The sequence below is a fragment of the Dreissena polymorpha genome, chromosome 2 (genome assembly GCF_020536995.1).
Source record: "Dreissena polymorpha isolate Duluth1 chromosome 2, UMN_Dpol_1.0, whole genome shotgun sequence".
Lineage (NCBI taxonomy): Eukaryota > Metazoa > Mollusca > Bivalvia > Myida > Dreissenidae > Dreissena > Dreissena polymorpha.
Genome location: NC_068356.1, coordinates 29,473,044 through 29,617,222, shown reverse-complemented (window position 1 = coordinate 29,617,222; position 144,179 = coordinate 29,473,044). Strand labels below are relative to the sequence as shown.

Sequence of the window (144,179 nt, the reverse complement as noted above, 5' to 3'; positions counted from 1 at the left end):
TTCGAGGTTGAGAATACGCCTCGATAATAATATTGTTTTTACATAAACAATTAGTCCGCTTGAATGACTCGAGAAATCCTTCCGAAATAATGCGTGATAAAAAACATCAATTAAAATCTGCTCGTCGGTGATAATCTCGGTTAAATGGGTTTCCGTAAAACACATTATGTCAAAATTTAGTAAATTATCTTTGATAAATTCAAGTTTGTTGCGCAACGATCTTATGTTAAGGTGAAGTAGACCCAAGGCACCGTTATGAGGGACACTTGGAATACACAGTTGATATTGGCGTCTGCCAACAATTTAGCGGCCGATGGCAAACGTCGTATTTAAAGATAAACACATGACAAGAAGAGCAACAATAAATTATTTCTCAGCTGATCACTTTAGACCTTTCTATCGACTATCGATCTGAATTAAATGATGATCATAAAATAATTAGTTCTATGTTGATGATGTTAGTTGTTACACCTTTCTGCCGATTATCGACGTTATCGTTTGAAATAAAAGGTGATAATTAAGTAGTTTTTTCCCCACAAGCAATGCTATTGTAAAGAAAAATGTCAACCAAATGGTATATTTATTACGTATTTGCTAGGCTACTGATTTCCATTTTCTGCAATCAAACGATATGCAAATATTAATTCAAGTGCAGAACGCGTACATTTTTTCGGACTGTCGTTTTCGGATACATTATTTTTCGCTGATTTAAATCTAAGTTCGGAGTTCTTTATAGAAGAAATAGAATGACGAATACACATGCGGTAATACGGACGATGTGGTTTATATTATTTCGAATTGTATTCACTTGAAATTGCAATTGGAAAGACTATAACAAAGAACAATTTGTAAGTGCTCTGGGTGGAGTGGGGGGGGGGGGGGGGGGGCTTTGCCCTTTATTCATGGTTCTAAGACCCCCGGCCTAATTTTCAGGATTTCAAATCTGGGACAACTTACTCAACTGTTAAGTGTACATGTATAAATTAACTTATGATTGTACTTTGAAGTACCATAATAATTATTTCTATATTGAAAACTAAATGTTAAATTATATGTGATATGCTCTTGTTGTCATAAAAAGAAATATGAACAAGTTGATAGTATATATTATTATTTTAAAACCACTTTTCGCGCTCCGAAAAACGAAATCTGGTTGGCTCAAAGAAATTTTGGGCCAGCGCTAGCCCTGATTCATTTCTACACCGATTCGCCTCAAATTGATACTGAACCTCTCTTATGACAATACCGTTAATTTGAACTATGCATGGCCCCATTACCAACCCTGGGGCGCCCCGCCCACATAGGCCACGCCCACCCAAAATTGCCTTTTACTATAATTTCTTCATTTCTACACCGATTCACTTCAAATTGATACTGAATCTCTTTTATGACAATACAGTCAATCTCAACTATGAATGGCCCCATTACCAACCCTGGGACGCCCCGCCCACATAGGCCACGCCCATCCAAAATTGCCTTTTACTATAATTTCTTCATTTCTACACCGGTTTACTTCAAATTGATACTGAACCTCTCTTATGACAATACGGTCAATCTCAACTATGTATGGCCCCAAAACAAACCCTGGGGCACCCCGCCCACATAGGTGGCCTATGGGGGCGGGGTGCCCCAGGGTTGGTATTAAATAAATGGCATTTTACTATAATTTCTTCATTTCTAAAATTTACTTCTTATTGATACTGAACTTCTCTTATGACAATACGGTCAATCTCAACTATGCATGGCCACATTACCAACCCTGGGGCGCCCCTGGGTCAAACATGCGGTGTTGGGATACGCGTCGGCCTCTGCCGCGCCATTTCTAGTTTTATATATTGTTAGGCTAAGGTAAGCCTAAGATATTGCCAGCCCAGGGACAAGGGCCCGGAACATTAAGTTGCAAAACGGCACATTATTTTACATGAGTTTTATATACTTAAAACATTTTCTTTTTGAATTTAGGACATAGGTTTAATGTCATTTTTCCAAACTGTGGAAAAGTCATTTAAAAGGAACTTGTTTACTTATTTATACGTTGACAAATTATCAATTATTTGTAACAGATTCCAAAAACTGCGAATGTTATGATGGAAAGTAGCGAAACAATTAACACTTGAAATAAACCATTAATTTTATAACAGTTTTCTTAATAAGATGAGATCTTAAAACTGAGAAAATTAAATATAGCGTTTGTAACTCAAAACAAAGGATTTATAAGAAATACCATTTGGAACGCTTACATGAATTTAAAACTGTAAGCAATAACAGAAGGAGTCAGGATGTCCGAGGTGTAAAGTAAAAGCTGTAGCCGTAACGGTTCGAATCAGAATGTCCGCGTGGTCAAGGATTAAGCCTCTAGATCTTTCGGATCCGAGATCAAAGGAACAATTTTCCTTTATATTTCTGTCTCGTTATTATATTTGAAACACTAACTACATATGTGTAAATGTGCAAATATAAATCTATGTTTAAGACATGAAACAATATGCATTAAATGATAGAAACGATCTGTGATCTAGACTTTAAATTAATTTGAAAGACTATGGATACACCTACCGTAAAAATTGTTTCCTTTCCATCAAGCGTCTGAAGTTTAGCTTCTGCGAGATATCCTAAAGTTGCTGACTGAGCCTTAGGTACGAACCTTGGGGCGAGGTTACAAATAATAACCAGGCCTGCCACAAACCCCGCGGCCCCCATGAGACCAAGAATTACGTCAAGCATCTAAGGAGAAAATACATTGAGTAAAACAGACAAAAAACGCTTGATTTTGCTTAATCATAAATTTGATTATCAACAAATAACCGAGACCTGTATGGGTCACCGTTTTACTATTTAAAAAAAACATTTTTAAATCTATAATGTACATTCTTGATATAAATGTTTATTGTTTATCAAGAAATCGATTTTACTTTATGGTATCAAGATATCGCATTATTGAATTTAAATAAATTCAGTTGTATATTAAAAAAATCATTTATTGATACAAAGAAATGGAATCGTGTTTTGTGTTAAAAAGTATTAATATGAAAAAAAACTATAACAGATATCACGAAATCGAGACGTTATTTCTTGATATAAAAAGTAAGAGATCTCCCAGTCGCAATATAGATCGCCAGAAATTGGTGTACAATCATAACAAGGGTTTACCCATTTCAAGAAATGGCTAAAGAATAAAATAGCGTTTAAATGCAATGTCAAGATACAAATTTAAATATGACGTATAACAAATTCTAATTCTTATTGTTGTTAAATGCAAACCATTCCAGTCTTTCAAACCTGTTATATGTAACGCAGTTCGACGCGATTTCCTTCTTTCAAATATTACTATAAAGACCGATTTCTTCATCTCAATAAATGATATTTGATATACAAAAATCGAATAATTGATGAATCGAAATACTTTTTTTTGCTTGTACTCGCAGTTATCAATTTTTGCTCTAATGTAAAACAGATTTAGAAGAAACATACTTTACACAAGTTGTGTGTTGAAAATTAACCTATATTTCATTGAAAACCACAGAAAATCATGAAATAAAAAGATTCCAATGCTTGCAATTTTAACACAGTAAAGAAAAATATACCACCATAAAATATGTATAGTTCGGCAACGGTTGTTAAATTACATGTATGATACCCATTAAAAGTATAAAGTTATTAATGTTGTTTTTAAATACCTATAGTCCCATAAAATTATATAATAAGGCCATACATAGACCATACAGACGCTTTCTCTTTTAGTATTTTTTTTAATAATGTAAATAAAATGGATAATATTAATGTAAATATTTAATGCATGTATATAATAATAAACGTTATTTTTAATTAAAGCACACTCACCGTAGTATGCTGTGTCTTTATTATTTCCGTATGTTAACGTTCTAAAAGCAGTGAAAATGTGAATACATTTACTTGTCCAATCGGCCTTTTTATGCCGGAATCACATGCCATGTACGGATTGAATGACCGTAAATATTTATCCAGAACCGATCACTGTGAACAACTTATTGCGATATTTGTGGACAGAATGTCCGCCAGTCCATCTACGCTGCGAAATGACAATTGCATATTTCTTAATGACAACTGAATGTTGACGTATTAAAACTGAATGTTGGTATTTGACATGTGCGTATTGCACTGTGCTATTCGCTACAAACAAACTGCAACTGTCGTATGCCTTCATGCTTCTGCAAATCGCCTGGTAGTACATATATTGCTGCTTCATATATATTTTATTAATGCTAATAATTTGATGCGCTCATTGAAAACGTTCAGTTAAAGATGTAATTAATAAGCGATACAAATGCGAGTAACCACAGGCAGCGTTGTTAATTAACAAAAAATCGGTGTTTTTCAAGACGGTACTCCCAGCTCCCAACCACACCAAATGACCCCAATGTTCATTTGTTAGATTTTTTAAAGGTTTGACACATGTTTTGACCAATTCTAAATTATGATATTGACAAGAAAATACCATTTAAAAATCCCCATTTACATCGAATATGTATATATAATCAATAGTCGAGGGAAAGAGATGCAAGCGCGCGAGATCTCGATGCGACGCATCGTAATCCCGCAATCTGGGGACAGTTTCAACAAACATCGTACAACAAATTTAGAATACGATACATATTTTAAAGAAACATTATTGCAACACACCAAGGCATAGTATTATTACTAATTTCCAATAAATTTATTCATTTTATCAGTGTCTTACCGTCGGAATATGTTTTGCGTGGATATATAAACGAGATCTGGCTTATATAAAGGGACACGCACACAATATATGTATTTGAAGCGTTAAGGGTAAAACGTTATACACGTTCTTCAATTCTATACGAGATACTCTGGCTTCAGGCTAAACATTCGGGCTAGCATGATTTAAAAACGTAATGCTGACTCCCTATTATTTTCCATATGACCAATACATTAGAAGAATGTTATTCATTCATGTCTACTTGTGGGCAAAAAAACAACAACATTTATTGGCTGTTGTTTATTAAGGAAACGAAGGTGAAATCCTGGTTGGACAGCTATGATGTACACAATCAATTACCGTAATAAATATACGATATTGTCCCATAGAATTGAGAATTTATTAAGCAATTTTGCACTCTTTTTAAAATAACGAAGATGAAAATGTTTAGCCCCCGTCAGTTAATGGTCACTTTATCATGAATTATCTCGAGTATCAGGCAACTATCAGACTAGGGCAGTGTTCAGTACATCGGGCTCTCATTTAACCGGATGGTGCTCAAGCCCACACGGCAAAAATGGGTTTGTTTGTTGGTCATCATATCTGATAGGTGGGTTTTCCTCCGGGTATTAAGCTCCACTTCCTCGACAGAAGACCGCAACACAATTATGAGAACACTGAATAAATTCTTTTTTAAACTAACATTCAAAAGACTGCAGACATCAGGCAATGGTGCTGGTATATTACCAGAGTAATCGCAAAATGCAGCTTCGAGACACACACACACACACTCAGACTCGTCAAACGCACGCACACACGCGAGAATCGCTCACTTGCGTGATGGTACGTCCAAGTGTCAGTTCGCAACTGGCCATTAGGATACATATGTTTATTTATCTGGGTACTGATTAAATCCATAGTAATTACTTACAAAACTGATAAAACAGATCCACAAAAACAAAGATGAAATGGCTACGATATCTTCTAATTAAATTTTTCGACATGTTTTGTAATTTGCAAATAAATGATATTCTTAACAAACTCATGAAAATGCATAATGTTATTGCAGCAAAAACAGCTCGATCGGGCATCAAAATCGATGTTTCGACAAAAGTTATCTTCACGAAAACTTTCTAACCTAAACCGGAGTTTTCTCACGTCAATCGTAATTTGCGCTCGAGTGTGACATTTTTTATTGGTTTACTGTAATCATTTGATCTGTAGGATGTGGCTTGGTTAGACTCCACGGACATGATTTGAACAAACTTAGTGGAGTAGCACCATACTGTTACAAACGAGAGATACATTCTCTGAGCCGTATGGTTTTAAACAGTTTTACTTTTAAATCTATTTTAGCTCTGGTGACATACATATCAATAGGACTTGAATGATTTTAGCAACTTTAAACTAAAGTAACCGAAGGATCCATCCGGATAAGTTAAGTAAACTTGTTGCGCTCAGGTTACTTAAAAAAACACCATACCGCGGGATCTAGCTACTATGAGAAATTAATGCATATAAGAAAACAATACTCGGTACTTTAGTCTGCAATACCCCGTACACAAGCTAATAAATAATAAGAACTTTCCAGTAAATCGAACACAACAATATTTGAGTCCATATCAATGCCACTGCCATTGATTAGTGAAAACCCAAGAACCACGAATATGTGCAATGACTCCATATATATATATATATATATATATATATATATATATATATATATATATATATATATATATATATATATATTAGCACTCGCTCGTTTAACAATTTAAATAACAAGTTATAAAAATCGACTGAAAGTATGAAGGGCTTGCTTTTTCAATCAGTCTTCTTAAAATTTTCACATAGTTTATCTTCATCGAGCACCTTAACTATGTTTTTATACAAATGTCAGAACCTTAACTATGTTTTTATACAAATGTCATCAACATATAGTTTGCTGTCTACGGCAGCACATGCTTATGACAAGTGTAACTTTTTCTCTATTTTTGCGCATGAACATGCCAATATCCGGTCACTTCATACTCAGTGACCTGGCCAGAAATTACGCATTCAACAATATTGACACATTTGTGTTCAGAGATGGCTAAAATATGACAAGAAAATCTTTTTTTAAACATGCGCTGTCATTTAGTTTCACATAATTTGTTTTAAAGGGGCCTTTTCACAGATTTTGGCATTTTTTAAACTTATTCATTAAATGCTTTATATTGATAAATGTAAACATTGGATCATAAAAGCTCCAGTAAAAAATCAAGAAAAAAAAATAAAAAAAGGAAAAGAACATTGCCCGGAGCAGGTTTCGAACCAGTGACCCCTGGAGTCCTGCCAGAGTCCTGAAGTAAAAACGCTTTAGCCTACTGAGCTATTCCGCCGAGTACACATGCTTGACGTATTTTATACCATATATAGGCAATCTTCGTAGTTTCACAAAATTTAACGACAAAAACAGAACTCTCCAAATTATTCAATCGTTTCGCGTTGCAACGCTTTATAATTTTTAGGTTTTAAAATCGTCAAAAGATGCATATAATGGCTATATTAGAGCATGGTTAATGTTCAGTATTACTGTTTCCTCACAAATATCATAACTAAAACGAAAACTTACAAATCTGAAACAACTTTTTTTCAATTTTGTCAATTTACCAAAGCGTGAAAAGATCCCTTTAAATAAAACATCGGTTGCCAACAGGTGTTTTATGCTATTCGAATAAAAAAAGAGATGGATGTCAAATAAGGGAATAACAACAAGAATACAATTTTTGTCCCGTAATATTCACAATAAGAATTGAAAATCATTCTTTAGCATACATAAACCCTTTTTTATTAGCGTCGCTCTGGAGAGCGGCGACTAGTATGTCATGCATTTTTTTCGCTTATGGGAGGAGCAGTTATTGTACGGATCAATGTATATATTTCTGTTTTAAGAATATCTTGCACAGTGGTGATTTTTTGTGTAAATTAGTGTAAATAAGTACTTCATTTGTGCCTATTATATTAATAACAACATTTATTGCCAAAAATGCTAAGTTAATTATTTTAATTAATAGCTAAACACAGGGACTGGGCACTAATAAAAGATCACAGGGACTACGCGAACCGGTGATACTTTAAATAAATAGTCAACATTTTTGTCTGAAGATTTCAACAGTCGCCGTTGTGTAGTGGATGAGGTGTCCGCCTTGCGATCGGGAGTTGGTGGGTTCGATTCCCAGGCGGGGAGCACATTTTTATTAAAATTAATGGATGCCGCGTGGCGACAACGTTAATTAAAATTTCTTACATCTCTTAAATATCTTAAGAATATCTTAAAAAAATACACGTGCTTTTATATTAACAAATAAATGCAAACAACACATCTATTTTGCATGTATTATTGTTGTTGTTTATGGTTGTCTATCATAGGCCCTTAGTACTATCCCTACCACATATAGAGCGCGAAGCGCGACACGTATTATTGATTGTAACAATGAGTTGTGATAAAGGAAGCAGCCGCTTATCAAGGAGGAGATGTGTCCCAGCAACCCGTTTCCCTAGAGTCAAGCACTCCTCGGAGTTTTTTTTTAAGAACCACATATAGAGCGCGAAGCGCGACACGTATTACTATCCAGGTGGTATGGACCCTTTGGTATGGACTTTTTTAGGTGACACTATCAATGCGCATTTTGTGAGATGAAGCAGATTTTTTAAAACCTACACAGTTCTGTTCCATTAATGAAAATTGCACACGGATGCCAGTAAAAAAAGGAAACCAATGTTAATAAAATGAACTATGGAATATTTGGGGGTTACAACACAAAATCATAGTTAATGGTTATTTGGGGGTTATAACACAACATCATAGATAATGGTTATTTGGGGGTTATAACACAAAATCATAGATAATGGTTATACCAGTATCTTTTTCTATTTTGATTAAAATAATCGGCCAATATATAAATATTTACAGTAGAAAAAAATCGTTCCATGTAACTTCATCGAGTGCCTTTTACACTGAAATTCCCGACGCCCTTTGATGCTTTGCATCAATACTTATCTTGTAATGTAATTGTAACGACCAGTGATGTCTTGAGTTACCGGAAATCAGTCGAAATGTCCCCATATTTGAAGTATCGCAAGCTACACTTGTATGACACGGAAAGCTTACTTTGGCATTAAGCATGTTATTATTGACTAATCATATACCTAAAATAAGTCATCAAAATACACTTGCTTTGTAAATAAATTATAATAATTTTATTTTCTCAAATAACGGCTAAAGGGTTTCATCTTTATATATCAAGTGTTGTTGTTGGAGATCAGTTACTTCATTTAGAGGCATGGAAATCATTCACATTAAACCATGACGATCTTATACGCATCACTTGATGGTGATGTTGCATGGTGATGTACGTGCAAATAAAATAATGCAAATATCAACTTTTTTTTTCGCAATATTTATTTCGACAAATCTGGTTAAAAAATATGTTGTTGCAATATTCGGTTGCATTTTATTAATATATTGATCTGCAATACGACATTGGCAGTCTTGTCAATCGATCTTTAAGCAATGTTTTCGAACAAATGCTCGTACCGCAAGTGCAACAAAGACACATAACGAATCTTTGCTCTGCTATTAGTCCAAATTTTTGACGCTCTTAAATATTAAGCTACTTTTTATATGGGTAATATTTGGAGTTCCAAAGAATTTAGCCCATGTAAAAAGTATCTCTAAATTCTTTGCGCGTCTTATAAATGAGACTACTCTGCTATCAGTCATATTTTTATATAAATTTTCTGAAGATTTTTTGTACTGGATGAACTACTAAAGACGCGGAATGTAACCCTGTTCAACGTACGGGAATTTGAACCGGCCCATATTCGAGAATGTAGAAACACCACCAATCAATATAATAATATATTTATAATTACGAGTTCTCAAAGAGATATATGTGTTTGATAGTCTACAGAGCAATCGGTTCACCCAAATGATATTGAGCAGCCAGCTGCAGCCTATTTACTTATTTTGTGAATTTTCAATCGCGAGTATCTGTTTTGAAGTTAGCAGGGTTACGGTCTGACTGTGATCTTTGTTTTGTTCTACTACATGCAGTTACACTTTAATTGTGACCAAACGACCCACATGACCCAGTTTTTCCCCCTCTTTTTTCTTATTGTTTGAAAACCCAAGAACCATTTGGGTAAGTAAGAATGAACTCTGTGTGCGAGAACGCAAAAAGTGGGAAAATAATGTACATATATTAGTAGGCAAGTAGATACAGTACCCTCACAAATATGTCTATATAATTGTTTGTAACGTAAGAGACTAACGATTATATAGTTTTATCACTTTTGTCCTTTGAAGCAAATGTGTTAAGGTACTGAATATACTCAACCCCTGAACGGTTTGCGCTTTAATGATTTGCCCCTCATTTCATAACCACTTGAGAGGTTACCCAGAGGTTGAAACAGTCATATTCTTTAATGATTCGCCCCTAATTTCTTAACAACTTGAGAGGTTACCCAGAGGTTGAAACAGTCATATTGTTTAAGGCGACATAAAAACACTTGTTACCCTGGATTTTATTTCATTTTGACATCAGCAAAAGATGGTTCCAGCAAACTACCAAAAATTATCAAATTCTATGTGTAACAAAAAAAAAATGCGTTATACGTCCTTAACAAATACATAAATTTACAATATTGAGAACAGCAAATACAAATAAACAATTTAACATCAAGAATGCATATGGTTTTCTTTAAAAAAAAAATCTTTAAAAACAACAACAAAAAAAACAACACAAATTCATCAGTAAGGTCATGCACACGGATAAGTTAATACTAAATGAAATATGTTATTCTGTGAACATATTAAACATTTACTATCATTTATAAAAGAACGAAGCCAAGAGAGGTAAATGCTTTGGCATATCCGGTCTATCCATTACTGTCAGGAGGCTGCTATCTGTGACAATGGATCCTCTAAATATGTTGCTAATGCTTTTGCCTGGAAAGAAGCATAAGAAATGTATGTCATTCCAGCAATAAATTAAGATCTATTCTAAGGATATGGCATGTTAGTTTTACACCCATTGAAGTATAGACATTTCAGTTTCAAGGGAGGTAATTATAAATTCACTATAGTTACCTTTTCTTCAATTTCAGCCACATGTATTATCATTAATTATTTGATGGCAAAGAGAATTAAATCTTAATACCATATTAACAAGAGCTATTGGAGGACAGTCTTCTTAACCTTTCGTGTTCTTGTCCGAGTGTCTGTTTTTTTTCTGAACCACAATTCTTGTAAAGAAGGTAATTATATTAGGGATTAGTAAAGTTATTAACAACTTTTCTAATTTGCAAACATATCATATCTGACACATTAACCTTGGTCATAAGCATTTTTTTCTATATTTACTAACAGTGACCTTGACTGTTGACCTTGACCAAAAGTGCACCAAATGCAAACACAAATGATGTAGTTGTACAATGATTGTATATATGCTTGCATAACAATAGCTCAATTGTTCTGGAAATATTAAGCATAAATGACTTTTCTTTATTCAGTAACAGTCATCTTGACCTTGATCACAAACATAAAACTAGAAATCCAAGGACATCTATGTATGAAGTTCCATTACAATTGTTTAATTTGTTTCCCATGCTGGATTTGAAAATAAGGCATTTATGTCAGCAGTTTCAATACAATAGGTCAATTGTTATTGAGTAATTGAGTGGAAACTATTCAACTATATTTAGTAACGGTGCAATCTTAAATTAAGTTTGGATGGAACATATATATATATATATATCTGCATGACAATAGCTCAATTTGTTTTTTAGATACTAAGGGAATCCATTATATATTTTTTATAACAGTTACTTTGCTCTTGACCTAGTGCATGCACCTTGCAATGCTTATGAGGTCTGGATATAAGGTATTTATATAGTTTGTGTCATTGACTCATTACAAGAGCTAAATTTATTCCTGAGTTTTGAGCAGACACATTTCTCTATATTAACCAAACATGACCTTGACCCCACACACTACATATACAATCCAAAACTAGGTCTGGGGTTAGAGGCCTTGACCCCACACACTACATATACAATCCAAAGCTAGGTCTGGGGTAAGAGGAATAATTGTAATAAGTTTCAGTATAATAACTCAATGCGTTATAAGAAGTTAATGAATCTATTTTTGGCATTTTTAGTAATTTTAGTGATCTTGACCCAATGGGCAGGGAAGGCCTTAGTACAAGGTATCTACATATAAATAAAGTTTTATGAGTAGTTACCTGGCTATAAAGCTGAGATGTAATAGTGAAAAAGACCCTTAATTATGACAAAATTTAAATTAGAGATTTTGTTTGAAGTTGAAATGAAATCTGTCAAGCCACTCATGAGAAACTAGATTACTGCAAACACTTATACCTGAAAAATTGACAATATAGTTCATATTCAAAATTCTAATTTTAAAACGGCCCCATTTTGCACTGATTTTAAAAGATATTGCAGTACATTTTTATTTATCAATAAAATTGATCATGCACAAGATGATTTGATGTTGAATTTGGTCTTGATTTAGCTTACCTTTGCTTTAAGCATTCCAAAACCTACATTTTCTTTGCAGCAAAGACACAATAATAGATTGGCTACTTTAGTAATGGCAACTTTTCCTTCCTGAAATACAAGAAAAAAAGAATTTTATCATTACAACAACTACAAGCAACAAATTTCAATAAGCAAATAAAACTTTAGACACATTTTGTCATAAAATTATTTTACAATATTACAAACAAGAGGGCCATGATGGCCTTTAAGCACTCACCTCACTTCAAGATACAATAATTGTCAAAGATTGATCTTGTAACCTAGTTTTGGACACCACTTGACCCAATTTAGAAAAAATGCCTTGATATTTTTGCATTTTTTTATTGATATTTTTTCGACAAACGTGACCTAAAATTGCCAAGATATTATGACAAAACATTTCTGAGCAAGTTTTATTAAGATTTAGCCCAAAGTGGGGCCTCTAGAGTGGAAAAGCTCTGAAAATTGACAATATAAAGGTTTTCATAAGGTGTGACCTCATGTCCTAGTCTTTGGACACAAATGGCCCAGATCCAACCTTGATTTTGATATTTCAAGATAAACATTATGACCAAGTTTCATTAAGATTGAGTCATTAATGTGGCAACTAGTGTGGTAACAAGATTTTTCAAAACATAAACCTTGTCACCTAGTTTTTGCACACAAAGTTCATCATGATTGAGCAAACACTGTGATCTTTAGTCTCTAGAGTGGGAAAGAATGAAATGTTCATGACACACAACGAACATTGCACTATGGGGGACAAAGAGTTAAAGTGAAGCTCACCTTTAGCATTTCATGCTCAGGTGAGCTAAAAAAAGTACAATTGTTCTAAAATTGCTAATATACTCAAGTAAGGCAATAATTAATACATTTATTGATACTCATAGTCTGGTGAGAAAAATATTCAAAGTGTGAAGGAAGAAAAGAGCTGATACTGTCTAATTTTTTATTTCTAAAGTATTAAAATCATATTTAGCATCAAAAATTATTGTTTTAATAACTCCACACAAGACTTTTAAGAGCAAATATCTTTTTGATAATAAAATAGGTCATGTTCGTCAAATAGGAATTCAGAAATTAATGTTTTAACTTTTTCTGAGAAATGGCCTCACATAAAATATATAATTATAATATTGACGATTTGAACAACAGTATCAGCAATTTATGTCACATTTGGCAAATTTTCATTGGTAAACTTTTTTTTATTGGGAAAAATCGCATTCCCAGGTTCAACTTAAGGAATTAAATAATAACAAGAGGGCTATGATGGCCCTGAATCACCCACCTGACTAACCAAATACAATCCCAACCCAGTTTTCATCAAGATAATCATTCTGACCAAATTTCATAAAGATTGGATGAAAACTGTGACCTCTACTGTCTACACAAACAAATTGTTGACGGTTTTTCTATTATTTGACCTAGTGACCTAGTTTTTGACCTCAGATGACCCAAATACAATCCTAACCCAGATTTCACCAAGATTAACATTCTTACCAAATTAAATAAAGATTGGATGAAAACTGCGACCTCTATTGTCTAAACAAGGTTTTTCTATTATTTGACCTAGTTTTTAACCTAGTGACCTAGTTTTTGACCCCAGATGACCCAAATACATTCCCAAGCCAGATTTGATCAAGATAAACATTCTGACCAAATTTCATAAAGATTGGATGAAAACTGCGACCTCTATTGTCTACACAAGGTTTTTCTATTATTTGACCTAGTTTTTGACCTAGTGACCTAGTTTTTGACCCCAGATGACCCAAGTACAATCCCTACCCAGATTTCATCAAGATAAACATTCTGACTAAATTTCATAAACATTGGATGAAAACTGTGACCTCTACTGTCTACACAAACAAATTGTTGATGATTTTTCAATTATTTGACCTAGTTTTTTACCCCAGATGACCCAAATACAATCCCAACCCAGATTTCATCAAGATAAACATTCTGACCAAATTTCATAAAGATTGGATGAAAACTGCGACCTCTATTGTCTACACAAGGTTTTTCTATTATTTGACCTATTATGTGACCTAGTTTTTGACCTAGTGACCTAGTTTTTGACCCCAGATGACCCAAATACAATCCCAACCCAGATTTCATCAAGATAAACATTCTGACCAAATTTCATAAAGATTGGATGAAAACTGTGACCTCTACTGTCTACACAAACAAATTGTTGACGGACAGACGCACGCACACACGCACGCACACACAACGGACGCCGGACATGACACGGTCACATAAGCTCACCATGTCACTTCGTGACAGGTGAGCTAAAAAAAATTTACTCCTAAAGTTGATAGAAATCCCATATTAAATCCTAAAGCCTTCTATTATCGTACACATTACTTTTTCAAGTATGGCAAAGACTTAATAACGCATTAACCACACCTTGCAATCCAGGAGGAGGAACTGTAGTTTATCATCCCCAAAGGCTGTGGCTCCAGTTCTCTGGTAGGTCATCCAGATGTTGCTGGCAATGGCTGAGGTCACTGCTGCATCTTTGTCACCATAGCCAGAATACGCAAGCAGGGCTCCTTCATTGTTCAACAACCTTCACAAGAGTGTAGAACAAAAGGTTATACAATTTCTAACAGAACTGTTTATCAAATGTTGTTTTTATTATTAACAAAACATATAACTTTAAGCATCTACATTGGTTGTACAGTCTGCAGCAGAAACAGTAATTTGGATATGTTGCAAGTTTACCTGACCCAGAGCATTTTGCAGATGCTGAAGGAATGCCAATATTCGGGTGTGAAGTATAGCTCTAACTTTTCTGTAATAAGTTGAGCTACAAATTAGTTAAATGTTGGTTCATCTTCCAGGCATGGCTTGTGTTGCTGATTCTACACTGGGCACAGTACAAGCAAGAGATTTTTGTATAACAAATATGCCCCCCAACGGTGACCTTGAATTCACATCGCTTGATTTAAACATTAATAGTAGTCATCCTATGTCAAGAGTAAAGAGCATACTAATATATATCATCCTAAGAATTCTATACCGGTACTTATAGATTTCTTATTTAAGCAATTTCATGGTACAAATTACTGTGACCTTGGCCTTTGATCTTATGAACTCATATTTAAGAGGCGTGTTACTTTCGACCCAAATAAAATATACACTAAAAACTGAATGATTGTAGGTCAATGCAGTCTCAAGTTAATGTGTTGAAACAAATGTCATGTTATAATCCCTTGTTATTTGACCTTTCACCTGTTGAACTGAAGACCATTTAATCAAAATGCATCTTCTTTTACTCCAATGGAACCACTATATTTACCGTAGTTACTCTAAGTTTGCGGACACTCTAAATTTTCGGAATCCCTATTTTTAAACCCAAATCATTTTTGTGTGACCTGATTTAGGTTATAAAATCTGGTAGATGCATGGCTAAGGACAATGGACCATAACATGTGCGTAATTGGGTAAATAACCATTTATACCGGTAGAAAAACAATCGATTCACCCAACAGCATTTTAAATGATATCGTCCTATTAAGGAAGCAGTATGTTTAAACTTAAATCTTATTACTTTTTTGTTCTGTATCATTTCATGCAAGAGTTAGCAAAGCAAAGCTGTGAAGTTGTATTTATTTCAAAGTAAAAAAAGAAGAGTAAATCACAATACAACTATTGTGCATTGCTTTTATTTTAATATAATTATCATTTTCGAACACTTAATTTTTGTCTCTAAATTTTCAGACACCTATTATTTTTTAATATGTTCTATAATTTTTCAGACACGAAAACTTAAGAGTAATTACTGTAAATGATCACAGGTCAAAGCGTTATCACAAAATAGTGTCAAAACAATTTTTCTGTTAGAGTATCATGAAACCAACACCTGGTGACCTTATTTGCATGTTCAAAGTGTTCCCAATATCATTTATATTGCAGATTAACTCCTGTGACCTTGACAATGACCTTTGACTTTTTTACCTCAAGTAACCATACCAATTTACCTGGTTGTAGTTCAAAGGGTTGTCTTGATATCGAGCAAAAATGAACGGTCTACAGACTTACATATCTACCAAAAGACCAACCAACTGACAAATAGAATAACAACACTTCTTCCAAGGGGGCATAATTATATCATGAACATGACAAATATCTTTTACTCTTGGCAATTACTTATCGCAACATACAAACTTCAGATGTTGCTTTAGATAACAGACAATCTCCATGCATGTATATTGAGAATGACATAAATGTCACAACCATTATGAATCAAAAGCAGAATGGATCCCCTTTCCACAGAAGTGCATCATGTTAGTTTTTTGGTGATATATCAGGATGCAGTAATTGGAGCAATTGCATTCTGGCATCAATCTATTATTAAAATGCTTTTCTTTATATGCCTTTTAGGCTTGATTGGTCATTGTCACCTTGGGTACTACTTAAACGTACCCTGGGTACTCTTAAGTATACTTAAATGTACCCCAGGTACGGAAAATATACTAACATGTACCCGGCCAATTTAGACTGTACCCAAGTTTTATTCCCACAAAAAATCCGATGTTGTAAAACGCGCTACGGAATATGAAACAAAATTGTCTTTAAACAAACCTACCTCAATATGCTTTTTTGAGTAGAAGTTTCAATAATATAGAGGCAATTTTACAGAATATTAACATAAATATAAACATAAGTAATTAAACAAATTAGCGACAACGACAAATTTAGGGTTAAAATTCCCAGGTACGTTTCAGTATATTTTCATACCCGCGGTACATTTACTGGGGTACATTTAAGAAGTACCCGAGCCGAAAACCACCAATCGAGCGCCACTTAGTTTGTATTTGGGTCAACTGTTGTAAAACACCAAGGACTCCAGGACAATTGGTATATTAACAATATAGTAGTCATGCTAACCTGATTTTCTCTCTTATTATTGCAACTTATTATCGCTAAACTGAAGTAAAAAACACATTTTTTAAAATACGTTTCTTGATGAAACTTTATCTAAACGTACTTCTTGACAATATCTATCATTCTATGACAAATTCAAATCTGGGCCATTGGTGTAAAATAATATGTCATTAGATCAAATTGTAGAAAAAAAATACTACTCTAGAAGTAGAAGCTGCATTTCGTTTACTGAAACGCCTTAGTCATACCAGTTAAATAACACATGATGGGACTACTCTACCTGGAAAGTAATTACTGAAACACCGTATGGTATATTTAATGATAAAATCGCCGGGTCGCCTACAGACTTACAGTGTACTTTGAACACCTCCAGAGTTCGTCTGGCTAAGAACCTGTGTAAGCGCCTTGGGTTTTAGCATTGTCAACACAAAATAGGACAGCGTTTATTAAAATAATATTTTAAGAAACAATAACAACTTTCTTCCTGATCATGTGACTTAGAGTATGACAGCCGCTTTCTCATTGGCTACTTAAAGGTTATGACCCTGAATATATGAAGCATGGCTGAAAAACATAATACAGTTTCTGATGATGTCGTGGAATATTTCCTTTTCCCGAGGTTGTCAGATTTGTCAGATGAATCAAAGAGTGAAGACAACTTAAATGAATTGCTAGTGAAATATCTAACCACGTTAAGTCCGGATCTTATTGATGTTATCTGGCAGAACGAGGGGTTCCAGCTGTCAGCAGTGAGTGATTCTGGTGGGTGAACAAAGCTTGTTTACTAATGCTAATACGAAAGAACAACGTTTTATTGTCGTTTAGTGCCGAATATTGCTATTATTCATTTACTCTAAGTGCACATTTCATATATTATTTATGTCTTGCCGACTCAAAATAAATCTTATCTTATATCTATATAATACCAGCTATGGATAATTAATTAAAAATTAAACTTCAACAAATAGTTGGTACAACATTTCGAAAATAAAGTTAACACATAAAAAATCATACTCATACTCATAGCAATGGCCAAAATTTCAACGCTAGATGTGGTCTTGTTACAAAGATTATCAAAATACATAATGTTCTTTTTTGTTTGTTTCTGCAGATCAATATATTCAACACATTTTCATGTACCAAGTTAGCGTTTGTGTGAGTTAAGAATAAGAATAAGAATTGTTTATTAAACCAATTACGGGTCACATTAATAATGACAAATGAATCACAAATTACCAGATTAGTTCTTTTATTGTAGGCATTATACAAGAAGGTGGCAAAAAATTGAGTTGAAAGTTGTGAGATAATTTCATGTTGTTGAAGTTCTGAGGTCATAAGCCAGACAAATTTCTGTTCATTTGAAAGTTTAATAAAATTATTATTTATCTTTTGTACATTTTCAAATAACTTTTCTATATCATCATGAAAACATTGACAAAACATTGCAAAGTGAATTTCATCCTCTACCAAATTTAAATTACATAAAGTTCAGAAACGCTGTTCAGCTGGAATTTTCTGATATCTGCCAGTTTCAATTCTTAATTTATGACAGCTAACTCTAATCTTTGTAAACAAAACTCTGATATCTCTATTTTTTAATGTATAGAAATATGGCTCTTTACAACATCTGTTTTTGAACAGGGAATATGTTCTTAGTTTACCACTCGTGCTAGTAATTCTTGATCGCTAAGTTGATTTATACAGGGACACTTACTTTCGCTTTACCAGAGAATGCAAATTCTTTTTATGCAAACTAGTAGAGGATAAATTAAGACTTTTGAAAATATGATTAACACTTGTGACCCAGCTGTTCTTATCACTACTAAAAAGTATATTTCCTTCACTAAATGCAGCTGACAATAAGGCACTTACTTTACCAGAATACATTCTCTGATAATATTTAACAGTATTACATATAATATCAACATATAAAGGAAAACGTCCCAGTTCACCATATACAGCATCATTAGACGTTCGCTTATGAACACTTAAAACATATTTCAAAAACTTCCAGGGCCCTCACAATACTTCGGGGGAAGGGGTCCTCAGCCCTTAGGAGGGGGAATTTTCGCGGCGTTTCCCTTTTTGAGGGAATTTTTTACTTACTCTCTCATTATTTCATTTGTACATGTTTGCACTATATTCATTGCATTTTTCATAATTTAGTATGTTTGAAAAGATTAAATTGAAATAGAATTGAGATATAATAATCATGAGACACATCTTTCAATTAAAAAAAAAAAAAAAAAATTTTTTTTTTTTTTTTTAGGGGAATTTTTCCCCTCAAAAGGGGAAAAAAGTATACTTTTCAGGTGAGGGACTGCCACCGAAATTCGGCGGCAGATTTGATAGATTGAGGGCCCTGAGACTTCACATGATGTTTCTCACAATACATATTATCAAAAGATTTCAAAAGATTATAGTTGTCCTTCTTAACTATTGGACTATTGCTATTCTCTGTTCCCCATATTTCACATCCATATAAAAGTATAGGTTTGATAGTGTGATCAAAAAGATGCAAAACTGTATCAACCCGTTGATGTAATTGCCCAAATATTTTACTCAGTTTGAAACTTGCCTTTCTAGCCCTATTGTAAAGATCAATTTGGCAATAACTAAATGTTCCCGAGGATGAGAAGATAATTCCAAGATATTTATAGGAAGTAACATGCTGAATTTAAAAATCTTAATAAAAGTACCTTTCCTTAGATATTCTACCACTTTTACAAAACGTCATTATATTTGTCTTTTTCAAATTAACAACAAGACCATTATTATCACAAAAGTGCGCTAGCTTTGTTATACACCACTGTAGTCCATTAGAACTAGTTGATAACAACAACAAATCATCAGCATATAATAAACAACTAAAATTCATATTACCAAGAGTAACTTGATCATCAGAGATATCAAACATAGAAGGTAGATCATTTATGAAGATTTTAAACAAATTAGGACTAAGGTTGTCACCTTGTCGAACACTGATCTTTGGTTCAGTACAGTTGTTAACTTTTTATCTATCTTAATATGAACCAGGTTTTTTTTCCACTTTTTGGGAAGATAGCCCATGGCTTTGGAATTGGGAATTTTATCGGCATTTTCATGAAATTGGGAAAATAAATTCATTAGCCTTTTTTTTCACACGAAAAGTCCACTGATTAGGGAAATACTAAATTTGATATAACTCTTTATAATCATTCAAATTAAAAGAACAAAATCATATAATACTTTGTTATATGTAATTGAATTAAAATTGAGATAAAATACGCATTAGACACTTCTTTCAAATTTTTTTTTTTTTTTTTTTTTTGGAAATTGGGAATTTTTTTCCACATTTTGGGAAAAAAGTATACTTTTTGGGATTGGGAACATAGCCGAATTTCGGCTATAAAATCGGGCCAAAAAAATCCCTGAATGAACTAAATTATCAGTGTACATATATTTTATAACGTGGTAAAATGGACCACTTATTCCAATTGAACATAGTTTACAAAGCAAAATAGAATGCATAACAGTGTCAAATGCTTTCGCAAAATCGATAAAACATGCATACAACTTATCTCCTTTACTAAAATATTTGTCTTATAAAGTACGTCCAACAAATATATGGTCTGATGTTCTTGACCGAGGTTGAAATCCAATTTTGGCATCATTAAAACCAACACCTATACACCTTTTCTATTGAGGTATGAAAAGATACATATTGTTGAGGGAAATTAAAATATAAAATTTTGTGCCACACAAAATTAAAAACAAGCATTTTATGTCTCATTTAATCAATTTTGCCATACCACATCTAGCGTTGAAATGTTGGCTATTGCTATAAGGAACACTGATTTTTTATGTGTTAACTTTTAATATTGTAAGAAATATTTTGCGAATTGATATTAGTTGATTTTGAGTATTTATGTTACTTTAAGGTAGCGCACCTCTAATGGGCACATATCCAAATATAATCTAATTAATTATTTTCTTAATCAGCATCATTTCACTGAACTACATGCAAATTTGTAGGTAGGCTTTCCATGCTTTTAAAAAAAATATACCGATTTTTTCAAAACCACCCCCACGCTCGGCTTTTGTCCAGTTTATTTTCACCCCTGGGGTATATAAAAGTTCCATAATTCATTCAAATTTCCAAATATGGGCATGCAGTTGGTGTGTACAGATGCTGTAAAGGTGTTTAAAGTTTAAACAAGATGAAATAAGTATTCTTTTACAGACATTTATTGTTTACAAATTTTTATCTATGGAAGAGCGCCATGAAATGTAAGTGATTTCAGCCAAGTAAAAATTGGGTCGGTTAAAAACAAAGTGTCATAAAATTCAAAATAGCATCATTTAAGTCATATTTTAAACTTAGTTTTTATAGAAACACTATATACAGCAAAAATACCAAGAAATAGACATATTTACCGTTTACTTTTTGAAATAAAAATAAAAATGCAACATGCATGGTTCATATTTTCAACAGTAAATCACCCAATTTCGCCATAACGTTGTTTTAATTTTAATAATTGAAGAATGTGCATAAAAATTGCAACATATTTAACAATAAATATAGCTTATATGACATATTAAATCAAATTACGTTAGAAAATAAATAAAATGCGTCGCAAAAAAGTATACGTCGTCGGCAGGATTCGAACCTGCGCGGGAATATCCCAAAAGATTTCTAGTCTATCGCCTTAACCACTAGGCTACGGCACCTAATAGTAGGCTCTTCAACCTTCGAAGAAATCGCGGGAAATCATTAGAGGTGCGCTACCTTAAAGTAACATGTCAGGTGAAAGAGTTTTAATGGATAATATTAATCCTAACTTAAGATTTAAATATTGATATTAAATTGTAAACATTTTATTTATTTTGGTTTTATTAGCTGGACTATTCACCTAATAGTCCAAGCTATACTACTTAGTCAATTGTCTGCCTAATGATCTGGTTAGGGTAAGTTTGTAGTGGGATAACCAGAGACTGGGGGTCCACTTCTTAGGCAACTGCTTCTTCTCCCCCATCTTCTGGCATAGTGCAGTTGTTGACGCAGTTGTTGCCTCTCTAAGGCAACTGCTTCTTCTCCCCCATCTTCTGGCATAGTGCAGTTGTTGATGCAGTTGTTGCCTCTCTTAGGCAACTGCTTCTTCTCCCCCATCTTCTGGCATAGTGCGGTTGTTGATGCAGTTGTTGCCTCTCTAAGGCAACTGCTTCTTCTCCCCCATCTTCTGGCATAGTGCAGTTGTTGATGCAGTTGTTGCCTCTCTTAGGCAACTGTTTCTTCTCCCCCATCTTCTGGCATAGTGCAGTTGTTGATGCAGTTGTTGCCTCTCTTAGGCAACTGCTTCTTCTCCCCCATCTTCTGGCATAGTGCAGTTGTTGATGCAGTTGTTGCCTATCTTCCATGCTTAATCAGTTTAAAAGGGACGTTCTCCACTCCCTTGGATTTCGCTGCATTCAGACTGTGTACACCCATCTCAACCTCTGTCTTTAGTATGGACAGACATTTTTTATCCCCTTTACTATCTGGGATTTGCTGTCCAAACGGGTAGTTATAGAAGTTAGTAGCTGCAGTGTTTGGTCTACCTTTTCAGGACTGCAAAATTTGTGTTTGCCATAACACTGGCCTTGAAGGTATTGAAGGCCTTCTTACTGCTGCCTGTGGAAATCTTTTTGTAAATAATATATGTTGTTGAATTGTGCAGTCCATTCCTTGGTCTTTTTCATCTTCCTCACCTCCCTGTTTGCTTTCTTGTACTCTGTCCCCGAGTCTTGGCTGGTGTACTTCTCATGCCTCAGCTCTCTTTGTCGCAAAGGTCCATGATCTTGGTTGTCACACATGGCTTGTTCTTTCTCTCCTCTCTCACAAAAGCTCCTTAAGGCCCATGACATCAGCTTTTCCTCTGAATACTCACACTGTGTTTCCCAATAAAGGTTCTAATAGAGAGCCTCTCAAGAAAAGGTTTAAAATGCATATAGGTGTTGGTTTAAGTTTTGGATGCATCCAAAATAGAAAGTTATTGTTAAAATAGTAATGAAATATTTAGTAGAAATGGGATATCTCTACTGTGCTGTTATGTTAATTTGGGTATAAACTGTTAATGCTAAACATTATTTTTTTGCCCTTGAAAGTAGCGCTCATATATTTAGGGAAAATATTCGTAAGATAGGCAAATGTTCCGCCATTGATTTGATTCTTAGGCTGTGGTGCTTGTTAGACAATATTATTGTCAACAAGAACCCTACTAGTAACAGTGCTTGGTAAATCCGCCAAAGCTCAATATCACTGTTTCTAGTACAGGTATTCAATTGAATCTTCACAATGAGTTTGGGGTCATTGTGTGTGGGCATGTACGAAGTTCCATAACTCTGTGCTTCAATTAAGCTTAATGTGCCTTTTTATGCTCCCCCAAAATTTTTGGGGGGAGCATATAGTCGCCGCTTCGTCTGTCCGTGTGTCCGTCCGTCCGTGCACAATTTTTGTCCGGGCTATTTCTCAGCAATTAATGACCCGAATTCAATGAAACTTTATGGGAAGCTTCACTACCAACAGGAGATGTGCATATTATCAGCCGGTTATGGTCAGTTGATTTTTACAGAGTTATGGCCCTTTGAAATTTTTTATAAACTGTACATATAGTGCAATTATTCTTGTCCCCCCAACTACTGACTGGAATTCAATGAAGCTTTATGGGAAGCTTAACTACCTTGAGGAGATGCGCATGTTATTTGTGGGTTCTGGTTAGATGATTTATTTAGAGAGTTATGGCCCTTTGAAATTTTTAAGTTGCTAAACCATCCATTGTATTATTTTGTCCAAAGTTATGCCCCTCAAGACCTTTCCTTTTATCTGAATATATAGTGCAACATTGTGACAAAAAAACCTTTGGGGAGCATCACCCGTCTCCGACGGTTTCTTGTTTGTACCTAGAAACTGGTAATGTTAAGTCTCAATATCTCCACATGGGGAAAAGATGTAGGGTTGTCATTTGTCAGACACACATTTTCTTGGAGCAAGCTTAACCTTATTGCAATGGAGGTCTTATACCGGTAACAATTTTGTGTCCGTGCATATTGTTAATGGAAACTTGTTTATAGTATTAAAAAATGTTTTAGTATACATTTTCTCTGCAATATAAATACAGTAAATATTTCAGTAAAAAAATGTTGTTATTATACAGTGATTTGAATCCTCAATAGCTTACTTTAAATATGTAAAACTTAAAAACCTCGTTTGCTTACAGCTTATTTTGACAATTTATTATTGATAAGCTTCAATCAATAAGAATCGTTAATGCTAGATAATGTATAGCAGCCCTATTTTAAGGCAGGCACTATTTCTGTGATCATAATGGGGATAGTTGACAAGCTCCAGACAATGTTCTGGATATCTAACAGCTTGTCAAGCTTTGATTGATTGAAGGGCTATTATGTCTTTACTTGCCTAATCACAGTATTGTCATTATAGTGTGTCAAGAGATTTTGCTTGCGACAAAGCTCTTTATTTTTTTGTATTAAAGAAAATTGTAATACATGTACCATGCTCTAGCTTAGCTGTGAATCTTATCTAAAACATACTTCAAATCATTTTGTAAAACAAGGGATATAAATTAAGATAACATTTATGAATTATAAAATCAATACAGACAGCTATCGTTCATAATTTCACTTAGTATTGCTGAAATTGACTTTGACATTCTTAAATGACGTGTGTAAACAAATAAATATACAAGTAGTATTAAAAATAGGGAAAAAAGAAGACTTAAGTAATATGGTTCAATGTAGTATCATAATGGTGTTGAACCTTCCTGATATGTTTTGCACATTTCTAATTTTATTTTAATTTTTTTAAATTTTATGTCAATTCAATTTCCTGAGATTACCTGTGATGTTGATGCTTTTAACCTCTATGGTTTGATTTAGTTTGTTTTTTTTTCTAAAGAAAGTAAGCCACCTACTGATTCAAATTTTCATATTGGATACACATGAGCAGTTTTGATGAAATACAGTCAGTGATTATGTTTGCCCAAAATTACAGCCTCTTACAGGCTGCTTTCCAACGGCAAAACATAAAAAAAATTCCCAAGAACTCGGACCCCCCCCCCAAAATGCCAAACTTTTGCAATTAACTCAATAAATGTTTTATTTAGTTTATTATACTGCACTATCTTTCTGAAGTTTTTTAAAATATAAATTTAAAAAGGCAGTTAAATTGGATTTATTATCCTCCGCAAAAGGCGGATTGATATAGAACTGCCGTTGTCTGTGCGTCCGTCATTCAGTCTGCTCGTCAGTCCGTCCGTCCGTCTGTCATGTTAAGAGCTTCTTTCAATCACACTTATTAAAACAAACGGTTTATGTTATTTTAAATATACAAAAGGCAAAAGAAGGAAATAAAAAATACTGTGCATGTGTTTAGGTATATATTTTGGTAGATATGGTATTCACCATAATACTTTTACAGTTTACCCAGTTAATGTATGTTTTAAGGAGGATACAGTGAACAGTGAACATCCTAGTATAAAATGGAACTTATCTTGTATTACATTGCAATGCCATTTTCTGTCCTGGACGGGTAATGAGATTATTCAGTTTTAAGTACTGGTAAAACATATTTGAACCTCCCTCTGAGGAAACTGGGTGTAATACATGTTCTTAAAGTGATGTCCCAGTCTGCACAGGCCATGTACATAAAGTGATGTCCCAGTCTGCACAGGCGTATCAGGGACAACACATTCTACCTAAACTATTTTTTGCTGAGAAGCGTCTTCCTTTAATTAAAAAAAATACAAGAGCCATAAGTGTTGTCCCTGATTAGCCTTTGCAGAATTTACGCATATGCATTAAGCCCAGCTTTTCCAGAACGAGGCTTATATGTCTATCCAATATCACGTCTGCTGGTATTTCATCTCTAGGTGCTCTCCCTGCCCACTTCATCGGACAGACCAACTTCGGGGAGAACATAGAGGATGAGTGGTACATAGTGTACTTGCTTTATCAACTGACTCTGAGGTTCCCGGGGCTGGTGGCTAGGTAACAGAAGCTATTGCGCTCAAAAGTCATCATTTTTAAATTCTTTGACTCTTTGTGCATTCATTAATTTTCTTTATCATAATATGATTTTAATTTTATGCTCCCCGAAAAATTTTCGGGGAGTATATAGTTGCCAGTTTGTCCTTCCTTACTTCCATACTTCCTTACTTCCGTCACACTTTTGTTACAGTTTCTCATAGCGCCTTCAATACTTTACTGATCTCTTTCATACTGTAAACGTATAGAAATTTGTCGGTATGAAATATCGTGGTTTAATAAAAAACAACTAATTTGTCGACACATAATTTTGTGGATTTCAAATTTTCGGGGAAGATTGACAGTCACAATGATCAGAGCTCCAGATAAGGGTCGTATTTTCGTAATTACGAATTATTTTCAAGCCCGTTACGGATTTATTTTTAAAATCTTGTCGTACCATTAAGAATTACAAAATCAAGTTACGAATATTATTTTTACATCGGTTCGTATCGATTTGTATTGAGTTCTTTTCGCGTATTAAAAATCTTTGCGGTGCTTATATAGAATGGTTATCGGGTTTGTTTAACAAAGCGCATTTTTTCCAATATAAGGGGGGCATATACAGTCGATCTGTCAAGAAACAATGGCGGCGCCAAGAGAGCGTCCTAAAAAACTGCAAAGCGTCCAAAAACACGCTTTAAACATATTGTATGCAAAGTGAGCCGAAGTTAAATGTTTAGAAAGACATAATAGAAATGATCTTATACGATGTTGTATGTTCAGTTGTCGACACAGTCGAAAAAGCTAAACAAAAACGCGACACGACGGGTCCAAACTTAAACACAAAAAAAACATTGAACAAGTGGAAGGGACAAGTCCCGTGGCTAATCGTTGAAAAGATTGAAGGGGAGACCCGTTTTAATTGTTAAATATGTAAAAATTCATGTAAGCATGCAATCTAAGCACAGTTTGGGCATATGAAGGTATTTGAAAAAAAAATTGTATAATACTGAAAAGACACTGTTGAACTCGTATAAATAAAGTACCTAGTATGTTTATTTTGATTTTTTTTGCATGAAAATAACCATTATTATTTATTTTTAGGTCATTTAGAAAAAATAAGAATTATTTTCCAAAACTTAGTAGTAACGTTAAGAATAAAATTTCAGAGTTAAGAATTCTTTTTGAAAAACTGGTAGTAATTTAAGAATTTTACAAAACCTTATCTGGAGCTCTGATGATATAACTTTTCTTAAAACAACCAGAGTAATAACGAAGAATAATCTGCTAATGTGTGTTGACAGCAAGGCTTGTGATTAATGTGCACTGAAGCATGAAAGTGTTGCCGATAATTGTCGATAAGAGCGAATAAGCGGCGATCTTGTGGGTTCCCGCTCACTAATTGCCATCAATGTTGTTTTGCAATTCTCCGCTCAATCGGTCCCCTAGTAGTAACAATTGAGTAATAAGGTCCCCAAAATACAGGTGTGAAAACCGTTATGTCTCTTTTAACTTTAATTGGCACTAATTGACATATGTGATAAATCTGCAAACTGTTAATTTGACGGCGTCACGTAAAAGAGAACAATCGTTGATGTACAATTTAAATTCCGTGCTTGATTTAAAAAGTATTATTACCCAAACACTTCTCAAGAAAACAACATATTGTATTACCTAGCATATCTCAATCAAATATCTCAGATAACCGAAAACAATAGAGAATGGCGGCAATGACATTTGGAAAGGACCGATTTCGGATTAAAAATGTAAAAATAATCGTTGGTACTTGAATTCGTGGTTCAGCGGAACAACGAAATCCACGAAAATTCGTACAACACGAAATTTAATGGTTTTTCAGTATTTGGCATGTAGGTTCCTAGCATAGACCTCTACCTTTTGATGAGGTTAGAGGTCACTGGGGTCAAGGTCATCAAGGCTAATAATAGATTTTTTTGTCAAACTTTTGTTACAGTTTCTCATAGCACCTTCAATATTATACCGATCTGTTTCATGTTTGGCATGTAGGTGCCTTGCATGGACCTCTACCTTTTGATTAGGTTTGAGGTCACTGGGGTCAAGGTCACCGAGGCTCATAATAGATTTTTTCCGTCACACTTTTGTTACAGTTTCTCATAGCACCTTCAATACTTTACCGATCTCTTTCATATTTGGCAATTAGGTACCTTGCATGGACCTCTACCTTTTGATGAGGTTTGAGGTCACTGGGGTCAAGGTCACCGAGGCTAATAATAGATTTTTCTGTCACACTTTTGTTACAGTTTCTCATAGCACCTCCAATACTTTACCGATCTCTTTCATATTTGGTATGTAGGTACCTTGCATGGACCTCTACCTTTTGATGGGGTTTGAGGTCACCGGGGTCAAGGTCACCAAGGCTAATAATAGATTTTTTGTCACACTATTGTTACAGTTTCTCATAGCACCTTCAATACTTTACCGATCTCTTTCATATTTGGCATGTAGGTACCTTGCATGGACTTCTACCTTTTGATGAGGTTTGAGGTCACTGGGGTCAAGGTCACCGAGGCTAATAAAAGATTTTTTTAGTTGGTGATAAACACATAGATTGACAAAGTGCATCTTCGGGGAGCATCCATCAGTTTCACTGATATTCTTGTTTATATTGTAGACATATTTTGATTGAACATTTAAAGTGAACCAACCAATCCCTGTTGTCCTACTTAATTTAAAAAGACTGAGACTAATTTTATTTATGCCCCGGTAGGGTGGCATATAGCAGTTGAACTGTCCATCAGTCCGTCTGTCTGTCTGTCTGTCTGTCTGTCCATCCGTCTGAAAACTTTAACATTGGCCATAACTTTTGCAATATTGAAGATAGCAGCTTGATATTTGGTATGCATGTGTATCACATGGAGCTGGTGAAAGGTCAAGGTCATCCTTCAAGGTCAAAGGTAAAAAAAACAAATTCAAGGGAAGTAGCAAGCTTTAAAGGGAGATTATTTATATTTATCATTTGGCAGGTACAGATCATTTTTACAAGGGAAGTAATATTTTGTATTATATCCCTTTAAAAAATATTACTTCCCTTGTAAAAATTATCTGTACCTGCAAAATGATAAAAAAAAACATCAAATAAATCAAAGTGGCGCAGTAGGGGGCATAGTGTTTCTGACAAACACATCTCTTGTTTTAATTAATTTATTTATTTTTTTAATATTTTTTTTTTGTTTAATATATTTTATTATCCTTATCAAAAGGTGTGTGTGGGTCTTATTGTTTGGAACAGTTTATCTACTGGTAAAAAGGATATCAGTTGAAATTTGAGTTGATCAAAATGCGTTTTATACTTACCATGTTTTATTGTTAAGTTCCCTATGATCTGCACTCAGGGTACACGACACTGACGAAGAGTTCCTGTTGATAGAGGCTGCAGATGCCCTGCCCAAGTGGCTCAACCCGGAGACCGCTGAAAACAGGGTGGGAACCGTCTATAATGAAATCTACTTAGATTGGTAGAATTTGTAGAGCCCAGCACAGTTGTATAATGAATAAGTTTTTATCATCATAGAAATTGCTTAGTGGGGAATAAGTTATGGCTTCTTAACAGAGGGAGTAGCTTAAAACAGTTACAGTAAGTTTCGATGTAGCTCTAGATATTGCTCTGCATCCGTGCACTCTGATGGGGCAACATCTGATAATGAGACAAACAAAACTTATTAGCATAAAAATTATTTATACTGTATAGTAGTAATTCATTACATTTTCAGTTTGCTAACTTTTAATTGATCATATGCCTGTTATTCTTACAGGTGTACATTTACAATGGAGAGCTGCATATCATTCCTATCCCACAATCCCCATCTGATGTTGCTAAGTTCCCGCATGGTGTGACCAGCGTACGGGACGCCATAGAATGTATCCGGAAATACCCAGAACAGACTCGGGCTGCATGCAATGTGCAGATTCTCATAAATAACCGGATCAATAAGTACGTTTTTTCTGCAGCTTAAAGCTCCATAAAACTGCTAGGTTGGTGTTGAACAAAGATAAGTTTATTTAGCCAGGCTTTGAATATTAAACATGAACCTAATTTGGAGTTTGGGAACAGAGCAAATAAATATTTATTTTCTCAAGACCTACCTTGAATATTATTTATCATATTTGCTGCTTTTAAGCATAAGCAAGCAAAAAAATATTAAGTTAACAAATGCAACATAAAATGATACCCTATTGAGGTAACAGAGTCGTCAAATGTTTTGTTTGTGAAAATTTTAAATTATGAACTAATTATGGGAATGCCTTGGTGAACAAAGAACTGATGTCCTAACTTACTGTTTAATATCCAAGTTTGATTGTTTCATCTATATTTTTATGCCCCCCTTAGAAGAAGAGGGGTATATTGTTTTGCACATGTCCGTCAGTCGGTCGGTCCGTCGGTCGGTCAGTCCACCAGATGGTTTCCGGATGATAACTCAAGAACGCTTAGGCCTAGGATCATGAAACTTCATAGGTACATTGATCATGACTGGCAGATGACCCCTTTTGATTTTCAGGTCACTAGGTCAAAGGTCAAGGTCACAGTGACTCGAAACAGTAAAATGGTTTCCAGATGATAACTCAAGAATGCTTACGTCTAGGATCATGAAACTTCATAGGTGTATTGATCATGACTGGCAGATAACCCCTATTGATTTTCAGGTCACTAGATCAAAGGTCAAGGTCACAGTGACTCGAAACAGTAAAATTGTTGTCCGGATGATAACTCAAGAATGCTTATGCCTATGATCATGAAACTTCATAGGTACATTGATCATGACTGGAAGATGACCCCTATTGATTTTCAGGTCACTAGGTCAAAGGTCAAGGTCACAGTGACTTGAAATAGTAAAATGGTGTCCCGATGATAACTCAAGAATGCTTACGCCTAGGATCATGAAACTTTATAGGTACATTGATCATGACTGGCAGATGACCCCTATTAATTTTCAGGTCACTAGGTCAAAGGTCAAGGTCACAGTGACTCAAAACAGTTAAAGTGTTTCCTGATGATAATTCAAGAATAATAAGCCTAGGATCATGAAACTTCATAGGTACATTGATCATTACTGGCAGATGACCTATATTGATTTTCAGGTCACTAAGTCAAAGGTCAAGGTCATAGTGACAAAAAACGTCTTCACACAATGGCTGCCACTACAACTGACAGCCCATATGGGGGGCATGCATGTCTTACAAACAGCCCTTGTTAACAATTTTGTTACATTCTTTTGATATTCCTATTTGAAGTTGTTAATTTCTCACTTCACAACCAGATTTCCAGGCCTTGTAAAGGAGCACAAGCATTATACCCATTGTTACATTCCTGCTGTTATGGCTGCAATCCTTGACGAGAAACCAGACTTACTTGCCCCGGCCGTGAGAGCTTTTTACTACAGAGATCCCATTGATCTTAAGGTGAATAGTTTGTATGTGATTGAAAGCAATAGAAGATAAAATTAATGGCTGTTAATAAAGATATAAATACACTGGTTTTGTATCGCAAACAATGTGTTATTGAAATGTAATCACTGGAATGGCTTAATGTACTGGCACATTTTTTTAAATACTGGCAAACTGTTACTTAAAGTGAATCTTCATCCTCAGTCCTTTTCAAATAGAAAATCGGTTTTTACCTTTTGACCTTTGCAGTGTTATGGAATACCTTGCTGTTTAGATTAGTTTTTTCTATGTATGTGTGTTTTCTGTTCCAGTGCTGTCGAACGTTCACCTACTTCCGTCCTGGAACCAGAATTCTTCATAGGGTATGTGTACACTGGTACAAATGGTACATGATGTGCTCATGGTGAGGGTTTAGTTTGTGAAGTCTGTCGTCTATCCATGTCTGCTTACTTGTGTGTTTGATTGAAGTTTTTCTTCAAACGACTTCTATTCCTTAACCGCTGGGCAAAATCGGATGGAATTTCCTTGGGTGGCCATTTATAACAAATTTTCAAATGCTTTGGGTTTCTCAAGAAATAATTAATAGTAGCTTGTGGCTCAGAAAGCGGTATTGAAAACGAAAACCTTAAAGACGTCTGTAAAATAGCAAGGGTGGTATATTTGGTTTGTACTATGGTATTGTTGTCCTCAAAAAAGATTGTTCAAATTATGCTCTTTGAGTCAAAATTTTTCCTGCTTTAGTGGTTACATGTCTTAAATACTGTAAACGTATAGAAATTCGTCGGTATGAATTCTGTGGTTTAATGAAAAACAACTAATTTGTTGACACGTAATTTCGTGGATTTCAAATTTTTGGGAAGACTGACCATCATAATAATTATACTTTTATTAAAACAACCAGACTAATAACAAAGCATAATCTGCTTATCTGTGTTGACAGCAAGACTTGAGGTTAATGTGCACTGAAGCATGAAAGTGTTGCCGATAATTGTCGATAAGAGCGATAAAGCGGCGCACTTGTGGGTCCCAGCTCGCTAATTGCCATCCATGTTGTTTTGACAATATTTGCACTTCTCAGCGCAATCGGTCCCCTAGTAAAAACACTTGAGTAATAAGGTCCCCAAAATACATGTGTGAAAACCGTTATGTCTCTTTTAAATTTAATTTGCGCATATTGACATATATGATAAATCTGCAAACTGTTAATTTTACGACGTCACGTAAAAAAAATTGTTTTTCTTCACAATTGGTCATGCTATTTATTATATTTATTTACCATGATTAATAAAACGTACATTAACGATGATGAATAAAAAAAAGAAAAACTGATAGGTATAGTGAAATGTGACCTACTGAAGTGAAGTAACTATTACAAAAACAAATATCTCTGATAACTGACGACACAAAAAAAGTCAGAAAGACATTCGGAAATGACCGATTTCGGATTAAAAATGTATAAATAATCGTTGGTACTTGAATTCGTGGTTCAGTGGACCAACGAAATCCACGAAAATTCGTACCACACGAAATTTAATGGTTTTACAGTAGCCTTTTTTTTTTGTCCCCCACCACTATAGTGGGGGACATATTGTTTTTGCCCTGTCTGTTGGTATGTTTGTTTGTGTGTTTGTTTGCGCCAATCTTTAGCATTTTGCCATAACTTTTGCAATATTGAAGCAACTTCATAATTGGCATGCATGTGTATCTCATGGAGCTGCACATTTTGAGTGGTGAAAGTTCAAGGTCATCCTTGAAGATCAAAGGTCAAAGATATGTGTCAAAATCACTAAACTTTAACATATGCCATATCTTTTGCAATATTGAACATAGAAAACTTCCTATTTGGCATGCATGTGTATCTCATGGAACTGCACATTTTGAGTGTTGAAAGGTCAAGGTCATCCTTCAAGGTCAAATGTCAAATATATGGGTCAAAATCGCTCATTTACTATACACTATAACTTCGTAACAACTTCTCAAATGCATATGGAGCTGCACATTTTAATTTGTAAACTGTTAAGGTCAAGGTCATCATGAAAGGTCAAAGGTCATTTACAAACGTCAATTTTCATTTTAAATATGCCAAAACGTCAGTACCACTTTATACAGATACTTTATATTTTACATGCATGTGTTATTCATACAGCTGAACGTATTAATCGGTGACGGTGATCCTTCAAGGTCATATACTTAAAAATGCTTATACCTTTTTAACTATTGTACATAGCATGTCAAACATTTGCCTTAACTTTTGCAATATTGAACATAGCAACTTCATATTTGGCATGTATGTATATCTCATGAAGCTGCACATTTTGAGTGGTGAAAGGTCAAGGTGATCCTTCAAGATCAAGGTCATCCTTAAAAATCAAAGGTCAAATATATTGGTCAAAATCGCTCATTTCACATGCTGGGGGGCATAGTGTTTCTCAAACACATCTTGTTTACATATAGGAATACCTTTAAAAATCTTTTTGCCTTAAACAGAAAAGCTTAATGCTTTCATATTTTATATTTAGCATCATTTACAGGTGCTCTTCAAAGTTTTTTCAAATAATGCCCTTGGGATCAAAAGTGGCCTGGCCCTGAAGGTCACCACTGTAACATTGACTTGTATAGGAAAAAACATTTTTTAATTTTCTTACCACAAAGCCCACTGGTGGCTCTCATATTTGTGTTGTAGCGTCATCTAGAGTCAGTCAAACCTTTCCCCTTGACTGAAAACTGATGGCAACCAAGGATCAAATATACAATTTGAACATAAAGCAAAATTAATATATAAAAATCTCTGAAACAAGAAGTCCAAGAGCTTTGCTTGTGCCTCTGGGGTCAAAACTTGCCACACCCCTATAGTAATATGATTTATAGCAAAGATCATACCAGAGGTATATTGGTAGCTAACATTGTATAGTGGTCCTCTACTAAGTTTGGTAGAGTCAGTATGAGGATAAAATTCCACATAGGCAATATGCACGGTTTAGTATTTCAGTTTTTTTATTCCCCCGGTAGGGTGGCATATAGCAGTGTCAGTCCGTCTGTCTGTCTGTGCATCCGTCCGAAAACTTTAACATTGACAATAACTTTTGCAAAATTGAAGATAGCAACTTGATATTTGACATGCATGTGTATCTCATGGAGCTGCACATTTTGAGTGGTGAAAGGTCAAGGTTAAGTTCATCCTTTAAGGTCAAAGGTCAGAAAACAAACTCCAAGGGAAGTAACAAGCTTTAAAGGGAGATAATTTCTATTTTATATCATTTGGCACATACAGATCATTTTCACAAGGGAAGTAATATTTTTTTAAAGGGATATAATCCACAATTATTTTTTTTAATTCAAAGCGACGCAGTAAAGGGCATTGTGTTTCTGACAAACACATCTCTTGTTTCAGACAAAAATTGTGGTTGCTATGATTAAATAAGTAAAATTAATCAGGATCCTGGGACAACTCAAAAAGAACTTAAGCTACGTTGTTGAAACTTGGTATGTGGATAGAGGACAATATGGAGAATATGAACTTTGTAAGTCCATCAGATTAAACGTCTGGTTGTAATTGTTAGAGAAATTATTGGAAACTAAAATCTGGATCCTGTCCTACCTTCAAACGCACTTAAGTAAGGTTTATGAACCTGGGCCATATGGGGAATATGCATGTCAGTTAAGATTTTTTTGTGTGACCCTAATTGTAGTTGCTTAATGCTATGGTATAGAAATAATAAAAAATTTAAATCTGGATCATGCAATAACTAAAAAGTACTAAAGCTAGGTTGATCAAACTTGGTGTGTGGATAGAGGGCCATTATCCCCATTATATCAGGGGGGAGGGGGGTTTATACAAAAACTATGGTTTTATGGGCACAGAAATAATTGAAAACTAAAATCTAACCCCAAAAAAAACATTAGTTAAGTGGATGAAATTCTACAAAGAGGGTCATATGGGAGCATACTGATTCTTTCTTTTTTTTCCAGACAACATTGGTGTTGCTATGGAGATCCTGTATTCACTTCAAAAACAATTTTTTGTCCCATTGGGAAAAGTACTGCTACCAGTCAGATTAAGAAAAAGTAGCGCAAAATCCTCAAATTGGCAAAATTAAAGTATTGTAATCCTTAAATTTGGAAATTCATGTCGTGAAATGGGTAATTTTGGGAATCTTTAATTTTTCGGTACTTCAGTGCACATACCCATTAAAATAATCGTTTACAGGCTTTCAAAATAACCAGTTTGCACTAAAGTTGGTATAAAAACAAAATCTATTAAAAAACGAACACAATCAATACAATGTAACTTTGATAAGCTTGGTTTTTACACAGATTGGCTGCATTAACTGCAGCAGCACAAGTTTGAGTTTCACTCTGAAGGACACGTTCAGAATAAATTCTATAGTTTTTGGACTGACACTTATTAGAGTGATCGTCGATCTAAGTAGGATAAAAAGATCCTTCAGCCTTTTTGATTAAGCAAGACTTGTCAATGGAACACAGCTGATCGCAGGGAGGCAGCAACTTTCCTTTGTGTTTGGAATTTTTTAGGACATGGTAGACAATTTTCGCATTTTTGCTCAATGCTCTACTTGTACTTAATAAAGAAGGCAAAAAAATTGTTCAACATATGAACCCAGTAGGAGACTAATTTTTGCGTGACTCTTTGACATGCTCTTGTTATATTTAATCTGTCATGTTGCAGATCTACATGGTATTGTTATATGTATATTCGGTAAATCTGTAGAAATATTATTGTTGCTTACTTGCAATTAAAAACATAATGCTAATGTTGATATTCCTAAACGAATACATACAAAGCAAACTCTAGAATATATTGAAAATGAAATTGGTTTTGTTGTATTTGCAGACTTGCATGACCAGGTGTCTGTATGCCCAACTCGTGCACCAGAGCTTCCAACCAGACAAACGCTCCGGCTGGATAATGCCCAGCACTTCTAGCCCCAAGTTTAGGTCGCATGACCTAGGAATGAAACTTGTATGTAGAGCAAAGTACCCTAATTTCGACAGTTTAAGGTTAAAATGTGTATACCAATTTATTTGATCAGTATCCTCCTTACTTCGACATACCACTAACTTAACTTATTGCATCCTGTGCTTTTTAACTGTAGACTGTCAGGTAAGGATGTTTTATACGTATCGTACTTACTTACAATGTTAACAAAGTATGAGGTCGTTATTTCGACATGGTGCCCCTTATTTCGACACCCCTAGTTTGTTTAAAAAAATGTAAACGAAACATATTCTTTCAATGGAACAGACCACAACATTTAAAAATCGTAATTAATATTATTCTTTTGGCTTGCGCTTAGTGGCGTACGGCCGTATATTATGCCCGCCGATTGCAAAACCCCATGATGTCCACTGTACTTCCTAAAAATGGTCATACGCCAAAAATAGCAACCCGTTACGTAATCTGTCGATTAAAATGCTTCAATCAACACTGCTTCCTGAAGACTCAATGCGTTTTGCACACGTCTCGATAAGTCTTAACTCCGCCTCCTTTTCAATCCGATTGGCGTTAACACGTTCACTGTTCACGGTGTGGACCGCGCTGGAGCTTGTTTATTGGCACGATATTTTGATAACAATAACGTGAGAATGTCTGCAAAGAAGTTGAGACCCCGTCTTCGACCCTGTTTGGCCAAAAGTTGTTAATTGTTGTAACAGTAAGTAGGCAAGCTCCATTGTTTCAATAAAGAACATTGTAACCCGTTTTTAAATTGACAAAATATTTTGTTGGCAAACACAGATATAAATTTGACAAAAATATTGAACTTGTACTACCAAGCATTCGTGTTCAGAATGTCGCAACATACGCTTGCCGGTTTCGGCATTCCACTTTCGACGAAACGGAAATTAGTAATTGATGAAAATGAATCTAAGAAATCAGAAAACAAACAAACAATTAAAGCAAATGAAACACCGAAGTCGCGTTTTTTTCAGACGACTTGGTTAAACCAGTTTGACTGGTTGGAGTTTGATGAAAAGAACAAACGCATATTTTGCTAAATCTGGTGTGCAACAGGGTTGCAAAATTCATATTTTAAGGATGGAGCTGGTATTAGTTGCAATAATCCAACTTCAAACTATGTACCCTCCAGGTCGCTGTACGTATATACTCCTAAAAGCTCAGAGTATACAAAAAAATCTAGAGCTGGTATGTTCATGTTATATTAAATTACCCAGTAATGATGTTGATCTATATAAAACGTGCGAGTTGACTACCGTGCGAGTTGACTTAGGTACGAGCTGACCGGCACCCATATTTTTATATGTAATGAAAAGATTACATAGGGCAATGCGTAATAGTTATTTAGTTATGTTATTCGCTATGTCGAATTTACGGTCCAAACGAGTTTTTGGTAACCTCACTTCGACACCCCTTCATTTGCCGTCAAAAAGCTCACAGCTTAGTAGAACTGTTTAACAATGTGATCTTCCATGTTTGTTTTTCCGTTCTCAATACAAATTATAACGTATTCCCGCAAGAAAACGAAAAGAGACTTACCGTTCGTTGCTGCGTGTCTGACAGCTTTGTATAAGGGCCGCATTCGCGTAAAAACACAAAACAATCTGTGTTATTCAACCTTAGTTTACGGAAAAAACAAACGCAAATTTTTATGGGTGAAATATTTTGATGATGGCAGAAATATATGACGTCATCAAAAATGAACTCAAATTGACTAGAACGCACCGCACTAGGCTGAATTAAAAAAAAATGCCGAAGCATGTCGAAATAACGGACATGTTGAAATTAGGAGACTTTGCTCTACTGCTATAGTTATGTTAAAGCCACATCAATACTAAAAATCAACGAATATTTAGTAAAATATTTCGTAAAATAAAGTGAACCCATAAAAAAGTGTTCCTTATACATGTAGCAATAGCCAACATTTCAACGCTAGATGTGGTCTTTAAACATAGATTAACGAGATGCAAATTAATTTTTTTTTGTCTCAATATTCCATGTTAATTTCCTGGGACAAAACTTGAACATTTACGAGGGAAGGCAAGATTGGCTTAGGGCAGCGTTGGAAGAACGACATAGTTCTCATGAGCTGCCCCTAGCCATGATGATGGTTCCAAAGTTTCTGTAATGTCTATAAATTAGAACCTCGCTTTTGGAAAACAAGGTTTAATGCATTAGCGTAAGGGTTAACCGAGATTAGAATGTGCAGTTTGCAGTCTTATTAGAGAAGACTCTTTGCTTAAATTGGATTTTTGCTAAGAACAGATGTTCAAACAACAAATACAATTAAATAGGAAAGTGTTGTCCCTTAGCGTTTTCCTAACGCAAGTGCATTTAGCCTCATTTTGAAGAGCAAGGTTCATATGCAAATTGTAGGCCCATGGATTTGAAATACTGTGCCACAAGGCTGCAGAAGATGGGCACAGCACTCCCACCAATGAGAATGTGCCTACCAACAACTCTCGCTGGCAACAGTATCTGAAGTCCCTCCAGAAAAACAACTACTTTCGGGTAAATAAATAGTGAATGTAGTTCCAAAACTGTGCTTTGATTGGTATGTTATAAGTAAGAATAATTTGCCATTAGTGTAAATTCCAGTTGTCATAAAAATGTTGTTTTTGATTTGACTGCAAAATGAATGTTAAAACATTGTTTGTTATGCAAGTGAGATTTCACTGAATGGTGTATTCCATATTTTTGTTGAGTGGGGAATAGTGCATGTGTCAGAGGATCTGTGTAAAAATACAAACATGGTAACAAACAACAACTAATATGTGATTCAATCAAATGTTTTCATAATGTATCCCATGTTTAGGGCGAGCTGGAGGGTTCTGCATTGTACAAGAAGTTACTGGATGATGCCTTGAAGTTTTACAGAGTAAACATGGTAAAGGGCGTAAGGTAAACAGATGAATTGATTTGACGTGATGCTTTACAGGGAAGAATTGAATTGTTGCATGTTAATAAGCAATTGAACATAGCAGGAGGTTGTATGTTCTTTTGAGCTGGTCTATTCACTTAAAAGCTTAAACTATACTACTCTTGATTTTTAGCTCGGCTGTTTTCGGAGAAAACACGAGGTATTGTCATAGCCAGCTCGTGTCATGTCTGTGTTCGTGTCTGCCGTCCGCGTCGTGCTAAAACCTTAACATTTTGTTAAGGTTTTGAACATTGGCTCTAAAATCAAAGTGCTTCAACCTACAACTTTGAAACTTCATATGTAGCTGCACCTTGATGAGTTCTACACGCCACACCCATATTTGGGTCACTAGGTCAAGGTCACTGTGACCACTTAAAAAAAAAAATTCTAAAAAGCTATAAGTTTTGTTCAGTTTTGAGTTTTGTTCCGGTCCATTGATTTTAGACCAAGTTGCAAGCAATGCTTACGGACTAACAATTTTCTCTAAAAAAAAGTGGCTGTGCGGTTTAAAAATGCAATATGGGGCTTTTTTTTCTAATAGTGCCCTTGTTTCTACAGGTATTCATTTGAAATATCACACATGTAATTTTGGTTATTGTGTGAAGTCAATGATCAAGTTCCATAATTGGGACCTGCAATTTAGCGTTATCATGTTGTTGTTATTTAAATTAAAAATGTGTATTTAATGTTTGCATGCAACTTCTAGATATCTCTGTTTATACTCATAAACATTCACCGACCAAGATGAATACTTTTGACCAGCTACTTAGTAGGATTATGCCCCCATTTGTACTTATAAAAGTATGGTGTAGGTTTGTTTGCAAAATGAGATTTTGGTTAAGGTATGAGTGCACAAAAATTGTATCTCTGTACATATGTAACTGCTACATCTATTAAAATAAAACTTCTTAAATATTTGTTCAGGGTCTGCTATGAACACTAGCTGTCTGAGACCATTAAGGTCAAGGTCTTTGTTACTTAACATAGAAAAACTAACTTCTTTCAGTAACTTTAGTTTAGATGGAAACATTATGTTGTAATTTTGTTCTAAGGTAGCGTACAAGCAGATCTTGTCTGAGATTGCATTTTAGGCGTGTTGGATTAAAGTGTCTGTTACCAAATATAGAAAAAAATGTTTTCACAAAATAACTATCAATTACTTTGCGATATTTTGTTTAAATATAGTGTGTAGCTAGCATACATGCAGTCTTGGCTTTGGATTGCATTTGGGCGAAGGTCATTTTTACTTCAAATAATAAAACAGTTCCAGCAAATTGACATTGATGAGAGTTTTCTTTCATATTTGTGTGTAGATACCTTGTAAGCAGACCTTGCCTGGGATTAGAAAGTTATTTAAATTAAAATAGATTCATTAGTAAAAATTGTTGTAAAAACTGTAAATTTTGAGGATGTAAATATTGCAAATTTTCACCCTCAACATCAAATATGTTGTCACAGTTGTTATATCAGGTGTCTGACAGAAAATGTGCATTACACAAACATGAATTACATACAAATAGGCTGTCTTGGGATAGCTTTTCTTATAAAGAAAAACCATTTTAAATAATTATCCCCCGCCATAGGCGGAGTGATATTGTTTTGACGTTGTCCGTCCGGCACTTTTGTGTCCGGAGCCATATCTTGGAAGTGCTTTGGCAGATTTCATTGAAACTTGGTATGAGTATATATATGGATTAGAGGATGGTGCATGCCAAATGGCATTGTACACCATCGAATGATAACGGAGTTATGGCCCTTTTTTTTTGAAAAAATGCTTTTTGTGTGTGTCTTGAGCCATATCTTGTGTCCAGAAGTATAATGGTGGGGGATATCAATTCAAAGAATTTGCTTGTTTCTATTGAATGTGGATATATCAGTATATCCATATTTGTTCAACTCTTCATTTGCACCTCTTTTCTTGGTAATGTTTGATCTGTTTTATAGTTGACAAGTATTTTAAACAGTTTTTATCAATCAAGCAACATTGCCAGTTGTTTACACAATCATTTGCATGGTCATGTGTGAATAGAACTATACAAAATTTCAATGGAAATTAGTCCCCCAAAACAGTGAACTAGTAGCTCACCTGAGCCTTTTGTCCGTTGATCCTTGTGTGGCATCAACATTTGCCTTATTTAAAGTTTTAAAAAAAAGGTTAAAGGTGCGGTTTATAGTCTGCTTCAATAACGTATGTATCTTCAGCCGACTTCGACATTAACCCCCCCATTACTGGGATTTAAGTCATCCGTTTACATATGGCGCACAAGGCGGCCACGGCACATTGAATTATTTCCCTCACAGGTACCCATTTATACACCTGGGTGGAGAGGAGCAAGTGTGGGATAAATTTTTTGCTCAGAAAAATCCAGTGCCTTGGGCGGGATTCGAACCAGGGACCTTCCGATCCCTAGACCAGCATCTTACCACTAGACCACTGTTCCCACTTGTTTACACTCTATAGACCACAGTGATTGTCCGATCTTCATGATATTTGAGCCTATGATATCTTGGACGAGTTCCAAAATGGTTCTGGTCTGTCTGGCTATTGTAAAACCTTGTTAACACTCTAGAGGCTACATTTGTTGTCCGATCTTTATGAAACTTTGTCAATGATATCTTGGTCAATTACGAAAATGGTTCCCGTTGCTTGAAAAACATGGCCGCGAGGAGGCGGGGCATTTTTCCTAACATGGCTATAGTAAAAACTTGTTAACATTCTAAAAGTCACATTTATAGTCCAATATCCATGAAACATGTTCAGAACATTTGTTCTCATAATATCTTGGATTAGTTTCAAAATGGTTGTGGTCTGTAGAAAAGCATGGCCCCCCTCTAGGGGCATTTTGCACATATAGCTGTAGTAAAACCTTGTTAGCACTCTAGAGGCCACATTTATTTCCAATCATCATGAAACTTGGTCATAAGATTTGTCCTAATGATATCTTGGACCATTTTGAAAATGGTTCCAGTCGCTTGAAAAACATGGTAGCAAGGGGACGGGGCATTTTTCCTTATATGGCTATTGTCAAAACTTGTTAACACTCTGAAGGCCACATTTATTGTCGGATCAACATGAAACTTGGTCAGATAATGTGTCTCAATGATACCTTGGACAAGTTCGAAAATGGTTCTAGTCTGCAGGAAAACATGGCTGCAAGGGGGTTACATTTATAGTTCATTCTTGATGAAACTAAGTCAGAACGTTTGTTCTTATGATATCTTAGGCTGCACAGAACAGGCCAGGTCAGTTCCTTTGTATCTGAGGTGAGCGACTTTGGGCCTGTCAGCCGCTCTTGTTGATGTTTGCTATATGTACAAACAGTTATCTATATATTGAATACTCGTAACATTTAACTTCTTAATTTGGTTGTGAGCGAAGGTTTATATGAACCACCTGTAGCACTGTGTGGTGAATAGGAGCCAAATTTTATAAGAAGTGTGGGTAGCAATGAGTGGTGGATACGAGGCAAAGTTTGAAATAAGCCGCAGATAGAACTTAGTGGTGAATACAATGCCAAGTTTATTATGAAGGTTGGGTAGCACTGGGTGATGAATATGAGCTCAGGCCTGTTAAGAACCTTGCCCTGGGTTTGTATTGCAGGAGACCGGATGTGGGAAGTCAGATACTCCATCTTGTGAAAACACTCAATGTGGATGTAGAGCAGCGCCGTCTGGCTGAGCAGGACCTGCCACCACCTGATGGTCAGTACTCTCACCATGGTAACCTGGACTAGTCTCATTAGTGTAGTTGTACAAAATATTGAATTTTAAAATTGGAGCGTTATAATCTACTGTAATTACTCTAAGTTTTCGGGCACTTTAAAATAATATATGATATATTTGGTTATTTACCCAATTACGCAAATGTAATGGTCAATTTTCCTCTGCCAGGTTTTATAACCTTAATTCGTTGCAAAAATCCATGAACAAAGTGTCACAAGATAAGCATAAACAGGGCTGAAGTTTGTAAGATAGCGCGATAAAATATTCTGTCCGAAAGTTGAGAGTCATTAATTATGGACGAAATCCCGTATGTCCGAAAATATTAAGATTCTTAAGCAATAATATTTTTTGATAAAAAAGAGGGTGTCCGAAAACTTTAAGTTATTACGATATTTTACAATTTTTATCCCCACGCTTTTCAGAGAAAAAGTGGGGATATTGTGGTTATCTTAGTCTTCCATCTGTCCATCCGTCCGACCTGGCCACTATTTCCTTCTACACTATAAGCACTTGAGCCTTGAAACTTACACACATGGTAGCTATGTGCGACCCTGCACTATTTGGAAGTTTGATCTGACCCCTGGGTCAAAAGTTATGTAGGTTTGGGTGGGGCTGTGTCACAGATTTTCACTCATTTTTATGCCCCCGGTATGGTGCATTGGCCATATATTTTGCTATATTGAAGATAGCAACTTGATATTTGGCATACATGTGTATCTAATGGAGCTGACATTTGAGTGGTGAAAGGTCAAGGTCATCCTTCAAGGTCAAATATCAAAAAAACTAATCCAAGGGAAGTAATAAGCTTTAAAGGGAGGTAATTAATGAACCTGCCAAATGATTAAAAAAAATTATTAATAAATCAAAGCGGTGCAGGAGGAGGCATTGTGTTTCTGACAAACACATCTCTTGTTTAATGTTATTTTACATTAACTTTTTCATTTCTACACCGATTTACTTCCAATTGATACTGAACATCTCTTATGACAATATGGTCAATCTCAACTTTGCATGGCCCCATTACCAACCCTGGGGTGCCCCCTGGGTCAAACATGCGGCGTGGGGATACGTGTCTGCCTTTGCAGTGCCATTTCAAGTTTACATTTATGTTGGTTGACCTTTTTTACGTTAGGTTAAGTTTGAAAACTTTTACAGTGAAGAGACCTGTTGAAGATAAATGGTTATGAGAATACTATGTGACAAAGTATGTAAACATCTGTTCACAACTTGAAAAATTATTTCTTTGGTAGCTTCACTTAACAATGCAGTACTGGTATCTGTTCTGTTCTATGAAAAAAATTAGATGTCTGATTATAGTCCTATTTTACTATCATATACCTGTTTACTGCTGAATGATATGGGATTGATTATGATACATTTTAATGAACAATTTTACAAAATAACCGGAAGTTAGATAGATCATTTTCATATTTGTCCAGATGACTCCTGGATAACGCTGACCACAGAGACTCTGGACGCCATGTTGTCAGAGCGCGGAGGTAACCTTGACAACGTTGATGACCCAGATGGAGTGTTCAACATTGGGAAGGTCGCAGACAGCATGAACGCTTTTGTGAAGAAAATCTCTAGTGTGGATGGTGCTGAGTTCCCAGGGTAAGTCAAGGCAGAAATCCACTGATATTACATCCCATGGGCCACTTTTGATATTTATGCACATGCAAGGAGAAAAATTGTGGGTGTGGATAAGATGACAATTAGTTTCTGGAATGCCAATCAAAGGCTGTTAATCTGTTTTTAGTTATTTAGCGCAACTCTCAGATGCTAAGTCTCTCAGCGAATTGTTTTCCTTGTTCCATCAAAGTTTCTCAGGCTTGCCAAAATGGAGGAAAGTTTATGTTGATATGTTGACAAATGAATGTTTTATATTAAAAAATACTTTTAAAGAAAGAAACTCTTGCCAAAGACCTAAACAATCCATTAAGGTTATATTTAAAAATGTCATTATCACTTGGAAATGAACAAGGTAAAGTTTGTATAAGTGATTTTTATGCTCCCCCGAAATTTTTGGGGTGAGCATATTGTCGCCGCCTCGTGTGTCCGTCTGTCCGTGCACAATTTTTATCCGGGCTATTTCTCAGCAGTTAATGGCCGGAATTCAATGAAACTTTATGGGAAGCTTCACTGCCAACAGGAGATGTGCATATTATCAGCCGGTTATGGTCGGATGATTTTCACAGAGTTATGGCCCTTTGAAATTTTCTTTAAACTGTACATATAGTGCAATTCTAGTCCCCCCAACTTCTAACTGGAATTCAATGAAGCTTTATGGAAAGCATAACTACCTTGAGGAGATGCGCATGTTATTTGTGGGTTCTGGTTAGATGATTAATTTTGCTCCCCCAAAATTTTTTGGGGGGGAGCATATAGTCGCCGCTTCGTCTGTCCGTGCGTGTGTCCATCCGTCCGTGCACAATTTTTGTCCGGGCTATTTCTCAGCAATTTATGACCGGAATTCAATTAAACTTTATTGGAAGCTTCACTACCAAGAGGAGATGTGCATATTATCAGCCAGTTCTGGTCAGATGATTTTTCACAGAGTTATGGCCCTTTGAAATTTTCTATTAACTATACATATAGTGCAATTCTTGTCCCCCCAACTACTAGACGTTTCCTTTTATCTGAATATATAGTGCAATATTGTGACAAAAAAAAACCTTTGGGGAGCATCACCCATCTCAGACGGTTTCTTGTTTAGAGAGTTATGGCCCTTTGAAATTTTTAAGTTGCTAAACCATCCATCGTATTATTATCCCCCGCTAGAGGCGGAGGGATATTGTTTTGGCGTTGTCCGTCCGTCCGTCTTTCCGTCCGTCCAGCACTTTTGTGTTGGAAGTGCTTTGGTGGATTGCATTGATACTTGGTATAAGTATATATATATGGATAAGAGGATGTTGCCTGCCAAATGGCATTGTAAACCATCTGTAAATAACGGAGTTATGGCCCTTTTATCTTGAAAAAAATGCTTTTTTTGTTTATCTTGAAAAAATGTTTTTTTTTGTGTCCGGAGTCATATCTTGAAAGTGCTTTGGGGGATTTCATTGAAACTTGGTATGAGTATATATATGGATAAGAGAATGATGCACGCCAAATGGCATTGTATGCCATCGGATAATAACGGAGTTATGGCCCTTTGTATCTTGAAAAAATGCTTTTTTGAGTGTCAAATATAACACTTTTGTGTCCAGAAGCATATTGGCGGGGGATATCAATTCAATAAATTTGCTTGTTTTGTCCAAAGTTATGCCCCTCAAGACGTTTCTTTTTATCTGAATATATAGTGCAATATTGTGACAAAAAAAAACTTTGGGGAGCATCACCCGTCTCTGACAGTTTCTTGTTTTATCAGTTTTGCCACGGCTGGTGGAGTATAACATTTGTTCTAACTTCAAAGGTCTTTTGTTTTCGTGAGCCCATTGCTACTACAAAGACCAATTGAACTTTCCAACTGTTAGAGGCTTCAGATAGTGGCATTGTTCAAAGCTGACATGTACAACTTGGCATTTCATTCACAAAGTTTACTGTCAATAACATGCCTTTAGAGCTGTGAATTATTTTCACTGTTTGAATTTAAGTTTCTTTCAGGAACTGATATTTCATTGTTATGCCACTGTATGTATGAAAATGTTGTCTTTCTTCACATATTCTTTAAATAAAACACTGTTCATTGGCAGCTTGAAGTTAAGGTAACATAATCACATACTTTTATCATTTTAAATTGGTAAAATTTTAGTTTGAAAAATGTACCAATTCACTTTCTTAGTTATCCATTGCTACTAACATTTATTTTTTATTTTCACAATTTATGTTCGTAAAATAGAAACTGAATAATTATGTGAGAATTGTTCTGAGAAAACTGGGTTTAATGCATGTGTGTAAAGTATTGTCACAGATCAGCCCGTTCAGTCCGCACAGGCTTATCAGGGACGATACATTCCTCTTTAATGCATTTTTTTATTTAAAGCAAGTCTCTTCAAAATTAAAATCCAGTCTAGGCGGAAAGGCGGAGGCTAATCTGGGACGAAATTTTATGCACATGCATTAAGCCCCATTTTCTCATATCCATGTTTATTACAGTGCTGGAGAGGATGATGATGATAATGAAGACATTCAGTTCGATGGCAGTGGCTTCATTACAGCAATGCAGGAAATGTTTGGTATGCATGGCAAAATTGTTTGTTGGGCTTGGCTATTGTGTGGACTTGAAGCAATTTTGTTCAGCCCTTACCTTGGCGTAATTTTTAGTTCCACACAACAGATGCACACATATTTTTCTAGTACATTCAAAGGAATGCTTAAAATACAAAACATAATACATCCTTATGTAAAGTTTTAACTTCCGAAGATGTCCAGATGACATAGATATGTAACAAATTTTATATCACATGTATTTGAAGTGACTCTATGTATGCAAATAAGTATGATGTAATGCTTTGTTCAAGGTATTAAAACACAGAGGTTTTCATGAACATTATGGCTCATTCTGTTGTTATTTAAAACAAATATTTACTTCAGAATTCAAGGACAATGACAGTGTATCGAGCTCAGACATGAGCGAGTATGGTTGGGAAGAAGAAGATTCAGATGGCGAGGGTAAAACCAAGTCCCAGGGCAAACAGAGTAAGATGAAGCGCCCACCCTCACTTGACCGATACATGGACGTCATGGATAAAGAGCTCGCAAAAACTGAAGTTGGCAAGAGCTTTGAGAGACAGAGTAAAGTACAAACCAAGAAGACTTCAGAAAAAGTGATCCTTTTTTTTGTATTGCGCTTTTTAATTTGTTTACAAAATTAACATACACTATTGTATTTATGTTTAACTGGAATGTGATTTAATGAATATTGTTTATACAGTTTTGTTAAAAAGTATATCAATTGTAATTTTATTTGGAAATAGTTGTCATTTTCTATTGTAATTCAGAAAGACATGACTTAACAAAAGCATAAATTGAAAGACAAAAGAACAACAATTACAAGACTAGTCAACTCATTTTTAACATATCTGCTATCAATTTAGCCTTGATATCAGAAAATGAACTGAATGTATGCGAGTGAAGTGCTCTCCCAAATTAGCCTGTGCAGTCTGTGCTAACTGCACAGGCTAATCTGGGGCAACACTCACGCACATGCATTAAGCCCAGTCTCATATGTATCTCATCCCATCTACCTCACAGGAGACTGGAAACAAGCATAAGCCTACAAAGGCGAGAGACATTGACGAAGAAGATGATGACTTTCAGCCGGTGGACATCGATCTGAACACAGTGAGGAACTTCCTGGAGTCGTACGGGGCCCAGGAGGGGCTGGCAGGCCCCGCCTCCAACATCCTGGGCAGTATGGGCATCGTTCTGCCTCCTAACATGGATAATCTGCCCACACCGACCAATGAAAACAGCAGTAGTGCTATTACACCAACTTGCTCTGACAATTTTGTTGTGACTGCTAAAGACCCCAAACCTAAGTCAGCAACGGTTACGCAATCAGCAGAAATGTCTGCATCAAAACCGACGCCACCTGTACGTCCAGTGGTTCCACCACGTCGCAACACCCCGTCCGCGCCAAAATCGCCCGGCATCAAACCCCCTGCACGACCTCCACCACCTAGCAAGGACAGCAAGGAAACAGATGTTTAGGGAATCTTACAGAATGGTTGCTTACATGTTACTATGGTAGTGCTGTTTTTAGCTCATCAGTGCAATGGACATGGTGAGCTTTAGGGACTGCCTTTTGTCTGATGTGTGCAAACTTTAAATTTTAAAGGATATCACCCAAACCATTGAGCACATTTAAAAATTACTTCAATGGTAAGCTTCTAAGGCGACCCTCTGTCAAAGTTGTAAAACTTTTTCTGGTCCAGTGTGTATATAATTCACCAGAGATAAAAAATAAATTAATAAATTTATAACAGCTTCAATAATCTTTTCTCACACAGCAGTTTTCTTTTTTTGATGTGTAACATTGTAAAGTAGTTCAAATTATTTGCCTGGGGTCAAAATAAGCAATGCCCCAGGGTTCACTTGATTTATGTAGACTTGCAACGTTTGCAATCTCTGAAACAGCAAGGGTCAGGGCTGAATATTTGTTGTATAGTCCTCTGCCAAGTTTATTTAACTCTTGGGTTAACTTGATTATCTTTCATGTTTATTGAAAAAACCTCCAATGAGGCCTATTGCTATTTGGCATGCAATATCGTATGTTGGTCCTCTACCAAATTTGTTTCAATAATGCTCCTTGGGTGAAAATTGGCTCTGCCGTATGTGTTTTTTTCCTCTACCGAATTTGTTCAACTCATGCCATGGTGTTAAATTTTGTTAAAATCATGCCCAATGGATCAAAACTGGCCATGCCACAGGGGTCACATGGTTTATGTAGAGTTATATGGAAAAGTACTGGTAACTAAAAATTTGAAACCCACACCTTTTAATTATTGATATTTGACATTTGGTCGTGGTACTCTACAAAGATTGTTCAAAACATGCCTCTTGAGTTAGCACCGGTCACCGGTGAGCGATTTAGGGCGACTTTTGCCCCCATGTGTTTTCTTTGGCTATCATTTGCTATTATTACCACAGCTATATATTTTTTATCAAACTTATAATTATAAAATACTACCAGTGAATTAAATGTTTTATATCTGTATGTAGAATTTGCTTTACATTTGTAATAGTCTGAAATCTTTGGCTTATTTTTTAATTTTTCAAATTAATTACCAGAATTATTCTGGAATTCAATTTACAATGTGTTGGTCTTTAAAGAAGATGCCACAATGTCAATCATATTTGAACCAATTTCCAAGTTTACCTAAAACTTGCATTTGAACATCACATATTAAGCATTTGAATCTTCCATCATAGAATTGAGCACATGCATTGTGTTGCATATGGTAAAATGCACATGGTAATTAGGGAGGAGTTTAAACTTTCTGTAAGAAATCCCTGATGTCTGTTATTACAGTCTTCACCTTAACTGTACTATTTTATGATACACTTTTTAACCAGGTTTTCCGAAGGAAAAAACTGGTTATTAGATTGGCGAATGCGGGCGGGCTGGCTGGCTGGCGGGCTGGCGGAACAAGCTTGTCCGGGCCATAACTATGTCGTTCATTGTCAGATTTTAAAATCATTTGGCACATTTGTTCACCATCATTGGACGGTGTGTCGCGCGAAATAATTACGTCGATATCTCCAAGGTCAAGGTCACACTTTGAGTTCAAAGGTCAAAAATGGCCATAAATGAGCTTGTCTTGGCCATAACTATTGTCATTCATTGTGAGATTTTAAAATCATTTGGCACATTTGTTCACCATCATGGGACGGTGTGTCGCACGAAAGAATCACGTCAATATCTCCAATGTCAAGGTCGCCACGACTAAAAATAGATTTTTTTTAAAAACAAACTTACAAAGGGGGTTAATTTTGTTTGTTCATTTCAAAAGTTCAGTTTGAGTTTTCTCCCTTTATCAGATTTTTTTTTCACAATGAAAACCTGGTTTTGTGACAATTTTGTCCCTTGTTTTGTCTACTTTAATTATACTCATATTTAGCATAATCTCTGGTCTACAGCTCATATTAGTAGGGTTTTAGTGACTTCTTTTATTTGCATATTTACTTTTATACATTAGCAATATAAATGTTGTATTCATATGTTGTATTCATATGTTTCATTCTTTAAGTTTAATTTGTGAATTCAGAATGTTATTATTAAAACAGTAGTGAGCAGAACAAATCGCCATAACTCACGTAGACATACTATTTCAGTTTAATTTTAGTATTGAAAAGATACTTTTGTATTTTGCTTGTTCAATATTGCATTTTATTTGTTAGATAAACCATTATTTTTATTTTATGCAAGAGTATGTAGGTGTCTCAGTGTCTGTCTGTTAATGGATGGTTAATTTGATTCTTTGTCTCTTACTGTTCAGATTTTGTTTCGGCTAAACTTTTTATACTTGTGTAACTTTTCAATGCTTATTAGGGACACTCCCAATCTCCTTGGTGAAAGGCAAAGGCTAAAACTCAAGGTCAAAAGTAATGAAATTGCAATTCTGCTATGTTACTTTGTATTGCCTGTGAGGATTAAAATATTTCTGGTTTTATTCCCCTTGGTAAGACCATGTGTTTTAACAACTCCCATGCCTTAAGGTTAAACAATTTAAACTCAAAGCAAATTTTCTTTGCTGCACTCCTAATGCATGTAAGGATATTAACCCATGTATGCCTAGTGGACTCTCCCATCCTTCTAAATTGGATCCATTTATTTCCAAAATTATGGATGTCTAGTATACTTATTTCTATATTTAGAATATTTATTACTGAAAATCCTTTTAGCAAACAGCGCAGACCCAGATGAAACGCCGCATCATGCGGCGTCTCATCTGGGTCTACGCTGTTTGCAATGTCCTTTTTTCAGGACGCTACTGGTCATGTACGTAATTCCGGCCTGTACGTAAAAAATCGGCCACCTGTGTAAAATCATTTTCATGATCTTAACGCACATGTTTTGTTTTTATTTAGAAAAATCAACATGAAAACCATCCCTACTCTCAATATTTTGGAAATGTAAGAACCATATCACTGTAAACTTTTGTGTTAAAATTTCACAAATATAGCAGGAAATATTTGGCTCGTGGGGAAAGTGATGTCATCATTAGTTGCAACAATTATATTCATATAAGAAACAAATATATTTGACAAAATTATTTTTATTTTATCTAATAAACTTTAAATAAAGTTTTACCGATTAATTGTACAAAAAAATATATTCAAAACATATAAATCAGAACATAAATATAAATTTTTAATAAATGAATTACCTCCCTTGATAAGAATATTACTAGATTACATGTTTAAAATTATATGTAAGCGTTTACTAATAATCAACACTGAAGTAAACTTTTTAAACAAAATGTGTTCACTTTTTTAGCTTTGTTTGAAAAAATTGATTAAACCCATTAAAAACAAATATTTTTAATGAATTAGCAGTTACCCATTGTTTATATTTATTAAAATAGGTAGGGGGAGTAACTGGTATAATAATTTCGCATTTATTTTAAATTTCAAGTCAAAAATTTTAATAGTATAAACATTGATTAATACTCTGAATTTGAGGACATTTGTCAAAAGATAATGCTTTGTAATTTTATCTGCAGATCAAACTGAAAAGTGGCCGATTTTTTAGGTACATTTAACCTACGAAAATGGATAGTTTACATGTCATCATTTTCTGTTCATTAAGTAACATTCACCAATCTAATTCTATTTAAATTTTCATGCTAGGTTAGTTTTGAACCCAGGATTATATATGTGAAGTTTAGTTTCAACCAGTTGCCTAACACTAAAGATTTTTCTTAAATAGTCCCAAAAGTGGCCGGAATTACGTACATGACCAGTAGGCATAAATGGGTCAATATGACTGCAGATTTGTATTTCTAATGTCACATACATTGTCAAGCCTCATCAATCAATGGTCATGGTCACACTTTTATTTGTACAATCAAAAATGCTTGTTTCTACTCTCATTACTTGAAACTGCAAATGCTCTTTATTTTATTTAATGCATATGTTTTGTGGCACATCCTGTTACAAGCCTTGCCATTTTTACAGCTCAACCAGTTTTATGTTGTCATGAAAATAATTTATTAATGTCTTTATCTAAGTGCAATCAAAGATTATTTTTTAGTTTACATTTAAGTATGACAAAAGGGTTTTTACATGCATGTATGAATCTTTTCTTGATAATCCAGTTTTATGTTTGACTATTCACCATATAGTCTGAGTTATGGTACTCGGCCAAACGTTGGCATCAGCATCTGCATCTGCTTTATGCTCTGGTAAAGGAGAATATTCAATATCTTCATATCACTGTTTCTGCTGCAGGTGGTCAACTGAAACTTCACACATATGTTGAGGGTGTGTTCAGGGTCATGGCATGAGGTCACTGACCAAGTTCCATAACTCTGACCTGTAATGTAGCATAGTAAAGTCCCTTTATGTACGCTTATGTAAATGTTTGTTAGCGAGGCTGTTTTCGGAGAAAACCCGAGGTATTGTCATAGCCTGCTTGTCGTCCGCCGTCCGCCGGTGTCGTGATAAAACCTTTACATTGGCTCTAAAATCAAATTGCTTCCACCTACAACTTTGAAACTTCATATGTAGATGCACCTTGATGAGTTCTACACGCCACACCCTTTTTGGGTCACTAGGTCAAAGGTCAAGGTCACTGTGACCTCTAAAAAACAAAAACAAAAAAACAATTCTTACAAGCTTTCGCAGCCGAGCATGGCACCCGTTATGCGGTGCTCTTGTTAATATTTGCATGCAACAAGTAAATAATACCTGTGTAGTTACTACTAATATATTTTTCAAACTTTAATAATGTCTTGGGGGGTCATCATACAAGGTCACAGACCAAGGCCCTTAAATCTGTTTTGCAATTAAGCATAACTTGTCACTTTTTAGCTTCACTTATTATATATGAAATATATTTAGTGGAGCTATCCTACTCACCCCGGCATTAGCTTTCCGTTCCCGTAAGCGTGCAAATGTTAAAGTTTGCGTACCACCCCATTTTCATTGTCCCTTGACATATTGCTTTAATATTTTGCATACTTCTTAACCAACATGACCCCAACCTATAAACAAGAGCAGACAACTGTATCAAGCATTTTGTAACAATTATGGCCCTTTTTTCACTTAGGATATGCATTTTATTGATAAATCTATGATGAAGTTTGCATACCACCTCAAATATTATCAATGTCCCTTGACATATTGCTTTCATATTTTGCAAACTTCTTTACCAACATGACCCCAATCTATAAAGAAGAGCAGACAACTGTATCAAGCATTTTGTAAGAAATATGGCCCTTTATCCATTTAGAATAAGCATATTATTGATAAATCTTTGTTAAAGTTTGCATACCACCTCAAATATTGTCAATGTCCCTTGACATATTGCTTTCATTTTTTGCAAACTTCTTTACCAACATGACCCCAATCTATAAACAAGAGCAGACAACTGTATCAAGCATTTTGTTAGAATTATGGCCCTTTTTTGTCTTAATAACTGAATATTTTGTTAAATTTTGTGTTTAGATCCACTTGACTTCTAAAGAATCAAAACTATTGCTTTCAAACTTCAAATATTTTCTTACTATCATGAGGGTACTGTACCTGCCAAGTTCAGTTTTGACCTTGACCTTTGAATAACCTTGACTCTCAAGGTCAAGAGTAAATTTTAGTTAAATTGCCATAACTTCTTAATTGATGATCAGATTTTATTAATACATTGACAAAACAACACTTAACTGAATACCACAATGGATTCCACCCAAACAATACCCCACGCCCCAGAATCCCTGCCCCCCTCCCCCCCAATATTTTTTTCCTTTTTTGATTTTTGAAAGATCTCATAAATGACCACACCCCACATTAAACCCCCCTCTCAACCCCCCCCCCCCCCCCCGACACCCAACCCAAAAAGATTTTTTTTTTTGAAACATGGTTAAAAAAACAACAAATATTTATTTACTTTATTTTGAAGGACCGTCCAAACTTCCCACCCAAGCTATTGCTATCAAACTAGAAATAAAATCTTATTAGTTTGTTTTATGTCTTAACAAATGTTCAATAGATTGTGGAAAATATACCTGAACTATTACCTTGACCTTATTGAATAATTTGAACAATTACCCCATGATGGCTTACGTTATACTGTCCAGCACTCGAATAGTCGAGCGCGCTGTCCTCTGACAGCTCTTGTTGTACTTAAGAAATTAAGAGATCACTTGCAACAACTCTAGCTGACATGTAGACCTAGTATGGCGCTGCATTTGAGGAAAGTTGGGATTCGTAACTTTAATCATGATAAAGGTATTATGCTCTAATTTTGTTTGTAGGTACGTTACATACTGATCTAGTGAACGTATTTTGAGCCAGAGGGATCAAGGTCATTGTTAATTAAAAAAAGAACTAGAGGTTCCACACAGTAATTTTAGTTTGGGTGGAGTTTTTCAGTAAATGTGTGTATGAAGCTTACGAAAAGCAGTATCTTCAGATAACATTTGGGGCCGATGGGATTAAAGTTGCTCAAATATATAAACAGTTTCCACTCAGTAAGTAGCTAACATGCAGAAATTAAGATTGCCTTGAAGGCCAATTGGGTCAAGGTCACTTTTAATTTAAAAAAAAGGAAAGTGGTTTTTGCTAAATAACTTTAATCTCCAGGGAGGTTTTGTTCTATAAATTTCTGTGGAGGCAGCTTATATGTGAACCTTGCTTACAAAGTAAATTAAATTCAACTGAATGAATTGGAAATCATTCGAAAATATTATATCTCGGCATGGTCACATTGCTTGTTTAAATTTTTTAGTTTAATCTTTTAATTTACATATACTTAATAGGCAAGAAATAGTCAAGCCGGCTGTGTTGGGACAGGCTCTTGTTTGTGTTGCAATGTCACGCATGGGCTGTCCCTTCAGTGTGTGTTGTTACCAGAACAAGTTCTATCCTCCATGATGACAAGCAAAACAGAAACTAAACATTATTTAGTCAAAATTTTCAAAATAGCATCAATGTTTTATACTGTAAATATGCCATAATAACAATATGTGTGAATCCTTTTGCATTGGAAGCATGTATGGTAAGACATAACTTAAAACTTGATGCGTTTTCCATTTTTACGAAACTGAAGGCAATTTTTAGTAAGGACCTTTGTGCATATTGACCTTGGTGATTATATCTCTTTACAACTGTTACTAATGTCTACCTTATAATTTATGCACATTATTTTTGCATGTCCTGCATTGTAGATTGTAAGTAAATGCACTTTCAAATGTGACAAATACAGTTGGTGTTGTGATGTTTTTATTTACCAAGCATATCCTAATTAATAATATTAGTTGACAAGCACATTCCAGGCCATGAATATCAGTCTTTCTTGTTTTTATTAAAGTTTTCTATGCACTAAAAATACACATATTTTTGTTTAAATATTTCACTCAATACACATGCTGGTGCTATCGAAATAGACAAAAAATATCAAAAACTTGGTCTCATTGGTTCAATATCTTGGTCATTAGAGAAAATAAGAACAATATTGTGAACACTGAATATCCATCACATATTTATTGCCTAATCTTCCCGTGTGTGAGAACATTTGTCCCAGTGATATCTCAGTCGCTTTCATATCTTGGTCTCGTATCAAAAACTAGGACCCTGTTTCAAATAAACTTAAAAGCTTTCACACACTTTAAAGACCACACTTTTGCACAAATATAACTAATCTTTGGCACAATAATTTTGTTCAATTGATACATTGGCTAAGTTTTAAATAATTCTTGAAACATCAAAACAATTTAGTTTCTTGAGATCTGATCAGGTGAAAGACCTCAGGCCTAATTTACCCTCTGTATGAAATGATTTCGTGTTTTGAAAAAATAAATATACTGCACTTGCTATCTATTGAAATATTTCTATACATTTTTTCAAAACTTGTTCAAAGAAACCTATCTGTATGTGCCATAATAACCAAATGTGTTCATATTGTCACTCTTTATTGATTTATATGTATAAAAGTACAATTTAAATTGAACTAATCATTTACTTGATGTTGTTATGTAATTGGTCAATATCAGCATGGTTGTGTATTTTTGTTATTGATTCTAAATTTTTCAATAATAAAATAAACAAACTTCTATTTGTCTTCATTTTTGTAAAAATAGTTATCCACCATAGTATTATAGCACCCACATACGCATTTATTATTATTTTAAGCAAGAAAAAAATTGGTGTAAACTACTTTACAATATTTATGGACTAGCAATGCCCATTTTACAGATACACAATTGATTTTATAACCAGAGGTGTTTAAAAAATAGGAGCTATAAACGCAGACAAGTCCAGTTTTCTTTTTACAAGCAAGCATTCATACATGTGTAGCTGTCCAAATGAGGTTAATCAAATCACAAATGGAGGCGAATGCTTCTGGTCCAGCAATGTGTTTAACATTTATTAGCATGACACCCCACCATACAAACTGTAAAAGGCATATGAAATAAAGCACATGCATATTATCCCCCGCCATAGGCGGAGGGATATTGTTTTGGTGTTGTCCGTCTTTCCGTCCGTCCGGCACTTTTGTGTCCGGAGTCATATCTTGGAAGTGCTGTGGCGGATTTCATTGAAACTTTGTATGAGTATATATATGGATAAGAGGATGATGCACGCCACATGACATTGTCCACCATCTGTTAATAACGGAGTATAGGCCCTTTGTATCTTAAAAAATGCTTTTTTAGTGTCAAATTAACACTTTTGTGTCCAGAACCATATAGGCGGGGGAAATCAATTCAATGAATTTGCTTGTTGCATTCAGATTTACATTAAAAGCATTCTTTACATATTAATCTTGAAGTGTATAGTTTAAGGTTAAGCAATAAATTATTTGGACTTTTAACCAAAAAAATTCAATTTATCAAACTTCACTTTACATTGCAAATCGATCTAAAAAAAAAATTAACATGTGGATGCAATCAATAAAGGCCAGCAGTTTTATGTTATATTTAAAATTATTCAAACAAGACTTAACGGTATAATAGGATCTATATTGTACTTCATACTAAAATATAGAACATTTTAAAAGCATAGGTTAGAGAAAATGCAACAAAACAAGTAGTCTTTTGTTAAAGATCTAATTATCATGCGTTTTTTTGTTCACAATTACGCTATATAAAATACCCATTCAATCAACTATAGAGAATTCATTTTTATCTAGAGTTGCAATATAGTGTTAAACTTTTGATCCTTATTACCACATTAGTTGTATATGCACCCCGCAGCACTCGAGAAAATAGCTTACTGTTATGATTTCAATTCTGTTATGTTTACAGAGGTAAACTTATTCATTTAAAGAAATAAATGTTTAATATTACTTGTGTTTGGCCTCCAGAAATCCGAGTGTCCAATACATCAAGGGATTTCACACATTGAAGAAGGTCTAGGGGGAAACTGGTACGGGAGCATCAGTTTGGCTTTAAGAGGATTGCAGTTTATAGTTCTCAGATTTGAGGGAGTACGCTAAATGGCACAATATCCTTGTCTGTTGTGCTAGCTTGATATTATTATACCCCCACTAAACGAAGTTTAGGGGGGTATATAGAAGTGAGCTTGTCTGTCTGTCGGTCTGTCGGTCAGTCCGTGTCCACTCTCTTATTAAAGTAGTTTTGATCCGATATTCACCAAACTTGGTCAGACGTTGTATCTACATGATGTCTAGGCCAAGTTCGAACATGGGTCATGGCAGGTCAAAAACTAGGTCACGGGGGTCACTTAAGTGCATTTTAAACATTGAGCATGGTGTCCGCACTCTAATTCAAGTACTTTTCATCCGATCTTCACCAAACTTGGTCAGAAGTTGTATCTAGATGATGTCTAGTTTGAACTGTTTTCTTCCAAGATATTAAATACTTGAATGAATACTACTGTGCACAAAAGGCTAGAGTGGATGTAGAAAATTCACAGATCTGTAGCATAGTAAGTGCATATTATGAATTTTGATAGATTTTCTTAACAGCAATGTGATTTAAATATACATGTACTTACAAGAAATAAATGGCACACACACATGCTTGAGTTTATATTCTCAATAAATATGTGGTAAATAATCATACGTACATAATTAAGTACATTTCTGACAGTTGATGCATTTAGGCGGTCTCTGGGAAAACTGGGCTTATTGCATTTTCCCACATGAGCCTGTGCAATCCGTAGTTGACTGGTCATTTGGGACACTACACACATGCATTAAGTGCGGGTCAATTATAACATACAATCACACATTAATACAATGGCAAGAAAATCTGGATATACACATGTGAAGTAAATACATTTTAAGGGAATAAAATAGTGACAAGAATCATGATCATGTTAAAATATCAGCAGTAGCTATTGATTCTTATTTTTATAGAAGTTATAAAAATATTACCTGGTACATATAAATGAAAATCTGACTAGCATATATTATTGCATACATCGTAAAATAGCACACAACTGTTTAATAAGTAAAAAAGCCTCTAAAGAAAAAACAACAACAATCATTGACAAACAGCTGTAAAGTAGCTGTAAACATAGCAACATTCACACACACTATTTTTGGGCGATTCTTAATGGTTTTACTTGTATTTTCTGCGGTTCAACCTAGGGGTAACAGTACAGGCCTGACCATTAGAGAAGATATCCAGCCTAGTGGCTGAGACTTTGTATACCGGTAGACATAATTTCTAATGCACAGTCGTTCCTCAATTGAGATACTAATCCAGTGTGACTTGGTAACCTGTAAATGCTTGCATGAATCATCTAGTGTCAGTGCTCTGAGCAGTTTGAATTTCCATAAATTGTCCCTGATCAAAGAACACAGCAGCTGGACAACCATTGTCAACCCTTGTGTCCACTTCATGACATTTTGTTTAAGGAAATAATGTATTTACTCACAGTTAGCATTTGTGCAATTAAATTTGACCATTCCATTCTTGTCTGGCTCGTTGACCTTTTCTTGCAGATGGGGCTTTAACTTTTTTCTAAAGTACCTTGAAAATCAAGCTGAAATGTGTGAACCTTTCATTTTAAAGTCATTGCACTTTGATTAAAAACATATGGAATTATCAGCTGTGCTTATTTCATCGTAACTAAACATCATAACGAGCAGTGTTTTCTTTCATTTTCAGTAACTGGTGCTGTAGATGCCTTGTGTACAATATAATATGTGTGCTGGTGGGGAATGTTTTTTCAATGGTTTTTACCACTGCTTTTTCGTTGTCACTGCTAATTGTCAGGTTCTTAAGGTTGTCACCTAATTTCAGTTTCAGGCGGTTAAAAAAATTGAATATATGTTTATTGTCTTGTGTAAACATTTGGCCTATGAATCATGGTAATTGCTCTTTTGAGGAACAGAAAAAGATATTTTCTTGTAGACCATGACTGAGCTTAAAAGTCTTATCCACACCAAGGACTTATGACCACAGCAGCAATAATTCTCTATGTAAGCTATATGTTCATCAGTGTACAACATGTTATGGGTTTTCCACTGTATGTTACGATAGGTAATTGCATCTTCTTGACAATTTTATAGAGCTGTACAAAACATTCCTGGGATAGAGCATACTTGGTAAATCTGATATAGATAACAATTACACATTAAATGTAATGAGCAAGTGTAAACAGAAGCAATAATAGTTCAGCAACTTTGATGATTATTTAACGTGGTGAAAATAAATACTTAATGTAAAACAATATCACAGCTCTTTTGATTTCATGATATGTTGATTGTCATAAATAAAGTTCCATTTCAAATAGAGGTAAATCAATGAGACAATTATACACATTTAACAAAATAACTGCATCCTGTTATGTAAAAACAAATGGACATATGATAATCAAACCCTATGTGTATTATGAAATTTTATAAACTTCTTTAACAATGCACAATTTGTTGTAAAAGTGTGTATAATAACAAAAATAACAACCTTAGCATAATTATTTATGCCAGCATCATAGAATAAAAGCATATAGACCTCAAACATATGCCAGCATCATAGAATAAAAGCCTATAGACCACAAAAGTATGCCAGCATCATATAATAAAAGCCTATATACCACAAAGTATGCCAGCATCATAGAATAAAAGCCTATATACCACAAATGTGTGCTAGCATCATAAAATTAAATGCTTTATCTTCAGTATTTATGCAACCATGAGAACGAAAACAACCCATGGTACAATTATTTGTGCTAATATAAGAGCATTAAAAGTATATATAGAACAAGTTTAAATGCTTGCATCAGAGCAACAACAATCTTTATAAAACATGTTTATGCTGGCAATAAAGAAATATCATCTAATCTTACATTATTTATGCAAGCCATTGAACAAATAAATGCCTTAAATAATCCGTTCAGTCATTTGTGCTAACATCATAGCAACAACACAAGTATTAAGTTCTGTCCCGCTCAGAAGCAAAGTGAAAATATGTTTATGCAACCAGTCAAAAACCAGAACAGTCTACAAGTTACTCACAGTCTGTTCAGGTTTTATGCTGTTTGCTGCTCATCAGAATCTAAGGGTTATAAATTGAATCTAGTAAGACAGGTCTTTCATTTAATCTGATGTTCTTAAGGACAACAAACATGTCAAAGTGCTTATCTGAGTGGTAAGAGTTAATAGGCAAGCATTAGTGCAATCACAAGGAGCCTGTCCACAGTGTGTATCCTGTGTGCAGCCTGCAACAGACGGACACCTGCTCCAAGACAGTCCACTTGGGCGGCGGGCATGCCTTCCAGATCTGCCACATGGGCTGCTCCCACGAGTCTGTAATACAGGCAGAGAATTTATTAAGATGCATTCTAGGAGAAACTGGGCTTTATGCGTAAAGTGTACTTCCAGATTAGTCTGTGCAGTCTGCAAAGGCCAATCAGGAACAACACTTTCCGCCTAGACTGGATTTATGTTTAGACAAGAGCTTGTCACAGTAGTGCCAAATCCCCGCCGAAATGTGTTTTCTTGTATGAGAACATTTTGTTTTAGAGAGTAGAATAATATTTGTAAAACATGGCACCTGTGTCATCTACCCGGTGTTTATATTTCAAGGATCAACTAGTTATATAGTGTTGGAGTTATGCTGTAGAGAATAAAATATATGGAAATGACAAAAGGGAGGTAATTAAAAAAACTACGGCCGATATAGTTATGGTTCATGTTCACTGCACTTTTCCTAGTTGCCATCTGTTTATATTTCTAGTTTCAAGCAAATCCCTTCAGTAGATATAGATTTATGCTCCGGACAAAAATTTACTTTGAAATTAAATAAAGGGAGATAATTCAAAAACTAAGGCTGATAGAGTTATAGTTCTTAGTCACTGCACTTCTCTTACTTGCCATCTGTTTATATTTCAAGTTTCAAGTAAATCCCTTCAGTAGATTTAGAGTTATGCTCTTGACAAAAATTTACTATGAAATTAAATAAAGGGAGATAATTCAAAAACTAAGGTAGATAGAGTTATGGTTCTTAGCCACTGCACTTCTCATACTTGCCATCTGTTTATATTTCTAGTTTCAAGTAAAACCCTTAATAAGATTTAGAGTTATGCTCCAGACAAAAATTTACTTTGAAATTAAATAAAGGGGAGATAATTCAAAAACTAAGATAGATAGAGTTATGGTTCTTAGTCACTGCACTTCTCCTACTTGCCATCTGTTTATATTTCAAGTTTCAAGTAAATCCCTTCAGTAGATGTAGAGTTATGCTCCGGACAAAAATTTAGTTTGAAATTATATAAAAGGGGAGATAATTCAAAAACTAAGGTAGATAGAGTAATGGTTCTTGGTCACTGCACTTCTCCTAGTGCCATCTGTTTATATTTCAAGTTTCAAGTAAATCCCTTCAGTAGTTTTAGAGGTATGCTCCGGACAAAAGTTCGGACGGACGGACGCACAGACGGACGGACAGGACCAATTACTATATCCCCTCCTAATTTTTTTTTGGCGGGGATAAAAAGACATCTTAAAAGCATAAAGTATTGCCCCTGAATAGCCTGTGCAGACTGCACATGCACTTAACCTAGTTTTCCCAACATGTGGTTAAATTTGTTTATGTGTTTAAAAAGATGTTTTCTTTATACCTAATGATAAAATATGACATTTCTGCATTGAAATAGCAGCAGTGAAAAAAACATTTTGTTATTTTCACCGCTGCACCACTCGTGGAAATACATTTTCTGTGATCACTCGTGAAATAACAAATGATCTTACACTGACATGAACAAATATCCTCTATTAATTATGCTTAGTAGTGAGATATGGAAAAAAAACATTATTATATCACCAATATATCAGAATTGTTTTATATAAAATGATATCAGAAGTCAACAACCATCATTATAACCTCTATAGCATGTATGTCAAGGATGTACTCAAACATATGAATAGACTATTTGTATAATTTTATAAAGTTGACCTTTAAATTAGTGTGCACAGTCCAATCTGGGATAACACTTTCAGCCTAGACATTTGAGATTGAGATTGTCATTTAGCTGCCTTACACCAAATATTTCCATACAAGCGGAAAGTGTTGTCCCTTATTAGCCTTTGCGGTAAGCACAGGCTAGCTTGGGTTGATACTTTACACACATGCATTTCAAGCAACGGGCTAATATGTTTCTGACATTACCTTCTGATGATTTCACAGCCTGCAAAGCCAGCCACCTCTGACACAAGATTTTCAATGTAAGTAGCTCTGTCTAGTCCAGTGAAGGCTGTCATGTGCTCAAGATACACCGACACTGGAAAAACAGAAAGCATAATAGTACTGTGGACATTTATTGACTTACAAGGGAGCAAGTTCATGATGTACTGAATATCTCAAAATAACAGTTATCTTCCTTTTTATTCCCTGCCATAGGTGTAGGGATATTTTGTTTTGGTGTTGTCCGTCTGTCCAGCACTTTTGTGTCCGGAGCCATATCTTGGAAGTGCTTTGGCGGATTTCATTGATTTGGTATGAGTATATATATGGATAAGAGGATGATGCATGCCAAATAGCATTGTACACCATCTGTTAATAACGGAGTTATGGCCCTTTGTATCTTGAAACAAGATGTGTTTGTGAAACACTATGTTGCTATCTTTAATATTGCAAAAGTGTACATTAAATGAGCGATTTTGACCCATATATTTGACCTTTGACCTTGAAGGATGGCCTTGACCTTTCACCACTAAAAATGTGCAGCTCCATGAGATACACATGCATGCCACATATGAAGTTGCTATCTTCAATATTGCAAAAGTTATGGTAAATGTTAAAGTTTGTGCAAACAAACAAAGCAACAAACCAACAGATGGGGCAAAAGCAATATCAGGCTGTCAAGTGACCTTTTTTCAAAAAGTAGGAAAAAATAGGAACTACTTTTGCAAGAAAAGTAGGAAAAAAGTAGGAAAAAGTAGGAACTTTTCCCTCAAAAGTAGGAATACATAATACTTATTTTTTAGACACAGGTCCAGGAAACATAGCTTGAAACAGAGCAGGAGTGCCATCACATGTTCTGTGTGGATACCCACTTGAAGCTACCTTAAGGGCCCAGAAGATTTCAGCCTTTTGTACCTGTTCCTTGTGTGATGGATGTACTTGCATACAGATAGATTTATCCCCACAACCCTGAGAGCTGCTTGGCTTTTGGGCACTTCCAAACAAACACTTTTGTGAATTATCATGCATGTATTTCATGTTTTCCTTGTGTTTTTATCCATCTGCATGACTTATAAGTTGATTAGCACCAGAATTACTACAAGATGGACTTCATTCAGACAGTACAATATCTTGCAAACTCATTGCCGGTATCTCTCTTGCACCATGATCCCAGTGTTTTTCCACTGTTGTCCAACTTCTCCATCCATGAAGGGTTAAACTTTGTTTTCCCACTAGGAATTTTAGCACTTATAGTGTATCTATGATAATTAAGTTTCAAGCAAAGCTACCCTGATAAAGAAGTATACATGTAATTAGATGCTGTTCATTTTGGTGTATCATCAAATAAGTGGTTAGAGGTCTTCTGTGTATCGATATAAAAATGGTAATTATATTGTGCATGTTATATCCTTAAGCAGAAGACCAAATTTATTTAGTGATACACCAACTTGTTGTACAAGATTAATACTAGTATATAAAGCAGTGTAAATGCTCTGCTACAGCTACATTGTGAAACCTTTAAATTGACAATAGGGTGCAGTTATAATGACTTAAGTTACATTCAAAATGACTGTTCATTGCAGAGCAGATTATGCAACTGGAGATAGGACCTTATCACCTGACATCTTTTATGACAGCATTGATTGGGCAATGAAACAGTTGCACTACATTGTTTATTCCAGTTTCAAATAATGGCTTTTACATTATTGATGACTTTGCGGGAGTGTAATAATGCCGTTTAATAATTTTAATACTTCGCTTTAACACCTTGAAGTTACCTCACTAGCTATGGCATCATTAGACAAGAATTGTGTTTGTCCGAAACACAATGCCCACTATTGCGCAGCTTTGAAATAAAATTTCAATATATCATTTGGCAGGTTTAGAAATTATCTCCCTTTTAAAGCTTATTACTTCCCTTGGATTGTATTTTTTAACTTTGACCTTGAAGGATGACCTTCACCTTTCACCACTCAAAATGTGCAGCTTCATGAGATACACATGCATACCAAATATCAAGTTGCTATCTTCAATATTGCAAAAGTTATGGCCCATATTAAAGTTTTCGGACGGACACACACACACAGAGAGACAGACAAACGGACTGACAGTACAACTGCAATATGCCACCCTACCGGGAGCATAAAAATGTATCAGGGCATTTAGGCTCTGTGCATTTATCTTTAATTACTAAACATGATGTACCTATGATATCAATAGAACACCATATCCGTTGTCATGTAATACAGAATTTATTACATTATATTTGTAAATGATGAAAACTCGGCAAAGCATCAGTTTTATCTTTTTTCCAATAACTTGTGTAATAAATTCCATATTACATAACCACTCATACAATACATGTATCTCTATATCTCTACATTCCAAACAGCAATATCATGTAAACATGCATAAGGTTTGGTCAAATTGTTGTCAATGGAAACAAAATAAAACTGGAATAAACAATGGGTTCCCTCAGCTCTTGCATCACTGGGAACTGTGTAAGGTAGTGAAGTCTGCAGTGTACAAATGCTAAGGAAGTAAACAAAGCACTATTGTTACTTCAAAAAAAAACTTGTCAATAATTTTAAAAGTTACATAAGAAATAAATATTTATGCTCCTGAAGAGGTGCTAGCAGACAGTCAGCATGGGTTGTCAGGTCTCATCTAGATGAATGCACATTAACAGGGATACAGTCATGCCATAGATTCATTCATCCTGCAAGTTTACTAAATAAACTCTTTAAAAAAAAAAAATCTCCATTAAAAATGAAAAAGTAGGAATAGTAGGAAGATTTGGTAAAAAAATAGGAAAAAGTAGGATCCTGATGAAAAAGTAGGTAATAGTAGGAAAAAGTATGACCGCTTGACAGCCTGCAATATGTTCCCCACTATAGTGGTGGAGGACATAACAAGAGCACCGCATATGGTTGCCACACTTGGCTATGGGTGCAGTTTTGAACAAGAAACCGTCGGAGACGGGTGATGCTCCCCAAAGGCTTTTTTTGTCACAATATTGCACTATATACATATAGATGCATAACATTGATTTGAATCAGAAATGGAAGGTTGGAGAAAAAACGGGATCCAAGGACCCCCCCCCCCCCCCCGCGTTATATTGGACACAGCGTTATAACGGACCGCACAATATTGGAGTTACAGTGTATTAAGATAAAAGGAGACGTCTTAAGGGCACAGTAGTTGGGGGGACAAGAATATTTTTATATAAAATTTAAAAGGGCCATAACTCTGTGAAAAATCATCAGACCAGAACCCGCTGATAATATGCACATCTCCTCTTGGTAGTGAAGCTTCCCATAAAGTTTCATTGAATTCCGGTCATTAGTTGCTGAGAAATAGCCCAGACAAAAATTGTGCACGGACGGACACATGGAAGGACAAACGGACAGACGAAGCGGCGACTATATGCTCCCCCAAATTTTTTGGGGGGGAGCATAATAAATGAAAGCTTGTCAGATTTTGTATTTTTTTTTAGAGGTCACAGTGACCTTGACCTTTGACCTAGTGACCCCAAAATGGGTGTTGCGTGTAGAACTCATCAAGGTGCATCTACATATGAAGTTTCAAAGTTGTAGATGGAAGCACTTTGATTTTAGAGCCAATGTTAAGGTTTTAGCAGGACGCGGACGTCAGACAGCGGACGACGAGCTGGCTATGACAATACCTCGGGTTTGCTCCGAAAAATGCTTTTTAATATAAGCTTAGAGCTTTATCTCCATTAACACATGAGCCAGAGCCATGAAACTTGCCATAGTTGTTCTCAATCATCTGGGGGTGCTTCACATTCAACACCCATAGGGGCTAAGGTCTAGGTCACATTGAGGTCAAAGGTCACAAATTAGATGAATTATTCATTATTTAGTAATTCCTTTATTATGCATCAAGGGATTCTGTAGTAACTGTCCACAATTGTTCTCCATTATCTAGCTGAGTGTCAAATATAAGATCCAGGTTGCTAGGGTCATGGTCAAAGTCACACACAAAGGTCAAAATCACACATTTTGATTAAATATGCCTTATTTGGTAAGGATTCTTCGATACTAAAATGGATTCTCAAAATGTCCTGATTTAATTGTTCTCAATTATTAGGCAGTGCAAGACTATGTGTTTGAGTTAAAAAAATTGACAAAAGGCACAACCCTTCACTTATACCTTTTCTTTTAGTTCTTCACCCATCCATAAACAAAATTTATTTGGTGGGGGATATCAATTCAACGAATTTGCTTGTTTATATTATATCTTCACTGCCTTTGGAAATGTGTCTGGTCCAGTAGAAAAACAATGGAGCAAGGCAGTTTTCCATATTTGGCTATTGTTAAATCATTTAAACTTTCTGCAATTCACATTTCACCCACTCTTCATAAAACTTTGCTGAGAACATTGAAAATGTTCTTATGTCAGTGCAACCTTGAGAGTCAGGAGAGTTTTGTTCTTTGAGGTTAATGGCTTAGAAACTTTTGTAAGTTTTTTTTTTTTTTATTGAAACTGTAAAATAATGTTGCAACTTAAATGGTTAATTATTGCAAAACTAAATTGTAATGATGTTATTGAAAAGCCTTTATTTGATGACGGGAAGTATTTTATTGAGTAAGAATGTTTTTAAAGAAATTAATAGATATCTATAACTGGCTACAATTATTGGAACTTTGTCCTATCAGTTCGTGACTCCACATTTTTCTAGGAAAAGTCCCATGGCTGGAGTACAAGTTTGGGAAATAAGAACAGTGCTTAAACGATTGCAATATTCTCCTTAAATTGAGATAATTTCTCAATTTAAGTGGCATTCCTTGATACTTGCGCATAGATTATCATAAGAAAGTGGAACAAGAGCACCGCATAACTGGTGCCAACACTCGGCTGCTGGTGCAGTTTTGAATAAATGAAAGCTTGTCAGATTTTTTTGATTTTTTTTAGAGGTCACAGTGACTTTGACCTTTGACCTAGTGACCCAAAAATGGGTGTGGCATGTAGAACTCGTCAAGGTGCATCTACATATTAAGTTTCAAAGTTGTAGGTGGAAGCACTTTGATTTTAGAGCAAAATGTGAAGGTTTTAGCACGACGCCGGCGGACGACACAACGAGCTCTCTATGACAATACCTCGGATTTTATCTGAAAACAGCCGAGCTAAAAAACACTACATACAAGTATTTTTTACTGAATTTTAGTTCAACACAAGTATTTATGTTAAAGAAGGACAACTCTTACTTGTCCTATTTTACTTTTCTTCACTTCATAAGTTTCCCCTGACTCAATTTTTATGACCAGGAAAACATAGTGTATTATTTCCCCTGGCCAAAACTGCCTGTTGATAGTATAATTTTAGCAATCAACAAAATGTAACATTAAAATATTTTTCACCAAAATGTTGAAGCAACCTGATTCCATTTTTACTTATCTACATTATTTTGTTTGAATGATTTTGTTTTTATAGACTGATGATTAAAATTATAGTATGAAATGATTCATTTAAAATGATCGAGAGTGTGCCTTGTTTACTGTTATTTGTGTTCTGACCATTGTACATATAGTCTATGATACATATGTAAATGGTGAGGGTCCGCTGCACACAGTGTATTAAAAAAGTAACTGCTACTTGCTGTGTGTGTCCCTTAACTCTCATTTTGTTTCTATTGCATATTTTAGGAAAACTTCTCAAAAGGTGCTGCTCATGGTGAGCTTTTGTGATTGTCTTTTGTGAAGCTTTCTATTTCTACTAGAAAGGAATCTTTTTTTATAAACAAAAAAAGTTCATTGGGAATAGAGCTAAAATGTCAAAGTAACAAAAATAATAACATACAGGAACATTATAATGCAACACATATGAAAAAAAGAATAGCTTGCATTTGTAAAACCCTTTTTAGGTCTTATTAATGAAAGTTATTACATGTATCATTATTAAATGGACTTAACTATATATTTTTTGACATCCTCAAGATTGTGCTCCAGACATGTTTTGTAAAATAGACTCATGTGTTAAAAAAATATTTGATGAGTGAAAACAAAAAGTTTAATATAAGATTAGGGTTTTTATGAAACTGTATCAATAATTATTTGTGGGATAATAACAATGCCATATAGAATCCGTACCTAGTTCTTTCCCCGCATCAATCATCAGATACGCAAACTGTCGGTGCTCATCATTGTTGGTTTCAATACTCATGTGTCTATAGTACTCAAATATTATGTTGGCCAGCAGCATTCCAACGTCAAACGATGCTGGGCCCACAAACGCAAACTCTACATCAAACATACGAGCGTGTTCAGCATCGACCATGATCGATCCAGTATGAAGATCACCATGTAGTAGACATTCTTTCTTCTCCAAGAACAACTTCAGCATTCTGTTCGCAGTGCTAGTCACCTGCTCGTCTGCATATATCCTGTCCAGATGTTCGGCAATCTCCTGGGAACATCTGTTGTTGGTGCCCTCACGCAGGAAGGGGAATGTAAACACGTACTGCTTGGTTAAGGTCACCATGTCCGTGTTCCTGAATAAAATCGTGCATTGAAATGTAAACCAGTGCATAAGCAAAAGGTTTCAAAAGGTACATCATCTGTCACATAATGTCAGCCACCCAACATGATTACAGATATGAATGTGAAAACTATCTGTATCTTGTATTTTTAACACTTATTCGTACATATGTTGATAAAGAAAATTCCAGTTAAAACAGCCAAAGTCTTCCACCATCACTGTGAACACTATCAACCCACTACATGCATCATCATGTGTGAAGCACTATACTGAATAACATTAGAATGATATTTTCTGAAAGTAGAAGAAAGAAAATCTTTGCTTAAATATCACGAAGAGCAATATGTGCCCTTTAAAAAAAGTTATGTTTGTAATTGTAATTTTCTGGGGATGGGAACCAATATTCCAAAGGGGACCAAATATTCTAACAAGAGCTGTGTTTGTGAAACACATGCAATGTCCCCTACTGCGCCGCTTTGAAGCCATATATTTGACCTTTGACCATGAAAGATGACCTTGACCTTTCACCACTCAAAATATGCAGCTCCATGAGATACACATGCATGCCAAATATCAAGTTGCTATCATCAATATTGCAAAACTTATGACCAAAGTTAAAGTTTTGGGACAGACACACACATACAATGACAAACACATACAATGACAGACAGACAGGCCAAAAACAATATACCCCCGATCATTCCATCCGGGGGGGTATAATAAAAAATTCTGACTTGAAGTTTTAATTTGTATGCAACATTTTTTGTTTAGTGTGGATGACTTTTGTATATCAGTCTTTTTTAGATAACGAGTATAATTTATTTAGGCTTCAGAATGTTCATTTCAAACCAGATATATTAAATAAATACAACATTTAGATTCGAACTAATATTAAGTAAATGCAATTCACAACGCCACCCTAAAATATTTGGAATTAGGCTGAAGTAATAATACAAGCTGACATGTAAAATAGCCAAGTATTGAAATAAATGAGGATAATGTTGTATATTAACCAGAAATATCTTATACAGGTACCTTATGCAAATAAATTGTATACATGACAAAGGACGAACATAATAATAAGTTTTTGTTTTCAAAACTGATCACTCTATCCCCTTTTTCACCAATGCGTATAGGATACAATTTATAGTGATATTTGTTGCAATCAGAAACACTTCTTTGTTCTGTAAGATCGAACATTTAAATCTAAGGTTTAAAATTAAATAATTTAATATATTCCAACAATAAAAATGTTTATTTAATATCAGTTCAGTACTCATTCACATACCTAGTATTATTTCAGACCTGATGATAAAATAAATCATTTTAACATATAAATAAATATTTTAAATCACCTTTGTTATTTTTCAAAGACATGACCAACAGCCTGGGCTTTTTATGTCTATATATTTGAAAACTCATTTCACATATGTATGTGCTGAGTACTAATAAACTGTTGAAACTGTTGAAGAACTTCAAAAGTTCACTTATATTGATCATATCAGTCTGGGTTATTAATTATTTACATTGTGCAAATGAGTCAGTTCTGCATTGAAATCCATTTACATGTACCAATCAGAACTGATGAATGACTTGTTTGTAATTATTCAAACAAAACATTACAAATAATATTACTTCATATTTAAAGATTTCATATTTAAGTAACTTAAGCTATCAAACAATAGCTTTCAGAATAAACACCAGGTTGGCTGTTTGCTTTGTTATTGGATCTGATGGTAAAAATTACTTAACCCATTTATGCCTAGTGGACTCTCCCATCCTTCTAAATTGGATCAATTTATTTCCAAAATTAGGGATGTCTTGTATATTTATTTCTATATTAAGAATATTTCTTACAGAAATTCCTTTAAGCAAACAGCACAGACCCTGATGAGACGCTGCATCATGCTGCGCCTCATCTGGGTCTTCCCTGTTTGCCAAGGCCTTTTTTTCTAGACGCTAGGCATAAATGGGTTAAAAAGCATTTAATTCAAAACATAACACAATTAGATGTCTTCTCAAAAAGGGTCTTAATAAAGCATATAAACTGCCACAATTCATAATATAAGTGGCCTTGTAGTTATCTTCTTTATTTAATCTTTTGCCACCACAAGAGGTGATCTGAATACAAGACCTGGCCAACCTCCAAACTGTAGTAAACATTGGGGTAAAACAGCCCATTCAAAAGTTGTGACATATTGTGTTCATTTTACATGTTCTAGCTGGAAATAGTCCAATTTCCAATGAAGCATTTCAAAATAGTTGGCTTACATTAACCAGGACATAACAGCAGTGTTCCAATTTGTAAACTGTATCAGACGTTATACATAGTTACCTCTCATTATACTAGATAGTTGAAAAGGAAATGGGAGTGGAGTGTACAGGGAAAAACCTAAGCTGTTTAACCAGTGTAACAGATAAATTTGTAAACCTGTCATGAACATGTGATTAAAATTCTTTGAAGTCTCAAAGATTGAATTACCCAATTCGTGTGATACAATTACTAGCCCTTATGAACAGAGTCACCATAACTTTTGTGTTTACCAGTTTAAACATGTAGATTGCTAAACGAAAACAATGTGATCTAAACATTTAAAGGAACATGTTCATAGATTGGAAAATGGTAATGTTGACAAAATTTGAAAAAGATTCTAAAAAGAAATCAAACATGATATTCATAAAAACAAAACACAAAACAGCCATTAAGAATATAGTACTAATAAAAATGTGTTCATGATTAATCATCCATACAAATTGACAAAAACTGCAATGTTTTCAAAGGTAATATGGACATAATTTTTTATGTGACATACTTAGACAGCATTAAAGAGTATGTGAATAAAGCCTGAAGGTTGAATATAAGTCTGAAGTTAAAGTGTTATCATGTATAGCCTGAAGGTTTAATGTTAGCATTTGAGCCTGATTATTTAGTATTAGCATGTATAGCCTGAAGACTGAGTGTTAGCATGCAATGCCTGAAGGTTGAATATTTGTCTGAAGGTAAAGTGTTAGCCAGATGATTTAGTGTTAGCATGTATAGCCTGAAGGCTGGGTGTTAGCATGCAAAGCTTGAAGGTTGAATCTTCGTCTGAAGGTTTAGTGTGAGCATGTTAGCCTGAAGCCAAGGTGGAGTGCTAGCATGTTAGCCTGTAGGTTAAGTGTGAGCATATTAGCCTGAAGGTTACATGTTAGCATATTAGCCTGAAGGTTACATGGTAGCATGCAAAGTCTGAAGGTTAAGTGTTAGCATGTAAGCCTGAAGGTTGAATATTAGTCTGAATGTGAAAGTGTTAGCAAGTATAGCCTGAAGGGTTAGTTTTAGCATGTTAGCCTGAAAGTGTAGTGTAAGCATGATAGTCTAAAGGTTAAGTGTTAGCACGTAAAGCTTAAATGTTGAGTGTCAGCATGTTAGGACTCAATGTTAAGTGTAAGTATGTAAAGCCTTAAGGTTAAGTGTTAGCACCCAAAGCCTGAATGTTGAGTGTCAGCATGTTAAGACTCAAGGTTAAGTGTTAGCATGTAAAGCCTTTAGGTTAAGTGTTAGCATGTAAATTCTGAATGTTGAGTGTAAGCATGTTAGACTGAAGATTAGTGTTAGCATGTAAAGCCTGAAGGTTAAGTGTTAGCATGTAAAGCCTGTAGGTTTAGTGCTACAATGTAAAGCCTGAAGATTAAGTGTTAGCATGTTAGTCTGAAGGTTTAACGTTAGCATGTAAAGCCTGAAGGTTAAAAGTGAGCATGTAAAGCCATTATTTTAGTGTTACAATGTAAAGCAAGAAGGTTAAATATTAGCATGTTAGTCTCAAGGTTTAGTGTTAGCATGTTAGTCTGAAGGTTAAATGTAAGCATGTTAGCCTGAATGATGAGTGTTAGCATGTTAGTCTGAAGGTTAAATGTTAGCATGATAGTCTGAAGATTTAGTTTTCGCATGTACAGCCTGAAGATTGAGTGTTAGCATGTTAGTCTGAAGGTTAAATGTTAGCATGTAAAGCCTGAAGGTTTAGTGTTAGCATGTAAAGCCTGAAGGTTGAGTATTACCATGTAAAGTGTAAAGCCTGAAGGTTGAGTGTTATCATGTTAGTCTGAAGGTTTAGTGTGAGCATGTAAAGCCTGAATGTTTTGTGTTAGCCTGTAAAGCCTGAAGATTGCACGTTAGCATGAAAAGCCTGAATGTTTTGTGTAAGCATGTTTGCCTGAATGTTAAGTGTTAGCATGTTAGTCTAAAGGCTAAGTGTTAGCATTTTAGCCTAAAGATTGATTATTTGCCTGTAAAGCCTTAAGGGTGAGTGCTAGCATTTAATAAGAACCAAGGTTCAAATCCTGAAGAAAGCAAACAATTATTTCATTTTTTTTCTGAAAATGTTTAATTGAAAATTAATCAAAATATTGTAGCTTTTGCAATAATTACATTAATTGCAATGAAATTATTTCAAAATACCAGTATCTGTCATTAAGTCCCCATTATACCAATATCCAACAAAAAAGTGATATATGGTTCTATATTATATCAAATAATATATATTAAAGTCAAGTTTAATAAGAGATGTGTTTGTCAGAATCACAACAACCTCTATTGCGCCGCTTTGAAGCCATATATTTGACCTTTGACCTTGAAGGGCGACCATGACCTTTCACCACTCAAAATGTGCAGCTCCATGAGATACACATGCATGCCAAACATCAAGTTGCTATCTTCAATAATGCAAAAGTTATTGCAAAACTTTAACCAAGGTTAAAGTTTTGGGTGGGAAACACAGGCTGAAAACAATATCCCCCCCCCTTCCCCCCCCCCCCCCCCCCCCCCGGATTAAAAGGGGTGGGGCATAAAAACACATTAATAGCAGACATTTAAAAGTTAAAAAAACAACTATGACAACAACGCTTGCTCTTGTAAACAATGTAAACAACAGCCTTGCCAACAGATGATGGATGCTTTACCAGCTTCTATTTGATTGTTCTCTAGTCAGTTGATAATGCAATAGGTTTGCCTGATGAAAAGTTCTGAATTTCAAGTCAATACAAATAATGGGAAATTATTTAAAAATTCAATGTCCTTTTAAAAGGGCACCACCGAACTGGACTAAAATAAATGATATAGTTACCTGCTGTTGTTTACACTATTATTTTATCAATGTGTACTTGGAATGTCAACTAAATAATTCATAAAGAATTTGAGACTAGAAATGTGTAAGAAGGACAAAGACTCCCCCTCTATATTTCACTGGACAAAGAAACAAGTTTTGTTTGCCACTATTTTATTATTATTTTTTTATTCATTTATTAAAGGCCATATAAAGGTGACGATCTGTAATTATTTACCGATTTTTAAATAATTTTTCCATATTTTATTTATAAAGGTTATCAAAAAACAATATATATATGCTATTGGACATTATCATAAAAATATCAGCAATACAACTTATTTTGAGCTCAAAATACAGTGTCCTCCAAGTCAATTGTGTTTACAAACAATCAGTTTATTTACATCGCTGTTTACTCGGGAAAGTGAAAGTGACTCCGGTCAGCAAAAATATATGGTTAATTTTCAACGTTTTCCAGTATCACTCACAAAGTAGGTTTCTTCTAAATGGTTAAAACGTTTGTAGTGATCTAATAGGTTACTTTCTGCTGGTAAAAAGTTGTTTAAAATAGAATTAAAATTGAATTTTCTTTCTGCTATTTTTAGCATACGTCACCGCTTTAAGGCATTTTAACATTTCTTCCAATTATGAAACGGGTATATCTTCAATAATTCTTGACAACGTTGCACCTAAGCTGTGTTATTAGCATTTTTTAAGCAATAGTAACTGAAGTCCGGTAAAAATTAGACCAGTTTATATGCATAATAATTGGATTTGTCACCTTTATAGGGCCTTAAATTTAGAAGATATATTGTCCATCTATAAAATATATTTAACTATTAGTTAGAAATGTATATACAGTTCCTTCACTATATAAAAATATAAGGAATAAGTAAAAGACTCCAAGTGTCTGCTGTGTCCTTGACCTTGAAGCAAGCAACATGGTTGTTGCATGCAACTTAATATGATGGATCATTTCTGCCAAGGTTTTTGTCTTGATTTTGGAAAAGGGCCTTGCCTTTCATTTTGGGGGGAAAAATATTGACAAAACTGAAAAAGGGGAAGACATTTCCCATTAGTTAGAAATGTATATACAGTTTCTTCACTATATAAAAATATAAGGAATAAGTAAACGACTCCAAGTGTCTGCTGTGTCCTTTACCTTGAAGCAAGCAACATGGTTGTTGCATGCAACTTAATATGATGTATCATTTCTGCCAAGGTTTTTGTCTTGATTTTGGAAAAGGGCCTTGCCTTTCATTTTGGGGGGAAAATATTGACAAAACTGAAAAAGGGGAAGACATTTCCCATAGTGGGCATGACATTTGGGGAAAATCATATTATATGAAATTCTTTTAGGGGAAGGAGCCTTTCTCTTGGGGGAATGGGCATATATAAGGCTCTTGATAAAGAAGGAAAAACTATTTCTGCCAATCTATTTTGAAATCCCAACCATGTACACCAAAGTTATAAGCAGTATATGAAATGTCCCACCCAAATACACAATCAAACATACACACACACACACACAGGCAGGGGTCCACTATATGCCCTTATGCTTTAATCAGGGTCTTACAAACCAACCTTGTAAATTGAAAGAATGAAAATAACTTTGTTTTCTTAAAAACAAATGTTGTCTTAAAAACAAATCATTGACAAGTTAAGTAAAAATCTAATTTTGTTGTGCACATAAATATTTAAAGCTGTGAACACACAAGATTTTGAAACAATAGGAAGTCAAAATGCATATAACAATTTATGTTATATACTAGTATTGGAATGGTCTCTTACTCAAATTGTTTAGCTAATGTAGTCAGTGCCTCTTGTCCTATGACAGCCAGATGGGTTTGTTTATGAATGTCTGCAAGATGTATGGCCACATTGCTCATCCATGGCATCTTGACAGCACCTTCCATCAGTTCTGTTCGCATCACTTTGTAACCACGGAGATCCTCCATGAACACTGAAAACAAAACGGATCCTACAGAGAATCTCATTTTTACACATACTTCTATGCATTGTCAGGTAATCATTTGAAAGTTGTCAGTACAAGAATGAAATGATCCAGAAGATCAGAATTTTTAGCTATTTTCAATTATTTCTTCAGTCAAATATTAATTTAATTGTAATTTAAAAAAGTATTGAGCATTATGTAACAATTATGGCTGCATTGAATGGTTTAATTCCAGACGATTTAACCACTTATGTTAAAGAATATTGCAATTATATTCTATAAATACATCAGGACTGTAAAGATTCAACTTACTCTACAAAACCTTTAAAACATAACCTTAATAAAGCTAACAACTAAACAGTATGTAAGTATCCTCACTTGAATGAATGCCTTGGTCGTACAGATATGGAGTAGGAACACTGCCAGGGGACAAAGTGTGGAACTTTACCAGTGCCTGATACTCCACTGCAGTCCTGGCTTCAGAACAAGGAAACCCAGGACCCAGACACTGTCAGGGGAAAAAAGAAAGTTGAAGGAGGGAGATTTAAAGCGTTTTATACTAGAATTTCAAAATGTACTACTAAGCCAAGTTTTGTTCAAATAATTGTACAAAACAGCAGTGCTGTTTACCTGCCACCCGAGTATAAATGAAACCCTGGAATTAAAGAATTGCTGCAGCAGAAAGATTCTAAAAATATATGTCAAGGCATAACAAGAGGGCGAAAATTGGTTATCTGCCTAATGGGGTGACCTGTTCCTTACCCCCGGGGCATGAATTGTACAATCTCTGAAATGGACCAAAACTGATGTCACATACCAAATTTCAAAACTGTGCATCAAGTGGTTTCATGGATATTTTTTTTCAAAGCTGTTATGCTAAACATGTGACCCCTTGGATGTGGCAACTCCAGGGGCAACATTTGATCAAACTTAGTAGAAAACCACTCTTTAATGTTACACACCAAATATTAAATGCCTACAGTCAGCCTGGCCATTTTGGATCCAAAGAGTATGAGTTAAACAACCCCTTAACAATGTTACACATCAAATATAAAAGACCTGACTTGCAGTTTCAGAGATTTTTTCTGTAACTTTCTATTAAAATTCTGTATGAATAATGTAATCACAAGTGTGTGGCTAATCTTGACCCCATGGGCAATCTTTGTTAAAGTACCACTATCTGATATCACACATCAAATATCGAAACTGTGGGCCTTGTTATTTCTGAGATAAAGTCACTTTGCTATATAAATCTTTACACCTCATGTAATCCCAATGGTGTAACCAATTTTGACCCCAAGGCATGATTAAACAAACATTTTACAAAATCACCATGGTAGAAAATGTAACTGTCCAAATATAACACCCTTGACCCAATTGATTTTTTTATTTACTATATGAGAATATGTTCGTCATGTAACCCTATGTGAGGCCAGTTTTGATGCATGATTTTATGTAAATTAGATGAGGAACACTATAAGATGTACAAGAGGGCCTAAAAGGCCCAAAGTCGCTCACCTGAGATAACAAGATATTATTGGGACAAATCTTCTGACCAAGTTTCACGAAGATCGGAAAATAAATGTGGCCTCTAGAGTGTTAACAAAGTTTTACTATAGCCATATAAGGAAAAATGCCCCGCCCCCTGGCAGCCATGTTTTTCATCCAACCGGCATCATTTTTGAACTCGTCTAAGATATTATCGGGATGAATCTTGTTAACAAGGTTTTACTATAGCCATATAAGGAAAAAAGCCCCGCCCCTTGAGGCCATGCTTTTAAAGCAACCAAAACCATTTTCGAACTCATCCAAGATATCATTAAGAAAATCTTCTGACCAAGTTTCATGATGATTGGAAAATAAATGTGACCTCTAGAGTATTAACATCTTTTACTATAGCCATATAAGGAAAATAGCCCTGCCCCCGTGGTGGCCATGTTTTTAAACCAACCGGCATTATTTTTGAACTCGTCCAAGATATTATTAGGATCAATATTCTGACCAAGTTTCATGAAGATCGGACTATAAATGTGGCCTCTAGAGTGTTAACAAGATTTTACTACAGCCTTATAAAGCCATTTAAGGAAAAATGCCCCGCCCCTTGGCGGCCATGTTTTTCATGCAAACGTTACCATCTTCGAACTCATTCAAGATATCATTAAGACAAATCTTCTGACCATATTTCATCAAGATTGGACAAAAAATGTGGCCTCTAGATTGTTAACAAGGTTTTACTATAGCCATATAAGGAAAAATGCCCTGCCACCTGGCTGCCATGTTTTTCAACCAACTGGCATCATTTTTGAACTCATCCAAGATATTATTGGGATGAATCTTCTGACCAAGTTTCATTAAGATTGGACAATAAATGTGGCCTCTAGAGTGTTAACAAGATTTTACTATAGCCATATATAGCCATATAAGGAAAAATGCCCCGCCCCTTGGCAGCCATGTTTTTCAAGCAAAGGTTACCATTTTGAACTCATCCAAGATATCAGTGGGACAAATCTTCTGAGCAAGTTTCATGAAGATCGGAAAATAAATGTGGCCTCTAGAGTGTTAACAAGGTTTTACTATAGCCATATAAGGAAAAATAGCCCCGCCCCCTGGCGGCCATGTTTTTCAACCAACAGGCATTATTTTCGAACTCATCCAAGATATTATTGGGATGAATCTTCTGACCAAGTTTTATAAAGATCAGACAATAAATGTGGCCTCTAGAGTGTTAACAAGATTTTACTATAGCCATATATAGCTATTTAAGGAAAAATGCCCCGCCCCTTGGCAGACATGTTTTTCAAGTAAACGTAACCATTTTCGAACTCATCCAAGATATCATTAAAACCAATCTTCTGACCAAATTTCATGAAGATTGGACAATTAATGTGGGCTCTAGAGAGTTAACAAGGCAAATGTTGACGTCGAACAACACACAACGGACGACGGACAAAAAGCGATCACAAAAGCTCACCATGAGCACGTTGTGCTCAGGTGAGCTAAAAACACAACATAGTAAAACTAGACCCATGCAGTTTCAGAAATAAAGATAGAGTTTTAATTGAAAACAATATTCATGTGATCTACATATGCTGCAGACTGGAACAATGTGAACAGTTTTGAAAGATGGTTTCATTAAAATCTGACCAGCGGTTTAAGAGATTTTGATTGAATGAAAAGTTTACAAACAACACATGACACACAAAATGCTATGCCAAAATATCTACCTTACCATAAAAAGCTAAAAATTTATGCAAACAAGTTTAAAACATTAATAATATTATTTTATAATTTATGGACCACACACTATTTTGTTGTTTTTTTCATTATCATGATTACAACCTATCAACATTCTGAAAAGCTTAACATATTTAACACTGCTTAATCGGTGGGATATATTAATACTTTAAAAGAATGAAAGAATGAAATTATCACCTTGATATATGGAAGAGAATGTTTAACAATAACACTTCTGACAAGATTTCCTTCATCGTCATGCGTGTATAGTTGAGCTACATCATTTAGGTTGCCATCACCTATTTCTTCACACCTTACTTCATCTGCTTCATTGAAACCCTACAATGCAGTGTATATGATGTATTTAGGGCATAACAGATAATAACAAGACTATTGCCAAGCAATATAAGTCCCCTACCGGCTCCACCATTGTCAGAAATTTTCAGATTTTTTTATATATATTTGTTGCCATATCAACCAGAATTTTTGATGTAGGAACAAAATGAAATGACGTGCATAATGTCCATATTGTCATCTATCCATGTTTCAAGTGTCATGAAAAAATAATAAGAACTTTAAAAGTTATCGCAGGATCCAGAAAACCACCATTTTCAGCAGTATTTCTAGTCTATCTGTTGCCATAGCAACCAGAATTTTTGACGTAGGAACGAAATGAAATGACGTGCATAATGTCCATATTGCCATCTATCCATGTTTCATGAAAAAAATATTAAGAACTTTATAAAAGTTATCGCAGGATCCAGAAAAGTGTGAAAGACTGACTGACTGACTGACTGACAGACGGAGCAAATACCATAAGTCCCCTCCCGTGAAACCGGTAGGGAACTAACAACTAAGACCTTTTAAAAAAAGAGGACTCTGAGGGTACTTGAAAATTAACCCTAGAACTTGTAGCTTAGTGGTATAATTATCAAGCCCACTGGTTTGGAGCTACTTTTGATAACAGAGGCATAATTGGAACATACCTTGCTATGAAGATCTATTTAAAAAATTCATCACAATGGTGTGGCCAAATTTAAGCCCAGAGGCATAATTTTAACATTCTGTGACTACCAGTACAAACAATTTTATCTTTGGCTAGTTGAGTAATTTAAGTCAGCTGAGACCATTTTGGTCTGCATCAATCTGATACTGTTTTTTTATCAATGAATCATCCAAGTCAGCTGAAATGGCATGTGTGGATCCACTTGCTTCAGTGTCTGCTCACTGTATAACATTTGATGTACTTTCTGATAAGGGTATACTCTTCCAGCTCCCCTAAGTATTATACTTACTTATAAATAACTTTGGAGAATTTATAATCAAGTTTCCTTAGCAAAGGCATTTACATTTTAAGTTTTTAATACATACATAATAATAAAGGAAACCATTTATCTCCAGAGCAGGGTCTATTTCGACCATTTTGGCATAGCAAATATTAAATTGCTGGGCCATGCTGTTTGAGAGGAGAGGACTTTTAAAGTTTTAACTTTACACACACAAAAAGGAAACAAGAAATCAGCCGGGCTGACACAAGCATAAAGATTTTAACTTTGAAGTTGACTCCATGAAGTACTGGTAATAAATCATACCTCAACCAGTAAAAGAGTTTTCATGAAAGACTGCCCAAGAAACATTTCTATTAAGTTTCGTCTATCCAGTACTACAGGAGATGTCTTTTGAAGAAAAAGTTGAATGAAAAATGTCACACACAAACAGAGAAAAGATATCATGCCTCATGGCATCTGGATCTGTCATAATACTATTACAAATTGAGCTAAAATATTGCTAAGGTTCAGACCTGTCTACTTTATTAATAAATTGATACCGTTCTGGACAATCAAATTATGGTTGTGGATAGTTGTATCAGTGAACAAAGATTTTGCAATTAACATTTTAAACATTGTTCTGTGACTACAAGCATCTTTTTTTATCTTTGGCTAGTTGAGAAATGATCAAGTCAGCCCAGACCATTAAATGAACAGCTTCAACACCCAGTCTCAAGAATGCAATTAACTGGAACTTTGGTACTGATACTAAGAGTTATTTCTAGCACTGCCATACATTTTTCTAGTCAATTAACATATTTGACTCAAGAAATGTTTTAATCATTCATAATGAATGTCATACTTTAAGAATAAGAGCATTTCAATAATCTTCAATTTATTTGAAAAGCCATAGTCTTTTAATCGAAATAACTTAAAATAATTTCCTTCTTTTATAAATGTTCCACTTTAAAGAACAGAATACCACATTACTAACATGCATTTTGGTGGCCCTAAGTCGCATACATTTGAAAAATAATACAGTGTACTTTTTTTGTTTTAAGAGAACGACTGTGCATTTGTATCCGGATTGATCCCATACGAATAATGTGCCAACTCCACTAAACAGCATCTTATAAGTAATTTAATGTAGTAAGAGACCAAATGAATAAAACGACATGCTAAAACGACTAAAATCATTAAATAAATTACGAGTTCTTGATGACACTGTTTTGCTTTTGTTATCCAGATGATGTCCATTGTGGTGATTAAATTGATCATATGGTGTAAATGTCAACAACCCCTCGTGTAATCAGTCCTCGCGGAAGTAAACTTAACTTACTCATCGCGTGACGTCAATGTAAGTTCTAAAATTAGGATCAGAGCAACGGAGGTGTGTCAATGACAACCAATGATATGGGAACAATACATTTTTTGGCAATCGGCCAACATTCTGATGCAATTTTTTGACCGCAGAGCCATTGGTTTTCTACGCGAATCGCAAAATAGTGCATTTATTATATCTTGTCCTGGATATACAAATCAACATAATATGTAATATAATCTTCATATTACTCTAACGCCTTTTTCATGTTGTCTTTAAGTTAAATAAAAAGTACCGACGTATTTGTCTTCACACTTTTACCCCTACTACGAGTAGGAAATCTGTACTACTTCTCTAGAAAATACAATTAGAACTCTACGTGCGCCATTTCACATTCTACAAACACGAGTTAAAGAAGCTTACAAAGTGATTCGCATAATCATGGCAGCGTGATTGGGCAAAAGAAACCCGTGCAAAAGCATTGCTTTGCACCAACGACTCTAAAGATTATTTCAATCATGGCGTAAGTAAATTTGACTTCTTTATTTGATATCTTATTTAAATTGTGTTCTTCAACTTCTTGTTTTAACACGTGGCACTTGGTCTTTCGTTGAATGTACGAGATCCAGACTTAACAATGGTCTAGTATAAGCATGCAAACAAACAAATTGTAATATTTACTATTCGTTGTAAGATAAAATAAGATTAAGTAAACTTGGCTCACATTTAATTAAAAATGTGCTTTGAAGATTATATTTTTAATAAATGAAGACGAAACGAAGCTAATAAAAGACTGGGTCCAACCGCTTGCTTGAATAATGTTTATTTGTATTTTTGTAACGTAAATGTCTCAGAAGTAACCTTCGGTGTTTTCAGGTCCCCGACCATATTGTTCCTGGCAATTGCCACACACAGCTCGTTAACAAGCACATACGAAGATGATGAGAATGGATCTCTTCAACGATTCGATGGAGTTCAGGCAACAGTCCTGCTTTCTGGACGACATGTTAGGTCTGTCGGCAGATACATTTGCCGCTGACCTTGGTTCCGAGAGTAGCATTCTTGATCTAGACCTTGATGGGCCTCTCAAGCCACTCGAGTCTCGCCATCGGGATGTCCAGCAATCTCTGGAAGACTTCCTCCTTCCAGAACCTGCTGGAGGTAAGCATCTGTTATATTGCTGTGATTTTAGAAATGCAGCTGCAGTAATAGGTTTTAACAGACATATTGATAACATATACCATGTTTTTGATTACATGCCTCACAATCCATTCAACTTAACATCACAGCAGAAAAAATAACATCCTTTAGTTACAGACTCACACGACTATTAGTCAATTAAACACGTTTTCATTTCAATTGATAGTCTAAATGTATAAAATTTATAATTTCAGATCCACTTGGGGATGACTGGATGGAATCTGTGGACATCAGATCCTTTCTGGATACAGATAAATCATTTGAGGAACAACCTACTCTCACAACGAAATCATTTGAGGAACAACCTACTCTCACAACACCTGTTGTTGTCCAGCCCTCCGTTCTTCAACAAATGTCACAAGTAATAACCTACACAACTTCAAAAGAAGACGACGAACCAAGGAAGGAAGGAATGAAACTTGCAGCCTTTGAACTTCTCAAAACATTGCTAACTGAGAACTGGGCACTCAAAAATGCTGTCGCTGTTGCAAAAGTTGAACCGGTTGTCAATATCCAACCTCCAACTCCAAAAGTGTCAATTTCTTCAGCAACTTCACCCATTGCTCAGGTGCCGAATATAGACTTCTCATCTTTCCTGGAGGAAAGCATAACATATGATGTACACCTGGAAGATGGCGTTCAAAATTCAATTCACGATTTCATTGAAATGCCAGAAGATGCTCCCATGATTGCCAGCATTGAGCTGCAAGACTTCAACATTAAGGCTGAACCATTAACGGTGAATAATCCAACATTTCTTGATGAACAAAATTCTTTCTTGTCAAGGTCATCTGTGGCAGATGAAAGTGACAACCTTAGCACCATTGACACAAGCTACTTTAGTGACGACAGCAACATAAGTTCTGTTAAAAGCAGTCAAGTCTCTGAAAAGGACTTCACAAAATTAAAATCAAAAAGAAAGTCAAGGTCTTCTACTTATGATTCTGAATATGAACATGTGTCGGATAAGAAAGTTCGTAAGAAGATGCAAAACAAGAATGCTGCTACTCGGTATCGAGAGAAAAAACGTGCGGAAAAAGAAACTATACAAGAGCAAGAAGCTAGACTTGCTGATAAGAACAAGGAACTACGTGAACAAGTGGATTCTATACAGAGGGAGATCAAATATATGAAAGAACTGATTAACGATATTAACAAAGCCAAGAAACACTGCACGTGATCTTAAATTATTTTGTTTGCCATTCTGTAAATATATCTTTAAATTTATTTTTGACTGCAATTGTGTTTATGTTGTCATGCAATAAAATATGTTGTAGAGGTTTTTGTGTGCTTTGCCTTCTGTACGGTTCTCAAATTAAATTCGAAAGCAGTTACATTTCAGGGATTTCCCTTGCCAATAATATACTTAGTCTAAAATGTTACATGCTTTGGCTAAATTCTACACATGTTATCAGGGGACATAAAATTGACACAAGGGAATTTACCTAAAGGTCTTTTCCAACAGGACAAGCGAAATCAATTTGTTAAAACATTTTTTGCTGACCAGTACCAGTAGGACTGTCTTTTCTTGCAATAAATATGTGAGACCATGTCCCAGGTAAATATTGGATCATTGATGTAATATTTGAGCGTGAAATATGGTGTTGTACCGCAGTCAGCATGCACTGCAAGGACAATAGCATGTGTAAGCAGGACGAGAGAAAATTGCTAGGCACTGGGCCTGCAGGACGAGTGCAGTGCTCAGGCTAGGATTTGAAAAGGGCAGGGGGGCTTTTTTGTCAAAAGGGCACTTTCGACGCGCAGTATTTTGTGAAAAGGGCACGTTCGAGCGCGCAAGTGTCTCTGGAATGCTTTCTATTGCATGTTCATTTATATGTTATAAATAATTGTATTAATCCCATTATTATAAAACCATTCAAATATAATGTCTACAATGAGGATTAAACTAATTACAATGTAATAGATTTATGAATTATCATATGTAAAAAAAAATAAATATATATTTTGTTCGAGGGGGGGGGGGTCAGGGGAGATGGGCGATGGTACCGCTGGCAAGGTATAATGGATTTCTACAGTTACCGCTAAGGATGAAAACATTCCTATATATATATGGGAGAATTTTTTTTGATCCCCCGCGACAAGCCTACCCACTAGACGTGGTCTCCCCATAGGCAGAAGCCGAAAGTCGCGGGACATCGGGCGTTTAATAGCTGAATATAATTAAGTGAATGAGAGGCAAGACATTAATAATTAGTAGTTGACAAGTAAATTCATATTGGATAATATATTTCAATGTTAAACAATATTCTGACCCAACTGGACGGTCAATGTGTCCACTCTGGTTCTGAGGTCTTGGGAGAGTCAGCGTGCAGATTGTTGTATGTTTTGTAGCCTCTGAGGCTCTGTGTGTATCTTCACACGATTCTGATTCGGAATGTACCAAAGAATCAAATGGGATATACAAGTAAAATGGATGCTACAGAACCATGTAGTTTAAAAAAACTGAATGGATTATGTGCAGTCGACAAAAGTGAGGTTCCAGTCCTTATAAAATTCAGGCAGAAAGTTAGTAACTTAACGACGACACAGTATAATATACATTTTATCAGAAAAACTAAGATAATAATTATATGCACCAACTTCATTGATGAATAACTCGAACTGCATTATCATTTCATATCTACGATCCATTCCACTTTTCCAGCTTATCTTGGTTCCTGGCTATTACTAGTATTAATTTCTGCCTACCCTCCCATATTTTGATGTTGTGAAAAAGTGGATTGACACTAATAGGCCACTGTCATTTAATTAATATTTATCATGGCAAATGTTGAAATATCTTACAAGAGACTGCCAAACAACAGAACACATCAGCCTTTGCTAATTTATGATATGAAATGATTGACAACTTGGTATCCTGTTCTTATTGATGATGTCCACCATGAACCTATGGCATAAAAGAAAGCAGTCTCTTTAGTTCATGTACTAACAAGTACAACACAGTACACATTGGTACATGCAGCTTTAGTATTGTTGTCTCTTGCATAACTTGTAAGATGGAAATAAAATAATTTGCTTCTCGAGTCATCGTACACAAAAAAAATGTTATTCAACACGTGTAATTGTTTGCATCTCGAAGAATTAGGAACTAGTCAGGATGCAGAAATCAGGACAGGTAATAAGCATGCACAATTGACATTGAACATTTGACATGTTAACTGATCTTTCAGTAAAGGGTGTATGGCCGTTGCATGAATTTGACTGCTGGTCAGCATCCATTCAACTAACACAATAGTTTTAATCGCAACGTTTCACAGAAATTTAGATTGGTTATTTCATTGCTCAACAAGAATGACATCGCTATTGTGGTAGGCTCCTTGGACTTATCAAAGTGCTTAAGTTGTTCGCTATTGCATAAGCTTAGACGCAACTCAGTTTTCAAGATTATGTTATAGTTTTATATATCGCAAGTTTGAAATGAACACAACCCATTCAAATTTAAGAGCGTGTCTTAAAGCACATGTGATGTGTGTACATCAACCCATTCAAATTTATAAAGAGAGCGTCTTAAAGCACATGTCGAGATGTGTGTGCACTGTATTATGCTCATATTTATGTTATAGAGATAACTTAGACAAAATAAAAACATGTGTCTTTCTTTGCAATTGGTTGCTAAACTGGCAACCATCTTTAGAATTGTGGTTGCCTTGCTAAAGAATAACAAGCCATAAATCATGTACATGTTGTGCTATGTTTATCTAATACTTTATCTTTTTATGCCCCCCGGATCAAATGGTCGGGGGTATATTGTTTTTGGCCTGTTTGTCTTTCTGTCTGTCATTCTGTCCCAAAACTTTAACCTTACAGTAAAGTTTTGCAATAACTTTTGAAATATTGAACATAGCAACTTGATAATTGGCATGCATGTGTATCTCATGGAGCTGCACATTTTGAGTGGTGAAAGGTCATAGGTCAAAAATTTAATATAGTAAAGTTTTGCAATAATTTTTAAAATATTGAACATAGCAACTTGATATTTGGCATGAATGTGTATCTCATGGAGCTGCACATTTTGAGTAGTGAAAGGTCAAGGTCATCCTTCAAGGTCAAAGGTAAAAAAAAAACGCGCATTAGGGGGCATTGTGTTTCTGACAAAACACATCTCTTGTTTCTTTAAATTATTGAGCAACAATTTTGCCAACATGACAGACTTTAATGCATCATGTCTTGTGAGCCAGAATTGAATCATTTCCTAGGTGCCAATTTGTATTCTATGTTTAATTGGATTGAGTTATTCAAGCTTTGAAAAAGCTAGTTGCCCTGCTATAGCCCAACTGTAACCAACTTTTGAAATTAGTTTCCTGGGCTTAAATCTACTGGCCCCAGGCTTACAGGCAACCACTAAACCTGTAAGTTTTTCATGATGTAAGATCTGACAATCTATTGAACTCGTTCAATTTGCAAGTCTGAAGACATTAAAGGGCCTTTTTACATTTTGGTAAATTGACCAAAATGTTGTCGTATTTTTCAAACTAAGAGGATTGCTTATATAAAGTATAAAATACATCTCTCTTTGTTTGGCCGAGTGGTCTCAACGATATACTTTTATTCCAGAGGTCAGTGGTTCGAGCCCAGTTGAGGGTCACTTTTTTGTTTCTTTATTGTTATTCTTGTTTTTTTAATGGAGCTTTTAAGATCCAATTTTAACATTTATCAATATTAAGCTTTTAATGACAAACTGTGAAAAGGTCCCTTTAAGATGTTTCCTAAAAATGCCACAATGTAAAAATTTATAACTCATTGGTTGTTAATTTGATTTAAAAGTGATTTTGTTTATTTGCCTCGTCAGCGAGGTTACTTTGAAGTTATTATCACTTTTTTTATATCTTTTTTCAAATCATTAATAGAAAAGATAATTTAAGCTTCATTTTGGCAAAACAGGGATTAATGCATATGCATTAATTGTCATCCCAGAACCATAGACTCTCTTTAAACGAAAAACAGCATAAAATCAGAAAGTGTCATCCTTGATTAGCTTATGCGTATTGCACAGGCTAAACAGTGTGCACAGGCTTATCTGGGAAATCACTTATTTGACATGCATTTAGCCCCGTTTTCCCTGAAAGCAGCCAATATGTACAGATTTCAATGACAAACTGGCCAATGTCGTCGCATAAGCTGTTAAACACTATTGATTACATACACACACACTCACTCTCTGCAGTGTATCAGTGGTGAAGTATAAATAGGCAGATGCGGTGGTAATCGTTCTTAAGGTAGATAAGAGCAGACTGACTTGCATCGCATACCACTAACCTTACTTGTCCGCAAGCGATTAACTAAAAACTTGATTTGTGGTTTGGGGAAGGAGGGACATGAAATGTTCCATATCGACTTGTATAACATTAACTTGTGAGAAACCACAAGGCTGTCACATTTTATATGTGAATCCAATCATGGTTCTTAACCAAGCATATTATCATACGAGATAAATACTGGCCTTGTCCCTGGGTCAATGATAGATTGTTTTGCAAAATAACTACAAACATCTTCTCTACAAGGTCAAGAACAGGTGAAATATTTGGAAGAAAGGTGAAACATTGACAAGTGGAATTGTAATGATTTAGTTTATTGCAAAATAACTGAATGGCATCAAGTGACAAACTGTAAAGGAGTTCTTGCTTATATCATTGAATTCTAATTAGGTTTTGGCGCCATTTAGTTTTAAAAATTGCAATTTAGAGCTGATTTTGAAAAGTGTAGAACAACTGCTCAACTTGATGTGCCTGTGTCATATATTTATGAAGCTGCTTTATGGTAATACACCTTGAAAATTATATGCCCTCATAAACATGAAAGAACAAGAGATGTGTTTGTCAGAAACACAATGCCCTCTTATGCGCTGCTTTGAAGCCATACATATGACGTTGACCTTGAAGGATGACCTTGACCTTTCACCACTGAAAAAATGTGGAGCTCCATGAGATACGCATGCATGCCAAATATCAAGTTGCTATCTTCAATATTGCAAAAGTCATGACCAAGGTTAAAGTTTTGGGACACATACACATACAATGACAGACAGGCCAAAAACAATATACCCCCGATCATTCAATCAGGGGGCATAAAAAGAAGTCCTTTTTTATATAACAAACTTTTTTGTACAGGTCCCTGTCTTTTTCAGGCATAGTACATTTGTTTTTTCTAAATAAGTATGCAGACAAAGTTTGTTAAACCCATTTATTTATTACAGAATTGATCTTCTATTGATAACTTGAACTCAAGTTTAATACAAATTTATCTCAGACTTCAAGGTATTGTCAATATGTTTACTTTTAGCCTTAAGAAGTTCACCAAATCAAACATAGGTTAGAAAGATCAGATACGAAGCAGTATTACATCATGGTAAATGATAATTGTCAGGCACTGATAGTCTATAAGGACTGATTTTAAAAGGTGTTCTAAAACATCCACTGGCATCTTGCAATACTGGGTAGTTGCATTACCCATGAATAATTCCTATGCACAATTCATTTTGACCAGCTGCAAAAATTTTACCAAGTATATGGCTGCCAATTAACAGGTTTCATATTTCAATAGTAAATAAATGAATACACACGAATTTTAATTCTTGAAAAAACTACCAATCACAAAATGAAAGACAGAGCACACAATATTTTACAACTGTTCACTTCAGTGGTTTATAAAATTCAAAAGGTTGCATTAATAAGAGACATAGATAATGTTATCTACGTCTCTGCATCACTGCAGTTTATTTAGTTTCAATTCTGGTCTATGCGAATTTTTTTTTAATCAGAAAAACAGGAAGTAAAAAGGCATACAAAGAATTTTGACATTGTAGATCATTTTAAATATCATACGAACCAAAGCATACACTGGGTTCCTATTTTAATTACCGGTAATATTAAATTAACAGACATTGTGACAATGTTTTCACATGTAAATGTACTAATATTTATCCATAAATAATTTATGCTCTAACCTTAGAACTTACTATGTGAAAGTAACATTTTTTAATAAACACTTCGCATAGTTTTAGGCAAATATAAATAGTGACTGTATATTAACGGTGGCTGTGGACTTATATTGCCCAAGCATCTAAACTGTTCACATGCCCTTTACTAAAAACCTGTGATACCTGTCTTATACACACAAATGTAAAGCTTGCATGAAAACCAAATAGCAGCAACCAAATAGCAGCAAAAATTAAATTGACAAGAAAAACAGTTATTTGTCCATGACAAACAGACACTGGTATTTCTTTTCCTATCAAACATGTTGCAGTACAATCAATTCTCATACAATAAACATGCAATTAAGATGTTTCAATTTTTTAAATCATTTTTTTTTCATTGCATAAAAATGAGTAATAAAATCCAACAAACTATCATAAACAATAATACTAAACTGTTTTTATAAATAAGAAACATTGAAAGTGCCAACATTATATTACATCTTGAACATTATAATGTTCGCTCTACAAAAGACAATTGATTAAATGTTCCGCTAAATGTTGAGCATTGCACCGTAGACAATTGTTTTTCATTGCCAGGAAATTAAAAAGCAGACATCCTCATTTTTTTTTTTAAACTAAGATATGCTTTCAGGAAACAGAGTCTTCATTCACATTCCCCAAGGTCAAATGTTCTGTTGCATTTTGACGGTTGTTGCGCTTCTTGCATGCTATCATTAACACCAACAAAGCAGGAATGTGGACTAAAGTGAATCGGAACAATTTTCTTGAAGAATTGCTGTCTCCTTTCCAGTAGAAGTTCCACGCTAAGTACGACAAATACACATTCAATGGTATTGAGTATCCCACAAACCACCATGATGTGAGGTCTATCAGTGGTGCCAGTGTGCATAGTGGTATCATGCCAATACTGTGACGCAGTGCGACACGTTTGCAGAGCTCTGGTCGAACAACGCTCGCCATTCTGTATCCACCTCGTGAGTAATCTGGTCGCAGATTCCAGCTGAGAGAGTTGAAATGTGGAAACTGCCATGAATAGAGTATAGCAGCTAGCAGCCAAGCACCTGAAAAGGTTTAATTATTAAGAGTTTGATCATTTATAATAAACTCTTTTCTTTTCTAAAAAGATTTTACAAAATTCAACAATCCTTGTATAACATACATGACAACAAGGATCAAACTAGTGACATCAAACACGTTAGAAGATTGTTCAAATCATTCTGATAATGGTACTACAGTTTACTCGTATATAATATATATAATTCTTTAAAAACCTGCACTTGTCATGCAAACCATTAAAATTTTCTTCTTATAATATTACAGTAAATTCTAAACTCTGTCGGCCAACACAACAGTCACCTACCTGGGTCAAGATATCCTGTACATGCAGTCCAGCCCATCATCGGTGGTATAGCTCCCACAACAGACCCAACCCAGGTGTTGGCAATGCTGTAGCGCTTCATGGGAGTGTACACCAGTGTGTACAGGCCGAGGTTGAAGGCCCCTAGGCAGGCAGTGAGCGAGTTGACCCCTAGCGACAGGACAGAGATTCCCATTGCCCCAGTTATCACAGCAAACGTTGCAGCATGAAGTGGGCTGAAAATGTATCACTCTTTAGGTTGAAAAAGTGCTATTTGTACAATGGTTATGTTCCCTTTAGGTAAAAAAAACAATCTATTGTATTTTAAATAGTAAGCGGGTATGTTCAATATCACTTGGGAATGGTTGGGAGTGTAATCTGCTCATAATTTTGGAACTAAATTGTCTAAACATTTTAGCAAAAAAAAGTTAACACTAGAAATGTGTCATACAAACTGATGCCTCCACAACTCTGGTTAGGACATAGACAAATCAACTATATTTTCAACAGTAAGCAAAAAGACAACGGGCCTAAATTCAGCAAAACGTGGCCACCATTTCAGTCCTGACTTTACAATCATATCCAGTGTCCGACAAATTTCTTATTTTTCAGGTAGCCCACTGGGCTACCAATAAAAATATTTGGTAGCCCATAAAATTTTCCTACAAAATGATAAGAGGCAGGTTTTCATCTTTATTTTATTTCTTCATTTAGATATACATAATATGTATACATACATATACATAAAACAGCAAGTAGTCTGATGTACATGTAGTCAATATCGTAAATTAATGTTACAGTACATGCACCATGTACTTAAATGTAAATGTACCAAAGAAAAACATATACTACATGTAGATATTATCTAAATTTAGGTCATTATATTGTGAAAATGAGAGCGAGATTCACCGGGTATTTAAGGGAAGTTAAAAACAAAAACAAATTAGGGACAAAATATTATTTATTGGAGGAACAGACATAAGGCCATACTTCTCCCAAAACTCATTGCAGCTTAAATTCCTTTCTTTATGATCATATGCACACAAAGGTCATTCAACTGTGAACAATTGAGCAAGATTCAGCAATTAGGAGGATTTGAAAACAAGAAATGTTGGGAACGGTAACACCACATTATTAACACCAATGTTCAACTGTTTGTATGACTGACTACCTTATCCACGAGTTCTGCCCTACTCTCTTTTTTTCAGATTCTTTTTTTCAATACTTGTGTTTTACAGTATGTCCAGCTAATATTGTAACAAAGACGTTTTATAGCACATTTCTATCATGTTATTGCATTCATATTTTACAATGAGGAGATAAACCAACAACACATTCATTTGTGTTGATTGCAAATAATTGTAGTGTTGACAAGCTTTTGATCCTCAAACCTAGTTTTTGTTACCATGTGACCCAATTTGGATTTCAACCTAGATGTGACCTTTAAAGTGTTCACAAGCATTTTTATATTTCACCTAGTCACCTAGGTTTTGACCTCACATGACCCAATTTGGAACTCTGGCAAGATAATATCAGTATAATTGTTCCCACCATGTTTGAGGGAAATAAATGTGAATGTTAATCAAAGGTACGGTAACAGACAATGCAGGATGGACCATGAACAGGTAATCAAAATCTCTCATCATGAGCGTTAGAAGTCTACCAACATACCCATAGATCTGCCAATTCAAACCAATAAACCTGCCTTTTTCTATGGGATATCACCTCCAATTGGGAGAAAGAAAAGAGAGGCAGGTATGCTAATGAACCTGCAAGACATAAAGACTAAAAACTTTCAGCTGGATGTTGAACCTACCCATATCAAAAGCCATTTACATGTAGAAACAAATACCTAAGGTGTCCTCTGACAAGCACTCTGTTCTTTGTTCTGTTCATCTGTGCGTCAAATGGCACTTCAAAGTACTGTAAACACATTTAAAGTACAATTCAGTGTATGAAGAGACAAAACTCTACATTGACGTTAAAACCTGTACATATTAATCAATCTGAAAAATTGTAAGTGTAATTGCAACATTTAATTCAATTTCTGCCAAGCTTTTATTTTTAAATATTCATATATTAGTATCTATAGACTGCATTAGTTAGGCTTGAGTTCTCCAAAAGACAACTTCAAAAGCACTTAACCATGTTAACTCCTCATATTTTCAATCAAATCAATTAAATTCAATGTACAATAATTTGACCATTAAATGTGTACCGTAATTACTGTATGTTTTCTTAGATTCGAAAAATATTCACAAAATACAAGTGTCCAAAAACTTAGAGTCGAAAATTGAAGTGTCTGAAAATAGCGTCAATTGTATCAACGACTACCGTAAATAGCACGTGCTTGTAAAATACCATGCCTTAGAGTATAAGTTACAGTTATATATGTTTGCACTGCATTTTATTTTTTTAAATGCTTTATTTATTTGACAGAAATTTACTACAAGGTTTTACTTTGACCAACAAGTTCAAAAAGGAGCATCTGATGTACCGATACTCGCTAGTATGAACCTGTAATTAACGCAATAAAAAAAGCAAACTATGAATTCTTTGTTTGTTCATTTCCGATAGTTGTTGTCTAACACCTTCCATTGTTCGTAACTTGCAATATGGTGCATCACACTTTGAAGCGTTTGGTTTTTGTCACAGTTATTTTACTGAGAAGGGGTAGTACCATTGCAGTAGAACATTGAACTATTTATTGGCACTACCCTTGGTAATTGTCATAACGCTTATGCTATCGTGCGAAACCATTGTTTAATACCGGTTTATAAGGTTATTTATCCAATAACGCAAATGTAATGGTCCGTTACCCTCAGGCATGCACCTCCCATGTTTAATGATGTAAATCTGGTTGTAAAACCCCATGATCGAAGTGTCAGTAGATATCGAAAACAGGGCCGAAATTTGGTAACATAGCGCCGTAATATATACTGTCCGAAAACTTAGAGACATTAATTATGGACGAAAACTCGTGTGTCCGAAAATTAAGAGACACGAAAAATAATTATTTTTGCATAAAAAAGGGGTGTCCGAAAACTTAGAGTGTCCGAAAACATAGAGTAATTACGGTAATAGCTATTGAAATGCAGGTAGCAGAAATGCATTCTGAAAGTCCCTGTTGAACCATTCTAACACCGAACCTGGTTAATGGCATTTGCTGAGCAGGAAGTGAGTGCGGTTCCCACAGTACATAGCAGGAAGGTTCCCACACTGAATGGGTCTGGGGCAATGCCATAACCTGCCATGGTAGTTATCACCACCAAACCTGTAGTAAAACAGCATAATGATAATATATTGGTACACACATCCAAAAGATATGTACATGTTCAGTAATGTTATGCTTACTTGTAACATGTACTTTTGTCAACACTAGATGCCTGATTGCAGCATGTCGAACAAGGTGTTAAGAATGGTTGTAATTGTTTAATAACACTGCGATAAAAGTTACAGTCGAGAAAAGCTATATATTCTAATGTGACTTTTGCCTTTGAGCTCTGGACACAAGTAATGTGTGCGACATGCAAATATTTTTTTTAATTGGCAGACAAATGATGAAGTAAAGGCTGCACTATCAGACTCATAGTGACCTGAGAGCTATGGGAATAGGATTCATATGGAAAATCATTGACATGCTGATTTGTATGGCTTTTTTTTTGTAAATTGTTTAATGATGAAGCGACAATCAGGACAAGCTATTTGAATGCTTATGTCTTACCATTGCACACTTAAATATTACTTTTCTGTTGAAACTGGGATGAGGTTTAATTATTAACTAGATTTAAACTTTCCCAATAAATTAAAAAAATACAGTCTGAAGAATGAAACAAGGGCTGTTTGTGAAACATGCATGCCCCCCATATGGGCTTTCCGTTGTATTGACAGCCATTGTGTGAATATGTTTTTTGTCACTGTGACCTTGAAATAAAATCCAATAAGTATCATGGAATCATTTACTTATTAATACTAAGATGAAATTCTCTATACATTCTGTCTACAATTTATGACACCTATGTCAATGACCTGTGAAATGTATCCAATTAATAGTGCAAAAACCAATCAGGAGCTATACTAATCAATTATATCCATTATATGATTGAGTCTTTGATTTTTTGGATTCCTTTCACACATTTTGACTTATTTGACAATATGTGAAACATGCACACAATTTGTAATGTTTTATTTATTAATTAATGGTAATGAAACATGTTATTTATAGCAGTTAACTCCCCTAGTCAATGACCACCATAGATAGCAATGCAATCTGATTAAAAATAGCCAAGGCTAGTGTTGTGTATTGGGCAAATGTATACAAGTGCAACTTTACCACATGACCAGTATCATGTGTTTACCACACACAGAAGTCAGTTATGTAATAGACCATTAATTCCACTCCCAACTTTGGCCACTTGCCAAGATACTGACCAGTATCAGATGGGGTTGTGAAATGGTGTAAACAGTGAACACCAGTCCATGTAATACTGGCCTACCACTTGTAATAGTTGGTTTGGAGTTAATACAGTTATGCATGTACAAATGAGACATTAAGCTCAAAAGTTAATTATATGTGCGCTCTGAAAACTAACCAGAGGAGTGGGTTGAAATTTACAATCTTTACTTGGCATTTAAGGAAATCTGAACTCTCAGGGTTTGGATAGAACATCCCCAAATTAACTTTTCTTTACACTGTTGTTATTTTTGTTCAATACACAAATATTAACCTAACTTTACAAATCCTGTACAGTAAAGGAAACTAAATCTAAGTTGATATTTTAATATGCTTGATCCTATTTATGTATTAACATTGTTTTATACATACAAACTGTGTTGCTGTTTTTCAATTAACAAGCAAGTTTCATGATCCTAGGCGTATGCGTTCTTGAGTTATCATCCGGAAACCATTTTACTATTTCGGGTCACCGTGACCTTGACCTTTGACCTCAAAATCAATAGGGGTCATCTGCAAGTCATGATCAATCTACCCATGAAGTTTCATGATCCTAGGCGTATGCTTTCTTGAGTTATCATCCGGAAACCATTTTACTATTTCGGGTCACCGTGACCTTGACCTTTGACCTCAAAATCAATAGGGGTCATCTGCAAGTCTTGATCAATCTACCCATGAAGTTTCATGATCCTAGGCGTATGCATTCTTGAGTTATCATCCGGAAACCATTTTACTATTTCGGGTCACCGTGACCTTGACCTTTGACCTAGTGACCTCAAAATCAATAGGGGTCATCTGCGAGTCATGATCAATCTACCCATGAAGTTTCATGATCCTAGGCGTATGCATTCTTGAGTTATCATCCGGAAACCATTTTACTATTTCGGGTCAACGGACCTTGACCTTTGACCTAGTGACCTCAAAATCAATAGGGGTCATCTGCAAGTCATGATCAATCTACTCATGAAGTTTCATGATCCTAGGCGTATGCGTTCTTGAGTTATCATCCGGAAACCATTTTACTATTTCGGGTCAACGTGACCTTGACCTTTGACCTAGTGACCTCAAAATCAATAGGGGTCATCTACGAGTCATGATCAATCTACCTATGAAGTTTCATGATCATAGGCGAATGCGTTCTTGAGTTATCATCCAACAACCACCTGGTGGACGGACCGACATACCGACCGACCGACCGACATGAGCAAAGCAATATACCCCCTCTTCTTCGAAGGGGGGCATAAAAAGATAATACATTTGGATTAACACAACCAATGAACTGCGATTGTGACAACTGAATCTTAATCTCTACAATCAGGCTTAAGAAAAATCAATCAGTATACTAGTAACACAAGGACATGTAATTTGAAAATATGATTGTGATCAAATATAGAAAAGCTACAAGTATGAGTGACTTGTGTTCCATGACATTCACACAAATGATAGTAACTTGTTACTACAAAATATGCTTCATGTATAACACCCACCTGTCAGTCTTATTTTAGAAAGCTTCATATAATATTGAGGTAACTTTTTGTAGTCTAATCTTGTGTCCCTCCATAAGACTTCATTTATGGATTCAATATTCTGCCCTGGGTTTGTATTATCTACTTCCACCTCTTCTTCATAATCCAAGTCAATTACAAGCGTCTCTTTTCCACGAGGGCTGCGAACATGTATAGGCTTTGTCAATTTTACATTTTTATTGAAATCTACAGTTATGGATGACTTTCTAATATAAAGAAAAACTTCTTCAGTCAATTTACTGTTTGAAGTCTTTTCTTCAAAGTCAACATTTTTCTTCATATTTTCTTCCTGATCTGTCACTGTGTTTCTAACATTTTTTGGCACACGTATCTTCACTGTCTTTCTGTTGGTGTCATCTTTGCCTTTAGCTAAAGCATGTGACGTTGGTATGTTTTCATCTTCTACAACTACATCTGGTTTGGTTGCATACTGCAATTACAAGAGTAAACAATATAGAATATTTATTTTTTATATCTGTACAAATGATAACCACATCCTCACATTGCAGAGTAAAAAGATTCCTATACATGAAGTAAGGACAGTCCAATCATATTACTGGATCAAAACTTGGAATTGGGGCATGTGAATGTGCTTTCAAGAACTTTGACCTTTTTACATTAAAAACAGAACAGAAAAACAACAAGAAAGTTATATTATGGGTCATGATGACATAAACCAATTGAACAACCAACATCATATAATAATTAGGCATAATTGAAATGAGTGTGTCAATCAAGGATGGAGAATATGTTGTATAATCAAACAACAAATATTTTTTAGACATTTACACATGAATGCTTATCATTGGATCAAGTGTTTGTAAATTGGAGTTTGATCTAGTTTCAAAGTAAAAGTATTGTAAGGCCATCATAAGTTAAGTACATATATTTTATATTCTATTCGCACAAATTGCTTAGGAACATAAATGTAATTTGATTTATTTCTTACAAAAGGAACGTTTTCTTTGCAATAAACATAATTTTATTTCAATAATATTAACACCACTTAGTTGGGTGCAAGTCAACTCATACCTAAGTCAACCTGTACCTTGGTCAACTCGCATTCTTTTTTGTCAACACATAGGTGTTTTATACCCCACACACGAAGTTAAGAGGGGTTAATAGGAGTGAACTTGTCTGTCGGTCGGTCGGTCTGTCTGTCGGACCGTATTAAGTGTCTGCTCTCTAATTCAAGTAGTTTTATCCGATTTTCACCAAACTTGGTCAGAAGTTGTATCTCCATGATGTCTAGGCAAAGTTCGAACATGGGCCTTGCCGGGTCAAAAACTAGGTCACGGGGTCACTTAGTGCGTTTTAAACATTCAGCATGTTGTCCGCTCTCTAATTCAAGTAGTTTTCAACCGATCTTCACCAAACTTGGTCAGAAGTTGTATGTAGATAATGTCTTGGCCAAGTTCGAACATGGGCCTTGCCGGGTCAAAAACTAGGTCACGGGGTCACTTAGTACTTTTCAAACATTCAGCATGTTGTCGGCTCTCTTATTCAAGTATTTTCATCCGATCTTCACCAAACTTGGTCAGAAGTTGTATCGAGATGATCTTAAGGCCAAGTTCGAACATGGGCCTTGCCGGGTCAAAAACTAGGTCACGGGGTCACTTAGTGCGTTTTAAACATTCAGCATGTTGTCATCTCTCTAATTCAAGTAGTTTTCATCCGATCTTCACCAAACTTGGTCAGAAGTTGTATCGAGATGATCTTAAGGCCAAGTTCGAACATGGGCCTTGCCGGGTCAAAAACTAGGTCACGGGGTCACTTACTGCGTTTTAAACATTCAGCATGTTGTCCGCTCTCTAATTCAAGTAGTTTTCATCCGATCTTCACCAAACTTGGTCAGAAGTTGTATCTACATGATGTCTAGGCGAAGTTCGAACATGGGCCTTGCCGGGTCAAAAAACTAGGTCACGGGGTCAATTAGTGCGTTTTAAACATTCAGCATGTTGTCCGCTCTCTAATTCAAGTAGTTTTCATCCGATCTTCACCAAACTTGGTCAAAAGTTGTATCTACATGATGTCTAGGCCAAGTTCGAACATGGGCCTTGCCGGGTCAAAAACTAGGTCACGGGGTCACTTAGTGCGTTTTAAACATTCAGCATGTTGTCCGCTCTCTAATTCAAGTAGTTTTCATCCGATCTTCACCAAACTCAGTCAGAAGTTGTATCGAGATGATCTTAAGGCCAAGTTCAAACATGGGCCTTGCAGGGTCAAAAACTAGGTCACGGGGTCACTTAGTGCGTTTTTTTAACATTCAGCATGGTGTCCTCTCTCTTATTCAAGTAGTTTTCATCCGATCTTCACCAAACTTGGTCAGAAGTTTTATCTAGATGGTCTGAAGGCCAAGTTCGAACATGGGCCATGCCAGATCAAAAACTAGGTCACAGGGTCACTTAGTACGTTTTACACATTAAGGATGGTGTCCGCTCTCTTTTTCAAGTAGTTTAAATCCGATCTTCACCACACTTGGTCAGAAGTTGTAACTAGATGATGTGTAGGTAAAGTTCGAACATGGGCCATGCCAGGTCAAAAACAAGGTCACGGGGTTACTTAGTGTGTTTTAAACCTCACCATGTTGTCCGCTCTCTATTTCAAGTAGTTTTTATCCAATCTTCACCAAATTTGGTCAAAAGTTGTATCTTGATAATGTCTTGGGCAAGTTTGAATATGGGTCATGCCGGGTCAAAAACAAGGTCACGGGGTCACTTAATGCGTTTTAAACATCCCAATGTTGTCCGCTCTCTAATTCAAGTAGTTTTAATCCAATCTTCACCAAACTTGGTCAGAAGTTGTATCTAGATGATGTCTAGGTCAAGTGTGAATATGGGTCTACTGGGTCAAATACTAGGTCACGGGGTATCTTAGTGCGTTTTAAACCTCACCATGTTGTCCGCTCTCTAATTCAAGTAGTTTTCATCCAATCCTTACCAAACTTGGTCACAAGTTTTATCGAAATGATCTCTAGGACAAGTTTGAACATGGGCCCATTCCGGGCCTAAATCTAGGTCACGGGGTCACTTAGTGAGTTTTTTAACATTCAGCATGGTGTCAGATCTCTAATTCAAGTAGTTTACATCCGATCTTCACCAAACTTTGTCAGAAGTTTTATGGAGATGATGTTAAGGCCAAGTTAGAACATTGGCCTTTCTGGGTCAAAAACTAGGTCAAGGGGTCACTTAGTTCGTTTTAAAAAATAGAGCATGGTGTCTGCTGTTTTTTGTGAAGACGACATGCAAAATATTATGTGTCAATGCAGTGTGGGGATAATAGTCACGTCTGTGACAAAGCTCTAGTTTGTTTAACCCTCACTTATTGAAGTCAACTTATAACCCCCCCCCCCCCCCCCCAACAAAAAAATTCCACAATAGATGTAGGATAGAATATGATAATCAGTATTTAAGAATAAATGATAGAGATGATGGCTCTTTTTCTCTTTATGTTCACACTTAAATTATCTAAACATACGGTTGTCTGACACAATTAACTTCTCTTTCACACTTGTAGACGGTGTATTTCACAGGTAACATGAAGTGTGTGAAAGGTGTTATTATCCCCACGCTTTTTGAAAAAAAGGTGGGGATATTGTGGTTATCTCCGCCGTCCGTCCGTCCGTTCGTCCGTCTGTCTGTCTGTCTGTCTGTCTGTCCGTCCGTCCTGGCCACTATCTCCTCCTACACTAAAAGCACTAGAACCTTGAAACTTACACACATGGTAGCTATGAGCATATGTGCGACCCTGCACTATTTGGAATTTTGATCTGACCCCTGGGTCAAAAGTTATAGCGGTTGGGGTGGGGCCGCGTCAGAAATTATCACTCATTTTTTTAGGTTATTTTACATTTACTTCTTTATTTCTACACCGATTAACTTCAAATTGATACTGGACCTCTCTTATGACAATACGGTCAATCTCAACCATGCATGGCCCCATTCCCAACCCTGGGGCGCCCCGCCCACATAGGCCACACCCACCAAAAATTTCCATTTACTATAATTTTTTCATTTCTACACGGATTCACTTCAAATTGATACTGAACTTTTGTTATGACATTAGGGTCAATCTCAACTATGCATGGCCCCAATCCCAACCCTGGGGCGCCCGCCCACATAGGCCACACCCACCAAAAAATTCCATTTACTATATTTTTTTCATTTCTACACGGATTCACTTCAAATTGATACTGAACTTCTCTTATGACATTAGGGTCAATCTCAACTATGCATGGCCCCATAACCAACCCTGGGGCCCCGCCCACATAGACCACACCCGCCCAAAATTGCCTTTACTATAATTTCTTCATTTCTACACCGATTCACTTCAAATTGATACTGAACTTCTCTTATGACAATACGGTCAATCTCAACTATGCATGGCACAATTACCAACCCTGGGGCGCCATCCCCACATATGTCACACCCACCCAAAATTGACTTTTACTATAACTTCTTCATTTCTACACCAATTCACTTCTAATTGATGATGAACTTCTCTTATGACAATACGGTCAATCTCAGCTATGCATGGCCCCATTACCAACCCTGGGGCACACCTAGGTCAAACATTCGGCGTGGGGATACGCGTCGGCCTCTGCCGCGCCATTTCTAGTATACAATTGTTTAACGTACTTTAATTAATTTCCTAACATTATACAATTTTAAGTAATTGGTATGTTAATTAATCAGTTTTACTTCAATGTTTGTCCCATGTGAAAACATGTGTTAACCAATGTAAATATATATGTCTGCTATATTTGTGTACATGGTGTAAAGTTTTAAAAAAATGTTATTTTGTGAAAACATATGTTGTCTTTTTTTTATTTTGTGAAAGAATTGAAATAAAAAATGTTGAACAAAACTCTAAATGTGTTTTGTATATGAATACACTACTCATCGAGTACTCAACAGATATCAATAGTTTGAATAAGGTAGAAGTCTGAAAATGTTAAAAGCCTATTCAGTGAACGACTCAAACGGTTTACAAAGTATTCGGGAAAATATTTTATAAACGATATTTCATGAAATAAATTGGATAAAGATCTCCATACGTTCATGTATGCCCATGGTTGAGAAATGGAAGGAAACACTGCCACTGCCACAGGGCACTGGCAACGAGTTTTGTCGGAACCAGTTTTTGCAAGTGGTCTTTTTCCAATCAATGAAAACTGCTCAATCATAAAGATTTGTCTTCTCAGTAAAACAGTCATTTCAAACGTTTGATGTCATTCTTAAAATACACACGAATAATCTATCTTAAGATCTGAGTTGTTGTCAAATTGGAACGCAATGGAAGCTGCCATTTTGTTTGAAGGTGAGAGGCTGGTTCCCTGTCTTTTTATAGACTTGCGATAAAAAATCGGGAAAATACGGTCTCTTATTGCACCCAAGCAAACAAAAACAACCTTGAAAGGTTGCACAACACTGTCCAGATAACAGGCTTCAAACTATTGTTAGCGTTCCCAACACGACGTTTATTTTAACTATTTTAACATCGGTTCACTCGATTGTACACTAATGAAAACAAAGTTAATTAAGCGCGTGCTTTTTTACTTTTATCTTAAAACATGAAGAACAGAAATGCCAGTCTGTTTTAAATGTTAGCCCCTCTCGCAACATGACTACGAGAGATCATTTTATTTTATGGTAGTACACATGTTATATATATTATAAACGATTGATTGGAATCATTACATAACGTGAGATAATGAGGATTAAATAGCGACATTTCATTAAGAAAAAAATCGATGAACAAAATTGAACAATCAACATTATGATCTACAAAAAATATATAGAAATCGTTTTTTTTTATTCGAAATCTTTTTTTGTTCAAATCATCCATTTTCATCTTTTTAAAATCAAATTAACTTGCACTTTATTGTAGAGTCATACACATATTTTACTAGTCCTTATATTGTATGTTTGTTGTATTTTTCTGATGTCATTCATTTCAAAACGGTCGAGTGTTGAATACATATTGTCTAAATTGAGCAGAATGCAATATATTACAATACTGTATTTATGTACATTTAAGTACATTAAAGGGACCTTTTCCTTTAACTAAAACAAACATTTGCGAATCTAAAAGTTTTTTCAATTTTTCTCAATTTACCAAAACGTGAAAATGCCCCTTTAAGGGAATATAAACTGTTAACAAGTAGTTATGCCCATCAATTACTGTTGCATACAGTTGGTTATATTTTGGTTAACAAGGTTATGAATACATTTTCGTCAAAAACATAAAAACTTGAACACTGTTCAATTTATTGCGTGTCATAAACAGAATGTTGTATTCTTTCACACTACTTGTTTCCCATCTTGTTTAAAATCTCGTCATAAAATCAAATACACTTGTTAAAAGAAGTTAATTGTGTTTACGAGAACATGAACATTATTGATATTACTTTAGTATCATATCTAGCATTTGTACTATTAGTATTAATATTTAATTGATTACTATTTAGATTACTACTGATACCACAGTAAGTATGGTAAATTATTTCAACTAAAATCAATATGCGCATCAATAAAGTCATGCATGAGATTGATTTCGTGTATTACTTATATTGCGTTCTTTCTTTTATGGCGAATATATTGGACTTCATATGGTCGTTCATTCCGATATAAATACAAAAAGAAATTTAATGTGCGGTCTGAATAGTTTCTTATGGTGTTCTAAGGATCTAGGGTCCGAGATGTTTTGATAGCGGCTATACAGAAAGTTTTGTTAGTCTGTGAGTCCCTTAACTGATCATTTTGCATGGATTATTTCCATGTCTAATTATATCAACGCCGTTTGTCATTTAGAAAACAATTGTCAATATTGTAATTTCATTATGCGATTATGGTCAAATGCAGCAAAAGTTATAGCAAATTTAATAGTTAACTTAGTAAATATTATCGTCTTGATAAAAAATATTTAAAACAATCTAAGCTTGTAAACAAAAAACGCGTTTAGTGTCAGCGCAAAAACCTATAGTCATTCCGGTAGGTAAAAAAACTACTTTTCACGTCTTCTTTCGACGGAGCGTATTTGTTCTTACACTCTTGCATATTTTTAAGTCTTAAAGGCTGTAATCATGTACGCGTTTTGTGTCGTTTTGTATATATTGTTCTGTATTGTATATATAGCTAGGCCAGTTGTCACTTTCCTAATAACGACTAGTGAATGGTTTCAACATGATTTTAACATTTATAAACCGTTAAGTACGTGGTTTCTACCGTACAGTATTTGTTACGTGTTTTTATACTATTTTCTTAAACACGCACTATCTCATATTTTATCTGTAAACATGCTTATGTGATATGCATGATAATTCAGTTTGTAGTGGCAACACCATTTTGTTTGTTGTTTTTAAAACGACATCAAGCAAAAGTAAAAAAATATAATAACATTCTTTTGTGAGTTCGAACTTAAACTACACACCAGAAAAAAGTTTTGAGATGTTCTTTATGAGCGACGTATTGTTGATATCCACTATTGAAAAGAACACAATCAGAGAGCTCCCGATACCGTTTATAAAAAGGCTTCAAAGAAAACGGAAATGAGTCTATATTACTTTAATAAAAATATACTTTTGTTGAAAATTTATTTCCCGAAGCAGCCATTTTGCGTAGTACGTATTCGTTCTATTCGGATAACTAGATTTTCCCAATTGAAATATAGCATATATTGTTTATACATTTTGAACATAAATGTATACGAATACTTTTTTCGTGTATAAATACTGAAATATAGTGATTAAAAGTAATTAAATCCAATTTAAATAAAGATAAACATGTGCAAGCTTAGTTTTGTATATGCACTGACTAAACAAACATCCCCATTTACAGCTAAAAAAACATGGAGTAGGTACTAATATTTTGCACAGTCAATAGAGATAACGAAAAAAGTAGGAATAAAATAGTATCTAGAATTAAACTGGTACAGACTAAACGACAGAAATCATGTAGAAAAGTACAAAGTCAATGAACGATTTGGAAAATAAATTGGTGTTGCTATCATAGACATATGTAAATGTCCGACTGTTAAGTAGGAAGCTTGATAGGTTAACTACTGTGTGCGCTCTAACCTATTTCCAGAAGGATAAAAAGAAACGTATTCCGATTATGAGTAATGAACCAATCAAATCATTTGGAAATAGGTCATTTCTTAAAATGTCAACCATCAAAACAATCAGTTATGTTATTTAAGAAAATGCGTTGCAAGTTTTGCTGACATCACGGAGCACATATACAGCAGCGTCTCAAGAGGTTGGACCGGACTAATGAACCTAGCAAGCCAAGCAGGGGACGATCAGTCCGATCTTCTCTTTGTTAATTTTAACCAGGACTGCACGTAAGAAAGATTTTTTATAACAAAAGTCTTCACAGATCTATATTATGTCGTTTCAATATGGGAGTAACGCTTTATCAATCTATCATCAATTAGTCTTAAATAGGTGCCAATATGACCCATTCTGATAAAAGCACTGAGCTTACCAATATACAAGTTGTTTGAAAAAGACAGGCTATAGTGTAGAGTCAAACTAAAGCAAATAATTACAATAACAAACACAAAAAGAAACTAGCCTTATTTATCATATTGCAGACAATATTGGTTCATTCCCATAAACTTTGCATCTTGCTTTATAATACTATTATGATGGGATGTTGCTTAATACATTACATATGGTGAGAGTTGTCATTCAACATTGAGGGAATGATAATTAAATATCAGACACCTCAGTTGATTGAGAGCTGCTCAACTGGTTATTGGGTGCTGGAGGTTTCGGTAAATGACAAGTTCGGTAAATTGATTTATATAGTAAATGCCGTGGAGGTTTCGGTAAATTGGTTTTTATACGCCCGTCTATGACGGGACGTATTATGGTATACCCCGCGTCTGTCCGTCCGTCCGTCTGTCCGTCCGTCCGTCTGTTAATGTCGTACGCTACGTCAAATATCCTTTGACAGATTTTCTTCAAATTTTAACACAATCTTAATATTGATAAACCCTGATCCCCTTTCGTTTTTGACGGAATTCTGAATTGTCGTTCCAGAGTTATGGGACTTAGTTCGTCAAAATTTCGTGATTTCATTGAATGTCCTACTGTAGCTCAAATATCCTTCGATGGATTTTTTTCAAATTTCAACACAATCTTAATATTGATAAACCCTGATCCCCTTTCGTTTTTGACGGAATTCTGAATTGTCGTTCCAGAGTTATGGGACTTTGTTCGTCAAAATTTCGTGATTTCATTGAATGTCCTACCGTAGCCGTCCGTCCGTCCGTCTGTTAATGTCGTACGCTACGTCAAATATCCTTTGACAGATTTTCTTCAAATTTTAACACAATCTTAATATTGATAAACCCTGATCCCCTTTCGTTTTTGACGGAATTCTGAATTGTCGTTCCAGAGTTATGGGACTTTGTTCGTCAAAATTTCGTGATTTCATTGAATGTCCTACTGTAGCTCAAATATCCTTCGATGGATTTTTTTTTTTTTTTTTTTTATATCCCTGAAAAATTGAACAAGGTGAGCTTTTTTCTATTCCGATTGTACACTACCACTTACCCATCTACATTTCTCTTTTATTATTGGTCAAAATATCTATAACAGGTTTACTTCAACTCCATATCCTCTAAAGAAATGCATACATATACTCAAAAAAAGATATGGTATGAATGTCAAGGAGACGGCGCTCCATGCTCATGTACTTATAAAATAAACCATGTATTCAAATACAAATAAACTGAAGTAAAAAAATGATTCAAAGGGTTATTTATTACCTTACTACTTCATTGGCGAACGACGGGCGTATCATGCGCTCATGGCGCAGCTCCTCAGTTATACAGGTGGTACACCTACAACGAGGTGTTAATGACACCTATTATTGGCTTACAATAACCTAGGGGCATTTATTTGCAAACTGTGGATTAATTTTGAGTTGAGTAATTAATGCCATGCCTACAGTAAAGAATTAAGGGAAATGAATGAGCTATCTCTGAAAAACGAATTCTGTTAGGAAATTGTAGGTAAATTTACCATTTAAATAACGCAATACTGTGGGTTTTTTTTATAATTGGTGCTTTTATTTAAATAACATAATAGTAATACTAAATAATGATTTATGGCGAATCAATGTAAGATCTTCAATTAAGTTTAATGTTATTTAAAAAAGTTTCTTGTAAAATATGATTTAATAAAAATGATTTCAGTTTAAATATAAAGCGCAATAGTATTTTAGACACCGATAAACACTCAATTTCTCAATATATAAACATGGGGTAGTTAGCCACCATAATGAATATGAAACCAAAGCTCTTGCCACGTGGAGGCCAAATGTTGAATTTTATATTACATGTTTTACTATTTCTTTCTGGTTGAGAAAAACACAAGAAAAAAACAATATATAAAATCTAATACGTGTACGTAATTAATAAAAAGTAATATAATGATACGCGTTATGTTTTATAATTATGTTAAGTGCGCGTGCCATTGAACGTTGAGTTAAGCGAAGAGATACACATAATTGAAAACTGATAAAAATGAAATCTAACACAATGCCAGCAGAATGAATACACTGTGTAATAGCAAGCTGCTGTGATGATCACTATCTTATCAACTTAATACACAGGCACCTGGCTACTGTACTGGAACAATGGGTTTTACGGCCAAAATAACTGATATCATATTTTGCCTGAACAAATCCGTTGAATAAAAAAATAATAACTGATTGACTTCGTAATCCGTTTTATTTACCATATATTATAAATAAGCAACAAGTAAAACATGGATACAATATATATATGACATATTTGAATATTTCATGTCATTTAAAAAAATGAGGCAGTAGTCACATATTAACAAGATACATTTATGACACAGTACAATATTAATACGACACATTATTATCATTCAGATTTTCCGCATGCTGATTTAATTTAATTTCATTTCTAATAAAAATGAGATACATTTATGACACAGTACAAGTAAATGTGATATATATATAGGGCATATTTGAATATTTCATGTCATTTAAAAAAAATGAGGGAGTAGTCACATATTAATAAGATACATTTTTGACACAGTACAATATTAATACGACACATTATTATCATTCAGATTTTCCGCATGCTGATTTAATTTAATTTCATTTCTAACTAGAAATGGCGCGGCAGAGGCCGACGCGTATCCCCACGCCGAATGTTTGACCTAGGTGTGCCCCAGGGTTGGTAATGGGGCCATGCATAGCTGAGATTGACCGTATTGTCATAAGAGAAGTTCATCATCAATTAGAAGTGAATTGGTGTAGAAATGAAGAAGTTATAGTAAAAGGCAATTTTGGGTGGGTGTGACATATGTGGGCAGGGCGCCCCAGGGTTGGTAATTGTGCCATGCATAGTTGAGATTGACCGTATTGTCATAAGAGAAGTTCAGTATCAATTTGAAGTGAATCGGTGTAGAAATGAAGAAATTATAGTAAAGGCAATTTTGGGTGGGTGTGGTCTATGTGGGCGGGGCCCCAGGGTTGGTTATGGGGCCATGCATAGTTGAGATTGACCCTAATGTCATAAGAGAAGTTCAGTATCAATTTGAAGTGAATCCGTGTAGAAATGAAAAAATTATAGTAAATGGAATTTTTTGGTGGGTGTGGCCTATGTGGGCGGGCGCCCCAGGGTTGGGATTGGGGCCATGCATAGTTGAGATTGACCCTAATGTCATAACAAAAGTTCAGTATCAATTTGAAGTGAATCCGTGTAGAAATTAAAAAATTATAGTAAATGGAAATTTTTGGTGGGTGTGGCCTATGTGGGCGGGGCGCCCCAGGGTTGGGAATGGGGCCATGCATGGTTGAGATTGACCGTATTGTCATAAGAGAGGTCCAGTATCAATTTGAAGTGAATCGGTGTAGAAATAAAGAAGTAAATGTAAAATAACCTAAAAAAATGAGTGATAATTTCTGACGCGGCCCCACCCCAACCGCTATAACTTTTGACCCAGGGGTCAGATCAAAATTCCAAATAGTGCAGGGTCGCACATATGCTCATAGCTACCATGTGTGTAAGTTTCAAGGTTCTAGTGCTTTTAGTGTAGGAGGAGATAGTGGCCAGGACGGACAGACAGACAGACAGACGGACGGACGGCGGAGATAACCACAATATCCCCACCTTTTTTTCAAAAAGCGTGGGGATAATAAAAATGAGATACATTTATGACACTGTTCAATTTAATGTGAAATTGCTGGATAATTAATATTAACACTTTGCAAACATCTCTAAATTGATAAAATCAACTCCGTACATTTAAACAGATAATTTAATTAGTACCAAACAACTCAATTAATGTACACGCTTATCGACAATAGGTGCGATAATCTCTATTTATATCAATTTACCGAAACCTCCATGGCATTTACTATATAAATCAATTTAACGAACTTGTCATTTACCGAAACCTCCATAACCCCTGGTTATTCAGGTATGGAAAATATGCCGAAAAGCACCGAAGTTTACCCCAAGATACTTTTTAGTATATTTTCCTACCCTGGATATTTTCCTACCCTGGATTTTTATTAAAGTACTTAAATTAGCACCAGAGACGAAAATGACCCATCAGGCTTCAGAGCTAGTTACCTACAATGTACCGATTCAGATTCAGAGCTCTAATTTTACTTTTTTTACCACTAGCAAGTATTTGCCAATGCCTTATTTACCAACGTGCACAATGTCATTTTTATTCTCAATTTCAGTTAGTGTTAGCAAAATCCTCTTAACCACTCTTAAAGCCTTTTTTGTTACAATATGTTTATTAGGCATGCACTTTTCCAAATGTGACTGTGCAAACTTTCATGCTTAAATGACGCTCGATTGGTCATTGCCGGCTCTGGTACTAATTAAATGTACCCCTGGTACTTTTAAGTATACTTTAATGTACTCCGAGTAAGAGAAATGTACTGAAACATACCCAGCAATTCAAACGCTGAACTGGTAATTGTCACCCTTTTTATGCCCCGGTAGGGTGACATATAGTAGTTGAACTGTCAGTCAGTCAGTCTGTCTGTCCGTCTGAAAACTTTAACATTGCCCATAACTTTTGCAATATTGAAGATAGCAACTTGATATTTGGCATGCATGTGTCTCATGGAGCTGCACATTTTGAGTGGTGAAAGGTCAAGGTCATCCTTCAAAGTCAAAGGTCAAAAATATTGCTTCAAAGTGGTGCAGTAGGGGGCATTGTGTTTCTGACAAACACATCTCTTGTTATTCCCTGCCATAGGCGGAGGCAGGCCTTTTTCTGCCTATCTCACGGTCCGATAGTCGGACCCATTCCCAATGCCAAATATGGATGTTTTTTCCCAATTATAAAAAAAAATCCCAATTTCCGACCGAAATAATCGAAGCCGAAAAATGTGTTTCCCGGCAGGTACCGTGTTTTAAATAATCAGGCGCCGTGTTTTAAAGTGCCAATGTGTAGAACGTCATAATATCGAGTGTTCCATAATCAATAATGCAATTTTGCGATCTTGAGACTTCAGCTGGGGCACCCTGCCCACATAGACCACACCCACCCAAAATTGCCTTTCACTATAATTTCTTCATTTCTACTCCGATTCACTTCAAATTGATCCTGAACTTCTCTTATGACAATACGGTCAATCTCAACTATGCATGGCCCCATTACCAACCCTTGGGCGCCCCTGGGTCAAACATGCGGCGTGGGGATACACGTCGGCCTCTGCCGCGCCATTTCTAGTCAATTAATTGTGTTCATTTGTATGTCAATATTCTGTAAAATGGCCTCTATATTATCGAAACTCCTACTAAAAAGCATGTTAAGAGAGGTTTTGTAAAAAAAAAGATTGTTTTGTATACTGTAACGCGTTTTACAACATCGGATTTTGGGTGGGAATAACACTCCGGTACAGTCTAAATTGGCCTGTTATGCGTTAGTATAATTTCCGTACCCAGATTAAATATAAGAAAGCTTAAGAGTACCCAGTTACCATTTAAGTAGTTTCCAAGCCGACAATTACTAATGTAGGTTAGACAACCTTAATGTGTAGATGATGGTAAAGAAAGGAATTTTTGATGTGACGAGTTTTTGCATAATTATTGCCATTTGTTTGTTTTTTCTACTATATAATAGATAATTGGAAAATCTTGTGTTTTTAAATCTTCTCTTACCACTGGTGGATCTTGGTAAAAGTTTCACAGTTTAATGGCTTTAATGTATAGATGATCATAAAGAAATGATTTTAGACTGTGATGGGTTATGGCAGATATGTAACTTTCACAACTGATTGACCTTTATGCTCAGATGATCGTTAGAAGAAAGGGAGTCATGTCTTGGGTGCATTAGTCTCTGTTACACATTTCTGGTCTCTAGTCAGAATGATAACTTTCTTTCCAGATCACTTGCAGTTGGCAAGAAATCCGGATATAAACTTTTTTCACTTAGTTCTGTGGAAAAGTTGGACCAAATTTATGAAAATGGTATTGTATAATTTTAGTGATTTATTTTGACATCAAAATATTATCAGCTAAGATGAACAAGCAATGTTTTGCTACATGCGTATCAGATCTTATCTTGAAAATCAAAAATTGGTTGTGTAATTTAGATCACGCTTATTTTTTTTTGAAAACAATATATGTCAGATATATAACTAGTATTATCAGTTGAGCTAAAATGAGTACAATCCTCAATCATAGATGGAAACTAGTATGTGATTGATTTTTTTAACTACTTGTCATGTAGTTTTTTGTTAATATTTAATTATCACAGCCAGTATAAAGTATAAACTATTAATAATTTTACAGTAAATAAAACCACTGTTCTGAAGATACTGCTTAAATGTTTTTTAATTACAAGACAGGCATATTTGGGTCCTAATCATATACTAATAAATTAGCATTTAAATATTTGTAGGAAAGTTCAGCTCAATATTAAGCATCTTAGTGCAAGCTGAGGGTATTTTGGTGTAAATTTGCCCCAAAGTGTCCTTTAAAAGATAATGTGACTGACACATGTACATTTATGTTTTAGCCTGTGAAGACATCTGTATAGTGGAACGTCTGTTTTCAAGTAGTCTTGTTGCCATTGTTAGTCTTTCATCGCCCAGGAAACTTAAAGTATGCCATTTCAAGAAAGGTACAGAAATATGCAACTACAGCTATTCGAACTCCATATTAGCTGTGAAGCTAAACCGACAGGTATTGTGGTTATTACAAGTATCATTTAATGATTATTAAGAATTTTGACTGTTAAATATTAAGTACTGAATGTTTGCTTTGAGCTACTGAAACCAGCTTGATGATTGTCTAAGAAGACATTAAGTTTAAAATAAGGTTTTATGTTTGGCTGATGAAAAATACATTTCTGTATTTTTTTTTACAAATTGAAACTAATGAACCTGTAAATCAGATTTTTCATGTCATTTTTGTCTTGACTATTCAAGAAAGGTGAGCATTTGTTATGGTTAAAATATTGTTGAAAAAACAACAACTGGTCTCTCATTTTAGAGACTTATAGTGTGTCTAGAAGAGAGCCTGTACATCCACAATATCCGAGATATGAAGGTCTTGCACACAATCAGAGACACTCCCCCCAATCCCCATGGTCTATGTGCCCTTTCCATTAACAATGACAACAGCTACCTTGCCTACCCAGGCAGTAACCAGATCGGAGAAGTTCAAATATTTGACACCATTAACCTAGTAAGTATTGTAAGTGTGTAGCTCTTACACCTTTGTATATTTTTTAATACAAAAAAGTGTTTTTATGTGATATGTTTATAAGTATGTATCTTTAAAAAAATTCTCTAACACAAGAGATATTCATGTAAGAATGGAAACATATTTATTTAATCTTATTTTGAGCATTTCAATATTTGACATTCAGCAATTAATTGCATCTTAAATTGTAAATGGAAGTTTATTTTTATTTTTGCTGATTAAGAATAAATTTCACACATATGAATGTTTTTCTAGCGTGCTGTGACTATGATACCAGCCCATGATAATCCTCTTGCTGCCATTGCCTTTAATGCTCAAGGAACCAAAATAGCCACTGCTTCAGAGAAGGTAAACAATGGTCAAGATTAGAAATCAGAGGAAATATAATTAATTTGATTTTGAAAAGATTTTTCATTATTTTGTATATTTATTGTAAATCAAAAGTCATTAGTGTTTTTAGATTTCATATCAAGTAATTAACACACATAGTAGGTGTAATAATGTATTGCACAGAGTTCTTATTAATTGGCTTTGAGATGATTATGTACCATAAGTTATTAAATTAATTTAGTGAATTTTTTATGATGCTGTTATATAAATTTGGTTTGATTGTTTTCTGTACAGGGCACTGTGATAAGAGTGTTTTCTGTGCCTGATGGTCAGAAACTGTTTGAATTTCGAAGAGGAATGAAAAGGTAAGCATAGAAAAAATCTGACAAGACATAGATTTATTTTGAAATGCCTCACCTGAGCACAAATTAAATGGTGAGCTATTGTTGTCAGTCAATGTCTACCTTATGGGTCATGTTGTGTAAATTTTTAGTCTTAACTTTCTGGAGGCATCAGTTATGATTCACGTTAATGGAGTTCTTTACCCTCGGGACTTTGGTTAAAAAGCATTGCCCGAGCACACTGCTTAACATAAAAACTCTGCGGTTAAAAAGGTTGTATACGGCCATATGGTCAGCCAGATTTTACTGGGCTGGACCATGTATAAATTAGGGTACTTTGCACTGTTGGTGCGGTGCTTTAATAAAAACCTAATCATTTAAAAATGTCTTTACGTATAACTGTCAAAAAGCGTTATAAAAGAAACACTCAACATAAAATCTATGCATATATAACAATGCTAACAAAGCGGTGTTTCCATTGGTTGACTTTTTTTTTAATCGATGGCGCTGAAATTGCTTAACTTGCAAGACAAGTTGGTCAATCCGTTTTTGATTCAAGAAATTGTACAGCGGACGACCTTGACATAGGGTTCATTATGTATAACGTAAACAATTCAAAATTTAATGAAAGGAAATATATGAGAAAAAAAGGATAATTACATCCAAAAGTATTTAGGTAAATTTTATTTGCATTTAGTCACACATACATTGTATTATACTGATAAACTACTATTAAGATGTTATATTGTTTAATTTTTGTTGTTTATGTTAAAAAGAGAGAGAAAAAGAGAGAATATAATTCAATTTGGTCACAATGTTTATCTTATCAATATCCAGTGCAAGATAGAATCTGGGTAACAGGCGTCCAAAAACTAGGTCACCAGGTCAAATCTTAGAAAAACCAAGTTACCACTCTAGAGGCCACATTTATGATTGAATCTGAATGAAACTTGGTCAATTTTTTTTCATGACACTATCTAAACCAAGTTAAAATTCAAGTCAAATGTGTGATAAAACAACTAGGTCAAACTTGAATAAACCAACCTTGTTACCACTCTAGGGGCCACATTAATGACTCAGTCTTACCATATTTTCGGACAGTATATTTTACAGCACTATTTTACCAGATTTTGGCACTGTATTTGCTTATTTGTGACACTTTGATAATGGGGTTTTACAAACGGATTAAGGTCATAAAACCTGGGAGACGCATGCCTGAAGGCAATGGGCCATAATATTTGCGCAATTGGGTAAATAACCATGTATACCGGTAGAAAACAATCGCTTCACTCAAAAGCATTTTTAATGGTATCATCCTAATAAGGAAGCAGTATGTTCAATGTTTTTACTTTTTGTTCTGTATCATTTCAGGCAAGAGTAAGCAAAGATGTGAATTTTTTTTTTATTTTAAAGTAGAAACACTATTGTGCATTGATTACTTGCTTCTATTTCAATATAATTATAATTTTCGGACATTTATTTTTTGCCTCTAAATTTTCGGACATCTGAAATTTTTGAATATTTAAGGTATCTAAATTTTCGCACACAAAAAATATAATTATTTTTAAGTGTCCAAAAACTTAGAGTAATTACAGTAGTCAGAATGTTTATCTTGACAATGCTATTTAAAGCCATGTTAAAACTAGGTCAATTGGTGTAAAACTAAGTCACCAGGTCAAGTGAAGGTGTACCTTAAACTAAGATGAGTGCTTCAGGTTGATCAGGACACTTTGTCTCCTGATGAATTTTCTTCAATAACATGTATGTGATTTTTTTGTGTTTTTCAGATGTGTGCATATATATGCCCTTGCATTTAGTTCCGATTCAACATACTTGTGTGCATCCAGCAATACAGAAACCGTTCATATATTTAAACTTGAGACTCAGAAAGAGACTAGGTGAGTACTGTGAGTTGGTTAACAAGGTACTGGTATAGCAGTACATTTGATCTCTTTGTGTTTTGTAAAATATGCAAGTCAGACATATAGAACTAATACAGGTGCATTCAGATTTGACCCAAAATGTTGTATATAACATTGAGAAAAGTAAGCGTTTACAGATATAATTTCTATGCAAGTAATAATTGCAAATATGTATTCCAGCATTTGTAGCTGTAATTTTAATCATTTATTTACTAACATTACATAGTATTTTTCAGAAACTACTTATGCAGTCGGATTTAATTTTATTTAATTTATATTTTGTGATCATATTATACTTGCCTGCATTATAGGCCAGCTAGCATGGTAGAGCACTGTACTTATATATGAAAATTACTGTATTGATCCTTCACAGCCAGGCCCATACCCGTAGCCAGAGAGGTGCATTGGGTGCGTTCGCACCCAATGTTTTTTGACAAGTAAAAAAAAAAGTATTATAAGTTGCACCCAACTTTATTCTTTTCAAAAACGGTTATTTATCTTTTCCCTGAATCCAGTGAGTCTTCATATTTAAGCGTTACAATAATGTTGAATAGGCTATCGACAGGTCACCATAAAATTATTTTCTCTATGAAGTCATTTCCAAGATAACCTGTGCTTTTTATTTACAATTTTTAACCGTAGAAATGTTGAAATCAACAGAAGTTTTGACAGCGAAATATTAGACCTAAGTTGTTATGATGAATTTAAACCGTTATAACATATGATCAGGTGGACGTTTTAATGTTTAATGTGCATTAAATGTGTCGGATCTTGAGCATAATGGGCAAATAAGTCCATCTTTGTTTCAATGCCCTGGTTTACAGTGTTTAAGAACTTTGAAACCAAAGGGCCATTAGCTTGTGGTTATAGGGTCTTTATGAAGCCTTAATTGTTATTTGTTTCTGAAATTTGTTTAGAAAAAGATAACTAACTTGTTAAAAATAGTGTGTTTTTTAAAGTAACCAGTTATACCAGTAACCACTTTTGTTTCTGTGTAGTATTTCTGAAGATTAGAGAAGACCCATTTTTTTTAATCAGTGTTTGTTGTACAATACGCTAGCCCGTTTAGAGTTATGCTAGGCCTCTGGAACAATCCATAGTAGCAGACAAACAATTGTTTAGAAAAAAAGTCAAATATTTCCTATTAATTTGCTTGATATATGAATGGTAGAATTTTGGAATGGTAAAATAAACCAATTTTATCAAGATATAAATAAATAATGATATATTTATACCGTGCTTATTGTTGATTTTACATTCTGTTAATTTGTTGTTGCATATGAAAACAGTGTGTGCGGGCATACTAGTGTCGGGTCATACATCGTATAAAATATTTTCGTGACTGATAGAAAAAGGTGGTAAATGAAAAACGGTAGTGTGGAATATATGTATGTTATATCATATATGTGTCAAGCAGTCACTGAGTATGGTCAATGAAAGTGAAATTTCATGTAAAATGCTCTTTAACTTCAGTCTCTAAATACAGATAAAAAGTCACCAGAATGCATGAGTTTACGTGTCATTTTCAAAATATTCGATTAGGAGGACCTCCAAACCCCCCGATTGCAGGAGGGGGACACCTCCCCCCGCACCTATTCCCCTAGCTACTTTGTTGTTCAATAACAATCGTTGATAGGAAAATTCACACCTCCCTTTTCAAAACCCTGGCTACAGGCCTGAGGCCACATAACTCATGTGGATTGGCATTGAAACTATTCCTTCAGCTATTTAACCCCTCCGATTCAAGAAGTTCAGATGTCATTTAATGTCAAAAGTGGATGTAATAAGGCCTTGAGAGCAAGCTTACTCAGGCAAAGTGAGACTGGTTTAACTGACCGTTGTGATATGACCTAAAAAGGCTTATCAGGGACGACACTTTACGCTTTTTGGGAATTTTTGGTTTAAAGGGATCTTTTCACGGTTTGATAAATTTACAAAATTGAAAAAAGTTGTTTTAGATTCGCAAATTTTGGTTTAGTTATGATAGTTGTGAGGAAATAGTATTACTGAACATTTGCCATTGTCTAATATAGCCATTAATATTATGCATCTTTTGACGATTTAAAAACCTAAAAATTATAAAGCGTTGCAACGCAAAAAGATTGAATAATTTGGAGAGTTCTGTTGTTGTTGTTTAAATTTGTAGAAGTTTGCTTATATAACTTATAAAAGACGCAGCCTATGTATGCTTGGCAGAATAGCTCAGTTGGCTAATGAGTTTTTACTTCAGGATTCCGGGGGTCACTGGTTCGAGCCCTGCTGTGGGCTACTTTTTTTTTCCTTTTTTAATTTAATTTTTGATATTTTACTGGAGCTTTTAAAATTTAATGTTTACATTTATCAATATAAAGCATTTAATGACAAACTTCAAAACATGCCAAAATCTGTGAAAAGGCCCCTTTAAATGAAGTCTCTTCTAAACGAAAATGCAGTCTAGACGGAAAGGGTCATCCTTGATTAGCCTGTTCTGACTGAACATTTTTATCTGGAATGACTTTGTTTGCACATGCATCAAGCCCAGTTTTGCCAGTATGTTGCTCACCGTGATGTATGCTTGCTGTCAGTGGCAGGGCCCAGGAGGAGCAGTCCAGCTGGTCAGGATTCATGGGCCAGGCCCTGAACATCTCCAAGAACTACCTGCCTGGCGCCGTGTCTGACATGTTCAACCAGTGGAGAGCATTCGCTGTGTGTAAGCTGCCCTCTCAGGGCCTCAAGAACGTCTGTGCAATAGCTAGGTATGTGGCACTTTCTAGTGGTCTGTCTGTCTGTGCGCTGTTTCCTAGTTTTGGCCTAATTAAATCTTACAGACTCCATGTCAGAGTTTTATGCATAAATGATGATTGCATATCAAATGCTTAAGAAAGGGATGGTTGTTAAAAATGTGTAATTCATGTTTGTCTAGATGTCTTTATTTGTTGCGGATGCACTTTAATTAAATGAAAAGCTGAAAGCTTGAAAATAACACCAACATAATTCACTACTATCAGTCATGTGTTATGTTGGTGTAATGAAGTAAAGCTTAAGTCAAATGTCAAGTTGTGAATAGCTTAGATAATTAAAAGAAAATAAATTGAATATATAGTCAAATGCTTTTTTTCTCTTTTTTTCCCAGTATTCAGAAGATCCCACGCCTGTTGGTGGCCTCCCAAGATGGCTACCTTTATATTTACAACCTTGACCCTAATGAAGGGGGAGAGTGCACTCTGTTGAGACAGCACAGGTATAGTTTCAACTGTTGGTAATTGTTTTTGGTTGTAATGGGATTAAATATATGGTGTTCAAAAACAAGCAAGCACAATAGATATGTTTATTGCAGAAAATATACAAATGCTGAAAATACCCTATTTGACAATCTATGTATAAGTTTTGCTTTGATGAGCATATTAGACATTTATTATCCAAATTGTGATTAAAAACTGTTATAAATTAAATTTACCTTTTCAAGTTAGTGCTGGGATTCATTCAGCTAATACTAACAATTAATGATTTTCAGTTTGGATGGCCGTATAACTGAAGGAGGCATGGTCTCTGAGCCCCCAGGCAGCGCCGTAGACCGCCCTCTCATACAGGCCTCCAACCCAATCAGTTACGCAGGCTCAGTACGACGACCCGATTCCGGCTCTGACAGCACCCCGCCTCGCGGCCACACAGGTAAGCCACACCCGAGTTTGAGTTCCGAAATGCCTAGGCCGTACTCGTCGTCGCCAAAGAAAGATACGGCCCTGCCCCAAGCATCCACCTCACCCTGGCGGCTAGAGAGCTATGCAACAGTGCTACACCAGGGTCATCCAGGGCCACAGATGGTGGGCAGTAAGGAGATCTCGGAAATTGATATTATCCTGGACGGCAGAGGTAAACACGTGAGCCCCCTTTAAGTGACCCTTTCTGTTCAGGAAACTGTGTATACTTTCTATAATTGTTTTTAACAAATGTTACATTTGTGTGCTTTGAATGATATTAGTTGTCATGTTTATTTAACATTTTGTTTCTTTTTTGTTTGATATATCTGCACTGGTATTTATTTTAACATATTTATAGCACCCGCCATGTTTAAATAAAATATTGGTGTCACTCGGTCGCTTTGTTATTCGGTATGTCAGTTTTTATGAAAAATGTTTTGTTTTATTTTGTGAAGCAAAAGACTTTTCAAATTTCTTTACCGATAAAATTAAAAATACATCATCAACATAAAGTGCAGACAAACAAGACACCTCGTCCTAATGATGTACCCTAGAAATTTGCCAAACGGTACATTTTTCCCATGGATTCGCACAATCTGGAGTTATCTGCCCATGAACAAATCTTACAAAGTGGTGCTGGGGGTATAAGTCATGTTTTAGCGTGTTATTGATATTACTGCACATCGTACATGAATCTGAATGTATTATTTGAACAATGCTTTTGTAACATTTATGTCCATAACAAAAGTATTACTTTTTATTTGTTAAAATGTTCACTTAATTCTATCATTTGCATACCTAATAACTGAAGTCTTTGGGCCTGTTTGTATGAGTATACATGTACCTTTTGTTACAGCAACTAAATTAAAATTGTATATGGCTGTAGGGGATGTATTTAGGGGATTTCTGCAATTGAATTTGCAAAGGAGCAGATTTAGTCTACCTTAGCATGAAGTTTGGGTCCTTTTTACCTATCTAGATACTTAACTAGGCAGTATTAAAATATTCAGATACCCTAATATTGATAACAATCTCTTAATATTACGTTCACAAATGTTGTCAGTGATAAATAAAATGTGAGGAAATTTGAATGTGAAGAAATCAGAATTAGGAGTTAAATAGGAGGTGTGAAATAAACGTAATTTTCTGTAAAACATATGGCATCCTCTACATTACCAAAGGTCCATAACACATTGAAGTTTTCTTTGAAGATAGCCTGATTTGAGTCCATCTGAAGCAGTCAGTGTTTCCTAGCACATTTATTATGCCCCCCTTCGAAGAAGAGGGGTAGATTGCTTTGCACATGTCGGTCCACCAGGTGGTTTCCGGATGATAACTCAAGAACGCTTAGGCCTAGGATCATGAAACTTCATAGGTAGATAGATCATGACTCGCAGATGACCCCTATTGATTTTGAGGTCACTAGGTCAAAGGTCAAGGTCATGGTGACCCGAAATAGTAAAATGGTTTCCAGATGATAACTCAAGAACGCATATGCCTAGGATCATGAAACTTGATAGGTAGATTGATCATGACTTGCAGATGACCCCTATTGATTTTGAGGTCACTAGGTCAAAGGTCAAGGTCATGGTGACCCGAAATAGTAAAATGGTTTCCGGATGATAACTCAAGAACGCATATGCCTAGGATCATGAAACTTCATGGGTAGATTGATCATGACTCGCAGATGACCCCTATTGATTTTGAGGTCACTAGGTCGAAGGTCAAGGTCACGGTGACCCGAAATAGTAAAATGATTTTCGGATGATAGCTCAAGAACACATATGCCTAGGATCATGAAACTTCATGGGTAGATTGATCATGACTCGCAGATGACCCCTATGGATTTTGAGGTCACTAGGTCGAAGGTCAAGGTCACGGTGACCTGAAATAGTAAAATGGTTTCCGGATGAAAACTCAAGAACACATATGCCCAGGATCATGAAACTTCATGGGTAGAATGATCATGACTCGCAGATGACCCCTATTGATTTTGAGGTCACTAGGTCAAAGGTCAAGGTCACGGTGACCCGAAATAGTTAAATGGTTTCCGGATGATAACTCAAGAACGCTTACGCCTAGGATCATGAAACTTCATAGGTACATTGATCATGACTCGCAGATGACCCCTATTGATTTTCAGGTCACTAGGTCAAAGGTCAAGGTCAATGTGACCCGAAACAGTAAAATTGTTTCCGGATGATAACTCAAGAACGCTTTTGCCTAGGATCATGACACTTCATAGGTACATTGATCATGACTCGCAGATGACCCCTATTGATTTCCAGGTCACTAGGTCAAAGGTCAAGATCACAGTGACAAAAAACGTATTCACATAATGGCTGCCACTACAACAGACAGCCCATATGGGGGGCATGCATGTTTTACAAACAGCCCTTGTTGAGATTGTATCAATTGTGTCCTTTGATTTGTTTTAATGCAAAGTGCTGGTGGTCTAATGGGTCTATTTGATGGTGTAAAATCACCGAGGTTCCTCTTTAAAACACGTTAATGAAGTTTTCATTTTTGTTCAAAAGGAAATAACAATTCTATTGACAAACAAATACTTTTGTTGGTTTATGACTGTTTTTGTTTAAATGTATTTTGCATTTGTTACTGCATGCATTTGCTTCCGATTACTTTCCACCAATGTATTGTAGATATCAGTCTAATCAGTTGCATGGACACAACTTATATTTATGCCCCCCTTCGAAGAAGATGGGGTATATTGCTTTGCACATGTCTGTCGGTCGGTCTGTCGGTCCGTCCACCAGGTGGTTTCCGGATGATAACTCAAGAACGCTTGGGCCTAGGATCATGAAACTTCATAGGTACATTGATCATGACTCGCAGATGACCCTTATTGATTTTCAGGTCACTAGGTCAAAGGTCAAGGTCACGGTGACCCGAAATAGTAAAATGGTTTCCGGATGATAACTCAAGAACGCTTAGGCCTAGGATCATGAAACTTGATAGGTTGATTGATCATGACTCGCAGATGACCCCTATTGATTTTCAGGTCACTAGGTCAAAGGTCAAGGTCTTAATGACCCGAAATAGTAAAATGGTTTCCGGATGATAACTCAAGAACCCTTAGGCCTAGGATCATGAAACTTGATAGGTAGATTGATCATGACTCGCAGATGACCTTATTGATTTTCAGGTCACTAGGTCAAAGGTCAAGGTCACAATGACCCGAAATAGTAAAATGGTTTCCCGATGATAACTCAAGAACGCTTATGCCTAGGATCATGAAACTTGATAGGTAGATTGATCATGACTCGCAGTTGACCCCTATTGATTTTCAGGTCACTATATCGAAGGTCAAGGTCACGGTGACCTGAAATAGTAAAATGGTTTCCGGATGATAACTCAAGAACGCTAATGGCTACGAACATAAAACTTCATAGGTACATTGATCATGACTCGCAGATGACCCCTATTGATTTTGAGGTCACTAGGTCAAAGGTCAAGGTCATGGTGACCCGAAATAGTAAGATGGTTTTCCGATGATAACTCAAGAATGCTTATGCCTAGGATCATGAAACTTCATAGGTACATTGATTATGACTCGCAGATGACCCCTATCGATTTTGAGGTCACTAGGTCAAAGGTCAAGTTCAAGGTGACCCGAAATAGTAAAATGGTTTCCGGATGATAACTTAAGAACGCTTATTCCTAGGATCATGAAACTTGATAGGTAGATTGATCATGACTGGCAGATGACCCCTATTGATTTCAGGTCACTAGGTCAAAGGTCAAGGTCACAGTGACAAAAACATATTCACACAATGGCTGTCACTACAACGGAGAGCCAATATGGGGGGGCATGCATGTTTTACAAACAGCCCTTGTCTTGCTTAAATAATATCAGCCTTTCATGATAATTACAGGTTGCATTTTACATGCCATAATTTTAGCTATTGCCAGTTTATATTTTAAATAAACTTTGGTGTTTTCTTTGTGATGTAAAATCGAGATATGTTATATACAGTAATTAAAGTTATATCTTTCGAAGTGCTTACAATTTACTTGTAATGCACACAATATGTTCAATCTCAGATGAGTTACAGCTTTCCTTTTTAAAGGGACTTGTTCACAGATTGACCGAAAGGCGACTTTCCAATTTGTTGTCACATATTTAAGATATAAAATAGCGCTATACATCAGCAAGCAAAATAACTCTTATAACATAAACTCATACTAAATAAAATACAAAACAATTGAATAATTTGGGGTGTTTCTGATGTTTATGTTATGTTTTGTGACAAAGCATGGATCACGTACATATGTAAAGTATAAAATTAATATCATTATGCAATTGTCAAAATAGTATAGAGGTTCTTGCAATTTTCTGTTATTTAAAAGGTCACTGGATATAGCCCAAAATGACTCAACTTTTGTCATTGTTTTTCTCTTTCTCAAATTCCATTTCTGCTACTATACTGACGCCTTTTAATTCTGCTGTGTACATTTATGAATTCAAAACATCAAATGACAAATAGTTGAAACTTAAACAAGTGATGTGTTTGTGAAACACTATGTCCCCATATATATGACCTTTGACCTTGAAGGATGACCTTGACCTTTCACGGCTCAAAATGTGCAGCTCTATGAGATACACATGCATGCCAAATATGAAGTTGCTATCTTCAATATTGCAAAAGTTATGGCAAATGTTAAAGTTGGGGCAAACAAACAAACCAACAGACAGGGCAAAACAATATGTCCCCCACTATATTGGTGGGAGACATTAAAAGGCCAAAACCTGTGAACAACACCTTTTTAAGTCTATAGTGAAAAACATCTTGCTCAGAATTGGTAAATTCTTGTTGGCCTTAATATGGCCTGTCATCCTATAGAAGCAATTAATGTTGCAATTGCATTGGCATGCTTATTGTCCCCTACCGGTTTCATAGGAGGGGACTTATGGTTTGCGCTCTGTGCGTCTGTCTGTCACACTTTTCTGGATCCTGCGATAACTTTAAAAGTTCTTCATATTTTTTCATGAAACTTGAAACATGGATAAATGGCAATATGGACATTATGCACGTCATTTCATTTTGTTCCTACGCATAAAAAATTCTGAATGCTATGGCAACAGTTTAAAAAATCTGACAATAGTGGGTCTGGTAGGGAACATTATATTGCTTGGCAATAGTCTTGTTTCAAACATGTTTTCTACCAATTCAATATGATGAAACATAAATGATATCCAACTGTTGGTTATACTTTATTTACAGACCATTCATCACTACCGGGCTCATGTATGTATGACTATACATATATGTTCTGTCACAGGCTTTTTATGTTCATTTATGTGGCATCTTTTGTAGTTAAGGTTTGGTTTTAATCACCAATGTATCCATGCTGGTTTGCTTGAAATGTTCCTGCATCTGATCATAATTGTTTTAATTGTTGTTGACATTTCATATCATATGCACAAGACAACATTCATATAAATTTATTTCAGCTTTGCATTTGCACTTGTATATTACTTTTTTGTGTAAACCAATGCTATTTAATTGTATGTCTTTTATATTTATTTACAAAGAAATATATATATTTGACTGCTAAAAGTTTATTTATTATTTCATAATTTATGTTAAGTAACAAGTAATTTCCATATCACCGTTATCACTCTAAGTTTTTAATAACAAAAAACTCATTTTCATAAGCAAACTTGGCTCTACATGACATCATAATAAAAATGATACAAAATTAAAATTGTGAAATTATTATTGACTAACTACCATCATTTCAAAGGAATAATCTAAGCAATCAGTTAAAGGCATTGTCTATGACTGGTATACAAACCAAATAACACAAATATTACAGTTCACTGACTCCTTGCATTCATCCACTGACTTCTTGCATGGGTTTGCCAGTTTTATGGCCGCCATTCTGTTTAAACAAACACATGTCACATGATGAACACACACGTTTAAAAGTCTGATAAAAGGTGTTTTCCAAAATTAAAGTCATTTAAGTATTCGAAAAAATAAATTAATTTCAGTCAATCTTTACCTTATTTATTTTTTGCATATTTTCTTACATTTTTGAAAAGAAATGCTCGTAATAGGTTCACAGGTTCCATGCTTGCATGACTATTGATATTGTGTTGTAGCAGTACTGTAAACACTATACATTTGTATATGCATTATTTCAATATTATTTTGGTATTGTCTTGAGTTTTAAAGTGACCATGTTATTTAAAAGGTCCCCAGGGGTCAACTTAAAAAAAATGTGTATTTGAAAAAAAAATAGGACGGCATATAATAATGGATGACACTTGCTATGTATAATAATCAAATAGTTTATTCATTTTGAGATAATAATTATTTAATGAAATGGGCCTTTTTGTAAGGCCCTTTTTATGGTTACATTTTGACTTCATTAGAAGGAGAAGTTCATAGGTTGGACAGGGTAAATTACCAAGTATGATAGCACAGTTGGTTAAAGAAATAGGAAGTATCATTTCTTTGAATGGCTCCTAAGTAATGAGTTTGATACTCTATTGGATTATATTTATGTGGACTTTTTACTAATTTGTTGCTATCAAATTGCTCCTTTTGTATTATATTACATTTGATTAACCAAAGGAATATGTTTAAGTTAAGAGAATTTGTGTAAAAGACATATAGTTTTCATTGCAATATGAATCCGAATTTTCCTTTCTATTATTCATTTAATTTACTTGTATAGTATGGTTATTGTTTGCCTACTTTACTAGGGAAATAAGTTAAAATACCTTTTGAAATGTGTTTCAGGGTCTTGTTCACTGTTTTACAAATTGATATTTTTTCAAAAAACATTAAAATCAAACTGATGCATTCAATTCAAAATTACACCTATGACTTAAAAAAACAAAAACAACAACATTGATTGATTATAGATAAGCATCTTAATAAGATTAAAATATGTTTTAATGTTCAAAGCCAAAGTGGTGCAGTTGTTTTTACCTTGGTCCTGATTACGAATCCTAGGGTATGCAATTAATAAAAAATCTTTCTTGCATGTTTATTATTTTATTTCAAGGGGCCTTTTCACGTTTGGGTAAATTGACAAAATTGAAAAAAGTTGTTTCAGATTCACAAATTTTCGATTTAGTTATGATATTTGTGAGGAAACAGTAATACTGAACATTTACCATGCTCTAAAATAGCCATTATATGCATCTTTTGACGATTTAAAAATCAGAAAATTATCAAGCATTGCAACGCGAAACAAATTAATAATTTGGAGAGTTCTGTTGTTGTTGTTATATTTTGTGAAACTACGAGGATTGGTTATATAAAGTATAAAATACACCTGACATTGTATCTGGAAGGATGGCCGAGTGGTCTAAGTGGGAGATTTTTTACTCCAGGACTCCAGGGGTCAGTGGTTCGAGCCCTGATGAGGGTTACCTTTTTTTCTTTTTAAAATTTTATTCTTGATTTTTTTACTGGAGCTTTTTATATCCAATGTTAAAGCGGGTATATACGATTTTGTCAAATATTTATGAATTTATATAAACTGTGTAAAAAACTTATTATATATATATTTCAAAATAAATTGAAATAAAAGTTAAGAAGAACATGTGTCGAAAAATGCGAAATAAGCCAGATAATTAATTCTGAAATTGAAAACGGCTGTACAGCCGAATTCGCCAGCATGTACACCATACATGTACAATGTGCATCTAAACTTAGTTTTACGGTTTATTTGCATTCCTGCAACGATATCTATTCATACGACACACGAACACTATCTCCGATCCTAATACAAAGACGAATGCTTCGGTTATTGTAGGAAAATATGTACGTCACTATCGGCTCGGGGCGCTTATTTGTCTTTGCTGCATTTTATGAAATTCGGCTTTAATGTTCAATTTTTCTTGACTGTTTTGTGTTATTGTAACATATTTTATCAATATTTTACAATTAAACACATATAAAAATCGTATATACCCGCTTTAACATTTATCACTATAAAGTATTTAATGACAAACTTCAAAACATTCCAAAATCTGTGAAAAGGCCCCTTAAAAAATACATTAAATTATCTTTTTTTCCAAAATTTGCAAGTCTGTCAACAAGTCCCTGCAACCACAGTTTAGGTTGGCAAATTATAAGTCTATATTTCTGTGGTAAATACTATAAAATTGTTGAATGATACTTTCAGTTGCTTGGACATATAGTGTGTTGTTAATAAGTGTAGACAAACTGAACAAACTATCTTTTTGACACTTGATTAATCTATTTGTATGTGGAAACATTTATAAGTTTACTTGGAAAACTGATTTTGAAATCACATGAATTGTATTTTCAGACTCCCAGCCATTTCAAGAATTTGAAGGTGGGGCAACAGGACATGACGTTGGAAATGCAGGAGCAGGATTACAAGCGCTGCGATTGGATGATGATAATGAGTTTCCTCCAATGACTCATAAAGTGGAATGACTGCAATCTTATGTTGTGAAACAATCTTATTCAGCAAATGATCATGGAATGACAAATATGTTTGCCTAAGTTGTAAACAATACAACAGTTTTACCAGTAATACAATGGAACAGGTTCTGAATAATTACATGAGGAGCCTTTTTTTACAGAAGGTATTCTTGTAAAGAATTCAGTTTCCATCTGTGTTATATAATGTCATAAATAGAGGAAGCATTTTGTCACGAGGGGAAATTTTAAATCTATCACCTTTACAGTGTACAGGTGTGACCTTTATTTAATTGTTGACCAAGGTTGTATAAGACCATTTAACCAGGACTACAAACAATCTCAATGACAAAAGCCAGCTAAATCTTCATTGGAAAAGTTAATAGTAAATTCAAAACATTGCTTACATTTGAACACGTTTGTGTTGGCTAATATGAAAGATAAAATTGTTACTGAGAACATTTGTAGTCTGAGTGTCCATATATTAGTGTCTTGTCTAGTCTTTATTGGAAAGTCCATGCAAATTTAATTGAGGTACTTCTTGTTAATTGGTACTTTTACTTACTTACACATTTGCACTGTTACGTTTTATATTCGAATGTAACTACAATATTTATGCCCCCCTTCGAAGAAGAGGGGGTATATTGCTTCGCTCATGTCGGTCGGTCTGTCTGTCGGTCGGTCCGTCCACCAGGTGGTTGTCAGACGATAACTCAAGAACGCTTGGGCCTAGGATCATGAAACTTCATAGGTACATTGATCATGACTCGCAGATGACCCCTATTGATTTTGAGGTCACTAGGTCAAAGGTCAAGGTCACGGTGACCCGAAATAGTAAAATGGTTTTTGAATGATAACTCAAGAAGGCATACGCCTAGGATCATGAAACTTCATGGGTAGATTGATCATGACTCGCAGATGACCCCTATTGATTTTGAGGTCACTAGGTCAAAGGTCAAGGTCACGGTGACCCGAAATAGTAAAATGGTTTCCGGATGATAACTCAAGAATGCATACGCCTAGGATCATGAAACTTCATGGGTAGATTGATCATGACTCGCAGATGACCCCTATTGATTTTGAGGTCACTAGGTCAAGGTCACAGTGACCCGAAATAGTAAAATGGTTTTCGGATGATAACTCAAGAACGCATATGCCTAGATCATGAAACTTCACAGGTAGATTGATCATGACTCGCAGATTACCTCTATTGATTTTGAGGTCACAAGGGTAAAGGTCAAGGTCACGGTGACCGGAAATAGTAAAATGATTTTCGGATGATAACTCAAGAACGCTTTTGCCTAGGATCATGACACTTCATAGGTACATTGATCGTGACTGGCAGATGACCCCTATTGATTTTCAGGTCACTAGGTCAAAGGTCAAGGTCACAGTGACAAAAAACGTATTCACACGATGGCTGCCACTACAACGGACAGCCCATATGGGGGGCATGCATGTTTTACAAACAGCCCTTGTTAAATTATAGATTTTGGTAATAGTTAGTAGGTTTGATTGCATTGGTATTTTCTCTTCCAGTTGTATTCTCATAAAAAAATCTTATTAAGGCTATATGGTGCTGCATTGTTTTACCATTGTAAAATGCTTGTTTTTGTTGTGGCTGGTTTAGACTACTGATATTGAGAAACTGATTTGATTTTCTGAAATAAAACAACAAATATTTACAAAAAAAGTATACATTATGTAATTGAATCAAACATAAATAAATGGTGAGGGGTTAAAACAACTAAAAAAAAAGTGAAAATGAAATTGCAACTTGTTGGTAATAGATTGCATAAAGTTACCATTAATTACAAGGAATGTATGCTTTACTTATGTTACAAAGGTTGGAAACCAGCAATACATGTTGTGATGTAACATAAATTCAAGTAATTTAAGATGTTTCATTATTATTATTTATAAATGATGTGTCTGTTCTGTCAGAGTTGTATGGCCTTAATTTTATGCTAGAATGTCAAATGTTTGGTGTAATAAGCTGTACAATAATTTGTATATGGAAAGTGAAAGCTTATAAGACTTTATGAGCAGTTTCTTTCTTTTAATGTGTAACACACCCATTTGGTCATTTTGACAAGCAAATATAATTTTATACATGAATTTGTTGGTGTATTATTCATTGCATTGTTTAAGATTAATAAAGTGTTGTAGTTGGCTTAAATTTGGAAACGCCCTGTTATAAATATGTGATAGTGGTGTATGTACATGGCCTTGATTGCATTTTATTATTGTGGGCTAATTTAGTAACTCTTACTAGATCTACGTAATTTCTGAATACAAACGCAAATACACCTGAGTCCGTGAGTGTAATGTATTGATTAAAACTGTATTACTTTCTAAAAACTATATTTTGTTCGTGGTTATTTTTATCACAAAGTTCGTGTTTGCTTGTGATGTCATATATTAAATGATGTGATATTGTAAGTCATACAGTTCAATTGATGGTCCCTAAAACGTGTGTGTGGTGATGTTGGTTTTCTTCATACGAAAGAGGAATGCAATCCCCGGTCAAATAAAACAAATAAACACGACGTCTTCTATTTATTACACTGTGTTGTAGTCTGCTGCTTATTCCACTATTCAGAGAGGCTGTATATACGTTTAAGCTGTTATATTGTTTGAACGGCATGGTCATTTAAGAGATTACCGGATAATGCCGCGTGCGTATTTTAATATTTACAATACCCTACCTTAAATCTAAGACATGGTTTTACAATAAATGTATATAACCATCATTGTACCTGTACATTGCGAATGGAATGACTATTGTTATGTGATTTTAATACCACTTTTAAACAAACACCATACACTCGGTATAGTATATTTTGGCTAGCTGTTTGGTTTGTATAATAAATAATATTTTACATGTTTTGATTGTCTTCTTACGATACTAGTGATAATACAAAAATATATAGACAATGTTCCTAAGTCTGTAGATTGCAATAACGTTACAGGTAGTGAAAACAGGCATAAGCCCGGGATTGTGACAAATAAATAGTAAGGACACTTGGTGGATTAAAGGTGTAACATGACGTAGCGTTTTAATTATTTCAGGGACCTATACAAACAAAAGTTGTATAGGTCCCTGATTATTCCCGGTATGTTCATCTGCGTAAAGCATATACTTCATATCAATGGTTCTTGGCCTATAATGAATCTTTTTTGTATCAAATGCACTTCTCAACAAATAGTAGTATTTAATTGCCTCGCCGAAAAACCTACATAACTAAAGACAACTTGTTTTATAAATAATTGTCGATGAACAAAACAAAACGATACTTATTTTGTTTTAAAGTGTTACATTTAAGTAAGTTATTAGGACGACCGAGAAGCCTGGTTTCTGGTTCGCAAATGTTCCTTGTGTTTATGATATTTGTGAGGAAACAGTAACACTGAACATTTACCATGCTTTAAAATACCGGTATCCGTAATATGCATTTTTTGACGATTTAAAAACCTGAAAATTATAAAGCGTTGCAACGCGAAACGATTGAATAATTTGGAGAGTTCTGTTGTTATATTTTGTGATACTTCGAGGATTGCATATAAAGTATTAAATTAATCACTCATTGTATGAGCACGGATGGCCGAGTGGTCTAAGCGATAGACTTACTTCATGGGTCAGTGATTCGAGCCCAGTTGAGGGATCCTTTTTTCTTTCATTAATTGTATTCTTGTTGTTGTTTTTCTGGAGCTTTTTAGATCCAATGTTTACATTTATCAATATAAAGCATTTAATGACAATCTTCAACACATACGAGCATCTGTGGAAAGGCCCCTTTAATGTTTAAAGTGTTTTTGTGTGCGCGTGAGACCCACTTCTCAACACGGTAATTTATAGACCGAAGAATTATCGTAGAATACAAGCAGAGAAACAATTGAAGCGATTGCACCGTCCTTTCCATGGTATTGTATGGACATTTTGAGATTTACAAAGACAACATATTGATGATGTAAATGGTTGATGAAACTGCGCAGGATTTCTTTCGCTTACATCAAGATGTGTAAATGATCGGCTTGAACAAGGTTTTTCGCAATTCGAAATCAACTGTGGGCCGTTTTGTAGTCAAAGTGGACATGATTTTGACCTGTTACACACGAATCGTTAAGCAGGATAGGGTAATAATCATTATAACGTAAATTATGAGCATGTTAACAAAAGCTATTACATTTAATCTTAATTAGTAATCTAATACACTTTTTTACGTTAATTTCTAACCTGGAGTCTAACTATAGTATATGATGTGATTGACATTCTTAACGATTTGAACTGCTAGTAATCTATAACAAATTAAATTGAATGTTTTTGATACATTAAACAATCATAATTAATGCTAAAATAATGTTTTACAAATAGGCATTTATGTCTATGGACAGCATTTCTTCTGAAACCTTAATCAGTTATGTTAAACAAGAAATATCTTTAAAAAAGATAGACGGCGTTGATAGTTCAATGAATGAGATCAAGGATAGCGAATGTCTTTTTCTTTGCAGTTCTTAGCTGCATCACACGCAGTACGGGATGTTACCGAAAGAAGAATGGAAGTGAAATTAAAACATGAGTCAACCGGTCACACGCGAAGTATCCGTATTTATAGGCGCGTTCTTCGAACAAACCTGTTTTAGTGGTTTGTCGGGCATTGCTATTTGATTCGATTCGATTATTAACAGTATCGAGAATCATCGCGCTCATGCTTTATACATTAGTCAATATGGTGGAATAATTATTGTTAAATTAATAAAAAAAAAAATTATCATTGTATTGTTGAAAACACATTAAGAATCTATTATTGACATACCATAATTACATTGCTGAATATCTTCATTTAACATATTTCTGGTCTAAAGAAAATTCCAGGTTACCTAGTTCACGGATAGCGTCTGTATTATATAACGATTATTTTACTGGCCGCGAACTCCGTTGATGACCTGTTTATAAACTCTGACATTCACACACTGGTCGCGAATTGACCCGATACCTCGCGGGTTGAAATGCAATGCATTAAAGTGAGGCCTCGCTTCCACTGCTCTTTATACTTTTACATGTTAACATGTTGACAGGAATATGGAAGTAAGTACTTTATATGAGAATATAGCATTTAAGTATAAACGCTTTTGCCCTGGCAATCCTCTGAAAATAAAAGGTGCACGCACAAACTGTATTGATGTCGAGAATTGAGTGTAAAACTGTTCTATCTATTAAGCCTTTTTATTAGAGATAAAATTGTTTCATGCAGTAAACAGTGTTACAAAGACGCGGATATGTTTCCAATGTTCTGGTGGTATACTCAAATCAGCCAATGGAATAAATGAACTGTATTCATTCGTACCTAGCCGCGGGAAATTTTATCTGAATTTTATTGGGCACTTACAAAGGTCAGGTAAGGTGAAAAGCTGGCTTAATACAGCTATGCCGAAAAATATTAACAAACTCAGCATGTTTGATAAGGTTAATGACCGCAGTTTTTACTTGTTCGCTTGCGAACAAATAAGCTAGGTTAATATCGTGTTCTCTATCAACAATTTGTGAATTACACGGGTCGCGGAAGAGTACCGTATATTAAATTTTATTTATGATTAAAATAGTCCACTTATTGCTTCGTCATAATCACATATTTTCACATATTTTCGCTAGTTGCAGGTAATTCAGAATTCGAGGCTATTAATAGATCGGGGGGAGGGGGGGGGGGGGGGGTAAAACTACTGTTGATCAACAGGTATAGTGCTATGTCGAAAGTCCAATACGCGATCTTGTCTGTTGCGTAATCTCGCACAGAATGCGCTTGTATTATGTAAGAGTAATCGTAGAAAATGATGCTAACATTGGCTGGTTTCCGTGTTTAGCTTTCGTGGTTTGAATAACAGAATTTAGTTTTACATCTTTGGGGGGAATAGTTGTTGGTTGAATTTACAAAAATTTCCCCGACTCGTCAGCAATCGAACGGGTGATAATAATATAACGGTATTGTGTACAGTTTGTTCTACTTCAAACTTGTCAATTTACAAAACGTTAACATTAGTTCAAGGTTTAGATTGCCTAACTGACGTATGATTTTTACCTGTATAAATCAATTGCTTCCATTTGCAATGATTTTCAAACAATAAAAAAGATACAAATAAGCTGGCAATTAACTACACTTCAGAACGGATATAATTATGAAACCCCAACGTTCAATGAAAATGATCTAAAATGCATCCGCGTGGGCATAAATCAGCTGTATTAGTAAGCTTTTAAGTTTATAAATGAACTGTACTCCTGTCATATCTTGACATCTTTGGCACTGCACCGGGTCATATCATTTTGCATCAACATGTTCAATGTAAAGTCGAATTTCTCCGTCAATACGATTTTTTTTAAGAAACCGTGGCGGATCTGTTACTCGGAGGACATTGGTTGATATATAATTTTCGGTGCAAATACTTTTTCACTGGCATACCTTTAAATAAATTTGTAAATAAAGTGCTAAATAGGGGACAAATCCCTGCATCGTCGACTTCAAATAGCCATATGTCAATAAATCCTGCATAATAATAACCTGAATTTTTTAACATACATGATAATACCTCCTTTGCATTATCATTATAGAAACAATTATATAGACCTGGATTTACTTACCCTACCGATATTCAGCCAAATTTATAGGAAACTTTTCCAAGCAGGTCGAACTTTTCACATCAGATCGGGTTTCCGGGGGTGGGGGTTGTTTTACGATTTTACAAAGCAATAACTTAATTTTGAAAATTAGTTGCGCCGAAGGTTATGCAATAGCGAACAACTTGCCATAGGTGCTTTCAGCGCTTTGATTAAAATATAGAGCTACCTAATGAGATAGATTTATCATTATTTCGTATAGATCTTCTTTTATATATTGAGTTTTCTGGTCTCCGTATGTTGGCGTGGGTTTCAATCTTCATCTAAAAAAACTTTTTTTAACTCATTTTTAATAAAGAAATAGCTAATTCGCTTATTGTTTGTTCAATCGCAATGCAATCATGATATTTTTAATAAGAAATAGCTAATACGCTTATTGTTTGTTCCATCGCAATGCAATCATGATTATCTATCCGAATAATATTAGCCTAATCTAAACGAGTAAATTCTTACAAACGAATACGTTTACACTTATAATATAATTATCGTAATTTTGAAATGGAATGTTGTAAATGTTCGTCTGTTCAATGTACATGATATATGCGTTACATCAATGTATTGATAGTGGTTATATTTAATCTGTACAACGTGACTTAGTAGTTGTCAGGATGGCCGAGTGGTCTAAGGCGCCAGACTCAAGGTTGTCTTCCTTTATAAAGAGTGTTCTGGTCCACGTATGTGGGCGTGGGTTCAAATCCCACTTCTGACACAACTTTTTACTTTCAATTTTAATCAGGCATGAACACTCTAACGAATAGCTTATAAAGCGAGTCACAAAATTTAACAATCAATACAAGTATTAAATGGTATAAAACGACAAAATTACCAATCCAAACCAGGGATTGATGATGATGATGATGTGAGACAAAACTACCGAAATAGTATAGTTTCTATGATAGAAGGGAAAGCATTTAATTATCTAGCCACACATGTGTAACTATGAATGTAATATAAATCACAATCAAATACATAATAAGCACACACACATGAATACAACTTTTGTCGATACATTTTAAAGGTCAATGCAAAGCATTAAATGCTAAGCCACAGAGTGTCGATTTCACAACCCGCAGCTTTACGACTTTCTTGATTTGTGAACGCAACGGCAAGACACGTGATTTCGATTTCAATGGCATCGTTATGTATAGCTAATTTAATACAAAATTATCGTTAAAACAGTCTTATTTTTATCCAAAATGGTATACAGGGGCTATTCAGATTCATTTTTAGATGGTCGCTTTAGCGACCGTCTAATGTGCTTGATGTAAAATTCAGTTGTTGTTGTTTTTGTTTTTATCGAGTGCACCGGGATTGTCTCCCATATGGCCATCGCCCCTAGAAAGACTTGTTAGTTGGTTACGGGGGATAGTGCAAGATACAGGAGACACCCCGTTCCAGAGGTGACCCTGGGTCTTTTAGTGCCCGGTGTATAGCACCTAGTACACTGCACCTCGGTTTAACGTCTCATGCGAAAGACGAGTTAGTAAAATTCAGGTCGATACGGCCTGGGTATGATTAGCCCAATTCCCGCTTTCACTACGCGCGAAGAAAGAGTTGTATAATTTATGCAAGAGGTTTGAGTTCTCCAATTATGTTTATTCACAAATGGAAACATTATATTAATATCGTGTTAAATGCAATAGTTTCGAATGGTGTTTTATAGAAAAGAATAATAAAAACAATGATCGTATTGCACGTGTCGCGGAGGAGATTGTTTATGAATGATTAAAATAGTCCACTTTCTGCTGCGTCTGCGTGACGTAGTATTTCGCTCATCTCATTCATAAATCTGAGGCTGGCGATAAACAAAGGGGAGTCCGGGTGAGAATTACGCACTAGTATAAGGTTACGCTTGTTTATATTCACAGGTCTCAATTAATAACACGTTGACCACGAGTTCAACAATTATTACCGGGATACGATAGACAACATAAAAATGATTCATTATCGCTGAAACTGTTAAAAAACATTTAAATATAACAAGAATATTCTCTAAAAAATGTAGTCTTGCTGTTTTGAAATAAGGTTTGGAATTTTGGTTTCTAAATAACTTAATTAAAAACAAAAGTTTAATTATAGTGTTTTTTCGGCGTAAGCTGTATTAAGCCAGCTTTTCACCCTGACTTGACCTTTGTGTCCAATAATACTCAAATAAAATTTCCCGCGGCTAGGTACGAATGAATACACTTCATTTATTCCATTGGCTGATTTGAGTATAACACCAGAACATTGGAAACATATCCGCGTCTTTGTAACACTGTTTTACTGCATGAAACAATTTTATCTCTAATGAAAAGGCTCAATAGATAGAACAGTTTTACAATCAATTTTCCACATAAATACAGTTTGTGCGTTCACCTTTTATTTTCAGAGAATTACCAGCGCAAAAGCGTTTATACTAAAGGCTATGTTGTCATATTTAGTACTTACTTGCATTGCATTTCAACCCGCGAGGTTTCGGGTCAATTCGCGGCCATTTGTGAAAGTCGGAGTTTATATACAGTTCATCACCGGAGTTCGCAGAAGGGGTTGCGATCATTGTGTTACACCGGTCTTACTGACAATAACGCAGTGACTGTAATGCATTGCATTCAATCCGCAAGGTATCAAGGTCAGTTTGCGGTCAGTTGCAGAAATCTTTATATAAACGCCGTCTCGTAAACTTTGTGCACTTGAAGTCTGTTTTGATCAGAAAGATACTAAATAAAGATATTCGGCGATATTATTGTGGTATGTCAATCATCGATTTTTAATATGGTTTCAACATTTACATGATAAGGACCAATTTTGATAAAATAAATTAGAAATATTTATCCATTTAGACCAGTTTATTAAGCATGAGCACAATAATTCACTATACTATAATTATGCAATAAAATAAGATTCGAGTATTGCCGGCTGACCTATATGCACTCGTTTATTTTCATGTTTCTTGTGTTTTTCTATTCTGTAAATATAGATATCTGAGTAATAATATCACATAAAGCAAAATAAGCCACGAAATCTGGCGCAACACCCCGTAATTGATTTGCTTATGATGTAGCTAAGAACTGCGCAGAAAAAAAGGCATCCGCTACTTTTTATCTCATAGAGATAACTTTTGATCGTTCATAAACATCGACCACAATCAACGCCGTATATCTTTTTTAAAGATATTTCTTGTTACTTTTAGTCGCATATTTACCGCATTATAATGTGTGTTATAATAGGCAAACCGTACATTAGTAAAATTCAATCTGCCTTCGCACATAGAAGGAATGGGTCAATTAGGTGCTGCGTTTCCTTTGCTTACTTCAGTTAGAGGTCAATTCTTTACGTAAAAGCAATCACAAGGCCCCGGCTTCAGAGGAATTGCGGAGCGTTCTTACATAATTAAAGTCGTAGTCGCATGGTATTTGCGTTTAGCGTCCTATTTGGTCACGTGGTTCTTTTTCGCGGGTGTTTTGGCATTCATGATATGAGGCTATTAATAGATGCGCCTGTCGATAAACAAAGGAAAGTTTACGTGCGATAACAACGCAATAGGTTACGCTCTCACATACAACTCAATGACGTAGTACAGGTCGTAAATTGAGAGATTTGGGAAAAAGTTGACGCTTATTTATATTCTCAATTTATTAAACGTTGAACATAAGTTCAACAATAACTTCAGCGATACGATAGACTAAAAAAAATCATAATCGCTTAACCCGAATATAACAAATAATTTATAATAATAATACGAATGACCTGTTTCATAACCTCGTTGAAGCTACTACATCGGGTATTTCTGGAAAGCGTTCTTGGTTCTCAACACATAGCGGCGATCTTTTGTATTTACGGGTGCTAGCAACGCAATAGTAGAAGCTTAGTAGAAGGGTTAGCTTGTTTATATTCACAGTTCTCAATACATTGACAGTTGGATATGAGTTCATCAATTACTCAGGCATACTATAGGCAACCTCGAAAATGCTTTATAATCGCTAAAACCGAAAACAACTAAATATATTATATTAAATATATTTATAACAATACATGTCTTTTAAAAATGTAGTCGGCGTATACGCCGACTTTGAAATAAAGTTAGCAATTTACTTTTCTAAATAATTGAATACAATTAAACAAAAGTTAAACTATTGTGTTGTGTTTTTCACTTGTAAGCTGCATATTCACCGCATGAAATGTGTGTTAGCATTGTCAAACCACACATTAGTGTGAGTAAATAAAAAATATACTACGGGAGAGCACTTCATATGTGTCCTCATATGCCTTGTTATGAGTATCTTTCTTCATTATCGAAATATATCGTATGTTTATATTTGATTTAAACGCAGTTTTCTTTAGTCACATTTAAATCACACGTCAATAGCGCCGTCATGCGAAAATGGGTCTTATGCGTTTCGGCAAGCGTTTGTTAAACCCAACATGTGCTCTTGCGCAGTCAGGCCATAGGCGACGCTGTTCGCTTTAAAATCACTCAATATGTTATGTTCTCCTTACCAGAAGGAGGGATAGCTGAGTGGGCTATTTATATGATGGGCGCATATGGAATAAGACCCATTTTCGCATGACGAGGGTCATTACAAATCTCATTGCGAATTGAAAATCCCACATTTAAAAACAATGCTTTTTGATACAAAATTGAATTCAAAATAGCAAACTTGTTAATAATGGCAGCCTATCGACGCATTAAGGAATGATTTCCAGACGTGCTGACCAAGTACGGCAAACATTGTGGTATGATAATTAAACGATTTTCTCTTATCGTGACACTATACTATTTCGCTAATGATTGTTTTCTCATCTTGGAGGCGAAATTGAAATTCTGCGAGATGGATTGTAACGCGTAATTGTAACAGGGCCACAATTTGTGTCGTTTGAGCATACAGAGAGTAGTCCGGAATTCCTTACACTGAACAGTGCTACATCCTTTGAATTGAGCACATACGCAGTGATGTAGCAAAAATTCAGAGGTTGTATCTCGAATCAGCTTATTAAATATTCGAAAATATTCATGCGTGTCTGTTGGCGTTATGTTAAAGTCACTAAGATGAAAACTGAAACAGCTTCGCCTAAAAGCGCATTAGTGCTCTATACCTATGTTTATGTTAGCGTTGTTGACACCGTGTGAACTGCTCGGGTAACAAGTAAAGCATAAACAGCAATGTTTATATACTTTTATTCCTCCATATACAAGATACGAAGATTATTGTATATTTTGAATTTGTATATGGTGTCAAAAATCAAAAGTTTTGTACACGGAACTTTCATTATGAATTTATATTCTTGGTGAGATAGTCATTTGATATTAGAAAAAATATTCCTTTAATATGATGGTGACTGCAAATTTTCTTTATATTAAGTTCTCATTACCATTTTCATCATACTTTCTTTGCTTTCAGAACTTCCAAAAAAGCATGCTGTTTTTATTTTGTCTTAGTTATTTCTATGAAATAATAAGGATGATAAAAGGTGCACACAAAACTCGACCCGTGCGCTATGACACACACTTTTTAAAGTTGAATGGCGTGTGTTCATTTCAAACTTGCGATTGCTTTTGAAAAATGAATTGCGTGTTAAATTATGCAATAGCGAATAGTGCCTTCAGCGCTTTGATTTTTATATTGCAACAGTGTGTCCTTTACGAGAGAAGACCGAAACAGAATGTAAAAAACAATCATTTTTTAACAATTTAATCGGCAACAAGACAAACACTCAAAATTAGTGAATCGATCACCGTTGCCATCATGTTGATTCGTATCAATTTCCAATGATGATTACTTATTAAAAATATTCTGACGAAATATCTTTAAATATGAACTAGTGACACCTTATTTTGACTTATTATATTTTTATCTTATCGGAAACGCCCACATTTCCCTTGGTTACGTTTACTGATTTCTACTATGACTATGGACCGTGCTCTGTGAAAAGAGGGTTTAATTGCATGTGCGTCCCAGCGGACTGCACAGGCTAATATGGGACGACACTTTACGCACATGCATTAAACCCCCTTTTCACAGAGCACGACCCATATATTTTAGGAAAGCGCCACATGATACGATAAGCTGCAAACAGAATTCCCGTGTATCATTTCTTATACTGGGTACAGTTCTTTTTCTTGAAAAGTAAATCGGTTGCTGTTTTTTTATTGTATATATGTATCGATTTTAACGATGAATATGTTGACAAACACGGACATTGTCACTTTTAAAACACGTAAATTAAGGGACATGTTAACATATTTTCGTACTTTTGACAAACATCTTTATGAAAAAATATTTATAAAAAAATCTGTAATAGTTTATTTAGTTTTAAATAATGTAATACTAATGAAAAAGATACAATAAAACATATGCTTTTGCTGGGGATATATACTGTTTATTTCCACTTTCCAGCGATTTAAGATACATACAGTATAAAGCAAATATGCATTCACATATATAGACATAGTATTGAGTACTACTTACATAAACCGTAATCTGAATATTATGTATAAAGAGATCAATAAAACATATGTTTGTTTCAAAGCAGATGACAATTACTTTTACTAAATACACATATGCATGAAATAACATATACTCCTGGTTATTTCATCGTCGAGGGTGTTGGCCTCTGGTAGCAATAAGGTCATCATATAATATGGAATAGTATTGGGCAATATGTCACACGCTCGAATGATTGTAAGTCTATATTCTCGCAGTCTTTAACTAGAGACGACGGCATTAATGTCGCTGTTCAGGATTATTTTGTTATTATGTCCGGGAGTTTGTTTCTGTGTGTTTATTAAGACAAACACAACTGCCGAGGCTTCCATTGTTTGGCGAGGTGTCAAAGCTGCAGATGCGAGCGGTCCTAATGCGAGGGTTAACATTTTTTCCTCTTTTGTTTAATGTACCCTTCCTTTATTTACTGCACCGCTCTTTTTTTAAATTTCACTCCTCTTTTATTTAGTTTTACACTCCTCTTGTTTTCTATTTCGTGGCCACGACATAGCTAACTCGTGGCCACGAGTTAGTAAGTAGTGGCCTCGAGTTTCTAAGTCGAGGCCACGAGATAGAAAAAAGAGGAGTGCAATTTAAAAAAAGAGGAATTAATGTCACCTCTGTGCCACTGTATGAACGACAATAAGTCGCGCAAATTCTGGATCCTCTGTGACGCGCAATGTCCACGGCTCCATGTTATATTGGCGTATCGCAGTTTTTGCTCTACGTTCCGAAGTCAGTTTAGGAGGGATAATACTGGAATGACTATAAACTGTAATATGGTTTAACAGGTTATACTCTTCCAGTACTGAATATATGTCTGTAAACCCTCTCTGTGATGCTTTTCCTCGGATATTAAATAGCGCTAGTTGGTACTCAAATAGCTTTTGTGTGAGACATTTAGTCTTCATACTGCAGAGTTTATGAAAGAACAACAGTTTTCTCAAGTCGATTTTAGCAATGATTGGTAGCCGACCGATTAGACTTAATGACATATCAGTTCTTGTGCGAGTTGGCAGATTTTGACACATTTTTGCTGTAAATCTCAGAAACCTTTCTAGTGTAAGGACATCGTAGCTCGTCAATGCTGACCAGAGTTCCGATCCGCACATTGATGTGGGCATTGATACCTTTTCCACGAGTTCGGCCATTTTCACCGGATTAATGTCGTATTTCAGCTATCTGTGAAGCTTTATTCCCATTATTATTTGTTCTGCTGATTCTGTGGGGAGCAGTACTTTATTAAAGTTTTTTACTGTAGTTTGAGGCAAACTCTACTTTGTCCATATACCATATAAATGAATTTGTCTACATTAAGTCCACATCCTCACGTGTTCGCATACTAGTATCTCGTTACGATATTTAACTGGCGCTACAATGAATGAGTACTGCATGAAAAGAGCGTGAGATCGTCTGCTAGGGTTGGGGTTCCGGTTTGCAGGTGGCAAATGGTGGTTCCATGTCCTGATGACTCCAGATCACACAAAAGCTTGTCTAAAAATAGGCGCTTCAACCAAGTTGATAGGACCACGCATTGTCTGTCGAACCGGAAATAACATGGATAATATTTCGTTAACGCACACTGCGCTTGTAATGTCCGAATAGCAATTTATAAACGTCCGCAGCGTAGGTCCTTTTATTCCCAATTCTAGCATTTTTATTTTAAAAAAACGCGTTGTGAAGGACGTTGTAAAATGCAACGGAAGTGTCCAGCAGCGCCACGTGCGAGGATGAGTCATATTCCATATTGGAATATATATATTTGTGTAAGTTTAACTACACGGTAATCAAATCCAGCTCTTTTTGGTAGGCATTATGTTGGGGTAAGGAAATGTTTTCTGATTGTATATGCACCTTTGCTTCTTCAGGAATGGAGAGGTTTTTCGTAGAGTTTGTATAAAACCGGAAGTAGTGTGATATGGCGATAGCTGCTGTATTTATTATTTTGTTTCCCTTTCTTGAGAATCGGGATAATTATTCCAGATTTTGCTTCATTTTCGATGACATGGGTTACGTACGCTTTGTAAATGGAACTTTTCACGTTTTCGTAAATTGACAAAAAAAAAATTGTTAAAGATTTGCAAAGTTTCGTTGTAGTTATGATATTTGCGAGGACAAAGTAACACTGAACATTTACCATGTTCACAGTATCAATTATATTCATCTTTTTATAATTAAAACGCATGAACATTATAGAGCGTTACAAACGCGAAACGACTGAATAATTTTCAGAGTTCTGTTGTTATCGTTACATTTTGTGACATCACGACGATTGCTTATATAAAGTATAAAATACACGCTTTCTGAAT

At 35.1% G+C, this 144,179-nt stretch overlaps 7 protein-coding genes, 1 long non-coding RNA gene and 1 other non-coding gene across 12 annotated transcripts in view; 4 read left to right on the top strand and 5 right to left on the bottom strand.

Annotated features, from left to right (window-relative positions):
• LOC127869632 (peroxiredoxin-like 2A) overlaps window positions 1-5,571 on the bottom strand; it is a 14,970-nt gene extending 9,399 nt beyond the window's left edge. The window contains exons 1-2 of the mRNA XM_052412290.1: window positions 5,530-5,571; window positions 2,557-2,724 (exon numbers count right to left, since the gene is read on the bottom strand). Coding sequence (XP_052268250.1) covers window positions 2,557-2,724; window positions 5,530-5,571 — 210 coding nt within the window. The remainder of the gene's footprint in view (window positions 1-2,556; window positions 2,725-5,529) is intronic.
• A 4,677-nt stretch (window positions 5,572-10,248) lies between these two features.
• LOC127866445 (ragulator complex protein LAMTOR2-like) lies at window positions 10,249-17,686 on the bottom strand. Its single transcript, XM_052406973.1, has 4 exons — window positions 17,519-17,686; window positions 14,684-14,846; window positions 12,278-12,367; window positions 10,249-10,688 (listed from the first exon to the last, which is right to left on the bottom strand). The coding sequence occupies exons 1-4, from the start codon at window positions 17,584-17,586 to the stop codon at window positions 10,632-10,634; spliced, it is 378 nt and encodes a 125-aa protein (XP_052262933.1). The 5' UTR covers window positions 17,587-17,686; the 3' UTR covers window positions 10,249-10,631.
• Window positions 17,687-17,693: 7 nt separating this feature from the next.
• LOC127866391 (protein ecdysoneless homolog) lies at window positions 17,694-50,610 on the top strand. The gene is made up of 14 exons (XM_052406884.1): window positions 17,694-17,929; window positions 26,074-26,191; window positions 29,542-29,629; window positions 29,962-30,140; window positions 31,465-31,606; window positions 31,903-31,953; window positions 36,444-36,572; window positions 38,943-39,077; window positions 39,382-39,467; window positions 43,088-43,188; window positions 44,649-44,823; window positions 47,305-47,384; window positions 47,743-47,975; window positions 48,403-50,610. The coding sequence occupies exons 1-14, from the start codon at window positions 17,728-17,730 to the stop codon at window positions 48,859-48,861; spliced, it is 2,178 nt and encodes a 725-aa protein (XP_052262844.1). The 5' UTR covers window positions 17,694-17,727; the 3' UTR covers window positions 48,862-50,610.
• Window positions 50,611-58,848: 8,238 nt separating this feature from the next.
• Window positions 58,849-82,860, bottom strand: LOC127866416 (methylthioribose kinase-like). 2 transcript variants are annotated; one of them, XM_052406921.1, is made up of 7 exons: window positions 82,706-82,860; window positions 80,427-80,567; window positions 77,373-77,502; window positions 76,832-77,003; window positions 69,572-69,972; window positions 63,447-63,558; window positions 58,849-61,588 (listed from the first exon to the last, which is right to left on the bottom strand). In XM_052406921.1, exons 1-7 carry the CDS (start codon window positions 82,772-82,774, stop codon window positions 61,438-61,440), a joined length of 1,176 nt encoding a protein of 391 aa, XP_052262881.1. In that variant the 5' UTR covers window positions 82,775-82,860; the 3' UTR covers window positions 58,849-61,437. The 2 variants fall into 2 exon arrangements, with proteins under 2 accessions (XP_052262881.1, XP_052262882.1); XM_052406922.1 differs by lacking the exon at window positions 80,427-80,567 and having other exon boundaries at window positions 82,706-82,810.
• A 312-nt stretch (window positions 82,861-83,172) lies between these two features.
• LOC127866414 (uncharacterized) lies at window positions 83,173-85,299 on the top strand. The gene is made up of 3 exons (XM_052406919.1): window positions 83,173-83,340; window positions 83,694-83,978; window positions 84,212-85,299. The coding sequence occupies exons 2-3, from the start codon at window positions 83,756-83,758 to the stop codon at window positions 85,195-85,197; spliced, it is 1,209 nt and encodes a 402-aa protein (XP_052262879.1). The 5' UTR covers window positions 83,173-83,340; window positions 83,694-83,755; the 3' UTR covers window positions 85,198-85,299.
• A 4,905-nt stretch (window positions 85,300-90,204) lies between these two features.
• LOC127866406 (protoheme IX farnesyltransferase, mitochondrial-like) lies at window positions 90,205-103,641 on the bottom strand. The gene is made up of 6 exons (XM_052406907.1): window positions 103,368-103,641; window positions 98,273-98,741; window positions 95,482-95,606; window positions 94,185-94,255; window positions 92,336-92,568; window positions 90,205-92,036 (listed from the first exon to the last, which is right to left on the bottom strand). The coding sequence occupies exons 1-6, from the start codon at window positions 103,524-103,526 to the stop codon at window positions 91,603-91,605; spliced, it is 1,491 nt and encodes a 496-aa protein (XP_052262867.1). The 5' UTR covers window positions 103,527-103,641; the 3' UTR covers window positions 90,205-91,602.
• Window positions 97,528-98,071, bottom strand: LOC127866455 (uncharacterized). Its single transcript, XR_008043011.1, has 2 exons — window positions 97,849-98,071; window positions 97,528-97,559 (listed from the first exon to the last, which is right to left on the bottom strand). It is a non-coding gene; the product is annotated as an uncharacterized LOC127866455 (long non-coding RNA).
• Window positions 103,642-106,448: 2,807 nt separating the features above from the next.
• LOC127866410 (WD repeat domain phosphoinositide-interacting protein 2-like) lies at window positions 106,449-131,625 on the top strand. Of its 3 annotated transcripts, XR_008042998.1 has the most exons (13): window positions 106,449-106,654; window positions 112,713-112,795; window positions 113,346-113,512; window positions 113,822-114,016; window positions 114,290-114,382; window positions 114,659-114,729; window positions 116,493-116,603; window positions 119,192-119,362; window positions 119,740-119,847; window positions 120,121-120,278; window positions 125,551-125,574; window positions 128,621-129,696; window positions 130,124-131,625. XR_008042998.1 is itself a non-coding variant. In XM_052406912.1 (12 exons), the coding sequence occupies exons 1-12, from the start codon at window positions 106,584-106,586 to the stop codon at window positions 128,749-128,751; spliced, it is 1,383 nt and encodes a 460-aa protein (XP_052262872.1). In that variant the 5' UTR covers window positions 106,449-106,583; the 3' UTR covers window positions 128,752-131,625. The 3 variants fall into 3 exon arrangements, 2 of the variants coding, with proteins under 2 accessions (XP_052262872.1, XP_052262873.1); XM_052406912.1 differs by having other exon boundaries at window positions 128,621-131,625; XM_052406913.1 differs by lacking the exon at window positions 125,551-125,574 and having other exon boundaries at window positions 128,621-131,625.
• Window positions 131,626-136,008: 4,383 nt separating this feature from the next.
• On the top strand, window positions 136,009-136,115 carry Trnal-caa (transfer RNA leucine (anticodon CAA)). The gene is made up of 2 exons: window positions 136,009-136,046; window positions 136,070-136,115. It is a non-coding gene; the product is annotated as a tRNA-Leu (tRNA).
• Window positions 136,116-144,179: the final 8,064 nt, after the last annotated feature.

Excerpts from the sequence above, each read along its gene's own strand:
- LOC127866406 (XM_052406907.1), bottom strand. The coding sequence starts at position 103,526 with ATGACTGTTTTACTGAGAAGACAAATCTTTATGATTGAGCAGTTTTCA. Across the intron at positions 95,607-98,272 it reads TTCTAAAATAAGACTGACAG|GTTTGGTGGTGATAACTACC; the intron begins GTGGGTGTTATA and ends GTTTTACTACAG. Across the intron at positions 92,569-94,184 it reads CTTGTCAGAGGACACCTTAG|CCCACTTCATGCTGCAACGT; the intron begins GTATTTGTTTCT and ends ATACATTTTCAG.
- LOC127866414 (XM_052406919.1), top strand. The coding sequence starts at position 83,756 with ATGATGAGAATGGATCTCTTCAACGATTCGATGGAGTTCAGGCAACAG. Across the intron at positions 83,979-84,211 it reads CCTTCCAGAACCTGCTGGAG|ATCCACTTGGGGATGACTGG; the intron begins GTAAGCATCTGT and ends TTATAATTTCAG.
- LOC127866391 (XM_052406884.1), top strand. The coding sequence starts at position 17,728 with ATGGCTGAAAAACATAATACAGTTTCTGATGATGTCGTGGAATATTTC. Across the intron at positions 17,930-26,073 it reads GTCAGCAGTGAGTGATTCTG|GTGCTCTCCCTGCCCACTTC; the intron begins GTGGGTGAACAA and ends TTTCATCTCTAG. Across the intron at positions 31,954-36,443 it reads GAACCAGAATTCTTCATAGG|ACTTGCATGACCAGGTGTCT; the intron begins GTATGTGTACAC and ends TTGTATTTGCAG.
- LOC127866410 (XM_052406912.1), top strand. The coding sequence starts at position 106,584 with ATGAACCTAGCAAGCCAAGCAGGGGACGATCAGTCCGATCTTCTCTTT. Across the intron at positions 113,513-113,821 it reads CTGTGAAGCTAAACCGACAG|AGACTTATAGTGTGTCTAGA; the intron begins GTATTGTGGTTA and ends CTCTCATTTTAG. Across the intron at positions 120,279-125,550 it reads CCCGCCTCGCGGCCACACAG|ACCATTCATCACTACCGGGC; the intron begins GTAAGCCACACC and ends CTTTATTTACAG.
- LOC127866445 (XM_052406973.1), bottom strand. The coding sequence starts at position 17,586 with ATGCTAAAACCCAAGGCGCTTACACAGGTTCTTAGCCAGACGAACTCT. Across the intron at positions 14,847-17,518 it reads GGAGGTGTTCAAAGTACACT|GTTGTTGAACAATGAAGGAG; the intron begins GTAAGTCTGTAG and ends ACTCTTGTGAAG. Across the intron at positions 12,368-14,683 it reads TCCTCCTCCTGGATTGCAAG|GAAGGAAAAGTTGCCATTAC; the intron begins GTGTGGTTAATG and ends CTTGTATTTCAG.
- LOC127866416 (XM_052406921.1), bottom strand. The coding sequence starts at position 82,774 with ATGATCAATTTAATCACCACAATGGACATCATCTGGATAACAAAAGCA. Across the intron at positions 77,503-80,426 it reads ATTCTCTTCCATATATCAAG|TGTCTGGGTCCTGGGTTTCC; the intron begins GTGATAATTTCA and ends TTCCCCTGACAG. Across the intron at positions 61,589-63,446 it reads GGCTGTGAAATCATCAGAAG|ACTCGTGGGAGCAGCCCATG; the intron begins GTAATGTCAGAA and ends CCTGTATTACAG.